At 38.0% G+C, this 144,179-nt stretch overlaps 9 protein-coding genes and 1 long non-coding RNA gene across 11 annotated transcripts; 4 read left to right on the top strand and 6 right to left on the bottom strand.

Annotated features, from left to right (window-relative positions):
- Positions 1 to 2,818: 2,818 nt before the first annotated feature.
- Positions 2,819 to 16,005, bottom strand: LOC143146812 (uncharacterized). Its single transcript, XM_076311478.1, has 5 exons — positions 15,714 to 16,005; positions 6,882 to 6,964; positions 4,914 to 5,147; positions 3,527 to 3,670; positions 2,819 to 3,158 (listed from the first exon to the last, which is right to left on the bottom strand). The coding sequence occupies exons 1-5, from the start codon at positions 16,003 to 16,005 to the stop codon at positions 2,991 to 2,993; spliced, it is 921 nt and encodes a 306-aa protein (XP_076167593.1). The 3' UTR covers positions 2,819 to 2,990.
- Positions 16,006 to 17,304: 1,299 nt separating this feature from the next.
- On the top strand, positions 17,305 to 33,229 carry Trpl (transient receptor potential-like). Its single transcript, XM_076305338.1, has 18 exons — positions 17,305 to 17,451; positions 18,574 to 18,785; positions 18,858 to 19,080; positions 19,346 to 19,543; positions 20,250 to 20,439; positions 20,755 to 20,940; positions 21,182 to 21,372; positions 21,460 to 21,638; positions 22,166 to 22,450; positions 23,662 to 23,852; positions 23,923 to 24,005; positions 24,067 to 24,188; positions 25,775 to 25,962; positions 26,091 to 26,281; positions 27,988 to 28,187; positions 28,251 to 28,529; positions 30,162 to 30,297; positions 32,018 to 33,229. The coding sequence occupies exons 2-18, from the start codon at positions 18,612 to 18,614 to the stop codon at positions 32,275 to 32,277; spliced, it is 3,276 nt and encodes a 1,091-aa protein (XP_076161453.1). The 5' UTR covers positions 17,305 to 17,451; positions 18,574 to 18,611; the 3' UTR covers positions 32,278 to 33,229.
- Betacop (coatomer subunit beta) lies at positions 32,489 to 36,661 on the bottom strand. Its single transcript, XM_076305352.1, has 10 exons — positions 36,545 to 36,661; positions 35,952 to 36,365; positions 35,544 to 35,877; positions 35,188 to 35,476; positions 34,766 to 35,106; positions 34,431 to 34,692; positions 33,988 to 34,355; positions 33,476 to 33,920; positions 33,168 to 33,403; positions 32,489 to 33,094 (listed from the first exon to the last, which is right to left on the bottom strand). The coding sequence occupies exons 2-10, from the start codon at positions 36,317 to 36,319 to the stop codon at positions 32,864 to 32,866; spliced, it is 2,874 nt and encodes a 957-aa protein (XP_076161467.1). The 5' UTR covers positions 36,320 to 36,365; positions 36,545 to 36,661; the 3' UTR covers positions 32,489 to 32,863.
- Positions 36,662 to 43,169: 6,508 nt separating this feature from the next.
- LOC143151711 (uncharacterized) lies at positions 43,170 to 44,107 on the top strand. Its single transcript, XM_076321084.1, has 3 exons — positions 43,170 to 43,486; positions 43,707 to 43,996; positions 44,067 to 44,107. Exons 1-3 carry the CDS (start codon positions 43,273 to 43,275, stop codon positions 44,091 to 44,093), a joined length of 531 nt encoding a protein of 176 aa, XP_076177199.1. The 5' UTR covers positions 43,170 to 43,272; the 3' UTR covers positions 44,094 to 44,107.
- Positions 44,108 to 49,359: 5,252 nt separating this feature from the next.
- LOC143147570 (insulin-like growth factor 2) lies at positions 49,360 to 57,927 on the bottom strand. Its single transcript, XM_076312926.1, has 3 exons — positions 57,066 to 57,927; positions 51,656 to 51,908; positions 49,360 to 51,013 (listed from the first exon to the last, which is right to left on the bottom strand). Exons 1-3 carry the CDS (start codon positions 57,395 to 57,397, stop codon positions 50,945 to 50,947), a joined length of 654 nt encoding a protein of 217 aa, XP_076169041.1. The 5' UTR covers positions 57,398 to 57,927; the 3' UTR covers positions 49,360 to 50,944.
- A 32,321-nt stretch (positions 57,928 to 90,248) lies between these two features.
- LOC143148874 (uncharacterized) lies at positions 90,249 to 92,247 on the bottom strand. The gene is made up of 3 exons (XR_012992629.1): positions 92,124 to 92,247; positions 91,786 to 92,051; positions 90,249 to 91,222 (listed from the first exon to the last, which is right to left on the bottom strand). It is a non-coding gene; the product is annotated as an uncharacterized LOC143148874 (long non-coding RNA).
- Positions 92,248 to 94,013: 1,766 nt separating this feature from the next.
- On the top strand, positions 94,014 to 100,230 carry LOC143145275 (ras-related and estrogen-regulated growth inhibitor). Its single transcript, XM_076308497.1, has 4 exons — positions 94,014 to 94,173; positions 95,626 to 95,848; positions 96,471 to 96,657; positions 97,702 to 100,230. The coding sequence occupies exons 1-4, from the start codon at positions 94,035 to 94,037 to the stop codon at positions 97,882 to 97,884; spliced, it is 732 nt and encodes a 243-aa protein (XP_076164612.1). The 5' UTR covers positions 94,014 to 94,034; the 3' UTR covers positions 97,885 to 100,230.
- On the bottom strand, positions 98,986 to 103,201 carry LOC143145259 (BBSome complex member BBS2). The gene is made up of 11 exons (XM_076308461.1): positions 102,948 to 103,201; positions 102,737 to 102,856; positions 102,463 to 102,651; positions 102,215 to 102,397; positions 101,923 to 102,145; positions 101,589 to 101,800; positions 101,335 to 101,505; positions 101,163 to 101,267; positions 100,744 to 101,056; positions 100,415 to 100,669; positions 98,986 to 100,326 (listed from the first exon to the last, which is right to left on the bottom strand). Exons 1-11 carry the CDS (start codon positions 103,170 to 103,172, stop codon positions 100,232 to 100,234), a joined length of 2,091 nt encoding a protein of 696 aa, XP_076164576.1. The 5' UTR covers positions 103,173 to 103,201; the 3' UTR covers positions 98,986 to 100,231.
- Positions 103,202 to 103,478: 277 nt separating this feature from the next.
- On the bottom strand, positions 103,479 to 105,190 carry Emc10 (ER membrane protein complex subunit 10). The gene is made up of 4 exons (XM_076306698.1): positions 104,491 to 105,190; positions 104,153 to 104,416; positions 103,816 to 104,082; positions 103,479 to 103,739 (listed from the first exon to the last, which is right to left on the bottom strand). Exons 1-4 carry the CDS (start codon positions 104,548 to 104,550, stop codon positions 103,641 to 103,643), a joined length of 690 nt encoding a protein of 229 aa, XP_076162813.1. The 5' UTR covers positions 104,551 to 105,190; the 3' UTR covers positions 103,479 to 103,640.
- Positions 105,191 to 107,474: 2,284 nt separating this feature from the next.
- Positions 107,475 to 110,941, top strand: Mad1 (Mitotic arrest-deficient 1). Of its 2 annotated transcripts, none has more exons than XM_076308484.1 (7): positions 107,475 to 107,605; positions 108,071 to 108,328; positions 108,415 to 108,645; positions 108,724 to 109,166; positions 109,240 to 109,692; positions 110,092 to 110,390; positions 110,466 to 110,941. In XM_076308484.1, the coding sequence occupies exons 2-7, from the start codon at positions 108,071 to 108,073 to the stop codon at positions 110,816 to 110,818; spliced, it is 2,037 nt and encodes a 678-aa protein (XP_076164599.1). In that variant the 5' UTR covers positions 107,475 to 107,605; the 3' UTR covers positions 110,819 to 110,941. The 2 variants fall into 2 exon arrangements, with proteins under 2 accessions (XP_076164599.1, XP_076164589.1); XM_076308474.1 differs by lacking the exon at positions 107,475 to 107,605 and adding an exon at positions 107,654 to 107,952.
- The last annotated feature ends 33,238 nt before the right edge of the window (positions 110,942 to 144,179 follow it).

The following is a 144,179-nucleotide window of genomic DNA, read 5'->3' on the forward strand; positions in this document are numbered from 1 at the left end:
ATTTTCCTATTTCAAATAAAACGATTTTCATTCCATATATATTTGGAATATTATATACAATACATATATTTGAAATAGAAAAATCGTAACTTATCGTAAACTACTATTTGCATTGTTTTTTGCAAGCGGTTACATCACAATAAGTTACGATTTTCCTATTTCAAATAAAACGATTTTCATTCCATATATATTTGGAATATTATATACAATACATATATTTGAAATAGGAAAATCACTTATCGTGAATTACCATTTGCATTGTGTTTCGCAAGCGGTTACAATAATTGGCAATCCATACTATATATGTTATATTTCATTCATTCCATGTTATATTTTCAAATTTATTTCAAATCGTGGAAAACTTTTCCGTTGCGAATCTATCGGAAGAGAATGTTTTCCAACGTACAAAAGTGATCGAATCTTCTTTAAGAAATCAATGCTCCGTGTAGAAAAATTCGAACATGGGTCCCAAGTCCTGGCACGAAGGTCCCAAATGTTGTCGATTCGTCGGCCCGTGAATTAAAACGAAACGCGACAGCGAAACCGATCGAAAGATTCCATTCAGCGAAAGTAATTAACGTTCCCCTCCGCGAAGAAAGGTCTGTTTCTACGTCGAACGGAACGCAGCCGAGAAGCTCGACACGACGTCTGGCTTCCTGTGACGCGAAGACTCGCAATACCGCGAGTCGATATCGCATACCAGCCGCTTATTCATAGAGCGTCGCGATCTCGCGACAATAGAACAGGTAGCGGACCGTAGCCAATTTCACGCCAAGATTTTCACTTTTCATGGCGAATAGCCGAGCGAGTGGGCCGCCAGCGCGACGAAAACGACTTCTTGCTTGATCGATTCACATAATCGAGGGTATTTCATCATTTCGTTACAATGGTGCAATCAAAAAATTTCGACCAGAGGTTGGAAAGCGAAAATTTCTAACATAAAACGTTAACGTTATTTTAAATTTATTTCTACATTCGGTTGTTATTCGAAACAGTTTTTCGCGAGTCTCTCGAAAGGAAAGTACTCCCACCCACTTATTGGTTATGTTACCACATCGAGGCATTCTCGTCTCTGCGAGATTCCTTTAATGAAACACTTGATACCGCCAATACTCGACCATTTTAATTTCAGGATTTAATTACTTCCAACCCAGACTGAGTGCGGTTATGCTATTACTTGTATTATTTGGTGGTGTTGATTCTAGGTTAATTCGAGATACACTAACCTTAGAATGGTAACTAGATTTTTCGTTCGATTTAGCCAATAATTAAAATCGTTCTTTTAGAGCGAGTATTGTCCAGTTTGAAAAATTCTAATGGTTAAATTAAACAGGTTGATTTATCATATTTGTCTCGAATCGATAAATATCTATCTACCTTGGTAAGATAATACAAACGATGCAGTAATTAAGTTAAGGTTAAGTAAATTGTCGTTCTTTTATTTTTGAATATCTTTTGTAATTTAAGAGTTATACAGGTATACGTAAATGGTTCTGATATAAAGGTAGATTTTTCCTTTAAAGTCTTTTAAAAATTATGCTTCTTGGATTGGTCTAACGAACGTATGTTCACAGTTTGACAATTCGCGGTCATCTCTTTTCAGTTAACCTCGCAATCTTTCGACGTAGAGACACTTTTATTGTCTTCCCGCCAATTTAACGATCAATATCACGCCACTTTTTCATCAAGGACAATCAAATCATTATGTCCCTAGAAATGTATCGCTTTCCATCCCGCAAACGATGGAGCGAAAGAGTTACTTTCACGTTTGTCGCCCGTATAATTTCGGTGGCTGAAAAACAGTCGTTTGCGACGGGTCTTATTATTATTTAAAATGACAATGTTCGATACGGTAGGGTTGTAATTAGAACAGGCGAGAACATTCAACGGAATCGGATTACAAAGGATGGGGAATCGTTTTAATGGGCGACTTTTCTGAATAATGGCGACGCTATTTTCTCGACGAAAATCGCATTAAAAATATACTAGTGTGACAAAACGTAATAGATTGTTCAATAAGTTTTGTCGTTCGATAAAACTCATTGAGCAACCTGGTACTATACTGTTCAATAAGTTTTATCGAACGACAAAACTTATTGAACAACCTGGTACGTGGTTATATACTTGGAGCAATATTTGCTTTAGTTTGCAATATTTATTATAATGAAACTATAATCCTCTTATTCTTCGTGCGAGTATTTTACAAGTGATATTTTATACGTAGGATCAATATTTTATAAGTGGTATTTTATACATCGCACCAAGATGAGTTCACTTATCACAATATGACTTCGAAATAACCTTAAGTTGCAAAAATGAATGACGAAAATAATATTGCGGTATAAAATGAATTTATTTAATTTTTAAATTTTCGAACCCTACGGAATTTTCTCTCACAATTATTAATGCATAAAATTATTATATGGGAATTACATTCTAAGTACAAGATATGTTTGTTTATTTTCAATAATTAATATTAGAATCGTATCATGTACTACAAAAAATAATGAAAATTATTTCTAATATCCTAAGTGAAAAAGTAAAAAAAGTGACTTCTCTTGTCGTCGATGACTCGTCAAGCATATTCAACTCTGTACGAATGTTCTGATTGGCTGACGTACCTCAGAGGTGATTCGTCTCTATTGTCTTGCTTACAAGGGTCTCAGTTTGTAAAACTCTTATTTATTTACATAATTTACTCCACTCCACTTGGTCATTATTTTATTTTCTTCAATTCGCTAGTTTTTATCATTCTTTCTCTTTTCTATTTTCACTTACATTTCTCAGCTTTTTGCCATCTTTGTCTTATCTTTGAACGAGCTTTACAAATTTGAGTTGCAAAACAACAGTTGCCAAACATCACCCACTAGATGGCATAAGCAACATTTAATAAATCATATTTTCGCCATCTGTGTTGTCGATACGATATAAAAAAAAATCGTTAAATAATTATATATTATCTTATTGAATTAGGATTATTTCTTTAAATGTTAATGACCATTACTGGCAAACCATTTTTTCCCTGATTCGTGTCCACCTTTCTTTCCATATTTCTTCTCACGTCGATGATGACTGTCATGACCCTCGTTAAATTTGTGACCCTTTTGATTACGATGATGATGACCCTCCTCGTGTTCATTCTTTTTGCCATGATGGTGCTGAAAAGGCGGTTTAGGTCGATAAACTTCGAGTAACATTGTTGTACGTAAGTTTTTTAAGATAATTTTTACATAGAGTAAGGCTTTAGAAGAATAAATAAACAAAAAATTGATTTCAGTCATCGAGGCAAAAATTAAAATTCTATCGAGTAAAATCCATATCGTGTCCTTTTCATTGAATCGAGGTTTATTTAACCTCGCAGTCATTTTACGAACATTCTATCGTGAAGTTATTTTTTGATAGTTCAGAAAGAGCCGATCAAAATATCGTTCAAAAATATTTGAAATGAACGAAAAGGATTTGATCTAGAAATTTGTTTCATTCTCCACCACGTATTCAAGGACAGATTTTTGTCCGTTTAACCAACCTCGTTACGAGCAGAGTCCATATGTCCCTTTTTCTCGTGACCACCCTTTTTGCCCTCATGTTCGTGATGATAACCCCCGTGCTTCTCGTTGTCGCCATCTTCGTAGTACTCGTCGTAAAAGTCGTGCTTCTTTTCGTACTCGTCCTGCGACACAGTTGAAGTTTCAAATTCATCGAGTAATTTTTAATTAACACAGCCACATCGTTATTACGCTTGATGCTCAGAAAATTGTGTTCCCGAGTTGTTGTAAGTTCAACACGAGCAAAAAACTCTTACCCCGCTGACAAGTTCGACCAAGTCGAGACAAAGTGCATCGAACACTGCCCACGACAAATAAACGAAGTCCTAATTAATAAATAAAAATCGATTGATTTAATCAAGTGGATGTAGACTGCATCCTGGAAACTGGATAACTATTTATTGGTTCTCACAATGTTCGTGCAATTGATCGCAAAGTAATTAAAATATGGACATTAACAAAGTTTCGATAAATGAGACAAATAGAGAAACTATTTTAAGTATGAAGGTGAAGAGCGTTGTAGTGTGAGTAACCAAAATGTTCAGTGAGGGAAGCCACAAGCTATTGGTAAATAGAAAAAAGGGTAAACAAATGAACCGAGCTCGGTTCCGCGTTGGTGACAACCTGAGAGACAACACTGTAGTATGTAAAATGTTCAGTGAGGGAAGCCACGGGCTATTGGTAAACAGAAAAATGGGTAAATAAATAAACCGAGCTGGGTTCCGAGCTGGTGACAACCTGAGAGACAACATTGTAGTACTTATAGGTACGTCATTGTATCGATCCCGCCTCTAGCGACATCTGGAAATAGACTGCATCCTGAAAACTGGATAACTACTATTTATTGATTCTCACAATGCTTGTGCAATTGATCGCAAAGTAATTAAAATATGGACATTAACAAAGTTTCGATAAATGAGACAAATAGAGAAACTATTTTAAATATGAAGATGAAGAGCGTTATAGTGTGAGTAGGCAAAATGTCCAGTAAGGGAAGCCACAGGCTATTGGTAAACAGAAAAAAGGGTAAACAAATGAACCGAGCTCGGTTCTGAGCTGGTGACAACCTAAGAGACAACACTGTAATATGTAAAATGTTCAGTGAGGGAAGCCACAGGCTATTGGTAAACAGAAAAATGGGTAAATAAATGAACCGAGCTGGGTTCCGAGCTGGTGACAACCTGAGAGACAACATTGTAGTATTAACGGATACGTCGTTGTATCGTTCCCGCCTGTAGCGACATCTAGAAGTCCTTGAAGGCACATGCTACCCAAAAACGCAAGGATAACGATCCGTGAACCGGCATTGTTCTTTCCACGTCCGCAAAATAAACTCAGCCACGTGTCCTTAATATTTTCGAAACGAACCTTCTTGAAGACACTGTGCTCCCCTTTGGTGCTGTAGCCCTTCTGGTGTTTCCCCTCCTCGTCGAATTTCGCGGCTTTCTCGCCCTCCTCGCCGCGATGACTTTCATCATAATGATCGGCCTCCTCGTGCTTCTTCTCCTCCTCCCCCTTTTTCTCGTCGTAACTGCGCTCGTGGTCCTCTTTGTCCCGGTGACCCTTTTCGCCCTTATCGAACTCGTGGAACACCTTGTAGCCCTATTTCGAATGGAATATAATTAACCAAGACGGACCAATTAATACCCCCGAAGCTTCTTCTTTGTCCACGAATATCCATTTCGTTTTTAGTTCGTTCCACGATTCTGATTTCCCTTTTTTTTTTTTTTAATACAAATTAGTGAACTGTACCTCGTCCTGCGAGATCAGACACCATTTTCTATTGGCAAGATCGATGGAAAGGCAGTATTTAATTATTGGGAATATTTTAGAGAGTAGAACTTTATTCGAATAATTGCTTGAATAAAACATTTCCTCGTTCATTGTTATTATTGTTACTGTATTTCTGGTACATTCTTTGTTATAATACAAATGGAAAACAAAAACATGGATAGTATAGCACGCAAAGTGACACCGAAGTACTATTTTTAAAGTTAATCTTACTTTACGTAACAATAATGCAATTTATTTCTAATACTGCCTGAAATTCATTTTCAAGCATTCGTCTCTCCATTATAAAAAATTACGTACACAATCGTAAGGTGAGAAAATTAACGAAACCAATCTGCAAATATTTTTATACAACGTGCACCTGCTTATCTATACTCAAATAATTATACGGATGGTTAATAAAATTAGTTCCTACAGGTATAGTACACCCAACCCATGGACACCCATAACTTATCCATGATATCTAAATGGATCATGAAATCTCTCCACGTCGTCCATAATAAACGATATAATAGAGAAAAAAAACCATTTCTTCGATAAGAAAAACTCGTGTCCTCGATAATATTGTAACTATGTTTACAAATTGTCAGTATTTAACAACATTGCGAAAATATATTTGAAATATATATAAAAAGTTTCGATAATCGTTCGGGTATTAAATTAACGGTTGTGACTCAATTATTCACCGATAACATTTACGATAAATGATTTTAGACTAAATCTACGAAATGCGAAAGAATAAAATGAAAAAAATAGCGTATTCCGGGTCGCTTTGGCAAACAATCAGTTCCCAAACGAATTAATCGCCCCACGGGCAACGTCCCCCTAGAAATAAAAGTGAAAAGCAATATCAGAAGCGTCCAGCATGGCACAAAAGGGGTCCGATGGAACACCGTGTCGTTACAGAGAATATTTTCCCGGCGAAGAAAGAAACAAAGATGTCGTTCGCGCAAAAACGACCGTATAATAAATAATCCCCGGTCGCCGTGGACACTAATATTACGGGGCGATAAAAAGAGAAAGAGTCGTCGACGAGGACGTTGACAATGACGAGTAACGGAGAATGTCAATTTCGACGAGGAACGGGAGAGAGAAGGATTCTTATACGCCAGGAACTAGTTCGATAGTCCTTGATAATAATGAAACTCGAGCATTGCGCTCTGATGCGCCCCATCGTTAGAGGCTACGTTCGAAATTTTACAGATTCGATTCGAAGGATCGTCAATACACAGTGTGATTTTAAACGATCAAATTTTTGGCGGGAATTCCATTCGTTACATTAAAGGGAGGTTGAGAAAGAAAAGAAAAAGACGAAGTTACGTCCGTAAATGCTTTGTTTCAAGGTTTCTGCGTTTCCAAACTTTGATTCTTTATTATAAAATCACCCTGTATATTGAGCTTCAAGCCTCGTCTCGTATCGCGTTGATAACGCTGTCATTTTTGATCAATGGGTTCTTTCGGCGTTCTTGACGTTAATAGTAATACGAATAATAATAAAGAAAAATAATAATAATAATATTTTCAACAACAATAATAATAATGTACCTTGTCACCCTTTTTCTCGTCCTCTGAACGGTGGCCCTCTTGATACTTTGTACCGCCACCCTTCTCTTGGTATTTGCCTCCACCTGTTTGAATTAATTGCAAATAAAGTGTTCGGCTCTCAGGTACCGATTCTCGAGGGAATTCTCGGGTAAGAAGAAGGGAGCGTTAATTAGAATCATTAGGGTTTACAAAGTGTCTGATATTGTTCTCTTCGGGTCTAATCGCGTTACTGTTGTTTCATGGTGATTTCAATTGAGAGAGCTCTTGAGGGTGATTTTATTGTCGCGGAATGTAGATCGCGCTATAGTTGCACAAGAATTAAAAAGACGACAAAAATAGAAAACAACGAATTTATAATCACTGCTGGGTGGATTTAGGACAGTTTTCGGTTCGGATATAAAACATCAGACGTGAGAAACGCATTTTGATTAATTTCCAAGATGGCTGCACGGATATCATCGACAGAACTGCGTGTCGTAGATTTATTTTTAAGTACTATACGTACCGAGAGTGTAGTAGTTTACAAAACAATGAACAATTTGGTAAGGGACGTCTACTAAAGGGTACAAGTACTGGAAAAATTCTTTTACGAATAATAGAAACCACGTTCAAAAGCAGCTTAATTTGTAGGTTATGAAAACCAACCAATAATTTATTTCAAACGAAAGTACAGATGCACCTTCTAAAAAAGACATTCCACGTAGAAATGTACACTGTGTTCCACGATTTTCTTCGTGGTTATAAAAGAGCTAGATAACCCCTGGACAAGTTTCCAGGACCACCCGATATACAGTGACTTAACAAAATATTCGTACACTATATTATAAGGAAATTCTTCTTAGTTGTAAGATTGATTTTAATGAAAGTTTGTGCGCATGTAGAGCACAGTAACGCATATACAAAGAAATATTTTCGTCCATAGGATATTCCTTTAAGAAGACGAAATCAAGTCTGGAAGCTTTTAATATACTTTTTATTTTTTTAATGCAACTTCTCTTCGAACTTTCTCGCAACAGAATAATAGAGCACTGAGAACATTTTTCATACGAAAAGGTTCGCTCTGTTTCGCATTATTACGAAGTTGTATTTAAAAAATCGAAGAGAAAGCGTCACTTTAAAGTATACGATTGGATAGAATAAAAATTTTCTTACAAAAAGTGTCCAGTTTTCTCTATCGTACAACTGTGAGAAAAGTCCCTAAAACAAAAAATTGTATCAAAAGAATGAAGAAATATTCAATCTTCAGGTCTTGATTTTATCCTCGGGAAAATATTTTTTTCCGAGGAAAAAATTGTGTTATACGCAGCCCGGTATGTTTTACGTGCGCACAAACTTTCATTATAATCATACTCGTAGGTTAGGGGAATTTCCTTATGATACACTGTACGAATACTTTTTTGATACGTGGTACACGAATACGTGCCTCCGTGTTCGCTAGGAGACGCTTTAAGGTCCTCCGCAGGCCGGAGGTCAGCAGGAATGTTCTCGGTGCCCCTCGAATCGTCGAAGAGGATCGTCAAAACGACGAATAACCCGACGAGGCTCGCCGTTCGACACAAAGACACCATTTTGTGCGCGAGTGGCGCACAAAAAGTGGAAACACGCGAGAGGAATGTCACTTCGCTGAAGGGACGAGCACCGTGCACTGAAGATCGCGTTCGATCGTTGCAGAGATTTATTGGAGGCGTGGACTCCTCGTGTCGATCCTTTTTCTTTCCGCTCCAGGTCCGACGATCGTGTTTTTCCATCGTCTCTCCTGCCCGAAGAAAGTTTCCGCTTCCGAGCGATTAAAGGGGCGGCGGACAAAGACGCTTCTTTTTCATCCACCTGCACCGAGCACGTCAGCTTTCACTCGATCTGCATCGCGATAGACTCTTCGATCGTTTCATATTAATATTTATCCACGAGAACGCGATTCCTTTTGCCGTGGTGGCTTAAAGAAACGATTCCTTTTTGCGTCGTTTAATCGCCGCAAGATGGAGATATCGAGTCATCCTACGGGGACTCACGTTGGAAATTGTAGCTCCTTTCTACGCAAAGATACAAAAACTTGACCAAGAGAAAGGTTAAAAGTCGAAGCGACGATTATTTTACCGGGATCGTTTCTTTTCCAGACGAATAAATAATTGACCGATTTGAGTACGCTATTATTCATAGTGAACGTTCGAAACTTAGGTTTAGGTCTTCCTCGGTATAAACGGTTACATATTAGAACCATAATATACTATTATTCATAGTGAACATTCGAACCTTAGGTTTAGGTCTTCTTCTGTATAAACGGTTACATATTAGAACCATAATATACTATTATTCATAGTGAACATTCGAACCTTAGGTTTAGGTCTTCTTCTGTATAAACGGTTACATATTAGAACCATAGTATGCTATTATTCATAAGGAACGTTTGAAGCTTAGATTTAGGTCTTCTTCTATATAAACAGTTACATATTATTCATTCAGAATATATTGTAACATATTATCCAGTACGTTATTATTCATAGTGAACAATTGAACCTTAGGTTTAGGTCTTTTTCAATATAAATGGTTACATATTAGAACTATAATATGCTATTATTCATAGTGAACATTCGAACCTTAGGTTTAGGTCTTCCTCGGTATAAACGATTACATATTAGAACCGCAGAACGTTCATTATTCATAGTGAACGTTCGAACCTTAGGTTTAGGTCTTCTTCGGTATAAACTATTACATATTAGAACCGTAATATGCTATTATTTATAGTGAGCGTTCGAACCTTAGGTTTAGTTCTTCTTCGGTATAAACGGTTACATATTAGGACCATAATATGCTATTATTCATAATGAACGTTCGAACCTTAGGTTTAGGTCTTCTTCGGTACAAACGGTTACATATTAGGACCCTATGACGCTCGTTAAATCGGTTATGGTGGGACATTATCAGATATACGAGGTGTCCGTAGCTGATATTACAAAGGGCAATAGAATTATTTTATACGAGAAAATGAATAAGAAATATGAACGTTTTCAATAATTGTTAAGCCAATAACAATATTAAAAACTAATAGTTTTAAGGAGAAAGAAAGATCAATCTTTGATTAAAGAGACTATAGTAGGTATACAAATAAGTGTGTGGACAGTGACGACTAATTTCTTCCTAGAATTAGCCTCAGCCTTTACAATGGCTGACTAAAACGTCTAACGAAGTGCAACTCGTAATTTCTCCCGAAATTGATCTTTATTTCTTCCTACAATACATGCGTAACCGAATAATATTCAAGGTCAATTTTCTTAAAAGTAACGCGTCACAACAAAATTATATTCCATATTTTTTATTAATTTTCTCGTGTCGAATGGCCCTATTGAAGCTTGTATCACCAGTTACCAGACACCATTCTCCAGATCTCTATTTACTGACATACCCAGTGAGACATTAGTAGAACATAATAATCTGTAATGAAAAATGATACAGGCAAGAAAAATTATGTTAGGGATATAATAAATTAGCATTACATCTAACTTCGATTAATCGTCTTTTTATTGATTTTTTAACATGCACATGATCGCCTTGAACGCGAAATGGACGAAAGGTAATGTTTCCTTTGTTGCTTTAATATTACGTAATTATAATGTAATAGTTTTATCGCACCTCGCCTACGAAGTTTCCTTTACCTTTGTCGTTCTTCGGGCACGGACGTGTTATTTTTGCGACGACGCTCCGAGTTCTCAGACTGTTGACATTTTGTAGTTTCCTTGAGTCAGCATTGCACACCCATTTATTTTTCTTACGCTCAGTGTTCTTCGTGTAATATTTGAAACTTTCTTCGGCCGCACATAAAAAAATCCGAAGAACGATGTATTCTATATTGGATCTTAAAAAACTGACAAGTATCACTCGAATGAATTCTAAATAAATCCATGAGTGGAAGACATATTGATAAGGGATCTTTCCTAGTAATTTTAAAGTTAGATTGTCTATTTATCCAGCATCTTTCGTGCAGTAATTTTGAGGTTAGGTTTGAAAATAGTCTTCGACTAATTCGCCGCTTCGAAACAATTAAACTTCCTGAAAAAATAATTTGATATATTCATCGCGATTAACCATTATCTATTTCTAACCCAAGAAAACCTCAATTTGCTCAAAAACATTATGAAGCTCACAGCTTCAGTGCATTATTAAATCTACATTTTATATTTACAGTGACCCAAAGAATTTTGAATAAACCCTCAATTACAATCAAATACAATTACAATAATTTTAACAGGAACAGCGACGTTTCCTTAAAGACAGTATTTCCCAATAAAAATTGACGAATTTAAAAAAAAAGAACGAGAAGAAATTCCCAAACCGAAGAATCCTATTTGAAACTATATTTCAATGTGTTGTAGATTCTCTCCAGATAAACAGAAATAAAATAAATAAATACGCAATAAAGATTAAATAGAAGTGAATTATTCTATCCCTAAATAATTTCTCACGGTTACACCTTGTGTACTACGTCTTCCGTTCGATTCTAGGTTAGATTAACCTATTAGACACACACACACATATATATATACATAAATCGAAAAATCGATGCGGATCGTTTCTCGCTGGTCAGAAGTTGCTTCGTCTTATTCTCTGAAAAGTATGAATGAAAATTCGTATTAATTATGAGATGACCTGGTCCACAATGGTTGGCCATCTCCCGTAGATGGAGCCACTGAGCAAACGTTGTACGAAACGACAGCGGAGCGGATGAAGCCGCAGTGCAAACAACTGGCTTTTTTTCTTGCTCGCCTCTGAATCGAGCCATCCTCGTTTCTCCAACCACCCATCCACCCACAGCTCGCGCCCCAGAGAAACTGTTAAGCCGAGCGGAGAACATTTTAATACGGGGCCAGTTTAATGAATTTCTCAGCTGTAACTCCGTGGGTTGCGTTGTTAATCGGCCTTAATACTGCCTGCCTCCTTTGAGGCCTTCGCCACGAAGACGTTTACGGTTTCTTCGACGGACTCATTCTAATGAACGTATCTTATCGGGAGATCATTACGGAGGGAATTAGCTGCTCGATTCTATCCTCGATGCGAGAAAACGGAACGTTTAGTAACGGTGTGTAACAATGTTATTAAATGTACTCGAGTGAAGCTTGGTCGATCGTGAATTGTAAGTTGTTGATAAAGCATGGTCGAACGCAACCTTGAGTGAAGAGGTTACGTTTGAAATCCTATTGACTCGTAACGGACGATCAATTGTTGAATTTTATCGATCTAATTGTAACACCATCCGGTGACTCAAGTTCAACATCGACTAAATTCAACAAACATCAAACGTTGTTTCGAGTTTCGGTGATTCAGGTTCGAATGTACGAAGATCAGATTGTTCAGAGTATAGAAAAAAGGATTAAGATTATAATTCTAAATCTGTGCAGAGATACTTGAGATAAAAATTAATTCTACATCTGTGCAAAGATACTTGTAATAATATATTATATCTTCTGTTCTATCTAGGTTAAGTCTAGGCGAGATCTATGATACTTTTTATTGACAAGAATTAATTTTACTAGAGAGCAGGAATGTATCTATTGATAGAGGACTTTTACAAGTTGTGTAATGATTGTAATTGATAGAGATGGAAAAAGTTTATCACCAGAAAGCATCGATGTCACTGGTCTGGGTTAGAAATGTGGAGAAATGTTAGGCGTTTAGGCAGGTTAACGACCATACACCTCTTTTATGATAATAATAATGTAAAATATATTTAAGCACGAAACATCCACTCTACAATCTACACGTCTGGACTTTCTGACCACGACCTGTCCACATGTAACAAAGACCTTTCGACTGCCTCGTTCGTCTTCTTCAGCTTCAAACTTCTGACCTGTTCCCAATGATCCATGCACTCTCTCGAAACTGATATCCTACTGTAAACTATAAACATCCGCTCGATGCGTTCACTCGATTCTAAACACTTTTCATTCGCACCCAGTCATACCAATATTTATTTCATACCTACAGAAATGTTTTGTAGGTATGATCTATTTTCTAATCGGTAACCGCCTCAAGAATCAAATATCGACTATTAGACCTAGAGTAGCGCTATCCGAGCCAGGTGTCTCGAGACTATGACGTTTTTTTACTCCCACTTGATGGCGACACTAACCCACATATGTAATAGGTGGTTCAATAAGTTTTGTCGTTCGATAAATATTATGCAAAGATCTTAAATTGTTAAATTCTTACAAACTGAACGGCAGAAGAACAAGAGGACTAGGTTCTGTTCACACCCAATCTCCATCAAGGGTCTTCACATTTAGGCACTAAACTATGCCATTGGAAAAGAGTAGGACATATAAAATCGCAAATTGGAGATGTTATTGCATTAAAAAATTCTTGGTGCGTATTTATAAAATTAAAGGTACCATCAGTACAGATCTGAACAACAGTGTAGCACCCTCTAAAAAGAGGTGTTAAAAAAGTGATCAAACTTTAAGTAGCTCCGACACCTAAAACATTAATAAACCATCGTTCCACAAATTTCAAAGAATTCTAAAGTTATTACAATTATTGACCGCAAATGCGATGGAAGAAATATTAAAAATGCGAATAGAACCATAAGGAAACAACTCGTCGAATGTATGGAATCGACAAACAAGGAAATTTTACTTAATTGTTATACCTGTTCATGACAATAATTATCATTACGTAGAATTCATCGAGATTATAGGTACAAGAATTTTTTTGTTACGCTGGTAGTTAATATTCTAGGTTTATGTCTACGCCAGTGCATTCCAGTTGTTGCCTGTTAATGCTTCGTTTCACACTGTTTCGATGTCTCTCTTTTGCGGTATCTATCATCACATTAGATTTGTGTATGTAGTCGCTTTAGCCAATAACGAAAATGCGTGTAATTCGAGGGGAGGGGGAACGACTAATCAGCTTCTTTGGCAGCTTACGATCCCTTCATAGTACGTTATGTATACCGCCTACGAGCTTCTTTAAAGCGAAGTTACCAGTTTGGCATGACTGCTCTTACAATTAAATCCTGGTATTCATGTTGTTGTGTATCCTCTTATCGTACACGCCGTTACGTAACAGTGTTGCCAGATTAGCGTTGCACCGTCACGTATCAAATTTAATACAAAGATACCCAATGAACTCGATCGATTGTTTGCAGCTTGTTCAATATCGCATTAAAGAAACGATACAGTAGTCACCTGGCAAGGAACATCACCTAAGTGTAAATCGTCGATTTCAATGAAACTCACATGTAATATAGTTCTTGGAAAAATATTTGACACGTATTTTTTTTACGACGAGATCCAGAGAAAAATCGTTTAAACAAGAATTGCGTACTTTTGAACGCAAATTCATTGATGATGAATTTAGCTCCCCTACAGTTTTGCGAAGTATCAATTTTTTTAAAAAAATACGTTATACAATTTTCACTTTCTATACTTTTTCGTATAATTCATTGTTTCGCATTTTTTATAAATTTGCCAATATAAATTACAGACTATTATTACCGATATGGAAAATGCGTATATTTGAAAATTTTTGTTTGATCCTTTCAATAAAAGTTAGGGTTGGTACAATAAAGGACCAAATTTATATTACGCGTTACTGAGGCTAAGTAGATGAAAAAAGGTCCCCTGGAGTGATATTTGAAAATTCTTTATTGAAAAGATACAACCTTTAAAAATTCACTGGCAAAATTCATCTTACTAACGAATCATCTTTGTGAATCGATATGAATCGAATGTTAGAAAACTCATTTGTTAAGAAATCAAATTTTTGAAAAATCGATTGAAAATCGGCCCATCTTATTCGTAAATAAGATCAAATATTCGTAGAAAAAGAGAAAATTATGTATTCTCTTTTTAAATCGATCCGAATTTTCTGTTGAAGAGATCGATTTACGACAAAATTTGTCAAAAAGAAATCAATAAAAAAAATCTTCAGGAAACAGTACAAAGAAGAAGCAGACGCTGAACAATCCTGATCTAAAACCTAAGAAAGTCTTCGATACTACTGATAACGTGAATACCCTAATAAACCCTAAAGAGATTAATTGGCCGTTCAAGGTCACTGCTCGCTTTAACCTCTCACCACATCGCTCAGCTATCCCCACCACTCAGTCTCTCTTCGTGGAAACACGTATCGTAGAAGGCGCGAAGTATGATCACGAGACACATTTTATGCGATTCACGGTCGTAGAAGTGGTCTTTTGCTATTACTTTTGTCCTAACTGTACGTAAATTCATTGACAATGAATTTAAGTTCCCATACAGTATCGCAAAATGTTAATTTGTTCGAACGATATGTTTTGCCAATACAAACTACAAGACCAGTATGGAAAATGCGTATATTTGAAAAGTGACACTCGAACTTGTATCAGATCTGGACTCGCAAAATTCAAATTGAAATAAAATATAATCACAATCCGGATCCAAGTCGGACCCAACAGAAACTTTGCCCGGAAGGTCGAAATTCGATTAAAACAAGATTCGATTACAACAAACAAGTAAGTTAACACATTGAACGCCACGGTGGTCATTGGCGATGTTCCAAAGTTAAAGCGATTTTCTAAAGCACTCACATACCGTGAACTCTAACAGTTGTAAACTTTTAAATGGCATTACTCTCGTTAGTAACACCATAAAATAACAAGTACATGGACAAATTATCGAATACTTATGAAACTCACATGTAATATAGTTCTTAGAAAAATATTTCACACGTATTTTTTTCACGATCAGATCTAGAGAAAAATCGTTTAAACGAAAATTGCGTACTTTTCAACGCAAATTCATCGATGATCAATTTAGCTACCTTTTTGCATTACGATATTTTACTTTTACGTTGAACACGTACCGTGGTCGTCCTTAAGTATTGCAAACTGACATGGCGGTGAACGTGTTGACACGTCGCGAAAGTGGGAGTTGCGATCGGTCAAGCGACCTTGACCACGTCGATTCATTTCACTGACCGTACCCTCGGAATGACAATCGACATGTGTCCCGTTTGCAGGTTGCACATGTCCCCTAATGTTTCGTGACTTCTGGCCTGCCTCGAAAGCCGCAAACTGTTGATTCGTGGCTGCACTGTGTACCGAATTAATACCCAAATATTGATTTGCCAGGCGCTGTTGCTTCGACTCGTTCATTGCCTTCCGTTTGCACCACGAAAAGAGCGAGACGTGGGACGCATTCCGGATCGATCGACGCGGAAAATCCACCAATGGAGTAGGGGGAGGGTGATGGAGGGGGACGTCGTAACTTTCAGAGGCCATCCGAGAGGACAATTCGCGTAAAAAGGAATCATGCGAATGAACCATCCGAGACACGATCGTGTTACAGAGTTGTAACACGGTTCAAGGTGCTAAAAAGTGTCTGAGAATTCGTCTCCTCGAGTGGTAATTCGACGACGTTATGTCAACGATGCCCTATCGGAGAGTCAGATATAACGAGGCTCGAACAACCTTGAAAACTCCCATTACCTTTTATTTTCGTGGAAATAAAAAACCGTGTGTATTCACCGGTGGGTACGAGTGCTCGATGGAATGCACCCCACATTGAGCCAGCACCTAAATAACGGATTCGTTTAACTCGTAAATCTCTATCTCTGGACAATGACACAGTCTCCGTGTAATGTCTTTCTTTGTTTTTCCTTTTTTCTATATATTCTCTAATTAGTAATTTTTCAAAAATCCACTTTGTACACCGTACAACTACAGGATAATTCTCTCGCTGGAAGACTGAAAAACTGGTATTGCCGCTTTAAACGACTCAACAATAATCCCATGTTTTGCATACGGTGTACAGTGACAGAGCGTCGATGATTCTGTTGCGTCACGAGCTGGTTGACAACAATTGCTACCGCAACGAAGACACCGCTCTATCTGTAAAGCCTGGTAACTAAAAACAAGACTTACACGGGATTATCACCGTAGCGTTGAAACGATAGCACTGTCTTTGTGTTCACCGATGAGAGAGAATCATCCTGCATCAACGTCAATTGAGTGAACGATACTCGTTGCTATCCATCCGTAACGAGTCTTGTATGACACCCCGATAACAGATACCTGTTCGATACGTCACCGTACGGAATAAGGGTTAAATCCAAATCCCGGACGTGACCGAAAGCTCGATGTCGGTGGAGATTATCGAGGAAAATGACATCATTCGTTCGTGTTGTCTCCTTTCGTATCGTGCGTCCACTCTTCGACTTTCGGTGTCCAGTATCTCTTACGAACCCTTCACGTGGCTAACGAGATATCGATAAGCAAATTAGTCCGCGTGTGTACGGTACTTTAAACGACCGAGCAAATAAACAGGGTCTCGGTTAATACTCGTAATTCAATTTCCATCATCCGCTATATAAGCGTAGCCCGTAGCCGTGCGACGTTTATTTGTAAAGTTCTTTTCATTTGTGGCTTCCGAGAGCCTGTCCCCGATGGCCACCAGTTCCATACCACCTTCTGGAACGATTTCACGCCATTGACCCCCGGTAGGAGTGATTTTGTGTACTGTGTCCATCGAGAGTGGTGTTGTGATCCGGAAGCTAACTCCACTGCTGATACGTGGATTCGTGTAACAGAGTAAGGGACAAAGTAAGTTACATGTTCCACAGTGATCGGGAAGTGTTGGTGATGTACACAGTATTTCCTGTTGCTACGTAGAGCGTTCTCCATCGATAATGGAAACCTTTTGTAAACGTAACTGAGCAGTTAATGTAGAGAGACGTTGAGTACAACTTGCGTTTCAAATACTTGACTTTCGAGTACCTTCTCGTTTCTGCGTCAATAAACACACACGTATACACAGATCTCAACAGGATCTACCGAAACATCCATGATATAAACATCGATCGATGGTCGTGTAGAAAGTTTCGATCCTCGTTGAAATACGAGTAGAAAGTTTCGATCCCCGTTGAAATACCAGGATTTTTTTCCGTTAATAGCTGAGAGGATTACCGACAATTGATTATTTGACAAAGAAGGTGCATCGTCAATGATAAACATCGAGAGTGTACTTGAGAGTTCACTTGAGCATCTTGTGTACAACTTGGGTCTAGACCTTGTTTATCAATTACCTCTTCTATCTTCCACAAATAGAGACACAGTAAAGACTATGGGCCGATAGAACGACAAAGATGGCGTGCTGCTAGAAACTAACAAACGTATTATCACTTACAGTACTCGCCACCAGAGAATCATCCAATACCTTCCACGTAGCGACATGAACATTTCAACCGCCTAATTATTTACCTAGGTGGATATACATCGATCGAATGGTCCACTAGCAAACTGAAGACATTATCAAGCGTATTATCACTTACAGTACTTGCCGCCAGAGAATCATCCAATACCTTCAACATGAACATTTCAACCCCCTAATTATTCACCTAGGTGGATATACATCGATCAAATAGTCCACTAGCAAACTCAAGACATTATCAAGCGTATTATCACTTACAGTACTCGCAACCAGAGAATCATCCAATACCTTCAACATGAACATTTCGACCCCCTAATTATTCACCTAGGTGGATACACATCAATCGAACAGTCCACTAGCAAACTCAAAACGAAACACACTTTCCTTCTTCCTTTTCCATCTTATCGCGAAGGTGCGTTCTGATGATAGAATCCAGTTAATTAACAGTCTAGGTAACTGTAGCGCGACTTAACTAGGAAATCCTTCGCCTTTAATCACTTTCCGTTCTTCGATAGAAGCTGCCAGGTAATCCGAGTTCAAATCGTGGTCCAAAATGGGCTGCGAGAAGATGGAGGAAGGGGAAGAGATTCCTGCTGACGAGACCTACATCATACAACTCCCGAGGCCTCTGAATATCGAGGAGAAGAAGTATCTTCTAGCGGTAGAAAGAGGCGACCTGGTGAACGTAAAGAGATTCATACAGTTTGCTGTAAATGGCGGCGTTAACGTGAGTCTTCCGTCACAATGGCGAGATTTCTATTATTACTCTTCGATGACGAACGAGGCAACCGACTTTCAGGGCAAATCGGTGGACGTCAACTGCTTGGACAGCCTGGGTCGTGGTGCTCTGTCTTTGGCGATCGAGGCCGAAAATTTGGAGATGGTCGAGCTGCTCGTGGTGATGGGTGTCGAGACCAAGGATGCGCTACTTCGTGCGATCGATCAGGAATTCGTGGAGGCTGTCGAGTTGCTTTTGGAACACGAGGAACTAATGACGATCAACTCTTTGGCCGAAAATACTTGTGAGACAATTATTCATTTTAGTAGGTTGTTCGGAAAGTCATTTCGTTTTCCAAAATGTATGATTATATATATTTCAATAAAGAGAATATACAATTCAATGAAGTGTTTGTACACTCTAAAAAAATCGTGTTTCATTTTCACCAAAAAAAAAAAAAAAGACGAACTGACTTTCCGAACAACCCAATACTTGTGGTGTCCCTGTAATTCGCAGTTCTGCTCCATGAAGTGCACTTGGGATAAATTTCTTCGTGGATTTCCTTGCAGCTATCCAAGAGATCGTTCACAGCTGGCAGAAGGTTGATCCAGCGATCGCGAGATATCCACCAGAAGTAACACCTCTGATCCTGGCTGCGCAGCGGAACAACTACGAGATCTTGAAGTTACTATTGGATCGCGGGGCAACACTACCGATGCCCCACGACATCAGATGCGGATGTGCGGATTGTCTTCGTTCGACCACAGGTGAGACATGTATACGTAGAATCTCTGAGAAACGAATTTTTATTTGTTAAATATCTAATAGATTGTTCAATGAGCTTTGTCGTTCGATAAAACTTATTGAGCAACCTAATACTATACTGTTCAATAAGTTTTGTCGAACGACAAAACTTATTGAGCAACCTAGTACTATACCGTTCAATAAGTTAGTACTGTTCAATGTAGTACTGTTCAATGTAGTACTATTCAATGTAGTACTGTTCAATATAGTACTATTCAATGTAGTACTATTCAATGTAGTACTGTTCAATATAGTACCGTTCAATGCAGTACTGTTCAATGTAGTACTATTCAATGTAGTACTGTTCAATGTAGTACTATTCAATGTAGTACTGTTCAATATAGTATAATACTATTCAATGTAGTACTATTCAATGTAGTACTGTTCAATGTAGTACTATTCAATGTAGTACTGTTCAATATAGTACTATTCAATGTAGTACTATTCAATGTAGTACTGTTCAATGTAGTACTGTTCAATGCAGTACTGTTCAATAAGTTTTATCGAACCACAAAACTTATTGAGCAACCTAGTACATTCAGGTACGAGACACGTGAACAAGAGAAGACCGTGAGATGGAGTTTCCAAAATAATTAAAAGGAACGATCGATAGAATAACTCGTCACGTGATGCATCAGAGTGATGCGTTTCTTTGGTTTCGATGTTTAGGCGATCCTCTGAGGCTATCTTCTACTAGAATGTCCGAGTACAAGGCGCTGGCGAGTCCAAGCCTGATAGCACTAAGCTCACCAGATCCCCTGGCGACTGCCTTCCAATTAAGCTGGGAACTTCGTGACTTGTCAATCGCTGAACCAGAGAGCAGAGGAGAGTACTTGAAGCTTCGAAAGCAAGTAGAAAAGTAAGTGTGATTTCATCAGGCTTGTAGAATCAGTGATCCAACGTTTGGTTAGCATTGCAGCTAGATTCATCGTGAGTCGAATGACTCGTTGATGCTGATAGGTGTCGTGGTTGTCAATCGTGGTTTTCCAAAGTGACTAAGAGATCAATAATCGGATAATAGTTGAATCTCTGATAATAGTTAGATCTTGGACATTTTGTTGGATTACTAGGATTCATGAGTTCAAATACTGGCGATGCTGGAAATGTAACGATTAATTATTGACCCATCAGGGAAAATGATCGATTACTGTGTTATCCGATCAATTTTAATCAGGTTCGCCGTTGATCTACTGCACCAAGTGAGATCTACGACCGAACTGCACACAATCCTCAATTACGACCCGAACGAGGAAGACTGCTTGATCTCGAAACACTTGGCCAGATTGGAACTGGCCATACAGTATAAACAGAAAACTTTCGTCTCCCATTCCCGTGTACAGCAACTCTTGGCGGCGATTTGGTAAGTTCGTTAGAAAGTTATTTCGCGAAATCACCATTGCGAAATTGCTCCGAGAAAATTACCAAGCCTGTTCCACTCATTATATCCTGTGTACAATGGAGAGGCGCGAGAACCACAGTCTCAGAGAACAAAATATTCCCAAGACCTATAAAGTTAGCCAAATTCCAAACTGGAAGTATATATTAATAATATTAATAGAAAAACTACTAATCGTAAATTTAACTTACATTTGCAATCGAAGGTACGACGGTTTGCCTGGTTTTCGACGCATGACCTCGGGGCAGAGGTTCGGGGTTGTCGTGAAAACCGCGGTGATGTTCCCGTTTTATTGTATGATGTATCTGCTGGCACCCGAATCAAAAACTGGACAACTGCTGCAAAAACCTTTCGTCAAGTTTCTCGTTCATGCCGCGTCCTACGTGTTCTTCTTATGTGAGTTCTCTAGGCATTCGACCAATGCATGGTACAGCCACCGAAATGCAAAGCACAATTAAACCAAAAGGCGAACAATCGTTGCAGTCGTTCTCATGCTGGTGTCTCAACGTGCAGAAATGGAAATAGTGAAAATGTTCGGCAGCGAGTCGTCGAGGAGGGACATTGAAACAGAACTAGCTAGGCAAAGAGGTGCAGCCCCTTCGTGTCTAGAGGTTATCGTTCTCTTATACGTTCTTGGATTTATTTGGCAAGAGATGAGAGAGGTAATCGTCCAGCAATTAGACCATTACTACTGTAGTTAAGAACGCTTGGATCGATTTTCATGTGACTTTGTTGCTAAGAATTTTGGAAAATTAAGGCAAATTCTAAACTCTCTGAAGTAGTAAGAAACTTGGGGGTATTACGATCTCTGGATTTATTTGGCAAAAGATGAAAGAGGTGTCATCCAGTAAATATACCATTACTACTGTAGTTAAGAACGCTTGGATCGATTTTCATGTGACTTTATTGCTAAGAATTTTGGAAAATTAAGGCAAATTCTAAACTCATTGAAGTAGTGAGAAACCTGGGGGTATTACGATCTCAGATGTAACAAAAGTTTTAAAACATTAGCAATTTTCAAGTGCCGAGGTACTAAGAATTCCATACTGCTGACTCTAAGAACTTCGGAGTGCTACAAAGACACTTGTGAACGAAAATGTATAGAATAGCTAAGTCGATGCAACAGCTCAGCGTTTCTTCTAGCTTTCATTCGGGCATACACTCACATAGGTATTGTTCAAATTTCAAGTGTTACGTGGATGGACTGAAGGCGTATCTGCGGGACATGTGGAACTTCATCGACTTCACCAGAAATTTTCTCTACATCGCGACGTTTGTGCTGAGAACAGCTGCGTATTTCCAGCAAAGGGCCGAGATAAGACAAGACCCGATGGCGGCTATGGTGCCAAGAGAAACTTGGAGCGACTTTGATCCTCAGTTGATAGCGGAAGGTCTGTTCGCAGGAGCTAATGTCTTCAGCGCTTTGAAGTTGATCCATTTGTTCAGCATCAATCCTCATCTGGGTCCTCTTCAGGTACCTTCATTGATCCTCGATGTTAACCATTCGTAACGTACGATGATTTTCCACCGATAACTTTTCGTTATCATTACTCGTATAGTGTGAACATGAATAATTACCTGTGCAAGAACTCCGTATGGTAAAGTCTTGGGGTTTTCTTGGGAGACAAAATTAGGAAGAAGTCGATATTTTTCGACTAGTTTACCGGAATACCCCTTTAATTTCGAACACGATTTTATTCCTGTATCAATTGTAGCAATTTTGCTTCTGATGATGAATCACACGTGATTCGATAGCGTCTATCTGTTCGTCAGTTGCATCAACTGCTACGTGCAACTTCGCGGGTCTCGATTGCTTGTTTCATAATAGTTCTCATCGTCGACAGTTTAAGGGGGTATTTCTGTCTAGAATTTCGAAAAGATCGATTTTCTTTTTTATGTATTTTCTCAAAGTGTATGCCTTCGAGGATATCCATGCAAAAGGATTTCCTCGAGTTTGTAAAATTTACGAAGTTATAAACGTTTGAACAAAATGGTGCGCGACTCGTAAAAACTTTAAACGAGTTTTCCTCGAATCTGCATTTTTTGCGGTTTCACCGAACGACGGTGTATCTCAAGTTCAAATTGACCGATTTACTTCGAATTTGGAAAGACTTCTTTTAGATTTTTTTACATTTTTTTCTAGCGCGTTAGAGGCAAAATAGATGCGAAAAGATACGAAAAGATTGATATTCGAACTTCGGAGGCCATCATTTTTTCCATTTTCAAAATTTTCGTTTGCCATGGTTCGTCCCATAGCCACTTTCGTACTAACCAAGATGTTGTTCGGTATTTTCGTTTCGCGTGAGCAGAACAGACGGAATCACGTCAGCCATTTGGACCAGTTTTTTAAAACACGCTTCACCTAAGGTTGTACGAATCTAGTATAAACATGAATAATATGCAAGAACTCCGTATCGTAAAGTCTTAGGGTTTCTTTGGGAAAAAATTAGGAAGAAGTCGATATTTTTCGACTAGTTTACCGGAATACCTTTTCAATTTCGAACAATGATTTTACTCCTGTATCAATTTCGATAGCTAATAGAAACAACACTAGGAGACTTCGGAAAATTGAAAAATCCACGAATCGTTAATGACGAGAGCCTTTCTACCAACGTTGACCTTATATACACCCTAAGCCATGAACAAGACTTAAGGAGTAGTGTACAAAGAGCACCATTGTTTCAGATATCCCTCGGTAGGATGGTGATAGACATTGTCAAATTCTTCTTCATCTATACCCTGGTGCTGTTCGCTTTCGCTTGTGGCCTGAACCAGCTACTATGGTATTTCGCCGAACTGGAGAGAAGGAAATGCTACAGCAGCTTTGGAGATCCATCCTGGGATGCAGCCAGTGAACCCTGCTTAAGGTGGAGAAGGTACGTAGCACAGTTTCATCTGTAGACGTCTATTAAAAATGAATCGTATCGTCTTGCCTCGTTTGTGCAGATTCAGCAATCTCTTCGAGTCCTGTCAGAGTCTGTTTTGGGCCAGTTTCGGTAGCATTGGCATAGAGACCTTCGAACTCACAGGTAAATTGAAGCTGCAAGTGAAGATCACTTCCGAAGATTTCTTTTCTGTATCGGTTTTCAGGAATCAAGACTTACACACGATTTTGGGGCTTGTTGATGTTCGGCTCCTACTCTGTGATCAACGTGATCGTTCTGCTGAATCTTCTGATAGCTATGATGAGCAACAGCTACGCAATGATAGAGGTAAACGTTTATTGTTTCAATGGTAAACACCGTAATGATGAAATTGCATAACGATACACCGAATGGTTTATCCTTGGTTCGCAAACGGAATACGCAACAAATTGGTTACGAGGTCACCTGTATTCAACGTCAAACCGATTGTCGTGTAGCCTTACCCTACGACTCCACTGTTCTTTTTCATTTTCCTTCCACCTTCTTTTCTATTAACCGTAATACGAACATTACTACAGTTTAATTCAGAAAACGAGAAACGTTATTAAAATATACACGTTTCGTGAGAAAATCCAATAGAGATACAGAATACTCCTCGTGCACGTGGACGGTAGAGTGCAAGCGACAAGTAATATCCGTCCAAGAAGGCTAACGAGTGTTTACATCCCCACTCTGGTTTACAGTCTACTGGCTCGCCTACCATTGCACGCATGGTCGCTATTGGCCGAGGACGGTAGCAAAGATCAACACCAGGTTGTATCGAGACCGAGCGAAACAGAACGATGGTTACATCTGCGTAACCACTCGATCAAAAGTGTCAACTGTTAACAAACAGAACGATTTCCTTACTTTTTATCCGTTACAGTTGTCTCGATCACATTCTCCCGATGAAAGATAAGTTTAAACGCGATTCAACGCAGATTGTTTCTCATTGGTATCTTGTAATTGATTTGTAATCGAAAGAATTAATTTGTATCTCGTTTCACGAGATTAAATTTAAATTGAAATTTAAACTCGTTTGTACGAAAAACAGTACAGTTCAGTTTAAACTCATTTCTATTTGGATAAACACCGCATAATTACAATTTGTACAATAATCGATGCGTCACTAATTACTGGGAACAATGGATGTCGGATGGTTCAAATGGTGTTCTTTGGGAAAGGAATGAATCCTAAAACTATTGTTGTTTTTCTCTCTTCAAATCACTTGAGAAGAGATCTTTGAATGATCGATCCCCGTACGAGCCCCCAAATAACTGTTGTACTCGTGCGTGGTTTATGGATATATGTATATTTATTATAAATTACAGTGATAATAGTGTTAGATGTAGTGTCGGTGGTTAGTTTCGCTTGGTACGTCTTTCAATTGTCTTCGTCTTATCGTCTTTTCAGTCATACTGTCCGCGACACACTCTTCGGACATACTCTCGTCGTCATACTTTGTCATACTATCTCATACTGTGTTATTGTGTCATACTGTCCCTTAACGTTCTTCTCGCGCTCTATATAGTCATTCCCATTAATTCTCTTTCATTCCAATCCTCAGTCTCTCTCACTTCAAACATTCGGTCACGTTCGGCCATCCTAATCGTTCGTCTTTCCCAAACACTCTTCACTTTCTCCGAACCACATGTATTCCCTTCCATCCCCATGCATTCTCACGCTCGGTCGTCGCGCAAGACCCCCTGTAAAGGATACTCGTGCCTTCCAGGAAAGCTAGCGGATCGATCGGCGCCAAATGTTTAGGTTAACTCAAGTCCGACCGCGCGCGTTATCTTGTTTAGGCCTACGCTCGAAGCAGGCCTAAGCGAACGCGGAAAATCCGATACTACACTACGTAGACGCCTTGTGTATTTCTGAAATCGACTTCGCAGGAACGTGCGGACTCAGAGTGGAAGTTTGCGAGGACCAAGCTATGGACGAGCTACTTCGAGGAAGGAGATACTCTTCCGCCACCGTTCAACATCATCCCGCCACCGAAGCTGCTGCTCAGAATGTGCGGTTTCAAGAAGAAACATATCGCCAGAAGGGCGAGCGTTCAAAAGCGAGCACAAGACTACAGGTAATGACGATAATCGAGGGGAATGTCACGGGGTTCAGAAGAGCTTAACGATTCGATGACGACACCGATGCAGGAGCCGTTGGTGATTTCCTCTTTTACGGCGAAGTTTATTCGTTCGTTTGCCCTAGGTACGGGGCGGTTATGAGGGCCTTGATTTGGCGATACGTCGTGAACGCGCACTCCGAGCACGATATGGATCCTGTTACCGAGGACGACGTTCACGAGCTCAAATCGGATCTCTCCTCCTGGCGGTGCGAGCTGCTCGACATACTGAGGAGAAACGGCATGGACATCAATGGCGCCGATACTAAAGAAAGAAGTAAGGATGACTGTTCCCAATAAGGAACAACTTGAACTCAGCCAAGAAAGCTGAAAACCAGAGACGCAAAGTCGATCCTAACTTTCTTACAGATGTAGTGACATCAAATTTTGATTGCCTCCACTAGACAAACAATCCTTTCTACATCAATGAAAGAAGTAATAGTGGCCCCTAAATATCCTATAGATGTCGTGACATCAATTTTTGTTTACCTCCACTAGACACAATCCTTCCAACACCAAAAAAGGAAGTAATAGTGACCCCTAAGTATCCTATAGATGTCGTGACATCAATTTTTGATTGCCTCCACTAGACACAATCCTTTCTACATCAAAGAAGGAAGGAATAGTGGCTCCTAAGTATCCTATAGATCTCGTGACATCAATTTTTTATTGGCTTCACTAGACACAATCCTTCAAACACCAAAGAAAGAAGTAAGGTTGACTGTTTCCAATAAGGAAGTATTTGAACTCAGCCAAGATAGCTGCAAACCATAGAATCGAAGCTGGTCCTAAATGTCCTATAGATGTAGTGACATCAAATTTTGATTACCTCCACTAGACAAACAACCCTTTCAACATCAAAGAAAGAAGTGATAGTGGCCCCTAAATATCCTATAGATGTCGTGACATCAATTTTTGTTTACCTCCACTAGACACAATCCTTCCAACACCAAAGAAGGAAGTAATAGTGGCTGTTTCCAATAAGGAAGTATTTGAACTCAGCCAAGATGGCTGAAAACCATAGAATCGAAGTTGATCCTAAATATCCTATAGATGTAGTGACATCAATTTTTGATTGGCTTCACTAGACACAATCCTTTCAACACCAAAGAAAGAAGTAATAGTGGCTGTTTCCGATAAGGAAGAATTTAATCTTAGCCAAGAAAGCTGAAAACCAGAGACACAATGTCAATTTTAAGTATTCTATAGATGTCGTGATATCAATTTTTCACTTCCTCCACTGGACACAATCCTCGCTGTCAGTCTACACCTAGTCGACCACAATAGCAGAAGACTGATCGTCAATAGTAGTATCAAATAGTAGAAGATTTAAGCTGTAATATACCAATTAATAGGTTTCCTATACCAATCATTTTCTTATGAATCTTAACAAAGTAATGGAGTTTTGAGTTTTACTATTTTTGAACAGAACTCTAATAGTCCTCTTTTGATGACCAGGGATTCTAAGTAGCTTGTCTGGGTTAGGTCTGGGTTAGGTCTGTTTAGCATCGCGTGGTTTTGTTGACAACTTATACAGGGTGATTCCAACGATGATCCCGTAATTGCATATAGGGATGAAGTGTCCGATGTCCCTGTTGCGTAAACAGTCGGTCCACGACGATTACTATTGCAACTGAGATGTACTGTATGTGTGACTGCTGTATTTGTAACGTCTGTAAACTAAAAACGAAATTTACACGGGATTATCTCTGAAGTGTTTAAACGTTGGCACTGTTTTTAAGTCCATTGACGAGAGAATCGTCCTATATAAGTATACTACACAAAGAAGGAACAGTTTTGAAGAAGAGACAGGCGCGTGGTGATCTCTACGCTAGATATCCCTGCTGTACATAATGCATAGATTGTTCACAGTGTTCTATCTGGCTTCCATTGTAGTCTTTAAAGTGAAACACACGCACTAAAAATATATTCTAGCGTATCTGCAAAATTAAATCGTGACTAACCGAAGCAAATGGTACCCAGCTATTCTAGGCAAGAAAATGAAGGTGTGGGAGAGGAGATTGATGAAGGACTTCCACGTAACAGCTCCTGTCGCAGGAACTGAAGCCGACGAGCCAGAGGCGTTGCTACAACCACCTGCCGAAGGCGAGGATAACGTTGCTCGATGGAAAAGAGTCGCCAAGTTGGCTGTACTCAAATCAGCCAATCAACGTTGGAATCAGGTACAAGTTTTATTCTACGAACAGTTTTACACTGGAACGTTTGCACAAATGAGTGAATTCCAGGTGGTGGACAGCGCTATCAAGAGCTCGCAAATTGGTAAGAGCACCAGCAAAGCCTCTTTGCAGAATCAACTAAGCCTGAAGAAAGCTATAGAGCAAGCACAGAAGCTGACCAGCAAAACTGTTTTGCCACCCGTGGCGACTATCGATCTGCCCGAAAGCACTACTTCGACCATCCTTAATGTTCTTCAAGATACACTCGAAACTGACGATGCAGCCCCGAAAGCACCCGTTGATACTCCCATACTGAAGCTACCAGTCGGTCCTGATACACTTGTTAAGGTAAAGGATGTTGACAAAGGCAGTAAATGAAGCCCAGTTTTCGGTTACCAAATATTTTCACCCTTAAGTTCACTCATTTCCCCTGTCGTAGCGATCTAATGAATTACCTATCGGTGATTTTCAAGTGTCATAGCACTTGGCACCTAGTATAGTTTTAGCTGAAACTTCATTTTAAACCTAAAGTGCCGACTGTCAAGGAAGAAATGTTTTGATTTATTCTCCCATGATACTAGATTCTAATAATAAAATCTTTATCTATTTTCAATGAACAATAATTGAACGTGATCGTTCCACTTTCGTTGAAATGTGAAAGTATGCGAAACATTAAACGTTAATCAAGTCGAAGCTTTACAAATTTTTCATCGACTCGTTACGAAAGGTCCGGTCGATTAGGATGAAACATCGGAGGCTTGAAGAATAGCCAAAATTAATAGATAGATATTTTTTTTAATCGCAATTTAAGGAGTGAAATCGAGTTTAAGGGATGAAATCACCCTCAAAAATTGGCTCCACGAAAAGCTAACTTGGAAACGATTAGAGATAAAAAATCTTTTTAATGAATATTGTATGCTTTGCTCTACTAGAAAAGAATGCTATAATTAACGAAAAATGTTCGACAATGTTTATTAGAGATAAGTTGATAATATTTATTCAAAGAAATACAGCGATTATTCGTATAACATGACAAATAGCATTTTTTATTTCAAAGACAATTATATATATACATATATATTTGCCCCGACGTAATACAAATATTTCGAACAGGGGCTGTTCATAATTTGCGAACGTTAAGAACAATAAATAAAATCTACGTAGAGATATGTTTCACCCTTTAAATATTGCAATATACATTTCATTACAGGAATTTTGTGTATTTTTACATATTGCGCGTATTTTGTAATTGTTTGTACATTTAAATTGCACAGATGAAAAACTAAGTACGTTCAAATATCCTGTGGAACGCCATTTAAATTTATACGGCCAGAACGTTTTTTCGACGAATACTACGATTCCAGAACATAATTATTAGATTGCAAATGTTTGCATACGTTTATGAAAAATTCTAATGCATGAAAAACGATGAAATACAAATAATATGTAAAAATACAAAAAAAGTACCTAAAATAAAATACATGTTTGAATATATTTTACAAAGGATGAAACAAATCTATATATAGATTCTATTTGATTTAATTAACGTGCAAAAATTGTGAACTGCACTATACATGTATATATATATTCTTGTTTTTCGAACGAAAAATTTAATTTGTCTTGTACGAATAAGCGTTGTAATTTTTTCGAGTAAATATGACCATCTTATTTTTCGTAAACATCGTTGAAAATTGTTAATTGACTCTAGCTTTTTACATATTTCTAATCGTTTCCAAATTAGCTCTTTAGAAGTCACTAAAGTTTCATAAGAATTCCACTTGAAGGCTTTGTATTTAATATATTTCCATATTTCTACAAAAGTAAAATAATTAAGTTCGATTATTATATACATTGGGTTGGTATAAAAATTCTATTATTCAAATCTAGGTTAACGTCGTACAAGCATAAATTAAATACTTCCGCAGTTTATTCATACTCATTTACACGCGATTGATACTTCCAACTTATCACCTTTGATAGCTAAAGACTGCATCATCCATGGACTATGTTGACGAGAAACAAATTAAAGCTACACAAGTACCGCATCGAACGCCATCAGGCGCCATCAAACGGAAACCTCCAAACCCCACACCCGCGGCTTACCAACAACCGAATGGTAAGAATTTTGTATCCTTTATTTTTAAAACTTATTATAAACAAATCAATTATTGATTATTATAAAAACTCTATCACCTCATTCTATATTTTTAATGGTAGATGGTATTAAGGTACTTACTACTTATAATCAGTCCTATTGCAAGACACGGTCCGTCAAATCTGTAAGTGTATTTCGGATAACTTCTTCCAAAATACGCTTTATATCTCATCTGTATGATAATGCTTTATAAAGATTAAATAACCAAGCGTATTCTTTATTGGGAAAATAAGTTTTAGATTAACTTTATTCTTTGAAAATATTTATCGTATTCTTACTTAACCCCATGTAACAGTTCAAATCTTTTCCATACTAGGGAAATAAATATTAACACTTTTTTAATTTTATTACTAATAAACTTTGGACCAAACAGAACCACTAATGCAAATATTAATTATAATTTTGTAAAACCCTCAAAAGTGCCCTCAAAACTAGAACGGCCATGTTTATATGGAATTAGTTCCAAATTTCTTCTCTAGATGACGCCACCAATCTATACAGATTGGTGGTGGTTAGAACATACGTTCTAACTCTTTACTATCTTGATGTCATATTCAACTTTATCAATTCAAAAAAGAGAATAAGACAACATATATGAAAAAAAAATTAAAGCTAAAAATATTGACAATTCTTATTTGAAAATAATCAAAATTTCGATTGATCTGAATCTGGTAGATGTTCCAGATTTATATCAGATTTTACCCAGAAACTACGAACAAAGTGAAATATTTTCTTTAGTTGTTACGACAGATAAAATATTTTTAAAACTGATAGGATGAATAAAATATAGCCTACCCTACACGCAGACAATTTAATAATATTATTTGTTATGTAATTAATGATTGCATTAAGCTATTCCTGATGATACAATTAATAATAGCATACTAAATAATATCGATTTCTTAGGACTTACTCTATGGAAATTGTTGCGTGTGTAGGTCCGTTCTAACCTCATGTTAGGCATCTCCCTTTTACATAGTATTATTTGAAACGGACTAACTATGATACATATATCAATTCAACATAAAGTACAATATTCCACAAGAATTAAATACAAATATGCAATTACAAATATAAAAAATGCGTACTGAAATATTAATACTTTAATACTAACTATTCCTATCTAAATAAGCACTTACACTTAATAGTAATGTTTTTCATAGATAAAACAATGTAATCAAACACTACAATATTTATTTTTCTTGCTAACTACCTGTCCATGTAGCCACTATACAAGAGCTTAACTAATAATAAATTTTATTTTATTTACCTCCTGTCATAGGAAATAGCTTTCTAAAAATAATAAAGTTTTCATATTGTAGAAACTTTTAGCATTTCTTTTCTAAGTTCATATTAAGTTTCATTTTAGAATTTTCCACATCACATTTACAATTCTTTCAGACGTTTTATCTATTATTTTTGTAAATGCACAATTTATAATAGAAATATACACATATACTCTGTAACAAAAATTTGTTTAATGGATTCATAGAGATACAAATAACAATTTGATAAGTGAAAAGAAAATTTGTCAGTAGATGCAACAAAAGATTATACACTGTCAAGACAGTACAACTGAAGTTGGAAAAGTAGAATTCTAATTGTCTCTTTGAACATCACTGTCACTATTGTTAAATATTGACATTTTTCATTGTATTCAAGTTATATTTTTAAATTACAGAAACAACGACGCTAACTACTAACCATCCCACCAACGCCCCTAAAGTTCTACCCAGTTTGGCCGCAACTCAAGCCAGTGCAACCACAGATTCCATGTTATCTCTACCTACAACCAAATCGCGTATAAAATGTGCAAGTCCTAGTAAGATAAATTTGGGAATATTGAATACACCAGAGGACAAGGAAAAGCTTGTAGATGTTAAGCCTAGGTCACCACGATGCGCGAACGGCAAATCACCTCGAAAGGGAGGCTGGTTATAAAATATTAAATTACGAAATAGTTGCTTTCGTCGGACGATGTTATTTAAAATAAACATGTACCAAAGTTTATATATTATTGTACGAAATCGTACAAAGAATATTAATTTTCTTATCAGATGCAAAACGTTAGAACAGGAACTTAAACGAAGGATGCTGTACTCTGGAATATTTATATTTCGTACGGGAATAAATTGGCATTAAAAGGGCACTATAGAGTGTTGGTTCTTTATTCCTTAAAAAATATGTATCAGAAAAATCAGTTTTAATTAAATAAAATACAGGCTTATAGCTAAAGTATCGTGTATACTATATTTTCTTTACTTATGAATACATAGGTATCTTCGTTTAACGGCGTTGACGGTACACGAAAAAAAAATTGAAATATAAATGGCGCCATAAATTAATATATGCGTACATTGTATAAAATATACTTCAATGTCTAATACTAGAGATTGAAATCGTGAAATTAACAAAAGCAAATGGCGAGCGCCATTTACGACGTTGATCAGATGAATTCAATTGGGTACATTTTTTCCGAAACAATTTGAATACTGAGCTTAGACGAAATAGATTAAATCTATGTGCCTTAAGCAGCCTGCACAACTTTGCTCTGTGGACCTTTTTGCGTGGAATTAATTTTATCTCCTAACGACAATGCCATTCCTTGACTCTTTGCCCTGATACGAATATGACCGACTACTGGTGCATATGGTTTATTTAATGGTTTTTCAATAGACATATTCGCTAATGCATCCTCGCCAAATATTGATTTTGCATACATATTTGCAGCCATAAACCCGCACTGTCCAGAAAGGGCCTGAAACAATATTAGAATACCATGGTATCTGTAGTTTCATAGGTCGAGCTAGATATATCAAACTAAATGGTACCTTTTCTGGTGTGAGACACCGCATGTTTGTGGATTTCAATAAATGTGCAAGATATTCCCTTAGGTCTGACAATGTCGTATTTACAGACACCTTGTTCTCCCATTCGAATTCTGCCCACATTTGTCGAAACTCTGCATCAGTGCATGTTGCTGGAACTATATAATCCATGATATCTATATGTATATCGTTCAAAACAACGACACTCCTGTCGGATCCAGCACCAGACACGTCGTACACTGAACAAAAGCAATCGATATTTTTAGATCAAAGATATTTATAATTTTTAAATAGATGAACTACAAACGCACCTATATTTCCAAATATTATTCCGTTCTCCGTGGATGCTACTTTCACGTTTGCTTTAATGCTCGCGAAGTCTCTTGTGGCAAGTACGATTGGCTGTGGCCTCTCCACCAGTTTTAGATCTCCCATTGTTGCTAGCTCTAAAGTGCAATTCTGCAGAGTATCTTTAGTTCGGTTAACAATTAACACATCGAGCACAATGTCGTACTGATTCACGTGAACCAGGGCTTCCGCATAAACAGGATCTGAAGAACCAGTCAGCTGAGTGACCTTGCTCAAAGCACTCGAAGCTGGCGCATCTCCACCGGCACCAGGTCTTCCAGCAACTGCTGCACTGAGGCTTTGTTCGAACATATCGCCAGCTCCACCAGTTAGGTCTGAACCACGGCTTAATTGCAAAAACTGTATCGCATCGTCTACTTGGACAATGCTGCCTGGTTTTTCTTTTGCCTGTGGACATTAGCAACCGAATTAATTTTTGAACATTTTAGTAAATTAAATGGACTTTTAATGCAACCTTTTGGTTCTGCGAGTCTTCTTCTGCCTTCGCTGTTAACATTCTACCAAGAGCATCACGGCAACCTTCGGTGAAAACTTTTTGAACGAGTGGCATCGGGCAAGCCAAGGACCTCAGACACAGAGATAATCGTTCAGCGTCGTCGTGTGTCATTGCTTTCGCAGGAAGACCCGAACGACCTAATTGCAATACACTAGACATCACCAACATCGCTTCGGCTTGCATGCGATTGCTCTTCTGAATGTCGTTTTCGAGACTTTTGTAGCGGAGCGCTAATTTTGCTAAAGTTGTGGCTAAAGAGGCACCAATAAAGAAGTCACCCTCCATCATATACTGAACCAATGCTGGTCGTTTCTCTTCTTTTTTCCCTATAGCCACAAAGTAATTTTAAAATAATAATCTTATACCACTACGACACAAAATAAATTAGAAAAGATAATTACGCGCAGATGCTGCACTGAATGCACTTTGAGTAGCATATGTTCCATCTGATGTGACTAACTGTGCTGGTGTAGCCTGAGTACTTCCATCTTCTGATTTTTCACCAGCCTGACGTTTATTTTCTGCTTCGAGTAACGGTAATTCTCCTAAGGCAGACCGTACGCGACTCATTACAGCCTCTATATCTTCCTTAGATGTCGCATATTCTCCAAGAATCCATAATGCTGCTCTGTGTACCTTCACGGACCTAATATGTGGAAATACCTGTAGACAAATGACAGAAATAGAATAGTCTGTTGAAGTATTAAATTGATGGCCAGTTGTTTGCAATATTTACTTCAAGAAGCTTTTCAACAATGAGTGGTCTCAGATTTTCAAATCGCTGAATCGCTTCGCGGACAAACACCAAAACGTCCGTAGCAGCGGCTTCGTTGTTTTCTGATAGAAAATCTGTTAATACGGGAATTACTGTAGCTGCTACATCTGAGAATTTAATGGAACAAGCGTGCAATGTTCGTACAAGCAGTTGCCGATATCTGCCGGCATCCTCATGTTCCCCACCAGCCGTTCTAAGTACTTCTTTCTTCAGAAGCTGAACCATTTCTTCGATTGTACGAGTAGTTACCAAGTCCATAGCCAAAGCTAACGTTTTAGTTCTAACTTCTAAGGCTGGCGAACCTATTTAGAACGAATGAACATTTCTTTACCAACATTCTTATTGCTGGAATGTAATTTGTATATTTGTTTTTAAATACCCACCCAGAACTCTAAGTACATCCATAACTAGATCCTGGAGGACTCTTTCATAGACAGGGCTTTCTTTCATTGCAATTAAACGATCCAACACAATCAATTTTACATTATTGTCACTTTCTTTGACAACTAATTCAATGTAGCAAGAAGCTGCAGCTTTAATTGCTGTGGGGGCACTGGAGAGCGTCACCAATGTGCCAGCTGCTTCATAACGAACAGCAGCACTTGGAGAATTTAACAAACTATAAATGCATCTAATGAAGCGGGCCCTTTCTGAGGGATTTGCAAGACAAACCTGTCAACATTTAAACTCTAGAATATGAGATGAATTAAAAGCAGAAAATTCTGCAACATGTACATACCTTGTAAATTAATTCAACAATAACCAACTGCAGTATGTCACCAAAACTGGGCACTTGGTCCAAACAAGAGGCTAAATAAGCCAATGCTGTACTCTGATCTGCATGCAGCAACATTAAAAATGCATTTCTCCTACAAGACATATCCTGTTCTCCCTCTAAGTATTTTGCTATTAATTCTGGAGCATCTGGTATGAGAAACTCAAAGTTTCTGTAAATTGTAAAAATAGCCAAAACAGCATTGCGTCTGACGTAAGAGTGCCTATGTTCCAGGCAAGCAATTATTGCAGGCATTAAAGGCTCCAAAAGTTCGGGCTCCTTCAATTTACACAAAAATCTGAAAAATGCAAAAGCATTCCTATACTTATGCATGCTTTGACTGGCAAGATAAACCATTCGTTTGATTAATACCTAAGAGTTGAACCTCTGACAAATTCATTTGGATGCTGCAAGTCCTTTCTGTAAGCATCACAGACTAAAATCATTTCCTGGAGCAACTTGCCATCAGGGGATGTTTTTGGTACTATTTCCCAAAATATTAAAAGAAGCTTTTTAATTGTGTGATCCTGCAGAGGCAGGACAAATCTAATAATGGTCATCAGAAGTCCTGGTAGGCGTTCCCCACTCAAAATCATATGAATTGTTTTCTTAAGGGCATCAATTTTCGTCTGTACATTGCCCTTCTCAAGGTCCTGTTTAAGCTGCAGCTCATTTAATGGCTCCGAATCAGTTGGAATGTTTATTAAAGTGTAGCACGGTTGTTCGACGATTGTACTCATTTTTGCTATTGTTTCACACTTTGCCGAGAAAATTTCCCCGTACGACCTACAAATAAAAACCGATCCTTGCGCAATTTTCTACTAAACAACGAGCAACGAATTATTTAAAAAACATTGCTTGAGAAATAAATCGAAAGTGAGGTTATGACATCCGCAACATCTATGCATCGGGTGACACATTAAAAGTTTATGATTCCGTGGAAATGTCGATCATATTACACATACCTGATCACGAAAAAATCGCGCGAAACTGAAGGACAATGATATTTTTCCAGTAGTCAATTGACATTTATGCGAATCTGGAAACAAGGGAAATCGCATACGTGTCAAACCCTACATCAGGGGATTACTGAAGTAAGAACAGGTAGCGCCACAGTCTATGCCTCCACGTAGACCAGAGATCTTTTAAACTTTTGCATTGTTTCTTTTGTAAAATATCCTTTAAGTATATTTAATTTACAAAGGTAATAGTTTCACTCTTTCTTTATATTCTTGTATTTTAATACCTTAATTTTATGTGACCGTACGATCACGCTTTCGCACAAACATTTTGTATAATGACTTAACCAAAAAAAGGGCATTGTAAAATAATGAAACAAATCGAAACTTATATATGCCTTATGCCTAGAAAAATTAAAAATTGTTTTATCGTTTTGCATTTTAAGGTTTTATTTTTCAGAGATACTCATAAAGTATTGGTTTTTCTTAGCTATTTCAAGTTATAGACCGAGAGATATTTTCTAGTGGCGAGATATATGAACTAAAAAATCCCTGGCAGTATGCAACCTGTTGTTTTCATTTGTAGTACTTAAATGATTCAAGATTTAGAAAGTCTATACAAATTATGATTTAAAATTATTCCCATTAGTGGCACGCGTATTATTCAATTAATTATAAGAAACATGTTCAATTCATAACGTGACAATAACTTCCTAAACTGTAGCCATACATATGAACCAGAAGGGTTCCTAGAAATATGCAGTCAACCAGAGTATCCACTACACAAATGCATTAATTTGAGCAATACGTATAGATTAAGGAAACCTTTAATGTCATTTATTTACAAAGAAAAATCGATACCAAGTAATTAGTATACAAGCAAACATTAGAAGTAAGTTCAACAATGAACATTTATGACAATATAATAAGCTTGTTCAAAGTGTTAAACATTCTTGAAAATATTCCTAAAATCTTAATATAGAGTACATATATATATAAATACACGTCAGTGAACTGCATAATCAGTTGCGTTTAGTTATTCAAACGTTGCAGATCACGTATTAATTTGCGTCGTTGTTTATCGTTTCGTTTAAAAATTTACCTGATTTACGAAGCACGTTCGCAAAATATTCGTAGCTAACGCAAATGTTTAACACATTATAACTATTTTTGCACCAAAGGAGACAATAAACGAAATCGGAGTTTCTCAAATTAACACCGAAGGAATGTGCACGAATCGTATCGGCGATACTTTGAATAAAATATTAATTTATTTCCTGAGAGATAAGCGATCTTAATTAATAGAATACTTTAACTGGGACATCACTGACCCAGAAAACAAACTGAACTGAATAGACCTTAATTGAGTTTAAAGAAGCAAATAAGTTGTTTGTGAATTTCGTACAATATAAATTACATTCGTAGAAGTAATTTAAATAAAATTTACCACATTAATCGTAACCGTACGAAAACATATTATATTTTACACGGTATTCTTTGCACGATCCAGTTTCTCCGTCTAAAAACAGTATTATTCGACGAAACTACACGTATACGCATTATTGAGATATCAGTTATTTAGAATATTTCAAAGCGACGATACCGCTTTGCAAGCATGCAACACTGTTTTTTTTCTTTTTCTTATTGCCACGGAAAATATTTGATTTTTGTGCGGCGGTATTATCTATACAGCGATAAACTCTTGAGCTACATGTATTATAAGGAATTATCAGATCTCTATGATTGGCACGTGCATTTTTTCAAATTACGTAACCAGCAATACTATTTGTTTCTTTTCATGACCTAAAGAAAAAGTCCTCCGTGTATCACTGGTAACCCACAGTGACCCGTGATGTTGCGATGTGTTACAAGACATTAATAGAGAAAGCCTCACTCGAACTAAACGGAAAGTTATCCACGAGTAATCGGTGACCCACAATACGATAAATACATTGCACACGATAATTGTGCATTATCTAACGATATTATGTTTCACGGTACGATGAATCTTAATGCAGAAAGTCTTCTAAAATAGAAATCATCGGTGACCCACGATCACTGTATTTCACATGATAATTGTACCAATAACGCTATTAAATATACATTGATCTTAAATGATCTGAACGAAAACTTCACCGTGAATCATTGAGCTATCCACGATATACGTGAATTACACATATTAGTTAATTTCGTTACAAAGTGTCACATGATTCTATGCTTCGTAGTACTCGAATGAAAATTACACGTCGGTCACTATTGACCCACGATATGACAAGTGCATTCCATGCGATAACTGTGCAACGGTCAATTGCATTAAGAAGTTTCGCAATTCTGTGTCTCTGAATATCGATAGTCTCGATTTAAACGAAATTACTCCGTGGGTCATCGGTGACCCACGCGGCACGGAAGAAATATCACGAACAGTCGTGTTAAGAACGCACGACAATCATTAACACGTGACCAATGAAACTTTCGTCAACTGATATTTTCATTCAGAATGTAAACATAAACGAAGAGAATTTATTCGAAAACAAACCCTGTTTATTAAACCGAGAATTATTTAATGAAATAATTTTGTATATATACATTCACTGCTAGTGTCATTGAAGAGTCTGCTGAAGTAAATGGAAAGAGGAAAATGAATCTTCCTGCTCTCAGCCTGAAATTTTTTGGAAATTTCTTCACAACCATTCCAATTATTTATGTAAACATAAATAAACGAAGACAATGTATTCAAAAACAAACTCTATTTATTAAATAGAGAATTATTTAATGAAAGAAATTTTTATGTATACTAGATTATGTATACTAGGTTATGTATACTATTATATATGTAAACATAAATAATTTTTTATTATATATTTATTAAACCGAGAATTATTTAATGAAATAACTTTTTATACATAAATAGCAAGTAGATTGCACTGCAAGTATCATTGAAGAGTCCATCGAAGTATATGGAAAAATGAAAATGAATCTTCATCTCACCCTGAAATTTCTTTGAAATTTCTTCACAATCATTCTTATTGCATTAGACGAAATTATTTGTGTAAACATAAATAAACGAAGACAGTTTATTTTAAAACAAACCCTATTTATTAAACCGAGGATTATGTAACGAAAGAAATTTTTATGTATACTAGGTTATCGAACGACAAAATTTATTGAACAATATAGTACTTGCTCAATAAGTTTTGTCTTTCGATAATGAATCTTCATCTCACCCTGAAATTCTTTGAAATTTCTTCATAATCATTCTTATTGCATTAGACGAAATTCATTATGTAAACATAAATAATTTTTTATTATATATTTATTAAACCGAGAATTATTTAATGAAATAATTTTTCATATATAGCAAGTACATTGCACCGCAATAATCATTGAAGAGTCCGTCGAAGTATATGGAAAAATGAAAATGAATCTTCATCTCACCCTGAAATTTCTTTGAAATTTCTTCACAATCATTCTTATTGCATTAGACGAAATTATTTGTGTAAACATAAATAAACGAAGACAATTTATTCAAAAATAAACCCTATTTATTAAACAGAGAATTATCTAATGAAATCATTTTTTATATATACATAGCAAGTACATTGCACTGCAATAATCATTGAAGAGTCCATCGAAGTACATGGAAAAATGAAAATGAATCTTCATCTCACCCTGAAATTTCTTTGAAATTTCTTCACAATCATTCTTATTGCATTAGACGAAATTCATTATGTAAACATAAATAATGTTTTATTATACACTTATTAAATCGAGAATTATTTAATGAAATAATTTTTTATATACAGCAAGTACATTGGACTGCAATAATCATTGAAGAGTCCGTCGAAGTAAATGGAAAGAGGAAAATGAATGTTCCTGCTCTCACCCTGAAATTTTTTTGAAATTCCTGCACGACCATTCCTATTGCATCAGACGAAATTAGCGACTAGACCATCGTGCCCTCGTGTGCGTCGGCTAATTGCAAGCGTCTCGACGCGACGCCGGAGCCAATCTTCAATTGTTTCCCGTCTCTGTCTTACCTACTTTTTTCGATTAACTCCTATTGCACCGGCCACTACATCGTCTGCACACAAAGGGGGTCACGCACACGTTCCCAGCTCGGTCGATTCTCTCCCATTCCATTCCTCTGTCGTCTTTTCGCTCCCTGGCCACGCAAGGAGTTCCTCGGAGTGAAGATAATCATCGGAATCATCGTTATTGACCTAAACTGTTTCGCGCTTGCCACGTTGTCGGCGGCTCTCTGTAGACGACCTCATCGGTCTCGCTTAACCGACCATTGAATCGTAGATGAAATTTTGATGAACCGTGCGAGTTTCGATTTCTCGGTCGAAATTCAACCACCGATTTTTAAGACTGTCGTCGTTTAGATTACTCCCCCGAGGAAGAAATACCTACAGGTATCTTAACTCTTTAGAGCATAGTGGGTTAAGAAATGTCCGATCTTTTTGGGAACGAAATACCTTGGTGAGATATTTTTCAAAGCGGTATGAAAAATTAAAACAATTACATACAAATTGCGCGATGAGATTATTAATGTTACATCTCGTAATTAAATGTTTAATTAATCGTGTTTTTAGGTTTAGCTATTTTGTATCGTTTCACGTGTTTGGCAACTGTGCCCCAAAGAATTATCTAATGAAAGAAATTTTCTTTAAGCGTGATTTTTTCTTCGCGCTTTATTACGAGAAACTTTATTAGATTAAGGTTAAAATTACGTATTCCTATTTCTGTCGAACTTTGTACTTATCTTCGAAAGTAGAAGGGGAAAAGAGGAATTAATTTGCGAACATGATTAGGTTTCTGTTTCAATAATCGTCACCGAATATTGCGGGCAAGAGCGCATTGTTCATAATTGAGTAAATTAAGAAAAGAAATTCCAAACGGCTCAAATGACTTCTTTGGTAGAGTTTTAGCGTTAAAATGTTTAAGGGGCAAAACTCGAGCGAAACGTTAAAATAAAAGTGATTTATGGCAATTCTTTTATAACGTAAAACCTCGATGAAACTTTTCGTCAGAGTTCATATATATTTCTCGACATTCCAAAATATACAATTTTCTTTTCTCGTTACGATTTATCGACATTTTGCAAAGTGATAAATGTCCACGGACCTTCTTGTCAACGACGTGCAGTCTAGCATTATTTATGTTCATTTAGAGAACTACGCATCGTGTGAAATCGACTCTTCTTTAAAAAATATAAAATTAATAATAATACGGGGCAACTGGTTCAAGAGAAATTCCAAAACCGTTTCTTATCGTTAATAAGCGTATATCGTTATTAATAATAAATATTATTATCTAGCAAAAAGCCGATCGAGTCCCCTCCCTTGACACAGTATAATATGTACTGTATAATACATCATTTTATTCGAAAAACGAAATTTCGTTCAACAGTACGAATAAAATAAAAATAAATAGATAAAATAAACACACTATTTTATAAATAACGGATCAACTTCTGAATTTACCGATATCTGCCGCATACCTGATCTAAATTTAGAACAAACGCGAAATCAGACTTAACGCAACACTAATTCGGATATTGAATGGAGTACGTACATATAACTTATTGTCGGAGTGGTAACCCTGGTTAAAGAGACCTAATTCGGACATGTAAGTATTACATTTGTTCAAAAATAAACCTAGAACTAGCACTTGTATTAACTCGACTTAATTAATCGAAGTCCTACTTCAGAAGCGAACACTCTGAATTATTGTAGATATAACCTGAACCTTATTCAGACACGCTCAGAGCGTCGACGTATTTATCCGTGATTGTCTTCTAATTCCAGAACTAATAAAATACAAATACACAGGAAATAATAATACAAATCCTAGACTTATCAGTGCACCCATTTTTCACCTAACCCAAATCCAGCTTGCATCCAATAGGCATTCAATTTATATCTACCCACAATTGAATCCACCCTCTGAGCTAACTCGAATACCTTCCAAGTCTAATCTACACTGTCCAGAACTAATGAAATACAAATACACAGGAAATAATAATACAAATCCTACACTTATCAGTGCACCCATTTTTCACCTAACCCAAATCCAGCTTGCATCCAATAGGCATTCAATTTATATCTACCCACAATTGAATCCACCCTCTGAGCTAACTCGAATACCTTCCAAGTTTAATCTACACTGTCCAGAACTAATGAAATACAAATACACAGGAAATAATAATACAAATCCTACACTTATCAGTGTAGCCATTTTCCACCTAACCCAGATCCAGCTTGCATCCAATACGCATTCAATTTATATCTACCCACAATTGAACCCACCCTCTGAGCTAACTCGAATACCTTCCAAGTCTAATCTACACTGTTTTCTGCACTGAACTTACACTTTGGACTAATCTAAAAAATTCTCCTCAATTCTCGACGTAAATCGAATTCTTCTTTTCACAATGTTACGATCCAAACGTGACGAACAGCCCGAACTCATCGATGATCCACTTCACCTGTTTGCGTCCAGCCATCGTGGTTTACCCAATGGTATTCCCTGCAACGAACAATAACGAAAACCGAATCGTGACGAGTGAATAAACAAACCCGATTGCGGGAACGAGCCCGCGACACGTACCAATGGATAACAACGGGATTAAAAGTGTGAAGGACCCGTGAATGTCTTGAGTAGCACAAGGACCAGCAGATCAGCAATCTCGTGGCGTGTAAACAGCTGGCAACCTCTTTTAGTTAACGAGCATGGGCATGCACAGAGTGCAGCAAACAATCCGCGTCGCGCTTTTTGCCGCGACGCTCAACGCGGTGCTCGACGTCTCCTTTGGTGACTCCCGGCTACCCTTGATGTGCAAGAATATCGCCAGGGACGTCATAATAAACAGCTGCAAGGGGCCCAGGATCAAACGAGGTGTTCATATATCGAACCAGGAAACATTGGGTAAAGAATTGCAAGTAGGTGAGTAATTGGGATTGGTTAGAGTCGAGCGAGGATTCGGGAGATATCGTTGGATTGCCAGGTTCTGTTATCGATTGATCGACAGTTATACCTGATGTTAATCCGTGAACTCCTCGAAAGACGTTACAAATTGACCAGCGTAACGATTCTTCGCGATAGATGTATGCAACGCGTGGCAAATCCCACGCTGGAGGTTAACGAACCGTAACTTGACTTTCAGACGTGTCAAATTTGGAGAACGATTTACGAGCGATTCGACAGAAGAGACAATGGGGTACCATACCGGGGATGACAGGTGGATCGGTGAACACCTACCATAACACGGAGTTAAATACCCCGTTGTTAAATTTCGATGATAACCAACAGACTGATATAACGAGCCAGCAATTTGGACCATCCGATGGTTTTATGCCTTACGGTCCAGCTATGGGACCGCCTATGGGACCACCTATGGGACTACCTATGGGACCACCTATGGGACCAGGCATGTTTGAAAGATTCAGATTCGCCGTGAGTAAAAATACGCCATTTCCTATCGACGATTTGGTTAATCGATTCAACAAAGAGAACACTATTGTAGGCCTCGATGATAGAAAACCGAACGTGAATAAATGGGACGTACGAGTAGTTCCTGCTCGATACACGTACATTTTTGGACCAACTTCAAACAGTAATGACAAGGCATAAAGTCTCTGAATACACTTTCACGCTCTTCTGCTTCTTGTTCTCTGACTATCTAACTCTGACTATTTTCTACACTCTGACTCTTCGATTTTCACTCTGTACTCTTAGCTAGATGGTTGTAGTTGGAGCAACATTAACTGACCGCTCAAGGCTACTCCCTCCACTCTGAATTGCATCAGGCACGATTCATCATTTAACACTGGTGCTGTCCACGAGTTTAATTTCTTATGCGTCGAATGGCGATTGATTTAAACACGTACGAACAATGTTATCGAGTAAAGTTTATTCAGCTGGAAACGGAGAATAGGGTAGATGATGTTCTGCAAGTTTCGAAGCGTATTATATAGAATCGTGTGTTTTTCTATGATTTACATCTACATGTACGTCTACATTTCTAATATGCAGAAAACACCTTCGCCTACGTTTTGTTAAATCTTTCATAAAGTGAAATAAATGGCTATAAATGTACTGTTTAATTTAGAAACTCGCATAGGGAGAAATCGAGAAATTTTAGGCATTTTTGTTAGTCCAGTGCGTGACAAAATTAGGCGACAACTCCCCTTCTTCAGGGTTTCAATATATTATCGAATCCATTCCTATAATCCAATGTTTTCAAATAATTTGGCGCTTAAAATATTTTTGTATGCGTGTTTAAATGTTTCAACTGTCTTTTTAACAGTTTAACGTTAGTAAATGTCGGTTTTCACACCGTGGAAAAATGACACAATCGATCAATTTTCTATAATCATCCTGTACGACATTAATAAAATGTTTTTGAATTAGTATCGGTTATAAATTTGTTAAGAAAAATTAACAGCAAGAAAAAATATAAATAAAATCTTTCGAGTATAAATACTGCATTTTATCTACTTCTCAAAGGAATGCAATCTCGTTGAGTCCATAGGTCGAGGAAAGAAGATTGAAAACAGAGTTTAAAAGACTGCATTTCAGCATGAAATCGATAATGTTTATTAAACATTATCCGACGTAATCGCTCGGACGTAATCGTTGTATCTAAGATAATTGACTTTTAATCTGTGCCCTTGAGTCGATACAATTTTATTACATTTAAAATTTAACAAAAATTACGTATTCCTGTCAGTTAACAATAGTTAATTTTAATTCGTAGGAACCGCACGAATTCCTTGGCTACGACTTGAGCCCGGAAGAACTCGACGAGCTTCACGAGGAGTTCAGTGAAAGGATGCCCAGGAACTCTAAAGACCTGAACAAGAAAATCTTTCTGAACGTTGCAGCGAAATGTTGTCCAAATGTGAAGCTGTGTTACGACGATCCAAGCCTAATTCCATGCATGGGATACTAATTGTTAAAATTTCTAATAAAAAGTGTGACGAATATTCATATATTTGGAAAATCGAGCCTTATCAGTCGTACTTAAATTGATACACGTGTACAGAAGATCCAAAAAGAAGTAAAGGGCACATTGCGTTAATTCATTTGCCCTAAATCCTGTGAAAATTAAATAAATGAAATTGTCACCTGGAACTTATCGAAATTAACTTAAATTTAATCTGAACTAAATAGCCTTCACATTTTCTTAATCGTAATTTGTCTATTAATGAATCGATAACAGTTTAAAAAAATTTATAAACTCGTGCCACAAGTTACGAAAACTTCATCCATGCACATTATAATGAACATTGTTGAGAAGCAGTCGACAACACGTCTCGTTACAATTCAATAATATTTTAAATATTTCTTGAAGAGGATACAAATAAAATATTTTAAACTTTTCCCATAGAGATTACTTCTATTTTGTTTCATCTGGTGAGTATACTAGTTCTGGCAAAAAATTTTCAGTCAAGTTCCAATAATATGAAATTCTTTAAAAATACTGTAGTTTTTAAGATATACAATGGTGTAAATGTAAAACACCATGCATAGAAATGTTAAATCGGTTTGATTTGAAGTAACTATAAAAAAAAAGGATATAAACTTTGGTTTATTAATCAGAAGGAAAGAGTGAAAAAGCAAAGTGGTAGTTAGAAAAAAGTATTCTTTATTGTGAATTTACAAAGAAATGAACATTACTTTTTAATCATATTATAATACTTAATTTTTTGTGACGTTTCCACGACCACGTATAACTGCTTCTATGTGTGTTGACATTAAAGTTGTTAACTTTTTAGCACTCTGTTAGTGAAATTTCTTCCCAGAATAATTTTAATTCTTCTCACAGGTAATTTTTATTTTGGGTTCTTTCATGATTTAATTTTTTCCATATTGGCAATCAATTTTCTGTAGAATTCAAGTCTGGGCTATTATTATTTGGTCATTTGATATTTAAATACTAGGTATGGAGCGACAAAACTTATTGAACAGTATAGTACTTATAGTACTCGTTCGATGAAACTTATCGAGCAACCTATTACTCGGATATTCGAATACTCAATTATTCGGAGTACTTTCGCACCGTTCGAATAACTATATATTTATTCAATAATGATATTTAAATACTAGGTATGGAACGACAAAACTTATCGAACAGTATAGTACTTATAGTACTCGTTCGATGAAACTTATCGAGCAACCTATTACTCGGATATTCGAATACTCAATTATTCGGAGTACTTTCGCACCGTTCGAATAACTATATATTTATTCAATAATGATATTCAAATACTAGGTATGGAACGACAAAACTTATTGAACAGTATAGTACTTATAGTACTCGTTCGATGAAACTTATCGAGCAACCTATTACTCGGATATTCGAATACTCAATTATTCGGAGTACTTTCGCACCGTTCGAATAACTATATATTTATTCAATAATGATATTCAAATACTAGGTATGGAACGACAAAACTTATCGAACAGTATAGTACTTATAGTACTCGTTCGATGAAACTTATCGAGCAACCTATTACTCGGATATTCGAATACTCAATTATTCGGAGTACTTTTGCACCGTTCGAATAATTATACATTCGAATATACAATTATTCGAAGTTAGTTCTCAACGTTATTTCGGACAAGTGTCAAAAATCTTTAAGTGAATCGCAATCTTGTGAATGTAAACAAACCGCGCGAATGTAAACAAACCTGACAAACTCTTCCCGCTTCCGGTAGTAGTCCGTGCGCACCCCGACCAGCCGAGCCTTGAATCATCTATTAGCCCAAACGGCATCATCTTCAGCTGAAAGTGCACTTGCACGAAGAACCGCGAGAGACGATGTCCCGTAGTGGGTTTGCTACTATCATCCAATTTACAAGCGAACCGTGTGCAGCGGTTAATGGCTGTCAGTGTAATGGGCTACTTGCAGATAGTGATGGGATCGAAACGAGCTGTCGGGGGTCCGCTCAAATGGCGGCGGAGAATTTCAACCTGTAACGAGTTTTCTTTCTTTTTTTTTTTTGGCAACTATAACGACTTCTAAAGGGACACCGTAAACAAGGAGGCGTACCAGCGAGATTCGAAAGATTTTATTTCTGGAACCAGTCTGCGTAACGAGCTTCGAGTTCGTATTTACGTGAATTTTACGATTGATGTTAACGTTCGCAGACGCGAAATATTTTCCCGATGTTTGAATTTCACACGATCGTAAATCAAGCTACACGTTTTATATCGGAGGAGGAATGGTTCTTTTCTGAAATTTTTATTTAGAAACAGAAATTTGATAAATTTTCAAGAAATTAATGAGAATAATTTTGTACGATGTTAACTTAATTCAACTTAGATTTATCCCGGATTTAATTCATTGTTGTACGAATAATCCATTCGTTTCCCAATTTCTTCTCTCGAATTGGAATAATTGAATTCGATGAAAAAATTGTACAGGGAGGTGTTAAATTGATAATATGGATATATTGAATTTTGTAAAGGCAGTGAAAAAGCAGACATTTTTTATAGTTGGTACGAGCCTAAAGAGTTCCCGGTACTCGTCACGAAATCCTTCAATAAAGACTGAATTCTCCTAGATCCGACGTGTCTTTCTACTGATTGCCGGCTGAAAAGACGAAGATTCTATCAACGTGTTCACTCTTCGCCCCGTGCACGAGTATCGTCTAACACGTTGATGTCAACGTGACCCGTTAATAATTCAATCTACCAGAAGATGCACTGTTCAGAAATCGGCTTCTCACAATGAAACATTAAAGAATAACCACTTGGATGCAAACACAAAACAAATACTAGTTGCAGTTGTGAGAATAAGTCGGAAAAACATTAAGAAAAGAGAGAAATACAAGACTGAGATAGACAACGCGTTCTGACTTGAACATTTTTTATCGTTTCATTATTTTAATCGATGGTTGAAGTAACAGATCGAAAAAAATCAGGGAAGTCATATTTACACACGTAACGAGTAATTCCTAACCTCAAATTAACACGCTTAGAATTCTTCAATGTGTGTTATCGATTAAAATTTGAGTACAACAAACATACTGTATCGTTCGTCGACTTCGTGATTGTGTATTATAAAAAATAAAAGAAAGATTCGTAGAAATCGTGGTTTAGTTATCCCCTGATGTTCATTGCTCGTATGATAATAAAACTATTTACTTGTTAATGATCCAAGTTCGATCATCGGTTATATATGGATTACCAAAAAAATAAATAAAAATGGACGGTAATAAATGTCTCGATTTAACCTTTTGTACATGGAGGGTTAAACAACGACACTATTGAAAATTTCTTACGAGACTGTAAAGACGTCAGTACTACACCGCGTTGTTATCATCTTTTATGTAATGATACTGCGACTATGTCAGCATCAGCTGTTTTCAATTTTTATTATCCTAACGTTCGTTACATGTGACCCCAACCATGAATCAAATTTTTATTAATGGTTATACTGTGCACAGTCGAGAGGAACTTTCTCGTATAAATATTGCTTCGACTCGACGATGTAACCATTAATTGATCGTATAGGGTGTGAAAGATTAAAAGTTTCATTGTTGATTCACCCCATTGTACGAACATTTTTCAATTCTTTTCTCATTACGTATATATCATACATATAATGTAACCTGACCCAGACCCAATTACCCAAACTGATCATCGGTGTGGCGAACTTGAGAAAAATTCATCGGAAACTTTGATCCCATCGCTACTCGCATGCCGGTGGTTACGCAACACCGGCCACGTGTTCGTTGCAAATCGCTATTCGCGACCCCCCTCCCCCAATCGGTGCGCCGGGACAGGAAGGAAAAACAAGACGACCAAGTGTAGCAGTTCAATCGGTATAAATACTCATTTATCCTTAACAGACGTGGAATACAGACTATAGCGAATGTTCGAAAGCGCTTGTGGAAAACATATACATATACACGCATATATACAGATATAATACAAACGTTGTGATAATTTCTCGGGACCATGTTCGTTCCCCAGCGAATCGTGATCTCTTTCTCGACGAGACGCAGAATTATTGACGAGAGAAAGAAAAATCAGACCTGGAAGGTATTTCAATTCGTAACGAGCCCGAACGTTTCATCCTAACCACCGTGAGGCGGCCAAGAGAAAACTACCAGACTGTCTGAACGTTCACCTGGACACGTTTTTCTTTCTCCATACACTACACACTAACCCTCGGTTAGCGCGTTACAACGGTTGCGCGATGCTTCCGGCCAATCGTCCTTAGTGACTAGTTCCGTCAGCACTAACGTTAAAATAATTCATCGATTTAATACTAATGAGATCATTGTTCGACAAAGGAGCTAAAAGCCATCGGCAACCGGAGGAGGAAGGAGATCGGTACTTCTCGGATTCTCTCTGAATGGCTAAATTACGTATACTTACAAGAAAAAAAAAAGAAACAAAAAATAGAGACGAACAAAAAATATATACATACATACAGGACGTACATATACAGTAGAACCTCGATACTTGTACACACGAAAGTTTCTTGCACCGTGTCGAGAAATGAAGTGGACGGTCGCTTAACAACAGGAAATAGTATTGGTAGTTGTTGCTAGATCTGGTACCCCGATAATTGCACAAACCTCGATACACGTAGGAATTTCTAGCCCTGTTCTCGCGCAACTATCGAGGTCCTATTGTATGTATATACAACACACTTATTTAAGTCTTTCTCTAAGAGATCGCGCGACTAACATCAGGTCTGACCGTTCGAATATCGTTCTCGGATCTGATCATGTCGCAAAACTCGACGCAACACGCTCGTGCAACTCGTCCAAAGGAAAATATATAATTAAACGACCAGTCTCTCACTTGTTCTTCGGCTCCGTTCCAGGTTTCGTTAGACGGATATTCTCAAAACGAGCCAATCGAGGCGTATCGCCTCCGTGGTCGTTAGGCAAGGTGTAATCGAGCTACGAATCGACGATATTTGTGTATTATAATAATGGTTCTAGAGTCGTTATTTTCGACTTGGTTCGAGGAAAAGCATTTCATTTTCGTCTCGAGTTACCGGCCCACGGATTCAAGGGAAGGACGATTGAACGACGAAGTTGCTCGTCCCACTAACCGTAAATACAACGACCAATTATCATTCTTTTACGAGACTAGACGTCTTACTGATTGTTTGCATCAATTTCTCTCTCTCTCTCTCTCTCTCTCTCTCTCTCTCTCTCTCTCTCTCTCTCTCTCTCTCCTTGGACTTCACCGTTCCGTCGTTTCTCTGTTGGTTGTTTGTTTCTCCGTGTTCTTCTTTCTGCGTTTCTTTCACGGTGTGGCGACCGATGAGCCACACTATAAAGGAGCGAGAGTTTCGCCAAGTAACGATGACCCCGTGATTCCGCGGGAGCGTTCCTGGATGGTTATTTCTCGTCTGAGCGGGACTTTGTGTCTTAAGGGGTCGACGAACCTTTAAAATCTTCGTTCTTCAATGTTTTGTCAACCGACGTCTTTTCTGGTATCTGCAACGAAAGACAGACAATGTGGTTTAGACGGAGCTGCAATTTTTGGCTGTTCTGTTAGGTCAGTGGGATGATAAACGTTTTGCGGGATACAGTTTACCGATTAGAAGACATTTGTGGATGAATTTGAACGATGGATCAAGGCTACACCTGCTCCTTAAGCAAGAGATTACTTTTACAACACGATTGTCCGTTTGTTTAAAGGAGGATACGTTTATGCGAGTGAGGGTAGTTGGCAGACCACATTAGCTAAGGATTTTCTATCAGTGGTCTTGAATGAGCAATTAATTTTAACCTTACGGTAAATAAAAATCTACTCTTCCTTCATAATTTGGGATGTAATTACTTTGTTTGCAGGAATAGCTTCGCAAACGATAATTATTTACTTCGGATAGCGAAACGATGGAAGATTCGATCGAGGTTAGCTACGTCTCTACGAAAGAGTAGTTGGGTGTGTCTTGGCGCATCGCGAATCGTACGATCTCTTTAGGGTAAAGGTAAAGTTTTGAAATCGTCCAACCGGAGATCGAAAGATGAAAGATAAGTTGAAAGATCAGCCTTGATACCGACAAAGTCGAATGACGACGTGAGACCAAGAGCTGACGGGCCCGAAGTATTATATTATATTATTAGAATAATCACCTTGCCCAGACGACGACGTCTCTGTCTTCGATGCCGACCGACACGATGTCTCCTCGTCGAAACCTTCCCATCGCAGCCAACGCAGTCGTCGTGGTCAGTGTTAGTTCCCTTCTTTCGTGCTCCCTTCAATCCGTGGATCCTACACTTTATCGTGCCGGCGACGTAGTCGGTGTCCGATCTCGATTTCTCCTCCGACGTCGTTCCCGGTCTCCCGGAGGGATACGGTAAACTTACTATCCAAACCGACTTGTCTCTGTAAAAATACAAAGGAAAGTCTAATAAGAAAACAGTACAAGTGGATACCTGATTGAATCAAGATATACTTTTGTGACTGGTAATTGAGAACACAGATAGAAAGCAGAAAAAGAGGAAGCTGAGGAACGATACTATCACCCTAATAGCAAAGTCGTGCACACCTTGTTTAATAGTCTACGTCTGTGATTACGGATGAAGGTTAAGTCCGTGGCATCGAAAGTCGGTACAAAGCTACTTAGTGTTCAATCAGGTGCTCGCGAGAATAGCCCTGGGAGGAATACGGGTGTTACTGGTCAAATTATTTAGTATACAGTATAGCTAGGAGCTAGGAAGATGATTCTCGGGATAAAGGGAATGCAGTGGGCAGAAGGCTGACTAAAACGTCTGAACCCGGAGGTTAATTTCTCAGCTCTGCATACTACAGGCTAAGTCAAAGATCATTCCCTTTAACTTATGATACCCCTCGGGTCTATTCTCGTGGGCTCCGAAACGTGACCCTTCAGTTGTTTATTGAAGAAACTACCAATAGACAGTTGAAATAATCGTTTGAAGCGGTTGTCCCAATACCAAATCCCTTTATACGAGATCCGTTTATTATCTAGAATAATTTACTTGCGTATTTTAGAACGAGATTCATTGTGAACACTAATCGATTAATATATGGAAAGTCTGTTACGCTTTAAAGACGAAGAGCCTGACAACCTATCGTTACCTAAGCTAACCTACAAATATCACATTGTACAAACAAAGGCGCTCTTGATGTCGAGGAGATTGCAATCATCGCGTGGAAAAATTAACAACGATAACGATGCGGTGGCTTCGACAGATGTGCAAACCTACTCGAAATTTCCCAAAGTAAACTAGTCAGTTTACATAGAATTATCTCTGCTAGTAGATAGCGGAATACGTTAACGGTTATAATTTCGCATCGAAAGCATCACTTTAGGGTTGAATTTTAAATTACGTTTACGTGATCGTGAACAGTGAACCATCTACGTTTAAGACGTTCGAAAAATAATTGTTCGAGGAAAAATAAGACACGCAGCAGATGATACGGTATGCAATTAAGGGCTTAAGTAATGAACGTAGCTGGTGAAAGGTGTTCTAACTAGCCCTTAAGAATGAATTATAAATTGACCTGTCAAACCGGTAATCGGGATGGGGATTAAAAAATAAACGAACTATACATAACCACGGATATTCATTCCGGGTTTCTAATAATAAATTCCATTGGACTCACGTTGTGAAGATGATTTATGTGACAATTAAGAGTCGAGTTACAGGATCCTTTACCTATCCTCTCGGGATAAAATATAAAATGATCTGTGAAAATTTAGCGTTAATAGACATATCAAAATCTATCGGATGTCTGATGATATCGAATCTCTGACTGGGCGCCAATCTATAAATATTACATCGGTCAGCCGATTGTTGAAAGATTTGGATTTAAAGTATTCCTACGTGTTATTACTTTCTTCGTTGCTATAGATAATTCTAATTTCAAATAATACCAATTGGAAGGTCTTGTATCACAAAAATTTATTTATCTTAACCGAATACTTAACCGTAATACTAATTTCTGTTCTTGTTTATTAACCAGGTAGTCGAGCTTTTATTCCTACGTTTATTCCTACGTGTTATTACTTTCTTCGTTACTATAAATAATTCTAACTTCAAATAGTAACAATTAGAAGAATTTGTATCACAAAAGCTTTATTTATCTTAACCGAATACTTAACCGTAATACGAATTTCTGTTCTTGTTTATTAACCAGGTAGTCGAGTTTTTATTCCTACGTGTTATTACTTTCTTCGTTACTATAAATAATTCTAACTTCAAATAGTAACAATTAGAAGAATTTGTATCACAAAAGCTTTATTTATCTTAACCGAATACTTAACCGTAATACGAATTTCTGTTCTTGTTTATTAACCAGGTAGTCGAGCTTCTATTCCTACGTTTATTCCTACGTGTTATTACTTTCTTCGTTACTGTAAATAATTCTAACTTCGAATAGTACAAATTGGAAGAACTTGTATCACAAAAGCTTTCTTTATCTTAACCGAACACGTTTCTGTTCTTGTTTATTAACCAGGTAGTTGAGCTTCTATTTACAATTCTGAAACGTCTTGCATCGCCCAAATAAAGGCCTGTGACACTTTTAGATCGTATCTTCGAGAGCCTATTAAGTCTAAAGTAAGAGTAAAGCGTACAGCCACACAGATCCCTATCTAGACACGAACGCTGTACCGACAAGTGCAAACAGAGGGAGGAGTGCAGAATCATAGGTTTCGGTTGGTGGTGTACAAACATCCGTTATCAACGGAACAAGTGCGCTTGTTGATGTTTACGCGGCGAGCGATGGCCAAATATTGAAGCATGATTCACATGTATCGTGTACATTTAGCGTATCTCGAGTAAACAGCTCGCGAACGATACCCATGGCGCGAAATCGGCGCCTGAGTGAAAGAAGAAACAAAGGGAATCTTTTTATAAAAAATCACGGAATACGTACACGGTCTTACAATTCTACGCGGGTAAATAAATTTCGCTCGGTTGCTTACTCGATAATCGACGAAGCACGATCGTCAATTGGCAAAACAAAGAGTACAATTTTTACACGTGAATTGCTCCAGTAAAACACCCTTCGTTTACTCGAACTTGTATTTTATTTATTTATTTATTTTTTTTTTTTTTTTTCTTTTATATCGTCTTCAATATTCGAACAAGTTAATTTCGGACGATGGACCATCTTTTCGGGACGGATTAAATTAATTTCGGACGATAAGAACGCGCTTGTTCGAAGGCGGTAACGAGAGAAGAACCAACGTAGACGTATTCCAGTGAAAACAAAGCAGAAAAAGAAAGATGGCTGCGCGCGCGCCCGTCGCGATCCCGATGAAAGACGAGAAACGAAAGGAGGATAGAAAGGAGAAAAAACGAGGCGACGAGAGATAGCCGATCGTCCTAGTACTTCGGACTAACCTTCCTGCTGAGGCCACTTCACGCAACCGTGAACTTTCGGAAAAGCGACAAAGATTATCGTCGCGGTGCCGATAAAGCGATGCGCGGGTCGCTCTCTCTCGTTCGCCCGCGCGCTGTTCCGGTTTTCTGTTCAACGGCGTCCCGGGACCGGCGTGCACCGCAACTGACTGCCCGCCACGGCTAATAACACGCACTCTGGTGTAAACCACCTACTATCGACGAGGTAAAAGTCCACTTGGACTTGGCTTTCCTCTATCGAGGAGAACGAAAGAATAACAACTTGTTGATTGCAGGGATCAGCTCCCTCGGCCGAGGTTCGAGAAACCAACGCGTAAATAGGTGTCCACGAAAGCGGTTTCTCGTCTCGGCCGAGAACTTCCGGTGTATCTCGTTGAATCTTGGCCAACGAAGCCGCTGAACTCTCGTACGTCGATTTTCGCCTAACTTTCGCACAAATGTTCGTTCGTTACCACGAACCGTACCGTGTCTCGGTCACAGATTTCCAATTTAACGGAGAAATGATTTCGCTTGATTTCGGTTGTCTAGAAATTGGTGAGAAATGTATGTGCGAAGGTAAAAAAATTTGCAACATTTTTTCCAAGTTGGCAGTTGACGGTGGTCTTTCTTTGTTAATTAACGAACGAACACCCCGTGTACGCACGTGACTATCGCTATACGCAATCGATCGCAAGAAGCTACAAATGAACGATCCCGATTGGTGTTCACCGTTGGAGGGAAATCCCTCTTTACGGCGTGGTAACGCTGAACCGATAACTAAGTGACAATTTTCGAAATATTCTGATCACCGAATCGGTATGACCGTTCGGTGACACGAATCTTTCCAGCATCTCTCACTGTACCGAACTCGTTCCACATGGTTCCGGATTATTCGCCGAACGATCGTGTACACGCTGGAGACCCGCGTCGTCTCGATGGAACATCGACGAAGCACGAAGGGTGAACACGATCGGGAAAGTAACGATACTCGTACTCGGTCCAGGTACACGAAAGTGAAACTCGAATCGATCCAACTTGGAGCAAATTCTAAGCAACGCAACTCCACGGACCGATCCGATCCAGTGCAATGCTTCGAGTCGATCGGTTACGCAATCATGTTTTGACAAGCCAGTCTTTGAGAACGATTCGAACCAGTTGGTCGCGGATTAATCTCTCGTCGCGTAATTGCAGTCCAGAGATGGAAAAAAACCGAGGCGGGATCACGACGGAGCTTTGCATAACGTGACGATCGAGTTAACGAGCGATTCAATCTAGCGGTTAAATCGGCCTTTCCGTCCGTTTCGCGGAATCGCGGTTAATCGCAAGCTGAAGCCAAATCCTCCCGGTGCAACGTACACATCCGGGACTCCTGGGGCACAATTGATCGCCAAGGAGTCCATTGGAAAGGTTAACAGAGTCGGAGGTAAGTGACCTTAATCGGTAGCCGGAGTAGCGTTGACCTTTCAATTTCACCTCCCTGCACACTCACTGCGATCGGAGACGTGACTCGTATCGAGGGGAAACGCAAAGTCCACTGACAAGCCATTGCAAGGGGCAGAGAATACAAGATCGAGTCGTCAACAGGAAAACCGATGTTCTTGAATATATGAGGTGGTATCGAGCAGATTCTCTATAAAAAGTAAGAAACTAATTTGTTAACGGCCAACCCTCACGGTAGATCCCTTGGTAGTTGTTGCAACCGATCCTAAGAATTCTCCCATCGTTCGAACGCCTTTTGAAAGTCCTTGCTTCGTGACGTTCAGTGCAACTCTCTCTCTCTCTCTCTGTTCCTAAATCTTCTTCTAAATTCTAAGACAGTTGAGATCCGAGAAGTCGAATCTTCTGTGCTGAACACAGCTGAGAAGATTCAGACGGAAAGAAAGAGAGAGAACTGTTCAAAAGACGTTCGGTCAATGGTCAGAATCCCCGGAACAGTTCCACCAACACCCAAGGGCACTGTCTCGACGACGACGACCACTAGAATCTCAAATGAATCACTGTTCCTAGAACCCGTCTCGAATTGGATATTTTGACATCGTCTGATAAATGGAACATCAGTCGCCCGTCGATGCTCAGGGACAAATTATAACGCTCGATACGATCGCGCAGTAGCCGAACCAAGGACAGTTAGAAAAATACCAAAGAAAAAAAGGAGAAACTAACATCCACTCACACGGCGCCCCCGGAACTCTCTGTGTCCTGTTTGCAGTACTGTTGCAGGTGTGAGAACGAGCACTGATGGTAGCAGCACTCCTCCACCAGGCCAGGTCCCATCGAGTCTTGAGGATCCGTTTCCGCGCTGTAGGAGAACGGCTCGTTGTATCCTCGATCCTTGCACGCGAGCGCGAGGGCATCGCTGAGACTCCTCGAGCACAGTCTGAGCAACGATCTCTTGTACGGGACCCCGTTGACGGTATCCAGGAACGCGACCAGGAGGATCAGGCTGACCAGTACCATCCTCCCGGGTTTGCCTCTTACGGACGTGGCGCGGCCAGTTCTCGGCATTCTGACGTCGACTGCGGTACACCGAGCCACACCGAAGTTTCACAAAGTGGTTGGCTACGGTCGCTTGTTTCCCTTTTGCACGCGGTGAGTGCGTTAAACGGAGGGTTCGGTTGTTTCTGCGTGAAGTGATCACCGTCGGTTCGCGAACTGTGGCATTCTCCCAGTGATCGCCACGTGTGTCAGCGTTCTCGTTTCTTCGGGACCGGTGTCACACGGTGCCCACTCACGGCTTTCGATCGTTAATGTCCAAGAGGTACAGGTGTCTGGGTACCGGAGTGTCTCGATTAATCCTATCCACCGGACTTTGTCTCTCAGATGTTGTCTCGCGGCGGTTGCCGAGCGTTTCTTCCGTAACGGATACAAAACGTTGTACGTCCGACCTCTGTGTTGCACGGATCACTTGGTCAGAGTTTGCGGATCTCTGTTACTTCAGGTGGTTAAAAGACGGACAGCAGCGCCGGAGTTATTTCTGAGGAGACCTCCGTTGGTACCGAGTTCCTCGGTGCCACTGGTACCGGCTTGCCTCGCCACGCGGTTCTTGTTCCAGATTTCACGGATTAGAGGAGAGGAACGATAAGGAGACACACTGAGAGAGGGGAAAAGATGGCGGTGGAGGAAGATGGAAAGAGGAGGGAGAAGAGGTCATGCTGGACTGCTGGTGGTAGATGGTACTCGTGTGCGCTCCACAGTACATCGGGAGTAGGGGTCGATGAAGCGAGATCGCTCGATCTCTTTCTCATTTTCTCGGTACAGAGGGACCGAACAGACCGCCTATCAGATCCGGCAACCGTCGGCACTGGCTGTGTCTCGGTTCGTAAGAGGGATACATCGTATCGTCCCGAGTGTTTCGTTTTCGTTTGGGTTTCATCCTCTGGCTCTCATTCGGCGAGCTTTCCCCGCGGTGTCACGCGGAGTTTCCCCGTGCAAAGCTGCGTGTTCACGTGTCGTCAAGTCACGACTTTCATTCCCGTGACAGTGAATGACATTTCCACGATGCAACGCAGCGAGCTTGCGCAGTGAAAAGTAACACGGTTACGAGGACGCTCTTTCGACGATTCCACGCCAAGTTGCACGCTCTGTAACACGGTGTTACGCGTTTAGAAAAGGGAAAAATGAAGAAAAGAAAATAATTATTGGGTCGTTCGGAAAGTCGTTTCGTTTTTTCTTTTTGGTGAAAATGAAACACGATATTTTTATAGTGTACGTACATTTTATTCAATTATGTATTCTCCGTCTTGGAAAACGATACGATTTTCCGAGCAACGCAATAATTTGAGAAAGTTTTCCGGTTAAGTCGGATCAATCGAGCATCGTAGTGTTGTTTCGATAGGTAACATCGAGCAAAAGTATCTAGATGTATCCAAACGATAGAATTTTTAAACTGAACGCGAACAATATTGACTATTGGCAAACGAACAAATTTGTCGCAATAATTCTAACCAGAGCACAGGGAGTAGGTTCTGTTCAAACTTGGCCATTGTCCAACGTAAAATTCTAACTTTTCGTTCCGATCATTTATTTTCCACAAAATACTTCCCAGATCTTTCTCGTTGTTTACTTAACGACGTATCGTTCCTCTCCTCTCTTCGTCTTTTTTTATTTTTTTTTTTTTTTTTGCGCAGAACGATACGTTCTTTCAAATATCACCGAAGATATCGTTCTTCAATTTGAATAAACCTCTCGGATTTACTCCGTGTGGTACCCTTATCACTGACGCTCCTAAACATTCCTGCGTTGAATCAATCTTCAAATTCAGATAATAATTATACACGTTCTCTCAACTCCGTAACCCGTGAATGTTTTCGCTCTCCGCGATCGTGACAATCGTGAAAATACGAGGACAGATTGTCACACTGTCGCGACTTCGAACCGTGGCTAATGTCACGTGAATACGCGGCGATGATAGAGACCGTCGTATATCGTTGCCACTTCGCTAACGTTACGTGTATATTCACCTTAAGGAGGTGCGTGTCCTCGCGATGTGAACGACAAGCGCGAACCCCACAGGGGAGTTCGGTGATGCCCAACAAAGGGTGGCCATTATCGGGGCCGTCGATTAATCACGGCTATTTTGCCTCGACCCGATAAATTCCGCGTATTTTTTGAGCAGATACAGCGCGGGAGACGTCCGGTCGACCTCCTACCCTCGTTTCTTTCCGCCGATCGTACCAGTTTCCGATATCGTTCGACGAAGTGGAGGCCTTCGCTCGACCGCTCTCTCGCCTCTCTTTCTCTCTGCTCGTAGAGTTCATCGCGGGTGCGCGTCGCAACGATTACCGCATTTTATGCACCCCGATTAGATACAGTTTTTCCACTCTCGATTTAGAACGCAGGTAATGCTCGGTTATCCTGCTCGGGGCTGCGGTTAAACGACCGCGATACGTTGTTGTTTACGACGCCGACGCCGCGTAGTTTCCTTTTGGATCTGCTTGTGTAGCTAGTTTGCCGGTTCAGGGATACTTTGTCCGTACAGTTGAACGGACACGGAATAATTACTTGCGTTCGCTGTTGTTTAGCCTTGTCGGTTTACGGCCAGTCAGCAACCGTATCAATTTCCACGTGACGACCAACGAAAATGCCACACGACGATTTATTCGCAACGTTGTTGTTCGTTCGCAAGCTGTTGTTCGTTTCTTGCGAAATATTATTTTATTTAATAACTCGATGATATTTTTCTTTCGCTCGTTCGAAATTTAAACATGTACCCGTAGTCGGCCATTTAAGTCGTGAAAATTCAACCTATTTGCGATCATTGTTAGCAAATTAGTTTCTAAACATTTCATATATGCTTGGGTTCTTTGAAGTAGGCATTTTAAAAACATCTTGTAGTTCGTTTATTAATATATTAATTTATAGTCGCAATATACAAGAATATGCGAAAATGACACACGACGATTTATTCGTAACGTTTATAACGTTTCAGCTGTTGTTCGTTTCATGCGAAATATTATTTTATTTAATAACTCGATGATATTCTTCTTTCGCTCGTTCGAAATTTAAACATGTACCCGTAGTCGGCCATTTAAGTCGTGAAAATTCAACCTATTTGCGATCATTGTTAGTAAATTAATTTCTAAACATTTCATATATGCTTGTGTTCTTTGAAGTAGGCATTTTAAAAACATCTTGTAGTTCGTTTATTAATATATTAATTTATAGTTGCATTGTACAAGAATATGCGAAAATATCACTTTCGTCAATAGTAAGTTTATCAAGTTCAGCCTTTACCACGTCAACAGTGAGCCATTATAAGTAGCATAAGTATTAGGTTGTTCGGAACATCATTTCGTTTTTATTGGTGAAAATGAAATACGATTTTTTTAGAGCGTATAAACACTTTACTAAATTATATATTCTCCATTTTGGAAAACGAAATGACTTTCCAAACAATCCAATATTTAGGTAATTAAAACAACTAAATTAATAAATAAACGAACAAAACTGTTTATTTATATTTATTGCATAATGCACTAATACATTCATTTACGAAACGAAAACGGGAATTCTTTTTCGATGAGTGAAAAGATAAAATAAAATAAAAGAAAACAATTTTCTTTCTACGCGTGTAATAGAAAATGAAACTGAAGAAACTAATATTTAGTAACATTTATAGTACTTTAGCAAATGAACACGATAAACAAATAAATGATTCATTTTGGATATCGGTATAAGACAGGCCTACGAATTTTATGCATTTGTCTTACTCTAAATTTGTTCATTCTTATCTTCTGCATCGCTATATAAATCGTTACTGCACAGTCTGCATTTATCTTTACGTAGCAGCTTTCGGTGTACATTTTTTCGTCTTCGACTATTTTCTTTTTAATTATTTTCTTCTTCGCGCATTTATCGTCAATTACTTTTTCTTTCTTTCTTCTTGTTTTTGTAGCTTCCTTTCCATGCTTTTTGTTTTCTTTTTGCTGCAAATACGCACGATATTCGACAGATGATATCGTCGCTGGCATATTCTGAGCAGTCTTTGTTTTATTTTTAGTTGATTTATTAATAATTTTTGGGAAAAATAAATGCTTCATGGTCGATGATGGAAGTGATGATAGTTCTGTGACGGCATTGTCATCCATTCGTTCGTTACTTATAATAATTGTAGATCGAACGTAATTCGGATCTTTATTTTCCTTTCCAAATTTTTCTGTCTTGTTAGTTTTCTATCTTGACTTTCGGTTAAATTTGCACGACATCGACCCATTTCCTGAATCGTTTCCATTTTATGATCAGGTTTCAATTCATCTTTGCGTTTCAAAATTTCAAACAATGCATTTATTTGAAAATTCGAATAAACCGATTATATATTATTAGATTCAATCCACGGCTGTTTTGTATTTTGATCGATCTTGAACACTATCCAATAGTTGGCTATGAGGGCCGTTTACTAGTTTTAATTATATTTTCAATACTAGTAGTCGGCCCTCCCGAAAAATATACATAATCGCTTAATACTATTCTAACCTTAAAAACCTTTCATTTAAGTATTACTAATTGCGTATGTAAAATATTAATATTTAAAACTTACGTTTATTAACGATAGACACTATTTTAAATCCCTACTAAATTCATTGAAATTTCGACACGTGATATCAATTAGCCAATCAGCGTTCGAGTTAGAATTTTTCTAGTTCACAATGTTATCACTAGGGATATGAAATTGTATACACCGGAAGTGTAGGTATAATAGATCGACCATTAGCATATTTTATTTTATGCGATTGGGTTATTACTTTTTAATTATCAGACACTTAGTTTGAAAGAGTTATTCGAAAACTTTTTCAATTTTGTTTTACTCGTGAAAAGACCAGATCTCTGATGTTGCATTACTTTTACTGAATAATGAATCGAGAATTATAGATAATCAAGCAGGAGAGTAGAAAAAAGCTGTAGATTGTACAGATGGGACACTGAAATTCAATTTCGACACATGGAAACTGGTCATTCGAAATATCTATTATTGTCGATGTAAGATAAGCTCGTGTGTCAACATCTTGAGTTTCTGTAAATACAGAGTGTAGAAACTGTATTATGAAAAATTCGAAAAGCATATAACACTCATTAAAAGAAACAAAATAAGCTTAATAAACATTTAATATACATACACATAGGTTCTAGAGTCGCCTATAAATACAGGTAGCATTCGACTGGAAGACATAATTTATAATTAGCAAACTAAATTTTCGCTTTTCGATTTTGCTATTGTTAAAATAAATAAATATATTGATCGGATAAAACAAAATTTCTAGGGTAACATCTACAAAAAGTAGCAACTAAAATCTGCATTAACCCATCAAGTAGCGACTTATTCTTTCTTCAAAATTGTTGTTTCTTTTCGAAATATTGCATTCAAAAATATTTTATCAAATAGGGAAAGTAATATTTTCATGAAAGAACATATTTTCTAAAATTACGACATCCTCGCTTAGAACTATCTTATAGTATCGAAACACTTGTATATAATTTCAGAAATAAAGTAAATTATTCTCGAATATAATATTCTTTTATTTCCAACATATTATAAATAATTCGGGAACATAGTTTTGTACATTAAACATCGCGTAATATTTAAAAAAGATGTAACAATCACAATTTGATTTGTGGAGGTTAAACCATTGCGAACAATGGAATTAGAAACAATAAACGAATGAAAAGAGAGTTCATGATCCAACGGTGACATTTATCGATCATTAACCTGCTGCGACTGCGACTCGTCTCAATACGTCATCGGTAACGCATGTCACGTTCGTTTTACATACATTAATAAATCTTCTGTACACCCTGTAAATAACACATACAGAAATACTCCTATAATAGAAAAAGTTACCGATAAACTTGAAATAAACATAACGGAACACTTAACCATAGAAACGATAACGAATCGAAACTATCGATACCGTTCGATAAATTGCATTCTAGTATCGAGCTGTGTCAATCAGAATCGATATCCATTTGATAATTTCATAAATATATCAATAGTATCAATATATTATACATTTGATATTTCTATAAAAATATTCGTACATGTTCGTACACTTCGCAAAGTTATATACATTCAATGCTCTTTAAAAAGCATCGTTAAGTCTATTTCCAATAAAAATTTCACACCCTTATGCACGATTCTTATTAACGCTTAAGGGTCGCTCGCATCACGCGACGGTTACGCCAAATTGAAGACGTAACCTATGCGACGTGTTCGAAACAATGTTAGAGTATTTGTTTGTTGTGCTTTGGTTAAACGTGCGTCTCTTTGATACTAGTGGAAATCAGCCATTCGTGAAACTTTTGGAAATCTCTTAAACACGTCGTCCTTATCAACGGGCAGAGCGATGCCTTCGTGAGTGCAGTACATCACGTACGATCATTGGCTCGATTGTTAACTTCAACGTCACGTTCGGCCTTACCAAGCTTGCCACGTGTAAAATGATAATAAATTTCGTAGCACGTGATTACGTTGTAGAGGAAAATTCTTTGAATTTTTCCAAAAACGATGAAACGCCGCCAAGGACAAAACATGACACGTGTCCCATAAATAGTGGCGATACGGTTTCTGCGGGGTAAGACGGCTGTTCGTTTCGCGCGTGGTACTCCAGGTGGAAATTTACGTAATTGTCGATTCACCGTTTTGAGAATGTTCGTTTATCTACAACGTGCTGCAAGGTATGTCCACGGGTACAATATCCTCTGCGGACTGTTTGCGTTTTCTTCTTTCGATTACGATTTGAAAATGTTAGGTTTTAAAGCAATCGGGCTGTTACTTTACACGATATCATAATACATGTTGCCTTTTTAAATTATAACAGACACGTACGCAGAACGTAGCTTCTAACAAGCATAGTTTATTTACGTGCGAACGTATCGACTTGCAGTTTATGATTACTTTCGTAATTAAAGTAACGGTACAATTTGTGCTCTGGAATAGTGCACCGATCATACTTACGTTTACATGTAACGACACGTAAATAAGATATTAACACAGTACCAAGTACCTGTGTAACCTTCTTCTTTTTTTCTTGTTTTGCTCTCCTAATTTTTCATCCGCCTATTCTCAATGATGTTTGTTCTCTCTTCGTTGTATCTATTCCCCCAATGTTTATTATACGACTGTAATTATTCGATTTCGTATTTAGGCAAGAACAACATTTATAATAACTAAGTTATTCTTTATTCTATTGTAATTTCATATGTATTTATTATTTCAATGACCCCAATCAATCATTTTTACAAATTCCCAACATATCGTCCTAATTAAGTGTTTTTAATTTATACGGCTATTACATCGATTATTCGCCGTAATGTAATTTGTTTGGCAAATCATTATCTTGTTTTAATTTTTTTAATAATATTTCATTCCCTTTGCCTACATATACATTTCATTAAATTCTTTCATTTCAGGTTAATAGTATATCTTTTGTCGCTATCATTTAGTTAAATCGATGAAGCGAAAAGGTAGAAGATTATAACACGAAACTCTTCTGGACTGTATTTCATACCGTATAGTTACCAAAATGTATTATAATCCATTCTCTTTTCGTGTAAATAGATGCCAAATAAACATCTTTTAATCTCCTCTGAATATAAAGATCCAAGAGAGGCAGATAGATCGTATATACTTCTCATTGGAATTATCCAGGAGATAACAGGTTCGATCGCCCCGTACGACAAATAACATAACCTTCAAAAATTGCGGCACTGGCTCTTTAAGGAAGCATTTCCTAACGTGCGTTCGCTAAAATTTTTTACGCAAAATTGCGTGTTCCATCAAGTAACAGAGTCCTGCATTTTGGACAGATCCTGTACACAATCGTAGATCCGTGTCCCTGAAAACGTTCGATCGTTAACGTAAACCCGAATTGGACGATTCTCGTGTCTGGATCGCTCACGAGATCTTCCGACGTTATTTAGAAGAATTCGACTGGGTCTGAGAAAGCGTTTAAAGCGTTATCGGCGTTCTTAATATAGTTATCGTCTCCTATAAATAAGCGATCGTAGTTCGATGTGTTGGGCAGGAGAAACGAGCCAGACGGTGCGGTTGACCCGCGACGACTTGCAACGCCGGCAATTTCGTTTGGACAGAGATTAGCGAATCGAAGCGAAACTGCCGTGTCGAGCGTGATTATTCGGCCACGGAGACAGTACTCGGAGTGTTCGTGGTCATTTTTCGGTTCATTCTTATCGATGACCGTGTAATTACCATTAACGATGGGCGTTTTGAATCTCAACCTTGGAAATGCCCGGAACATCGTTTCCAATAGAAAATTAGCAAAATTGAATTGCACGATTAAATTCTTATCTACGCGTTGTAAAATATTCGATCGCGTGATTCAAGTTTGAATTTTTTATTCAACGAAAAACTATTCACCTTTTATTCGTTATTCGAAGCTTTATCCAGATTGCGTGCCATCTCGGTTTTCCAGTGGATTTCAGTTCTATTCGGAATAGGAAGTTTGTAAATGTTTTGCGCAATGTTCGAGTGTCTCGAAGCTCTCGAATCTGTTGAAAGTGTTGAATGTATCGATAATTGAAAGTTTGAAAAAGTTTGAAAAAGTTTGAGAAAGTACTTGAACGTTTTCAACGATTCAAAAGTTTACATTGTTTCTCTACATTGATTTCAAAAGGTCCGACTCGGTGTATCTTAAAAGTAAAAGTACGAATTATCGAGTAAAATTAATTACCATTATCAATCAATAAAGACGCTCGAGGCATTCGCAACGTTCAAGACATTCAAAAGTATCAAGATATTTAAGGCATTCGTGAGTTTCAAGAAGTTCTGGTTTTTAATGATATACGAGACGATTCGAGACAACGATTCAAAGGATTCGGTGTGTCTTCTTGGGGACATCGTTAATTGCAAGGTTAAAGAACCCGCCGCGCACAACGCGCGCAGAGAACACACAAGTGGTTTTATTTTTAACGGAGTGTTTATCGCCGTGTAAGAATCAAATGTCAAAAGTATACCGATACATGGTGGCAAAGAGAAAGAAGAACAGCGACACGTTTATCCGAAAGAATAAGTTGTCTTTATACCGAGAAGAGGTAGCACGCAATAATGCAAGGATCCTTGTTCAAGAAGGGTCAAGAGCCGATATCTCTTCTCTGAAGAGTAAAGGAGGGAATATTTCAATTGAATTATTCTTAGTTAATAATACTGTGCCAGAGCTTCGGCTCAAGATCCGATATTTTGGAAAAATACTGCGGTTACCGAAAAAAAAGAAAAAAAAACGAATCAAAACTTGTGAAAGAGTTTTTGAGATCCTCACCGAGATTCGATGATTCGATTATGTCACGAAATATACATTGGGGTTTGGGTACTAAATAACTAGTTGATCGTTCATAATCTCTGAATAGATAATACTTATACAAAGAAATTTCTGACGATTTCTTTCCCCGCTATCTGTAATTTGTAAAGTTTTAAGGGTATATTTCTGTTATCGATCTTCGGTGTAAAATATTCATTGTCGTTAGTCGATAATGATACTTTATATTGATCGATCGTTTTCAGTGACCTTGAATAACCTTGAGTTACGCAACGTTCTATCCCCTTTGATAGTTAGTAAGAAAAATTACACATAAAAATATAGCCATCTTATTTAACACTTGAACACTGGAACTACCGATAGATTTTGGTATATTAAGGTATTCCTCATACGTGTCTCAGGAAAATCGATATTTGAGGAAAAAGAGGAACTTATGAGATTCGTTATATGTATAGAATAAAATAAGTCACGTCTTTTGAAAATATGCTATGGAATTTAAAATAAATTTCTTTGTAAAAACAATTGAAACCTGTCGTTTCGACTGGTTGGTAAATCAAGATTCTGCCCAGAAAAAAAACGTTACTGTTACAAAGTAATCCCTTTTGTGCAAAGAAATTCCTGAGAAGAAGATTCCTACCCTATTTTCATCGTTTCCATGATATCGAGGGTGGTGTTTGTTATTTTGTCTACCCTGTACATTATCACAGAAATGGGGTTGAAGAGTTGACCTTCAAATTCAAGAAAAGATTCTGCCCAGAACGATGAGGTTAGTGTTAATCTCACGGTGGTCCCTTGGAACCGTTGCTTCAAAATTACAACGATTCTCCAAAGCGCTTACAAGACAACTTTTAAACAGCATTGCTTTTGTTGGTAATACTATCAAATAACAAGTACATCGACAAATTATCGAATATTTCAAATTTTCACACTACGGTTTGAACAAATATCGGGGATATCCTTAAGTATGAAAAACAGGCGTAACTTTGACGAGTTGATCTTCACATCCAAGAAAAGATTCTGCCCAGAAAAAAAACGTTACTGTTACAAAGTAATCCCTTTTGTGCAAAGAAATTCCTGAGAAGAAGATTCCTACCCTATTTTCATAGTTTCCATGATATCGAGGGTGGTGTTTATTATTTGATTTACCCTTTACATTACGACAGAAACCACTGGGATGGGGTTGAAGAGTTGACCTTCACATCCAAGAAAAGATTCTTACCAGAAAGAAAGCGTTACTGTTACAAAGTAATACCTTTTGTGCAAAGAAATTCCTGAGAAGAAGACTTCTTCCCTACTTTCATAGCTACCATGATATCGAGGGTGGTGTTTATTATTTGATTTACCCTTTACATTACGACAGAAACCACTGGGATGGGGTTGAAGAGTTAATCTTCACATCCAAGAAAAGATTCTGTCCAGAAAGAAAGCATCACCGTTACGAAGTAATACTTTCTATGGATAGAAATTCCTGAGAAGATTTCTTCCTCACTTTCATAGTTTCGATGATATCGAGGGTGGTGTTTGTTATTTGGTCTACTCTGTACGTTATCGCAGAAAATAATTTTTCGACCTGAGCAGTTAGACTTCGCCCCGAAAAACGACAAGCGCTGCCCCCCGGGAGCCACGCGAACGGGGTTAAGTTCGACCGGGTCTCGTATCGTTCGCTGTCGATCATCCTCTATCGGCTGTTTTGCACTAGTGAATTTTTCCTGGATCGCCGGCCAAAAGCATCGCGAAAGAAACGCGGTCGTGCAGCTGGTCGAATCTAGGTCCGATTTGCGTTCCGCATATCGCGTACGCCGCTGTTGATTGCACTTTGAAATCGAAGCCACTGGCTCGCGGGGGGCGATATCTGCACGCGCTTTGGCGGCCCTATCGATTCGACAAAGGCAGAACTAACGTCTAGCCGAGTCTCGACCCGTTCCGCGGATCATGACTCGGGCCCACTGATTACACCGCGCTCGTATTACGATACCAAACAAGACTATACTTCGCTGTTGGTCCGCGCGTTCTCGAAATTTTCGACCGAGTAGAGCTGCGTTACTGTTTTGTGAAATTACAATAGTAATTTTACGATCTTACGATCGAGCTTACTCGAATTTATTCAAATTGGAATTTTTGAAAACTGTGAAATGTAAAACATGGAGGTGTGTGGGAAGAACTCAGATAGGGATATGTTTAACCCTGATTGTACCGATGAAGTTGCAGTTGCAGGGATTTTATGATGGAGTTTACTCGTATTTATTCAAATTGGAATTTTGGAAATCTGTGAAATGTAAAACATGGAGGTGTGTGGGAAGAACTCAGATAGGGATATGCTTAACCCTGATTGTACCGATGAAGTTGCAGTTGCAGGGATTTTATGATGGAGTTTACTCGTATTTATTCAAATTGGAATTTGTAAAAGCTGTGGAATGTAGAACATGCAGGCATATGGAAAGAACTCAAATAGGAATATGGTTAACGCTGTTTGTACCGATGAAGTTGCAGTTGCAAGGATTCTATAATGGAGCTTACTCAAGCTCTGGAGCTTATTTATTCGAATTGAAATTTTTGTAAATTATGGAATGTAAAATATGGAGGAGTATGAAAAGAACTCAGATAGGGATATGATGAACGTTAATGGTACCATGCTCGGTCAAATAACCGTTTAAAAATTTGATTTAAAATTCTGCGTTAATTCTTAGTTGTTTCGTTCATTTAACTTTATGTAAATTTTCGTATTGTCCGGTATCACCTGCATTCCTTACGAAAAAATATGATCTTTATTCATGATCGCTCAAATGACCGATTATGGTAACGATCTGTATACATAAAGTGCTGGTACTGTTAGTGTTGAACTCGACACCTCCTCTTGTTAACTATAAGTAATTGTTGTATTCGCAGATGCAATACCTAAATAACTTCGTCGATCGTTACTCATAAAGTATGAGATATACACATATAACAATAGGATTTTCTTCTATATTTCTCTAACATTCTTTTCTCTCCATCGTTAGGTGTGTTTCAATAGATTGGAAACTATGTCGATTAAATTGATTATTTTAATTGCTCGTGAATATGTTCACGTCGATACTTTTAATGCTCGTTAAAATGAATATTTGCATAAAAAATGCGTAGTAATATGCAAAAAAATTGACACGACCTTAACAACTTGGAGAAACCAAGTTCAATGACCTTGAAAGAAGAAAGCACGAATCATAATATTGTTAGCTTTAAACCAAACATTTCGTCGTGGCAACAAAAACAACAAAGATATTAGGGTGTGCAAAATATACAAAACCCTGTATGTACTAACTAAATACTGACTAAAACTATATTATTAGATTGTAATAAATTAATTAATCAGAAGTTGCATCACACATTCTTAATTTTTCCAAACATTTATAGCTTGCACCAACTAAAACTTCGACGAGAAGTATTTTGTTTATACTTCTCAGTACTCGTATATTTTACGTTTATTCACGCGAGATTTCGGCAACTTTCCCCTAAATTAGGGCATTTAGGGGTATGCTCGATATTAATATCGTTATGATCGAAACCAACACCAACATTTGTTCAGCTCAGATAGCACAAATACAGTATTCGCATTTGCAGAAATTTTATACTCAGTTTGTTTTAGGTTCAGATTGTAGTGTTTGAAAATAGTAACATCGTATACCATACAACATGGAGACAACCTGCCTAAGAACGAGGTTAGGGTTACACTGCTATTTATGGAAACTTCAGTACCAGGATCACTTCAGCTTCCATATTTGTTATAACTGACACTTCCAGGGAATTGGACAATCGACGTGCAAGGTGTGTCTGAAAAGTAACGAAACTGCTTTTGTAAAAATAATGTTACTTCACTTAATGAAAAAATTTATATTATCCACTTTGGGAAGCTATGCACCGGTAATGGTGTCGTTCCCACTTTTGCTAACAGTTCTGTAACGCTTCCACCGAATCTATTTTCACTTGTTCAGTTTATAACCTTTTGAATGTTGTTCACTGTTCCAAAAATATCTGTGAGTGGTTTTTGACTTTCGTCGACTCAAATCGAAACAGTATGAACTATAGAACATTGAACTGTAGTGCACTGTGAAACTATAGAAATACCATTTTTGGCCAAAAACTCATTTACAGATAGTGATGTGTGAGAATGGACACTGTTACGATACAGCATCCCAAATTAGGCAATCTCGGGCCAAACACGGACGATTCTTTTTTCTCAGTCTTTCAAGGACCTCGCGGTGTGTTTACTGTGTACTTTTGTGGCACAAATTCCTTACGAATAATACTTTATTATCGAAAAAGCGAATCGATGCGTAGTCGTACTATTTCCGTAACTCGTTGATACGACACACTCTTAGAAAACTCGTTGCTAAATCGCTCGTGTACTCTCGATCGATTTGAAACCGATACCAGATATAGAGGTTTCGTTACTTTTTAAATACACCTTCTATTCTAAATTGATCCGCATTGTGATTCTTGCAAATGGTAACAAACACTGGTGTTCACTGCACTTGGAATTTCAAGAACGTTCCTTACGTTGACAATGACCTTATGCTATTCGATTTCTATAAACATCAGTTTGAATCGCTCTCGAAGGCTTGAAACTTAAAAATGTCGGTTTAAATACCTCGTAAATGTGTTACAATTCGTCGAAGAAGTCCGTCAGTGGATGCAAGCAATATTAGTGAAAAATGCACAAACCTGTATTAAAGCTTGACTTTTCCTCGTAGTTTCAGAAATTGAAAGAATCAAATTCAACTGAATACGTTCAGTTGGGTTAATAAGTATTTTCTCTAAGTCAAGTATTATTCCATCGTTGAACTGTTTATTTTTCAAGCGATATCAATTTTCTTAGATATTTCAACCGAGGACTTCGCTGGAGGTAGCAGAGAGAAGCAAGACGCGTTATGTGAGGTCGTAAGGTCGGCTCGTGTACGACCTGGAGCCGATATGACGATCGAGGAAATAATAATTGACTCGTTTTATCGTGCGAACGCATGACCGACGATCGTTCTCGCGTTTCCGTTGCCTTTTCCTGTGATTTCATCGGGAAAAAATACCGTTTGTTGTTGTACAAACTTCAAGCTGATTGGCCTAGTTTTGGAGCGCCGCGGACCACTCTGCGCATCAAATTGGAATCATTTAACGATCGTGATCGTTACTAACGAAACTATAAATTCGATAATTCTATCACCAGTTTCTTTCCAGCGAATGATTTTCCATAAGTGGTGGGAGAAGTAGTCACGACCGGTCGATTAAGTTTGACTGCAAGGAACCAGGATCAAGTGCATTAGTTTCGTAAGGGGACGAAGATGAATACTATTTTAATTTTATTTCTATAGCAATATTTCTTTTTGTCGATCCCAATGATTTAAAAAATTGCCAACCGAGTGGCAAGAATAATTTAAAACTATAAATTCGAAAATTCCATCACCAGTTTCTTTCCAGCGAATGATTTTCCATAAGTGGTGGGAGAAGTAGTCTCGACCGATCGATTAAGTTTGACTGCAAGGAACCAGGATCAATTGCATTAGTTTCGTAAGGGGACGAAGATGGATACTATTTTAATTTTATTTCTATAGCAATATTTCTTTTCGTCGATCCCAATGATTTAAAAAATTTCCAACCGAGTGGCAAGAATAATTTAAAACTATAAATTCGAAAATTCTATCACCAGTTTCTTTCCTGCGAATGATTTTCCATAAGTGGTGGGAGAAGTAGTCTCGACCGATCGATTAAGTTTGACTGCAAGGAACCAGGATCAAGTGCATTAGTTTCGTAAGGGGACGAAAATGGATAGTATTTTAATTTTATTTCTATAGCAATATTTCTTTTCGTCGATCGCGATGATTTAAAAAATTGCCAACCGAGTGGCAAGAATAATTTAAAAAATTTGCCGTGTACCATTCGCTCGCAGGAAAACTGTTGGGTATTAATAACGTGAACATCCTACGAATCGTAAAATTGAAAAAAAAGGAAGATTTTCGCAACGGTTTATTTCACATAATTGTGAAATAGTATATGATTTACGATTTACAAAAGGGAGGGAAGGATTCAAAAGTTCTGGTTGCGATGTTTCCGAAGGAATAAATTATACTCGTCGAAGCTACCTGGACGATTATTCGTTGCTCGAACGCAACGAGCAAGACTTGTAATTTTTAACGACCGGAAATTTCGCGCAAAGAAATGATACTTTGTTGTAATTACGTAAGAAATAGTTGCATAAAAGCGCGCGAGTGATCGATCGTGTAATTATCGAACGGGCGGCCGCCATCGTGAGCGCGTAATGATTAATATCTCCTCCTATGCTTGAGATCCTGTTGCATTCCGTGATTGAGAAGGTTGCAGAAATGCACAAGGTGTTTCTGAAAACAACACCTACAACAAACATTTCTCCCCCCTTAATTCTCAGGAACTTGAAAATTCCCGAGCGATAGAAATTGTTAATATCGCACATCCTTTCTCCGCGATTGATATTCACCCGAGTTTTGCAATATCCATTCTCGATATAGATTACACCGGATGTCTGGCGATTAGCATCGCATGAAAGATTTATCATTTACGTGGTGAGTGAACCGTTCAACGTCATCCTTAGCAGAGAAACCGATCTCGGTAGGAAAAAGGATTGATTATTTATTCTTTCCTGTTGCTATGGGGTTGCTTTTGTTACATTCGTATTTTCAATTACTATTTTTAGCAAGAAAATGAAACAGTGATAAGTTCACTCGTAAAGTATTTTTAAACTATCCGTAAACACAGGGTGGTGAAAATTCTTTGAATAAACGAAAATCAAGATGACGGTCGCTTTGCGAACAATTCAGAGGACATTTATTTCAGAATATCAGTATCATCTTTTAGTTTCGTAAAGGGACGAAGATGGATTCGATTTTAATTCTATTCCTATAGCAATATTTCTTTTCGTCGATTTCAATAATTTAAAAAATTGCCAACCGAGTAGCAAGAATAATTTGAAAAATTTGCTGTATGTTACTTGTATCATCTTTTTTCTTTTATGCATAGTTTTTTATGTAGTAACATAAAAAATGTTACTTATATCATCTTTTTTCTTTTATACATAGTTTTTTATGTAGTAACATAAAAAATGTTACTTGTATCATCTTTTTTCTTTTATGCATTTGATACCACCTTCGTCCCTCCTCCCTCCAGTTTCGATAAATGTACGACCATTCGAAAGGAAACATTCTATTGGGTTGTTCGAAAAATCATTTCGTTGTTTTTTTTTTTGGTGAAAATGAAGCACGATTTTTTTAGAGTGTGTAAACATTTTATTAAATTACGTATTCTCGATTTTGGAAAAGGAAATGACTTTCCGAACAACCCAATAGTATCGAGTTTCAACCATAGATTTGTGAAAAAATTTTCTTTTAATGTGAATTTCCCAGTCGTGCTTGAAAAATCCCACTACGTATGTTGAATCGTGTTCAACAATTTTTCAAACACCCGGTGTGCGAAGTTGCATACAGACATTCTGCGCACACTTCTACAGACCACATGCTGCAATTATCGTGATGGAGTTAACGTTGCAATAAACGCACGCGAACTGTTATAAATAATACCTCAAGACCCGTAACCATATATTGCAAAGCATTATCGTTTATCTTCGAAGAACGCTTTAAGCATGAAAATTTAAATACCGTCCATTCAAAATAATTAATAAACATAATGGTTTTTTCCATTTGTGAAGAGGTTTCCATAATCTACTCTGTCTGGAACATTCAAGTGTGCGGTTGATTGCAAAATATTGCACGAAGGTGAATGAACAATATACCCTGGTAATTACTGTCTGAGATTGTGTCATTAAGAAGATTGAAATACCTAGAAAACATCTTTCTTAGAACGTCTTTACGTGACTTCTGATACGTTAATGTATTTTCCACTATTAAGATGTCCAGACACATAGACCTAGATACTTGAAAAATAAGCAAATCCCAAATAGTCCATACATTGGGTTGTCCGAAAAGTTCCTGTCGATTTTCGACAGGTGGCATTGGGACTTGAATATACCAGAACGATTGCAAATAATTGACACGCGTATATATATTCTTTAAGTTCGTTTGCATTTCTTACGTCACATTATGCACCCTGCCTTTTAATTCTGCCCATAAATTTTCGAGTTGCACGTGCCTTGTGCATTGGATCATTATCTTGATAAAATTGAAAATTGTCACGAATACCCAAACGATCCGGAGAATCAAGTAAATTTTCTTTTAATATATTTATGTATTTATACGTGTCTGTAACACCATCAACAAACACAAGATCACCTATCCCAGCCACAGAAAAACACACTCACACCATAACGTGGCTACCCCCGTATTTCACCATGGACCGACGATTTGAATTTTCAAAACTTGTATTTGACTTACACCGCATAATTCATCGACCACCTAACTGAAAGACGTTAAACTTACTCTCATCAGTGAAAATTGTCTCTTTTCAATCTTCATACGTCCATTTAACGTGCTCTTTTGCAAATTGCAAACGTTTCTTTCGATTTGCTTCACTAATGTAAGGTTTCTTGCAAGCTACTCTTCCATTATATCCATATCTTCTTATAAGACGTTTAACTGTTTCATTACTAACTCTCTTTCTTGTTTTTTTTAACTTCTCTTGAAACTCTTGGTTCATCAACGATCACTTAACAACTTTCTGCCGAGGTTTCGGACCTTGTTTTCTACTCTATTTTCCGTCTTATACCGTTTTATTATATACTGAACCGTAGATCGGCTTCTATTAATAGTAATACTAATTTTTTTCTAAACTTTTTCCATTTCGATAATGACTAATAATTCATTTTCACAGCTTAACCGAGGTTTCTATTTCTTTCCGGCCCATTTTGCTTAACAATGTGACAAACTGTTTACTCTTAAACAAAAGAACAACTATCAATTGTCTTTTCTTCTTTGTAAAATATAATTGGAATCTTTGATATAACAAAAAAGATCCCTAAAATATATTTCACGGTCCGTATATTAACTATACGAATACGATTGAGAGGTAGTTCTTCTGACTAGATACATTTCTTTTATGTATTTTCTGTAGTTTTGATAAGTGAAGTATGAAACTAGGTCTGTAAATAGAAATAACCTAATTTAATAATGAACGTTTGGTAAGAATAAATGAGAAGCACTAATAAGAAATATGATTTTTTCCACTTATACTAAAAAGAGATCTCTAGAATATATTTTATGGTCCATGTATTAACTATACGAATACGACTGAGAGGTAGTTTTTCTGACTAGATACATTTCTTTTTATGTATTTTCTGTAGTTTTGATAAGTGAAGTATGAAACTAGGTCTGTAAATAGAAATAACCTAATTTAATAATGAACGTTTGGTAAGAATAAATGAGAAGCACTAATAAGAAATATGATTTTTTCCACTTATACTAAAAAGAGATCTCTAGAATATATTTTATGGTCCATGTATTAACTATACGAATACGACTGAGAGGTAGTTTTTCTGACTAGATACATTTCTTTTATGTATTTTCTGTAGTTTTGATAAGTGAAGTATGAAACTAGGTCTGTAAATAGAAATAACCTAATTTAATAATGAACGTTTGGTAAGAATAAATGAGAAGCACTAATAAGAAATATGATCTTTTCCATTTATACTAGACTCTCGTACACTGTACGAATACGAACGGGAATAATTGCACGTGTACTACAACTTCGTAGAGGAAGTGTTCGATTTTCTTTTTCACTGAAAGTGGTCAGAACGAGTTGCTCTCTCTTAACACTAGACTTACCAGTCAAAATCACTGGTTTCGACTACCTTTACAAAGGAATTTACTTTTAATTCCATCATAGCATATTTTCAAAAGGACACGTTACGACATTTTCTATTCTATAGATACAATCAATTTCATAAGTTTTTCTTTTTCCCCAACAATTAACCCTTTGCAATCGTATTGAATTTGGACATGGGTGTCGTACTGATCGGAATTAATTTCCCTTGAAAAACCAGTGACAGATAACATTCAAAATTACGAAGGATAAACAAGATTGATTAATTCATTTGTGAACTTTCGATACATGTTCGTGCAACAGTGTGTTTTAACGTTTTATGTAAAAATTATATTTTACAGTTCTCCATCGTATGGTATCTTTCAAAACAGTCTCCAACATACATCCCTGTATATCCTTTTCGGCATACATGTATCGCAAAAATAATTAATTTGATGTCTCTTCCGCCCTTAATCTTTCCGTTTGAACACACAGAACAATCTTTACTTTTTACATCTTCATAGTGCCGCAATATGTGCACTTCTCCATTAAGCCTTTCCTCTTTACTCAATTCCGTGATCTCTAATAGAAGCACCGTATTGGTTCGTGGACAGATTCTTTAAACATTCAGTTTCATTCCGAGAAAATGTGAACTAATACATAGTCGTATAAACTATAAGATTAGTTTATCGCTATGATGGCTGAGAGCATACATACCAGCGTAAAGGGTTAACTTACCTGAGACACGTACGAGGAACACCTCATTATACCGGAATCCATCGGTAGCTCTAGCGTTAACGTTCAGAGATGAAATAATCTGCACGAACTTTGGAGGTGTTCCTTCGTGCCAATTGATCGCATCGTGTCTCCCTTTTCACGTATCAGGGAACATCCTGTACGTGTCGTGCTACACGATAGACGAACGTCGCCGCTGGTAACACGTGGAGCGTTCAATGACGCGCTACCTCGCCGCCGCGTCAGTGTTGCATGACATCACGTCTTCTGTGTCCCGCGTCAAAAGCCAAAGCGCCGCGCAATAAACGTGCCACGCGCCTATTCCTGCGTCACGATTATCTGTACCCTATCAGTAAACAATATCGCGCGGTCAACCGCATCGCGAGACCACTGGCGTTCTTTTTTTCTCTTTTTTTTTTTTTTTTTTTTTTTTCGTGACGCGGAAACCTCGCTCGTGGTTCAACCATTTCACCGAGACCGGTCTCGCTCGAATTCTTCGATTCTGAATCGAGAAATCGATCAAGAAGATTCTTTTACCCGGAGGTGCACAGTTGATGGCGATTATCTTCTTCGGAATTCCAATTTTTGTTCATTGGAAACTCCAAACGGTACGTCGAGCATACCGCGAGGACAAATTGGAAGGATATAAGTAAAATATAAGTAAGATATAAGTAAAATATAAGTAAAATATAAGTAAAATATAAGTAAAATATAAGTAAAATATAAGTAAAATATAAGTAAAATATAAGTAAAATATAAGTAAAATATAAGTAAAATATAAGTAAAATGTAAGTAAAATATAAGTAAAATATAAGTAAAATATAAGTAAAATATAAGTAAAATATAAGTAAAATATAAGTAAAATATAAGTAAAATATAAGTAAAATGTAAGTAAAATGTAAGTAAAATGTAAGTAAAATGTAAGTAAAATATAAGTAAAATATAAGTAAAATATAAGTAAAATATAAGTAAAATATAAGTAAAATATAAGTAAAATATAAGTAAAAGGATAAGTAAAAGGATAAGTACAGAAGTATATATCGAAAAGGTTAACATAAATTCGTAACGTGCAAGCGTAAGTTTCTTTAGCTTTGTGCAGAGGTGTAAAACGTTTTGCAAACGTTTGCAAAATGTTGGCTGGTGGTAGTACACGTGTCACGTGAATAGCAATGCGTCATATATCGACACACGGACGGGGATTGGGTTAACAGTGGTAATTGCCCGAACGTTTATTCGAAGTTTACCCTACATATTCAATTTAGGCGGTTAGTTGAACGCTGCGCGCGCTTATTGCGTGCATTACGATTTTATTACACCGGTGCATCCGGGGTAACCGGTTGGGGGAGGTCTCGTGTAACGATGTATGTAATTGAATCGTTGAACCGTCGTTTCAGCGAAGCTGAGTGTTGCCTTCTGAATCGCAGAGCATCAAAATGTGACGATAATTCGACGATTGCGTCCACGTGCTACCTTTGTACCCGTGGACCTTATAAATTGTATCGTTTCAACCAGTCAGTCGAGCGTCAGAGACTGTACAATTCTGCAGTTAATTCAGAGATATTTTGTGCACATGGCGGTGTAAAAAAAATATTGGCTTGTTCGGGAAGTAATTTCGTTTTCCAAAATGGAGAGTGTATAATTTAGTAAAATGTTTGTACGCTCTGAAAAAATCGTGTTTCATTTTCACGAAGAAACAACGAAACGACTTTCCGAACAAGCCAATAGTTTGTTTTAAGCTGCGGTTTGAAAGATAGATGCAACAATGTTGGCCAATTATTAAGTTCGTTTCGACTTGGTAAAAAATTGCAACAGTGTTGGGCAACTGTTGAGTTCATTCTGGCTTGGTTATCGGGATATCTGATCGATGGTCAGTTCATCGATCACTGTGCTGTTCGTTAAAATTTTAAAACACTTCTTATTGGTCGAGGTCAGTCTGTTTCAAGTGATTTAGTGTCTTGTCAGGAAGAGAAATCTTTAAACGCGCCAAGTATCATCAGTCAACATCTAAAATCCTGATAGTTCCGCTTTAGTCGTTTGTTATTTCTATTATTTATTGGTTTACTGTGCATAAACAGGGTATTGCAATTTAGATGAATCATTGTCGATTCGATTCACGGATCGCTTCATCCAGGAGTTCAACAAACAGTTACGGTTTGCATGAAGATTAAAATACCACAGAGGATCATTATCAATGCATAGTAAGATAGCGAGTCGTTTGTTTTATCGTTGTTTCTTGTTTTATTGTTGACTCTTCTCAAAATAGTCAAACTCTGTGACGGGTACAGGGTGTCCCAATCGTTACCGGTCGATTTGTATTTCGCGCTATTTTTAAAACGTCGAACCGATTCACCTGAAACTTGACATATGTCATCTAGACAGATGGGAAATTAATTATTGAAAAGTACACGGTGAAAATAAATCTGGAAATTCGTTCGTTTTTGACACCATCCACATTCAATTGGGGCAACAGTACTCCGTAGGACTTTTAAACGTATTTACTTGGTCTTTCGTTTATGTAATTTAAATGTACAAAAAATTACAGAATGTATACAATGTGTAAAAATACACAAACTGTCTAAAATAAAATGTACATTGCAATATTCAGAAAGTAAAACAGATCTGTACAATAGTGAGACGACTCGCTTGTAGATACTATGACGAACTACGTACGTATGTATGCCGTTATTTTTGCAATAAAAAATACAATTTTTTTAATTTCACGAACAATTGCTGTATCTCTTCGAATAAATACAACTAACTTATTTCTTTTAAACATCATTGAATATTTTTCGTTAACCCTAGCATACTTTTCCGATACGACGAAAAACATACAATACAACCACGTTAAAAAATTTATGTTATCTCTAACCGTCTCCGAATTAGCTTTACAGGTGTCGTACTTTAAAGAGTGATATCACCCCGTAAACTTGAGATATCGTAGCTAATAAAAAATACATATCAACTATTTTCTGTCCTTCAAATTTGCAACGTTTCACGCAACTCGAAACCGTTTACGGTCCTTTATTAATCACTAGAATTATTAGTGCCTAGTCCCAAGGCATAGGTCTCGAAGAGTTTCAAATCAGCAGTAGCTAATGACGTTTGGTAAATTAAAGTTCGAAATATCATTTGCATCGGTGCGAACACTCAGAATCATCGTACAAAATAAACGACTCGATACATTAACATTAAAATAATTGATGTTCGACTGGATATTTTCACCAAACATTAAATTGTCACCCAGAGTGTAGATTCTAATTTGATGTGCAATAGATGATCCAAGAGTTACGTGAGATCGTTTCAAGTTTTTGACATTGTATCGAGTTGTTCGGATTATTTCGTTATTTTTTTTTTTTTGGTGAAAATAATATACGATTTTTTAAGAGTGTATAAACATTTTACTAAATTATATATTCTCCATTTTCTAAAACGAAATGTCTTTCCGAACAACCTAATATAATTGGTTAGTAAACAATGTCCATCGAGAACACCTCTGCACAATGGTATCGCAATATCATTCCTTCGGTTAGAGCCGCAATCACCGGAGCTAGTGTATAACGCACGGCATTCACGATAGGCTAGACTCAACAGGTTAATAGCAGGGTTTACACTAATCGAATGGGACGGAACCTCGGAGTAGACCAAGAGGAGTGATTGGCGAAAATAGGACCGTCGCTCGGTCCTGGTTAAATGATCAAACATGATTGTGCTTCAGGTTGAGTCCAGCTGGGATGGTAACCGACATAATTGTTTCTTGGCTCGTAACATATTTCGTTTTATTAATCGAATTACCTGTATCCAAATCCATCGTCGGGAAACTATTGGGTTGTTCGGAAAGTAATTTCTTTTTTTTTTTTATTTGACGACGTGTTTATTCTCTGCAATTAGGAGAGGAATAGAAATTCAAATAGACGACAGCATGGCGGACACGATAGCGGAGAACGCAACTTGGAGTAATTTGGAAATCGGAGGAAATCGAGCACACCTGTGCGAAAATTTCTTTTATTACTTTAATGTACAGAATTCATTCCCGAAATGATTCCCGTGTGTTACATCTTGTTTAAAAATTGACGATAACTCGAGAATTTTCGGGAATGGAATCGGTTGGGTAGCCCTCTGGTGGGAAATGCCAGAGGTAGCGCTACAAATTTTTATTTCTACGCACCGTCGCCATGACAGTCCGACTACGAATCCATTTTCACTTAAGGTAGACTCGTACTTTTCTTCCATCGCGAACAAATTTTAAATCACAAAAAAAAACAAAACAAAATCAGATTACCTATCCCAACTTAATTTATTCTTTTTTATTTACCACCCTTTGCATATGTTTATTACAAAAGTGCTCGAGATATACAACGGTTATCCGTTTTAATTTTATTAGGTTGTTCGGAAAGTAATTTCGTTTCTTTTTTTTTTTTTTTTGGTGAAAATGAAACACGATTCTTTTAGAGTACGTAAACATCTTATCAAATTGTATATTCTCAATTTTGGAAATTACTTTTCGAACAACCGAATGGAGTACTCGTAGTTGCTCGACCCTAAATGTAATTACACTAACCGAGACGACGTTGTTAATTACAAGACTCATTTGCTGCCCACGTTTTCATATCTCTCTTCCTCGTTCCATTGCTTAAACGACCCGACATATCGAGACTGCGATATTTCATTGAGTTACACTCCGCGTTACCGTAATGCCCGACAATTACAATGTAGCTCTATGTAATTCGCTCGGATCATTAGTCTTAATATACGCGCTAGAACAATGCTTCCCTGACACCAGCCCAAATTGCAATTGTCTGCCATAACTGGCGTCCAATCGTCAGCTCCGAGAAGCGGTCTCGACTCGATCGTTGCACGACCGTTAATATTCCAATCGTGAATCGTTCGAAGAATCGCTTGCAGTTCAAATTTATTAGCTGAGATTCGAACGAATCTATCCACCGGCGAAAGGTTGATATTTAAATGTAGGAAGTTAAGATCGTGTTCAATTCTCTTCTCAAACCCGGAGAGATTTTTGCATCGATCGATTATACCGTTACTGTCATTTTTTCTTAGAAGTTACGAAACGTACGATAAAACGATGGAATTTTTACTTGAAGTATTCGTGCAAGAATAAGTTAAATTGGTATCAATTTAATATAATATAATAATTAAATCACTGGTCCGTTTGAACTTGGGTGTGGTCTCTTCCGTCTCACTTGAGAAGATTTTTCCGAAACCTTCCGATTATTGATTCCAGTTAATTGTACACGATTTCTACAATGATCGCAAATCACTACTGGAAATTAATACGATATTATTTATCATTAATACGATATTACCACTTCTGTGGTCGTCCAAACTGCTGATACTGCGAGGGTTCAAAGCACCTTTTGGCTGTACCTCGTTATTACGCAAATTATTCTTTGTATAACAATACATGTACACTGTACAAAAACGTATAATACGGTAGGTATTTGTGTGCGATGCTATTTCACATTAAACGTTTAGTTTAGACTTGTGCGAGTTTAGTTCTACGCAAACGGGCCAGTTTGCGAAAACATCAATACCGAGTTGTTCGGAAAGTAATTTCCTTTTCCAAAATGGAGCATGTACGATTCAATAAAATGTGTACACGCTCTGAAAAAAATCGTGTTTCGTTTTCACCAAAAGAAAAAATTACTTTCCGAACAACCCAATAGTATTCCAAGAAATAAGTCTATAAAGTCTTGCGGGGTGCATCTTCCCGAGCAATCGAGACGACAAGATTCGTTTCGTTAATTCCAAGAAATCCAACAGCCACGGATACACGCTCTCGAAGAATTATTATTCGCGACTCTGTGCAAATACCGAGTACCAAGTACGGTCAGTTTTGGAGCGTGGGAGAAGCTTGTATCGTGTTACCAAACGCCCTCTCCAATATCGTATTACATTCGGTACGAATTCGATTCGTGGAAAGCGCGTATTGGATTCGACGAAGTTCGATTCGCGAATGCAGCGCAACTGCACGCGAATGCAACGCAACTGCACGCGAATTGGCCCGAGTGAGCTGAGCTTCCTGAATCGAGGGAGGAGGAGGAGGAGGAGGAGGCGTGTCGAGGACTGCACGAGAAATAGAGCCGCAACACGTGGAAGAAGTAGGTCTCGCCACGTTGAGCCGAGGATCATCCTGATCTATGTTAGCCGTACTTACCTCATTGTCGTTGACTGATCATGCACCTTATTCATGCTCGTCCCCCTCGCGCTGTGCATACGGCCTGACCTCTGGCTGTAGTGCGCTGTTGTCAGTCGGCTCACGCTTGCTCCTCTGCCCGATTGACACACGGCATTGCCGTGATTGTTCGCGATGATTGCCAGACACGCAAATCCAACGATAAAACATTGCCACGGGACCGTCGGTTCTATTTTAGGCCTTGGGTCATTTAAGGCTATGTTCACCGCACGGCAAGGACTCGATAGTTGCGCCCGGTTTGGGTCACAGACACGCAACTATCGAATCCCTTGGCGAGTTCTTCCTGTTACAGGACTCCGGATCGTCGTTCGGGGAACGTTTGGTAACGAAAGCATTAATCTTTGTTTAATGAGATTCTCCCGATTGGATTCTTGGAAGTGTGGTTACTAGCAACGAGGACTAGAATGCTCGATTGTAATTCTTGTGATAAGTCACGGTGGATTCCTGGATAAGACTCTTGGATTCCGAAACGTCGCGAAAGACGTTTAATCGGTCTGGATAACTCGCGAAAGAAAAGGATCTATTTGTATAATAGTAAATAATCGCTGGTATAAAAGAAAATGTTCAAGTGTTTATCCCTCGGGTAAACTTGTGATCCTTGTATAGGAATTGTGACAATTCGTGTTAATTTTCGACAAGTTTGATATATCTGTAACGTTTTCGGTTGGAAGTTCAGCACTCTTCGGTAGACAAAGGTCTACGATAATAATACAAACGTGAAGATTAAATAAAGGGAAAGAAAAAAGGTGTAGTGTATATTGGTATGATAAAAGTACATATGTTTTCCTTTGGAACGATGAGTAACTCCGATGTATGAAAAATGAAATTTTATTGTTTTTATTTTATCCCTATAAGAAGGCTCGCAATGTATTGGCGAAAGCTTGTTGGTAAATATGAGTCCAAACGTGACCTCGATCGAATTATTTTCAGTCAGATAGTACCGTTCAATCCCCATTTACTTCAACTGTTTCACGAACATCAAGTATGATATCTCCGAAGAAAATACAGATCACAAACGAGATTTATTTTTATTTATCACAAATGACAGAAAGATGGGAGAAAGGAGCAGAGACGGTAGATTGCTCGGTGTATACCCAATAAAGGGACGGTAAACCTTAGGGCAGGATCGTCGCAAGAAAACAACTCCAACGGTGATGAATGTAGAACGGAAGAAGACGCGACTCGTTCCGTTCATAGAAACTGCATACACACGATCAGCGTCACACAGTTCAGACACTTCATTACCTGTTTACAAAGTCTCGTCGCTCTCTTCCTCTCCCATCACCGAGCGGAATTTCTCGATAGGGACCGATACAAATTGCCTAGGGGAGCGCGCGCCACGGACCAAGTATAAAAATACAATTATGGACACAATCTGGGGAGACGGTTGTTTTGCTGATTTACGCCGGCGAGGTCCAAGTTCAGACGCCACGATCGACCTGGCTGTGTCGATGAAACCGACTGAAGCGGTGGTGTCGACGACTCCCTTATCGTAATACCGGTCAGAAAACATCTACGTTGCACTTGGCTGGTCTGTTGTCGAGAACACTGACCAGGTAACTGACACTCGTAGGAAAAGTTGGCATTCTTTACTCGGTCAATTAACCGAAGACCCCGATAACCAATATAAAGTAACATAAACACAATCTGAAGTGTTTTTATAAGCCTGATGACTAGTAGTTGCCTCTGCCAACTGTTACGCTGGAACTGCATCATGTTTGGACCAGATCTAGGCTAAATTTAAACTAGATCTTGCTTAGCTGTTGTCCAGTTAGATAATAAGACGTATCTAATGACGAGATACATCCGATACAGGTCTCCAATTACATCTGGACTTGGTACGTGACTAGTCTTAGGTCTGGTCTAGGTCTGATCTATGTCTGGTATAGATTTGGACTAATAGGCTCTACTAGCTCTAGATAGGTATAGACTATGTTTGAACTATACGTAAACTAGATTGATGGTGAGTTAACATAGTTGATTATCAGATCCAGCTATGTTTCGATCAGATCCAGTTTTGTGCTAAATCTTTGTTGGATCTGTTGTCCAACACTAGGAGTTTGAATTATATCCGACAATTATCCACGTCCGATCTACGTATAGAGTAAGCCTGTACAAAGTCTTGGTTCGTCTCGGGTTGCCAAAATAAGTGTCCTGGTAGACTAGTAAATTGAGGACCAGAAGATTCGACATCCGATATTGTGGGTGCATTCTTTTAAGTGCCTTTAGGTCGTTAGAAGTGCCTAATAATAATCTGTGTCGATCTATTAGGCAGCAAGCTTCACCTACCGATAAGTTTCTGCTGGTCTTTGATCCACTTAGCAGGAGCAATTGAAACTGACGGCATATCAGAAGAGTTAGGTTCGGAGAGGTAGTCACGAGCGCGCGCACGTTTCCCGCGGAGTTCAATGCCGCCAAAGGAAGGACGATCTCGGATTCAATTATTGTAACGCCGTAAACAGACCGCTGAACCCAAACACCGATTCGACTGGCAAACAATAGTTACACAACTGCTGTAACCGTTCGTGGACAACATACCCTGAACGTTGCTCCCTGGAACATGCACGTTCTGCGTGCAATTACACGAGACAAACATATTTTCGGCCGCAACACGAACCTGCAACGTTTCATCGAAATTGGAAATTGGAGGGGGAAGACATTCGACGATTGTGCCCTGTCGTGAAACACGTAGAGTTTGGTCACATGCTTGTCCATGTTAGAGGGGACATTGAGGCTATCGCTAAGATCGTTACGTTTGCGTCTGAAATGTTCGTCACGTTACCGCTATTCGTTTACGATTTCGTTGCGTGTTTGCGTCTAAAGTACCGATCACCTCGAACCATAGATAAATCGACTGAGAAATGTCCGTCGTCCGTGGCAAAAAGCAACGAAATCGGCGTGTACCGGCCCGACGTATCGAGAACGTTGCATTAGCCGTGATTCCATCTGGTATGTCCATGTTTATCGCGTTCGTGAAGCTTTTTCCGCCGCTGCCAACTAAATATTCGGAATATTACGGCTGCCGGCTCGCTCATTGTTATTGTTCTATATTTAACTGAAACTTTACCCCGTACCCTGTGCAATATTATTATATATACCGTGACCGTCTCGGACAAACACGAGAGATATTCAGTAAGGTGCATGACACATCGCGGCGGAGATGCTTGGGGAGAGAGCGAGAAAGAACGGGCCGCGCTATCTTGGACGTTCACATCGGTTCAGAGGTCAATCAATTGAAAAGAGAGGAAAAAAGAAGGAGTGTTAACGGCGCCCTAATGGTCTCGCGTTATAATTGAAACGACAATCTTTATTGTGGCAATTATTCCCGGCCGGGTAATAGGTTTTTTACGAGGCGAACGTTTATTAATAGACAGCGGCCAGTTTCCTTCGCGTCTTGCGGATTGCACCAGCCTGGTCAACAATCCTTTTCTATCGTGTGGAATCGTGCCAGGTCACGGAGAATATTCCGGGGTAGCGAGTACAACATTCTCTCACCCAATCTACAACCAACGGTTTCCGCGAGCAACGTTCATCTCCCCTGGTCTGGAGTACGCCTTCCCTAACCGGACACCTATCCCCAACGGGCAGAGTAACCCTAGGACTTGGATCGGGCTCTAAGGTCCATTCTAGACGAAGATAGAAAGCATTGGTTGAGAGCAGCGTTGTCCAGTTCGGTAAGGTGTTCATTGATTTCCTGCCTGTGGCAGGATTAGTTTCTTTAAATTGTACACGTTTCTTAAGTAGTAAGCTATCGTCATCGAACGCTGAGAGATGGATTCTAATAGCGGTATCGTTAAAGAGAGCCATAGAGGAAGTAGCTATCCATCCTTGCGTGTCACGCACACTCGGCCTTTTATCGGAAAAATTTCGATAATCGACGAAACAAACGATTAGTTGTTTACACATTGAGTCATAACTACATCGCGAGCAAATTATAACGGAATCTCGTTGACGAACCTACGCAGAAATAGGACTAATCTTTTTAATTGCCCATGCTCGGTAGATAGATCGACGTACAGAAATTGTTACAAATTCGGAAACAATTCGAGTCGATGCGAGTTTCAGTTACGTAAAGGGATACAAAGTTGTATAGAATCGCGGCGAGGAAGCGTGGCAAAAATTCGCGGGAATCTATTGCGCATGCGCGATAAATTGAACCTCCCCAACGCGTTACTAGGAACATTCGAAACAATGAAATTTCATCAACACGGAATCAAGAGAGAGGATTAAAGTGTTCTGTGACACTGTGGACGAGCCGCGGCGAGAATTCGCGGGAATTTTCCGCGCATGCGCGTGAAACCTAACCTCTTAAGCGTAGAAAAACTGTTACGGAAATTTTACAGTTACGGAAATTCGAATCAATTGAATTTTATGTACTGGCGATAACCGAAGGGACGGTTAAATTGTGTAGTGTTGTGAAAACATTGTTGGACGTTAAGATAGTGGTTTATCTTAGCTCAATTAATGTTTTCGTCTTTTCGGTCCCCCACTGGGAACTCGTTCCAAGGGACTCCCGTTATGTCGTTTATATAATCTATCGTAAATTTTTGAGGTAGATTAAAATATTCTTCGAGATTATTTCATAACTATTTTTACCAGGTATAACGAATGGTTCCGTTTTCAAGCTTTCATCTAAATTTACGCGATTGTAAATTTCATTTACGATCGGGCGTCAAGACGGCGTTGCGCTCATAAAGTGGCTCGGTTTTACATTTCCGGTTCTGTCGCGTCGGTAATAGCGAAAAAGTCGTTCGGTCTGTCCGTCTGTATGCATGAAATTAGAATCCCGAAAAATCGCAGACCTGTACGAGCCTGGAAGGTCCTCAAGACCGTCAACCAACAGGTAACAATATCTCTACTCCCTGAACGGTGATCAACGGAACCATCGATTCAAAACTGATCCACGATTACGCTATTAAATCTACAATCGCTACCGTTAAATCATCGTGTAACGCGTCAAGTTAAATACGAACCCTGAACCTCGGTTCAACGTCGATCCTTGTCATCCTTCCACAGTCTTACGTTTTTTAAACAGTATCAAACGATATCCGCTAGCTAGGCTACAGACCTAGGCGATAATCTAATCTCCAGGTCTTCGCGATCGAGTCAATACCTTATTAAAACTCGTTGGGGCAATACATCACGATCACGACGACCGATTTTTTCTCAGAGAGTCCTTTCCTTGGTCCACCCTCTAGATTACAGAGAGATTCATGGTTTCGTGGCCGGTATCAGTAGCCTCGTGTACAGATTCGATCTCCCGTCGAAAACAAAACTCGACACCCCTTTCCGCTCTCTCTCTCTCTCTCTTTCTCTCTCTCTCTCTCTCTCTCTCTCTCTCTCTCTTTCTCTATTTATGATCCAGCAACAGTTTTTTTTCCCCACGAGAATCGATTTATTGGGGGATTCCTTGTTATCTTATCCGGTCTGGGAGCACGTTTGGGGGGTCGGTCCCTTAGAGAGGGGCATCTTCGATTTATCCATTAATCGGCCGGCGAAACTGGCGGGCACATTTTTTCGGCTGCCGCGACGCGGCGGGGGCGGTGATAACCGATAAGGGCCGCGAGTTACACGCCGATAACCTCGTGGAACTCGCATGAGGTCACCGGGGAGCGGCACGCTTTCCTCCTACACGGCCGACTTCGTGGCGTCTATATTTAGATTATCAATGGCCAGCTGGATATACCAGGAAACACGGGCGCGCTTAGGCGAAACCGCTCCGGGATTCCTGGTAAACGAACTTGGGTGACGAGTCTCGTCCCTAGTTAGATTCGCGACAACCGAAAACCAAGTTTGGCTTCGCGCGGGCCGCGTCGCGTATCCCTTGAAACGAACGTAACGAACGCGAGAGGAACGAGAGCGGGGAAGGTGATCGGATGAACAGAGCCGGAGACACTGCGCAGAAGTAGAAGATTATAGGTGGAACGAGCATTAACGGGCAAGTTGAAAATCCGACGAGGAGTAACTGCCCACTTGACTCGTCGAAGTCCTACATATCTAATTGATGGGGCAACGGATCGTTTGGATAGAGATGTTCTATATCTGTGTTTTATTGGAGGAATGGCTTATCTGGTGTACGGATAGGTTCAATATCCGTATTTGATTGGAAAATAACTGATCAGCTAAAAGTTCTACGTATACGTCTAATCGGGAGTAGTAACTTGTCAGCGGGGGTGGTAAAAAATTCTATATCTACGTTCGATAGGGTGACCGACCAATTGGACGATGTTGTTCCAGATTGGTATCACAGTTGACGAATGAACGAGACGACGCGTAGAGAGGTTCTGGGTTCGAAAATCTGTATCTAATTAATTTGAAGGAGACGCTCCGGGTGCATCTTTTGAAATGTTTTTGAGGACGAGAGCTACAGGCCAGTGCGCGATAAGAGAGCGACAAGAAGGAACGAAAGTGAAGAAAAAAAGAAAAAGAACACTCAACGTGTAACCCCAGTCCGCAACAGGCCGCGGAAGCAATACTGGAGTCTAATGTAGACCGCGTGATTATTCATCGCCAGTAGGGATCGCGTGTTTCGCACCAGTGTACTTCGCGATCCTACCTACGTTGTCGAAAACATTGAAACGAGGCAAGGTATAGCGGAAAGTTTTACGTGTAACTGGAGCCAAAAAAATAAAAAAAAGTCACTGCGTTTAATCATCCGCCGTATCGCCCTATCTTGTTCCTATTTAACTGTTTCTTTTTGATAGATACGTGAAACTGTTGATGCAGTCGAATACACTTCGAGTTGTACACTACGTTCCGTACCGTACACGGATAACATTTTTTTAGAAGCTCGTGCTTTTTGAGCGCATAAGAATTTTTACACGGATCGTTTACATGTAGAGGGTCCACACACATCCCTATTCCAGATATAGTACAATATCTATAGCCTTCTTCGTCGACGACTGCGCATAAAACATTGGTTGTCTTCCTTTGACCTTTCTCAAAGAGCAAACAGAGCGTAGGCTGTATTTGTTAGTCTTGTTTCAGTTCAAAATAAAGAAACAGAAGGTTTTCCCAGGGAGAGACTACTTCGAGTTCTTCGCATGGACATCTTGCTACGTTTAATCACTGTCGGTAGAATCTTTTCATTGGTTCTCATCAATTTACGTTCCGGAATCTATCGATAGATTTTCCATTTATAAATATCGCATTAACGCTTTAAACATATTGTAACGAAACTCTGAACAAATACACTATTCCTCGAGAGACAAGTTTTTCGAGATGACGGTTAGGTAACGATTCACCTTAACGATTATTACACCCTTGAGTGGTAATTGACTCGGGGGTTCAGTGACTTTTTACCGATAAATTTGTATACTGTGTGCCGATAAACAAATTTCACTGGTTTGATGATCAACAGGGTTGCAAGACTGCTTAATGTGGTGTTTTACTATTGGATTGTTCGGAAAGTCGTTTCGTTTTTCTTTGGTGAAAATGAAAGACGATTTTTTTTAGAGCGTATACACATTTTATTAAATTATACATTCTCCATTTTAGAAAACGAACTTACTTTCCGAACAACCCAATAAATTAGTTAGCTCGTAGATTAAAGTGAAAAGAAATCAAGATACATCAAACACGGTCGTGTGGTACACTACGATTGAACATCCTCACAGACATCCTTTGAGGTTACAAACCGCCAAGTGTGGCACAGTGTGCGTTTAGAAATGTGCCCTAAGTGTGTTTAGAAATTCGTCGTGTCGAATTTCGACACCCCAGTGTCCTTCCTGTTTTCATTATTTACCGTTTCTTCAATCTTCTCCCACGGAGCACACCTCGGTATCTGAAATCTACCAGAGAAACTGGCATAACTTTATCCGAGTCCGATGAAGTCCAAATCCATGGCAACGTTAACGATCTTCCAAAAAACTGCTGAGAAAGAAAAATAAAAACGTTATCTGAAATTACCGGACAGATCCTCCTTAACCCTTTCGACCTGGCGGGCGTGTATATACGCCCTCGAAGAATGACCATTCATATACGAAGAGCGTATATATACGCTCTGGAAAAGTGGTCGCTGAGGTACGAAGAGCTTATATATACGTTCGTACAATACATACTTCTATTTCATACTTTACACGAGATACTCTTGTCAATCAAAAATGCCTCGAATGAGGCATCAAAAAAGAAGAAAAAATCAAATTCGAAAATGTGTCGTCGGTAGTAAACGCGGAGAAAGACGCGAGGTGAGGTACTATTGTTCACAATGTGACGTTGGCTTGTGAGTGGTTCCATGCTTTGAACTCTATCGTACCAAACTTGATTATTAATATTGGGTTTGGCTTTGAATACTTTAGTATATATTATATATTATATAATATACAAAAAAATAAATTATCATTATAAAGTTCTACAATTTATAAAGTAAAACGATACTACCGAATGTGATAAATATCATTGTGAAATTTCGAGTACAAGAAACGACTTCTACTTACTTGGTAGCGTTCTGTAGCTCGGTGTCAACTGCTCGGTAATGCGCTCCGTTCGGGGCTATCACGTTTCGTCGCAAACGTTCCGCAGCGAAAGGGTTAAAAAGGCGGGAACGGGATTGAACGGCTGAACCTTCTCGTTATCGGACGGTTCGTAGCGGTGTGCTCCGGGCGCGAACCATCGGAGACGATTGAATTTCCATTGGCGGAAAGTACGTCGAACCACGGGGGAAATCGAGAAGCGCCAACGTGAGTCACACGGCAGACGGTATCTGCGAACGGGCTTACTTAGAGTGCGACGCGTAACGAGGCGATAAAAGAACCGCTCGTGTCTGTGCTCTTACATAAAAGTAATAAAGACCGTGCGTCGCGTGCCGGTCAGCCAGGTCCCGTCGGGACCGAGTGCATGCCGTCGCGACGCCCGGTTTTATTCCATCCAAGAGTATAGGCCGCGAATTGCGAAACGGCTATTAAAAGTCTGACCTAACGACACTGATACCGAAGCATCGTGATTAGGATGTGTAACGACCTTTGCGGTTCGCGTTCCTGGCGCCTGCGTAAAACGACAGAGAATGGGGGACAGGAATTCGTGCGAGGTCGCACCAACTATTAGAGAATCGTGTGTACTAGTGGCTTTATCGAACGTTATTGGTACCTCGCGATCCGAACGCTTCGTGAATATCGAGCGAATTTAAAGTATCGAACGCTGGTCTAACGCAATAAAGTACGTTTCCCGCCAATTTCTACCTGTATCGAATATTGAGGTTAAGTTCGAAACCGGTCTAAACGATTAGGGGATATTGCTAACTCTGCGGAGTATGCTGGTATAACGTAGTGAAGTACATTTGGTGCCAATTTTTACCTTTGACTAACATCGAGGTTAAGCTCGAAAGCAATCTAGCGGCCATAGTGCAATAAGTGTGTAAAAACATTCTTATACGATATGTACAATCGAAGTTTAATTAATAAAAATATTACCATCGAATAATTTGCGTAAGGGATCATTATTCGATCCTGCTAATACTGTTCGTGTCTATTGGCACTGAAATTTGTCACCGTATCAAAAATATATATGAAGCCATGATAGTAATAATAATATTTCGTACGTATTTTTGTACCTAGTTCGTTATACCATAGACACAACAAGGAAGCTATATTCGTTAACTTGGTATTTTTTCTCAAAAATATTTTTTTAGGAACAATTTATTGGCATCGATTTACATCCACTTGTTCTTTTCGTACTTGTCCACATTTGATCCAAGTTATTTGTACTTGTAATGAACTTTCTTCATCTTTTGGGAAAGAGGAAATGTGATATTATCAGTCAAAAATAGTAAATAATTTTTTTACGTAATTTACCCCTTAATTAACATTTGTACACTCATACGCGAAAGTAATTGAACGTTTACAATTCTAACGTTCGATCAGTGAAATATGTATGTTAAATCGAAGCATTTGATGTAATATGGCGCATAAAACAAGAAACTGGTCCTAGGAGCGCATAGGTAAAATTAGAAAATAATTCAACAATATATATACCGTTTGTACGATACATTTATTGTAAATACGTACAAGAAGTGACTGTGTAATAATATGTATATATTCATAATTCGATGCTTTCCGGTATACATTTTATACAAAAATTGCATTAATTGTTTCATTTCAATTATTTCGTACCCACAAGCTCTACTTTACAAACTTTCGAAATAAGAGAGAGTATTTCGAAAAGTGTTTAGGACATTGAGATATAGGAATTTATGAATTTATCTAATGTTTACTATAATGTCATTCGTGCATAACTCACGATTATTTTTTCGCATTCATTATAATCAACATTGATTCAGCGAGTACTCCATATTACACAATCAATAACAACAGGATATTAGATAAATTTTAACAGCCATATTCAGAAATTCCTCGTTCGAGATAAAATTCCACGAATAAAATAATAATGGATAATACGAAACAATTGATTTACCGTGGTGTTACCCGAGAACCGGTACTGGACCGTGGAACACCTCAATAATCTACTGACGAGTAATAAATCATCGACGTCTTGCGTCTCTAAAAGTATCGCGTTCGAGGTAACTCCCTTGAAAAGGACAAAACGTCATCGATCGGTTTGTTTACCGAGCACGGGTCGGCGAGGTAAAGGGGATGCGTACGTAATAATGCGTCTATTAAATATCATCGGGCACAAGAGAGGGTTCATAATCGATGAGCCGCCCCGGAAGGCAAACAGTGATCGCCAAGTCATGGAGAGGTTCAGTCCGCCGGCGGCTTCGTTGAAGAAAAGAATCAGCCCACCGATAGCATGGAACCTCGGCCTGACCAGCAAAGAACCGAGACTCTTCAAAGTGATCCTACTGGGTCATCAGGGCGTTGGTAAAACCGGTAAGGGCCAAAACAATTTATACCAAGTATCAGTAGCACCAAGTGTCTTGCCTAGATCTCCGTGCTCGGTTAGGATAAGAGAGATTCTATCGTAGAGATTGTTCCATCGTTAAGAACAAAACCGATTAATATGCAGTACAGATCTTGTACCGAAATGTATCGATTAAATACCAAATAAATACCAATTATAACAAAATGTACGAAATAAATAAATACCAAAAATATTGGTAGCACGATTGTCCGGGTTAGATTTGAGTTAGATCTCCGTATTAAAGTGAGGGATATCGTGCTTGAGAGTGTCATCTGGCAACCAATTACTCTCGGTACTTGATATCATCTATTATTTATTTCGATCGCTTCGATACACTGCTGACTATGTGTAAGATACTTCGGAAGAAAGGGTGAAGCAGAAACGAACGAATGCATTAGTATGTTAGGACGATGATGGAGATGGGATCGTCTATCGGTATACTTAAGAGGTATACTGCAACTGATAACGTGAAGTTGTGCTAGGGGTATGCCTTCTTGTGTACACACCACTGAAAATGTGGACAACAGCAAATGGTCTGATCGTGCATTTCACATTATTGGTACATATGAAAAGTCACAGCACCGATTGAGTATTAACCCTTTCCACTCGAGAGGAGACCCTCGATCACCATTCAATTCGATATACTTCCTCTAATCTGTACAATGGAGCATATCTACGTGAAATATTGAAGTAAAGACATTCGAGTAACAAATATTCCGATTAATTAGACGATTTAAAGAATTTTAACGAGGCACCAGTTTCTGGTAGCAGAAAAACTTCGAGTGTTAAGACGAAAACTGCAATCTGCCTTGAAACGAAAGCGCCATGATGCACGAAGGTATGAGTGGGTTGGGTCACAGGTCAGAGAAAGTGAGGGTGAAACTGAAGGGTGGCGAAAGAGCACGCCGACGCGGCAACTGGTGTCTAAATATAGTTTAGAACGTGTTGTACCTTGTAGCTGATACTGCATCGTTTATTACCGGAGCTAGAGGTACGGTACTGAATTTATTAACAGTGGCACTGGAAGCCGCCATTAATCATTTCTTTACAATTGCTTTTAAACGAAAACGTTTCCTATTTATATCGAAGATACAAATACTGTTACCTCTGGCAAAGATAAAGGGGAATACTCGATAGGTTCGGTTTATTCGTTCTAAATTATTCTAATTTTTAATATAAATTTCACGAGTTTCTCGAGTACTCGTAACTATTCCATAATGTACATCGTTGCGATAATAAAACTGAATGTATCGGAAAGGTACATTCGTCGCACGAGTACACCCAATTGGTTCAAGTTTAGAATCATCCTCGTGCGTGTAACTGGTAGTCATAATAATCGATCGATTCCATGTCGATTACTATATGCGTGTCATAATGATCGTTCGATTCCATCTTTTATTCCGAAATTACGAATTATTCAGCCCTGGCCGTACGATTCGCGACGAAGCGATTTATCGGGGAATACGATGGCTCCACCGAGAGGATCTACAAGGTGGACAGCTTTCTGGACGCCTCTTGGGAGTTAACCGATCCACCAGGATTCTTGCCACCGCCGACCGAATTGAAACTACGATGGACGGACGCCATAATTCTCGTTTACTCTGTGTCGGATCGGGTCAGCTTCGACGAAACGTCCCGCCTTCGGTAAGTGTATCGATTCGTCCATTAATCAGAGACACAGCTAAATGTTCTTGTTTCGCAAAAAAAATTATCGTCAAAGGGTTGAAGCGCAGTGGGGTTACGGGGTGTCCCTCGAGGCAACCGAGAAACTTTTCCAGCATGGTTGACGAGCGATTCCGTACCAAAAAGGTCATACACCCTATGAGCCTACGTCCATTCATTATCGAGATAAGCGTTATTTAGTATCTCAAGCTACTTGATGTCAAGCGTGACGGTATGTACTGGTTATTGATAAAGATTATCTACGATACTCAGTCTACTTCTATGTTTTGACTGTAGTGGGGACAAAATTAATTGACCACCCAAGGTCACTACCCCTAGTAAATTACTATGTCCACTGTCTCCATTGGCCAAGAGGTAATCCTCTCGAGACATTGGGACAAAATAGGAAAGTAGATGTTCAAACCGTCGTATAGCCGGGGATAAGGTCTTCGGTGGCCTTGGGGAGCGATTAGTCCACGTAACACGAGACGTCCAATGACACCTAAACGAAACACAACGACGAAGTTTCATTGCAATATCGTCGTTCAAGGTTCTACTCGCAACTGGAAGACCACCGATCCGAGAAACGATTCGCTTGTTTCAGATTTCTGGTGTCCCATGCGAGAAAGGCCAGAAAAGTACCGCCGGTGGTGGTTCTGATAGCCAACAAAGCAGATTTGTCGTACACCCCAGGTGAGAGGGTGGTTTCGACATCAGAGGGACGTCAAAGGGCAGAGGAGATCGAGGCTCACGCGTTTCATGAAATCTCGGTCAGGGAATCCGTCGAACAGGTAACTACTGTCACAGTTTCCTCTCTGTTCGTAAACGTGGACAGTGGACGCGATACATCGTCATCGGATCCGAGTGATCCCAAATCTTGAGAGATGACGCGGTACCGCGTCATAAGACCCAAACGACAAACAACCGAGAGACGACCGCACGGGCCGCGTCATCGTTCCCCGAACGTTCCACGGTACACGGTGATCGATATTAATCAGGTTAACGCGAAACTCCTCTACCAGATCCACGTGCAACGTCTTTCGTCCGGATCGCGGAAGTAGGGGTAATCGGTTTCGCGAATCGGGGATTTCGCTGTACGTCTTTAATCGCCCATCGGCGTTATTTTTCTAAACGAGTGTTTACTCCTCCGGGAATACAGTCATGGCGTTTACGCGTGATCGCGAAGTCGTAAACAAAATCTGGGGTGACGCGCGATACCAGCGAGCATCGGTACGATCCGTCGTGTCGGTTTCTTATCTCTATCTGTAATGTGCCGTAATTAAAAATTTGTTTCACAATTAATTACCCGTCCCGTGAACGAATTTCGCTCGACGAGCGCCCTTATCAGCGACATTCTGCACCGAGCACCTCCCCCCCGTCCCGCCCCCTCCTCCCCTCCTCCTCCTCCTCTCTCCCCCTTGGTCTCTTCCGTTTTCTATCCGCGAACGTCGTCCAATCCCTTCGCGATCCTCGCGACTCGAGCCTCCGAGAATGGTATTTGAGAGCAGATTTGTCGCCAGTGAGACGTACGCACGAGTTGCAACCACGAGGAGGGAATTTGCGTAACCTTAATGGCGGTCGTCGTGAAATATTCGATAGGTGTGGGATCGCGTTAACTAAAGAGTGTGTTTGTAAATGAACACGTGGATCGGTGTTCCACGTGCCACGGATAGTTAGCAGGGGTTCGAAACGAAGAAACCGCTCGCGAGCGATAACATCGGAGCGATTTTAACGTAGTCTGTGAGAAAAATACACTTGGCATAGCGGCTGAATAGATAATCCCGGCTGGTTATGTAACGATAGCAGAAACTGGCCCGATTATTTTTATTCGACAGGTCATGGCCGTTTTCACCGACATCTTCAAACTGTTGACGGAATTGCCAGGCAATTCTGGCCAGCAGGCGAGTTCCTTCAGGGTGAGGGCGTCCACGGACGGTACACTCAACGCTCTTCGTCGACCATCGCCTGTCCCCCTTAAAAGAAGATTCAGTATCTCCGTAAGAGGAACGATGCACTGATCGTCGAACGGAACGTGGAATGATCTTTTCGTTACGAGAAATTAACCGAAATCGAAAACACACTTTTTGAACGAGTCAGAATTCAAGTTAGACGAGACTAGCTTCTCAGAAGACGCCATCTTTTAGGACAGGCATGTCGGTTACCTCGACCCGAGAGTCAATTTGAATTTCGTTACCATATCGTAGATATGCAATTTTACACGGGTCAGAAATACTTTCAGAGTAATTTTTCAATTGTACCAATCAATGCACCGTTTAGGATAAAGAAGGAAACAATAACTTCCACAGAGACAATCAAACTGGTACATTTGTTTATAAAAAGGTGTAGGTAGGTTGAAAGAAATTTTTGTTTACGTATCATTATTTTAGGTCGTTGAAGGTAATAGTTACGAATAAAAAGATCAGTGAAGAAGAGGTTAGACTAGATCGAATGAAGTTTAGAATAGATTATTAAAAGGTTAGTGCTATGAACAAGAAGTAACGATCCTTATTTTAAAATGGTCAAACAATGGTAATAGAATCGCATAGACTGGCTCGTATATGTGGCATGCCTGTTTTAAGGGTTCACTATCTTCGAAAGGACCGAGCCTAAATCTCGAAGTACAATTTAAGGTTAGAAATTGATAATCGATAATTGACAATCCACGGCTGAAAAACAAATTGCAAACTGGGGAGGTTAAATTGGTAAGGTATTCGTAGGAGCTTCCAGTTCTCGAACGAAATGTACAAAACAGCGTTATACAATGTTTTGCTGTAATAAATATTTATAGCCGAGCAGCTGAAGCTATTACATCGCTTCAGTTGTCAATCAAACGTCGATCATTGCAGAAATCGAGCAATTTACTAAAAACTTCCCCGAAAGTGTACAATTTGACTCGTTACAAAATCGCGTTTTCAGGGTTGAACATCTTACGATTTAACGACTTCAAAGACCTGTCGAGGTTTCTGCTGTTTCAAAACTCAGGAAAATGCTTGTTTTCGTTATTATTTGAACGTCTTTATTCGAAATGAAATATTTTCGATAAAGGCATACCGTTTTAATAACATTTATGCGTTTATCTGCCTTAAATAAAAAAGAACCAACGGTCTCAGGCCTTTGCTCTCAGAGTTATGGCAATATAGATCACAGTCATCTTTAATGCAACAGCTGAGTGCAACGAGTTAGAACAAATACAATCCCTGGCAATGAATGTTCGATTTAATGAATTGATACGTGTATAGCAAAAGTTGTTTACATAAAGGCAGAGAACACGTTCGATGTTAGTGAAAGAAATAAAACGAAAGAGCTTAACTATGAAAAATTAGGTTAATTTTGTTTGAGAAAAATATTAACAGAATAATAAATATTTTCCTTTATTTGTAAGTTACAAAATGAATAAGTAAAGTCATATTTAGAGAAAGGTATTTGATCGTCCAGAATCATTGAAAATGATCAATTAATATTTTGTATGCCCTCGCATGTTACAATTTCGATATATGTACATACGTATGCGTCTTTCAGGCGTCGAGTTTACGTGAAACTTCTTACTGCAGCAAATAACTTTCGTTTCGGTTAATTACGAAATTTTGTATAGCTACGTATTAAGTTAATTTTTATATTTTCCTTGACTTTGGTTATTACACTCAAATCTCCAGATGGCTGTTCTGTTTAAACCTGACCTTACAAGTTCATTAACTTTAGAGCAAATAATTTTGTTTGAGATAAACAAAAATTTCGTGATAAAAAAAACTTTGATATCGTGTTATTGAGAATTGTAATTATGAACATTTATTCACAATTTTCGTAATTACTTCCCTGTTATAATATTTAAAATAACGTGAAAGGCGTGTACGTATATATCAGTATTCTTAAATAGGTTAAACAAATGTCTTCGTCAAATAGGTAGGAGTCGATTTCGAATAAAGATTTTTAAACTTTTCTTTAAAAATTGCATCTGATCTATCGATAAAAAATTCTTATTGCAGCCAATTCTGATGATTGTGTGAATATTTTATTGCCCGTTTGTTTGATCGAATACTTTTTGCTAGGGGTTGTATACGAGAAAACACACTCGATTTACAATTATTAAGTTCAGAGCTTTGTTTGAAAACCTTTTTCGTTCCGAGTATACTAACCCTTCGTGTCGCGACATTGTTAATTCGCAATCTGATCGTTTAAACTGCCACCTTCTGCATACCAAATCGTACCGTTAATTTAGATCTTCCCTATAACTCACCGAACGCGTGAATTATATTAAAACAGAAAAATGAGGATGCAGTTTATACGAAGTATTTATTGAAACGAAATTTGTCAGAATGACGCTTATTTTATGTAACATGTAACAATAAAAAAAGCACTCAACAACATTTATCCGTGTCTTATCGCGAGAACGAGCGCCTTTGAATTTTGATCCTGGATCGCAGTCCTGCAATGCATCACTGTGTTTGAGGCACTGTTACCAACTGGAAGAAAATTCAAATGATATTTTATTTCACCAGGAAAGAAAATAAACTACAAAACTTCAGAGAAAACGTAATGGAAAGAAGTTACCTCTTAACCTAGCTGCTCTCTGCACTCCAAGGTTCAATTCCTTCAAATTCGCGGCGAGGTCCCGATAACTTTTCATTCTGATCTCGTGTTCCCTTATTAAGTCCACATTGACGTTCTTCAGTTGCACCAATCTCTTTCTCATTTCATCAATATTTTCGAGAATTCTGGCATCTTCCAAGCGAATTATGATGCTTTTTAACAAAGTGGTTTCGCTAGCTGCTTCTGCCTGTAGTCTTATGTCAATTTCCTTCAAATCTGCGACCGAATAACCAACCGTTGTCTCATAACGTTTGTTCAAACATGGTGTTTGATTTATTTCTTGAAGTTACCTTTAATGCGTTCCAACGCATCCAAGAGCTTTTTTTCTTCCGCCGGGAACGTAACCTCGGAGGACAATTCTCTGAGACCTAAATACATGGCCAACGATTGAATAATATCACCTGCGAACGTGGAATCCTCCGTTTCCACGGTCACTTTCCCAGCTGCATCTGCCTTGAAACAATGCACCTTATTGTCCCTCATACCACATAGCCACAGTTCGATGCTACCGCTATTTGGCCCGTCTTCCTTGACTTCGAACTCTTCCGGAAATATAAGGCTCTGGTTCAGCCAGAGGGCGATCCTTTGAGGTCTTTCTGTAAACTAAATAAACGATGTTAAATATTGATACCGCTCTAACTCTAAGGCAGGCTATGCTGCATCGAGTTATGGTATCCACATCACGGTGACCTAAGAAACGTCGAATTACCTCAGCTGTAACGCCGTTCTTTGCAAAGTCCTCCGCTATCTCGTTTGGTCTCTCAATGACCTCGTACATGCAAAATCTGGGCAACTGACGTGTCATCTCAAACACCTGTTGAGCAGACAACAGAAATATAGCAGTAGCGCTCTTGTCTATGTTATAAGTCTTTATCCTCTACCTGCATCAAGTCTGCACCAGCTGGACCAACGCACACTTTCACGTGCATGTCTACAGGAGCGTTTTTCGCAGGGCAAAGCTCTATTTCAAGCTCTCCTCTTGGTTTGCTGGGATGGATGACTAAAGTCTCGCCTTCGAACACACCTTCCGTGAAAACTATTGCGCAGTGGATCTAAAGACAACCAATGTTAACACATTGAAGAGCATCGAAGCGCAAACTGTGATTCACCTTTGTGCCCTGACTTTACGACTCACCAGGAGTCCTGGCCCTGATGCCAAAGCAACACGCGCGGCACCTCTAGTTGTTCTTAAACTGACTGCCAATTTCGTCCTATGATACATGCTCGGAACGGACGCGGCTCTTTGCCTGAGTTCCATTTGCAAGACCTGTTTTCTGACTAGCAATTCGCGCATAGCTTCACCGGGTTCTGGAGTATCCATGGTGGAACCAACACCATAACCACGTACTGAAATTAATAGACAAACTGTATTTTATCGAAATTTTAATTCCATAAATTTTTAGTATTTAAGAAGCTATAATATGCCATTGAAATTATAGATGTATTGACTTATATACTTAACAGTGTACCTTCACCGTTAGTAGACACCACAACCAAGTCGGGTTTGCCGATCCTTCTATAATCTGCTTCAACAATTCCAGCAACTCCAGAGGATAATTGAATTTTAAAGATCACCTCTCCACTATTGGGTGATCTCGCGTCAACTTTTCCATTGTTCCAGCCGGTTATGATCTCCAGAGCACCATCTCCATTAACATCGAAACTCCGTGTAACTACCACACGATGCTTCGACTGAAAAATTGCATAGTATAGAATCTCTGTATTGGTTCTAAATCCTACACACACACGTTTGTAACTCACTTTAACGCGCCAAAGTCTTTGTGCCATTTCGTAAACTCCTAGAGTCCCATTTCCCACTGAGTAAACAAATCTTCTATTGGGGAGTCCTGTCAAGGTAGTAATCGGGGCTGTTTCTTTGGCCTCCCAAAGTACATTGTCTTCTTTGTACACCTTGACTTCGAAATCGTCCGTACCGGTAATCAGCTAGAAATTTCAACAAACATCAAAGAACAACAGCTAACAGATCCTCAAGGTTTTAAAAGGTCTACCTCGTTCTCATTGTCTCCATCAAAATCAAAGACAGCCAAGGCGCTGACAGTACCTTCTACTACTGTCCAAAATATTTCTGTACCCTGTGAATCTAAGATTGTCACCGAACAATTGCCACCGACAATCGCAACTTGGTTGGGGAACCACCCTAATTTACTGATGATTATGCATTTAGCACCATCTGCCATCTAAAAAGATTATCGAATAATACTACTTGCTAGCAGAAACATAACACTTGTTTATTGAATGTAAATGTTTAACAAACAAGAGTACCTCCTTATAGAAAATATCGGCGTTATCTTCGATATGGTAGGCTAATATGTGCGTTGCAGTTCCAATTAGGAGGACATCCCTTTCATCTTCATTAAGACGACCAGTGCATAGCGCCGTAATCTAATCATATATGTAAATATTGTTAGGTATACGCTTAAGCGTATCGTACGATACATTTGCCATTAATTTCTAATTTCTCAATTAATTATACCTCGGTCCCTATTTGTAGTTCCGCCAGTTCTCCGCTCCAAGATAGTTTTCTGTCTGACTGCTCGTGTTCATGACCTTTTATCTGCGGTTGTCTATGAGGACTGTGCACCAATATGTTACCACCAAATGTTGCTGCTGCTAAACAAGCATGGGAACCATCAAATTTTCCACAGGTGACAAGGCCAGCCTCCACGTGTTTCTGAATATTTAGGGAAAAGGCTGCCATTTCAGGACCACCCTGGCAGGTTACACATATCCTAATGTATAGAGCTAACAACACTCTATGACTTGCTCATTGGGTGGTGGATTATTGATCTTTTCCTGCTACCCTTATGAACCTTACCTTGTGTATTGAACTATACATATTATTGCTATAGTTATGCCAGTTGAATATTAAAAAACACTAAAGTTTGTAACTGCAATTATGCAGTATTACTTTTCAATACAATTCCTAATAAAAATGATAAATATTAAGATAATAAAAGTAAATATAAAAGGCCTTATTCATAAATTACAAATAAAGAAACAAAAGCAGACTTAATTAAGTCGTAGAATTTATTTAGGAGAAGGTACAGTTATGATTATTACAACTGTAGTTACGAATGTACATCATAAATTTTATAAATAAACTTTTCCCACACAAGCATACTTGAAGACACACTGCACATGCAGCTGTAACGCTACACTCTTTGAATCACTGTCTTTGGGCAATACCACCTGCTGCTCCCCCAACTTCTGGATTTGTTGCAGATGATAAAACAACAAAGATGAAAGCAAGAAAAATATACACCCACTAAAACATAAAGATAATGATGCATAATATGTATGAAAATAAAAATATTGAATTCTATTAGAGGAAAAATGCTTACATATCTTGAGAGATAAGGTCTATTATCTTTGGCCTCTCCTCTTTCCCTCGCTTCTCTCTCACGTTCGAGTTTCTGAATATATGTAGCAGTATCTGGAACTGGTCCACCATCAGGATATTTAACAATAACATTAGTAGTCCACATATTTGTAAATGGACTCTCAATGCTGCAGGGACCAGGCGATGTTTGACTTACAACTATTGGCTCCGCAGCATTGTCCAACCATATTGTTATAACATCTTCAAGATCAGAACCAAGAAGATAACACTATACACAAAAATAAAAACATAAATAACCTTCATACAATCGCTACAAACAATAGTAGAAGTATAATTACCGCAGGTACAGAAGTTAGGAATGTTATTTCATTTCCTGAAGAAGTTCGAGCAACTGCCTTAATCCTATACTTGCCATTCTGTTTAGCAAGATTTTTCAGCTCATTTATATGAGGTTGTAATAGTCCGTTTTGTCCAACAACGGATGCACCGCTACGTACGCTAGACACCGTGATGTTTCCTCGTTCTATATAAATTGGTTCTGGTTCGTCGTTAAACGCATGCCATAATCTTAACTGTAACCAACCATCGTAGTCCAGCTCGATCTAAAATTTAATAAACTGTGTTGTAGAAATGTGACAAATTATTTTAAACAATTTAATGTTTAAAGTATACTAACCCCACAAACTTTCGATGATACGCTGACTAATAAACTTATACAGAAGTATACAAAGTACATTTTTCTAACTGAATATCTTCTAAGAAGTAAACATAAAATCAAGTCAATTTCATTTTACAATGTTGATATATTTTACGATTTATTTATCAATTATTGCCAACGGAACACGCAAGTTTCCGCACTGCGGTATAAGTAACATTAACAGTCGTTATGCTGATGTTTAGGAAATGTGATTATTAATGTTTTTGTACGACTATTAATCAGTTTTATTAAATTCTGTATTCAATTTGAAGAATCATTTTGTTTTGTCTTTCTGAAATAATTAAAAAACTCATTGATTGTTCAAGTTATTTGGTGTATAACAAACATTGGCTTTTCCGCAACAAAATTCGTGTTTTTATTGGTCGAATGTCTAGTGAAAATTCATAGGCAGAAAATAGTCATGCTATTCTGAGCAACCATTTTATTTTATACTATATGTACACCTGCAAGCAGCCCTGACAAGTTAAGCTCTAAAGTTTAGAGAATTTCTCCTACTCCATCTCCATCACCTTCAAGCAAAGTCGTTAACTATTAACACGCGTCCAATGCGGTTAATGTCGGCTCTTTTTCATTTATTTCTCTCTTCCTAAATTAGCTCTGTCTCTTACAATTAATGACAATGGTGGGGAACTAAACGGCGTACAAGGTCTCTTTCACAATAGACGTGTCTGCGAGTTTAATCGTTCCCTCGTAAAAGAAAACGCACTAGCGTTGGTTTCTCCTCTCCTTTGAGAATAGCTCTCGAGCACGTTGCGCAATAAGATGCGCAGAAATATTATACTGCTAGTTACATGCGAAAAACCTATAGCCGATTATTTTTGTTTTTGAAATAATAAAATCATAATTTATATTATATGTAAAAATGATTAATTATGCTTTTCAGAGCATACATCAGTTATATAAATTAGCAATAATATAAATTATTCAATTAAATTTAATATTTTGTGGATACTTTAGTTCCTAAAGAGTCTAATGTATACAAATAAATATTAATCTGTGAGATACATTGGTTTTTATTTATTTAGTATATTTCACTACATGTTGAAATTTAGTTTCAATAGATATAAATAATATTTAGCATATTGTAATTATATAACATACTCATAAATGTATTATACATATTTAATACATTAGAAACTGAGAAGTACCTTAGAATATGGGGCATATTATGTGTAGAATAGTTATGTGTAGAATACATTACAACTGTTTAAAATGTGACAAACATACAACATTTAATATCAATCCTTTACTATATAAAGAATATACAGCATACAATACATTTCAAAATTAATGGATACAAAGCATACAATACAATTAACTAAGTTTTTATTTTGCTAATATTACGTATTATATTCATTTTTATGCACTCTAATGTATGCTGCACATTGTTTATATTTTGAAGCTTTGTAATGTATTCTATACTTTTTATATATGTCATTTGTTTTAACATATTGCTTGTACATGTTTGTATACTATTCATTGGAGAAATTATAATTTTTATTTCAGTACAGTTCAGTATAATGACATGTATTGAATTTTTGAAAACAAAATATATTTAATTAATATTTATACTTCATATATGAGTATATTAACAGAGAATCGTTATTTATCCATAATCATACATGCAATTTGTCAAGTACTGGTTATACGTACTGAAATTAATTTCAATAATATAATTGTTGTATGTGACTTTACATACCTCGAAGACATTGCTAGTTCAGCAGTGGACTCGCATTTCATAGCGAATTATACATCTTGTTGCATGCATGTAGATAGTCACATTGAGGTTACATATTTCAAATAAATTATAAATACTTCGTTACAAATTTCCCGCATATGGCTAGTGATATAATACTACGCGTAGCACTTCAAGCTACCCCGAAGGAGAAGGGAGTTGCACTAGTGCGTTTCCCCTTACGAGAGAATGAATTAATGCTTACAGGTGTACATAATATGCTCACAGGATTTTTCTAGTGATTTTAATTTAGTACGTTTCTGTTACCATGTATTTTACAAACGTTTTTTTTTTTTTTTGAGGAAATCCCTAGTGTAGAGATCTACACTTTACACACTACACATTGATACGAGAAAAAACATCGCCACCGATCTATTCAGCGTCATATTAAATTTCGTGAATTTGACACTTCGGACAACTTCGGGAAAACGAGGAAGAAAGCGAATATGAGGCTTTCTCTCTCGTTTTCGACGCATTTGAAGTTCGATTTGCGATAAACGGTCTGACTGACTAATCACATAGTGGAACATTCAAATGCCATTTTTTCTTGATAAAATTTCATGAATACGATTCTTTTTTTTGTTAGCTTTATTCGTTAAAAAGTGAAATAAGTAATGTAATGTATACAAATTTCAGGTTGAAGAAACTTTCTGTGGCCTTTAAATATGGTTCAATCTTTTTATTGATTTTCTTTTTGAGGCTAATATTAAAAGGTCTAAGTTATGCAGAATGCTCTTTACAAATAAAATCATTAATTTAAAATTCGATTTTTTTTATTAGTTGTAATGCATTGCAATAAGTTAAAATATCAATACCAAATCTTACAAGATTCAAAATATCCATATTGTATTTTTGCGGTGCGTAGTCAGTCAGTTAAGCTAGATCTATACAAGTTAAGTTTCATACAAAGTCGTTAACTGTGACATATGTCCAATGTAGTTAATATCCGCGCTTTTTCATTTCTTTCTTTCTTTCTAAATTATCTGTCTCTGATAATTGATGACAATATTGGGGAATTAAATTATGTACGGGGCCCCTTTTATTGACAGACCTGAGTTAAACTATTTGTCTGTAAATCGGACTTTAGCTCTGTCGAGAACAAGAGAGGAAGCCTCACATTCGTCTTCTTTCTCTATTTCCCGAAATTGTCCGAAGTGCAGAGCTACCAGATACGCAGTTTGTGTATTTATCAGCATGATAGTAGGGAAATTCAATATGGCGCAGGGTAGATTGGAAACTCAGGATGCTCTTTCTGGCATTAATAATCAGTAACTATACAGCTTTGTTGGGTGTCACGAGGTTTGGTTACCAGCAGTTACCAGAGTCTTCCTCTCTAAGGTCTCGTAAGTTTGAGATATTTTAAATGTAAACTTGCAATAGTGTATTTACGTAGTATTTCTAGAGATGCCACTTGTGTGATGTTACAATACTATTATAGTATGCATTAATTGCGCTGTTATAGAGCGTGGATTTGGAGTGTGTGTAGCAGTAATGGTAGTTAATAACATTAAAACGAAAAATAACAAAGCAAGTGTAAAAAAGTGGTTCATTGAACGAGTCGAAACGGAAGTTATAGTGCATATATTCTGAACGATATACATACTTTAATATATGTTTATCTAACTAAATTATAATATAGCAATTCGTGTTTTAGTGTTTCTATTTGCTTATAATAACTTGTTAAAGTAAGTTTAATCAGTTGAATATCATTCTGTTTAGAGGAACAAAGGGGGCTCAAGAAATCTTTGTATTGCTTGTAATTGTAACTAGTTTAATTATAATGTGTATTATTTTTTGTTTTAGATGGATAAAGATGATCCAACAAGTGTTATTGAAATGATAAAGGATTTACGGTCAGGTATCGAAACATATCGTAAAAGTAGCAGCAATGTGTCATTGCGATTATCAGGAACTGCATACACATCAGTTGGTGATCATGAGGGATGTAATATTTCACCTAAGAGGCCCAGAATTGATGATTCTTTTAAGTCAACCTCAAACAAAAGTGAGACGGATAATGTTCCAGGTAGTCCATGGGAATGGAGAAGACTGAAAGGAGAGGTGATATATTTTTATTATTGTTGATATAAATATTACAAAATTTAATGAATTTCATTTAATGGATGCATTTATATTTGTTTGATTAGGTTGTATCGTTAAAAACAAGGTTGTCTTATCAGGAGGCTGCTGTACAAGAACTTCATAAATTACGTAGACAAATGGAAGATGTTTTTGAGACAGAGAAAGGTGTTTTAGAAATGCAGGCGGAACAGGATAAACAAACTATCAAACAATTAGAAGTACGACTTGATATTGCACGCAGAACAATTCAAGATACACGTGAAGCACATTCTATGATAGAAAAAGAACTGTTTCAGGTGAGGAGGCAATGCTCTATTTAATTTACTTGCACTATTGTATTTTTGTACTTTGTACATAAAAATTATAATTTACAGGTTAAGACAAATTTTGAGCAAAAAACAATGATATTAATGAATGAAAATTCAAAATTATTGGATGATAAGTCCAAAATACAGCATGCTCCTGTGAAAGATGCATCAGCTTTAAAAGAAGCTGCAAACACATCAGAAACACAACTAAAATTGGAAGTAGCACAAGCAAGAATTACACAGTTAGAGGAAAAATTGAAAGAATATCAGACCAAACAACAAGAATTAGAATTGCAAAATGTCGAGTACCAAAGTATGAAAATAAAAATTGAGCGAATAGAATCAGGACAAGCATTATGGGAAGAGGGGAAGATGTTAACTGCAAGAGCAGCAAAAGCAAATGAGCTAGAGAAAGAGCTTAATGTAGCAAAGGAGACTATTATTACATTAAAGGAATCTGTTAGAGGAAAATTACTTTTGGAAGAACAAATGGCTAATCTAACAAAGAGGTATTTAATTTCGAATCATTCTTATAATTCATGTAGTTATGCTATTGTTTAAAACACATTCGTAAATTCACAGATTAGAACATACAGAAAAAGTAGAACAGCAAGTTGCCACATTAGAGGCACAAAAAACGGAACTTTCGTTGCATCTGGCTGAATACGAGTCAATCGGAATTACTGGTGGGCCATCTGTTTTAAGACGGGAGTTAAATCGATTGCAACAAGCTGAACTAGTCTTAAAATCAGAAGAAGGACAGCTTAGATCGAAGTTGGATGCTGCGTTACGGGAATCTCAATGTTTATCGAAAAATTATGAGGAAGTTAAAAAATTGGCCACAGATGTAACAATTTCTAAAGAAAAATTGAACAAATTAGTAAACAGGTTACAAAAGAAAATGTTACTGATTACGAGAGAAAGAGACAGTTATAGGCAACAACTAGACTTATACGAGAAAGATATAACAATGGATAGCAACAATGCAATAATTGAAAGAGTTCCTGCATTAGAACGTGCTATAGACGCTTACAGGTAGATATAAAATTATATATAAAACCATTACTACGTTCACTTTGAGTATATAGGTTCTCTATGTCCAGTGTGTATTTATACAATATTTAACATTAATATAAGGTGTTTCCCAATTGCTGCTTTACTATTACGTGGAGATGGATATATTTGTTAGTAATTAAAAGGTTCATTTTGTTTTTGCAAGAGTGAATATATTTGGGGTGTGTTTTGAAGAAAGAAAGAAAAATTCTTGTACCGTGTCTTTTCCTATGATTTTCGGTAACCAACTTGCGATGCTAAGTTATGGTTCTTTGCAAGTAATAAATTAGCGACACGATGGTTTTTGTAGCCTCTACAAGTTTATTTGTGTCGCAATAAATCGTGTTTCCATATGATTATTGAGGGTACCCATAATTTCAGGGAATTAGTTGCCAAATTAGAGGCCGATCTGCAAGGGACAGAAGTTAACAATCAAGCGGATGAGTGTAATAAGCTAAAAGCGGAAATCGATCGACTGAAGAATGAACTAGAACATCGAGCGTTGAAAGGCGATTTTAATTGCAACACGAAGGTGTTACACTTCACTATGAATCCTGCTGCTATTGCAGAACAGCAAGCGGATGGAAAGCATAAGGCGTTGTTACGAGAAGTAGAAGAGCTGAGAGCCAAGATTGCACAAGGAGGTAGCAATGCGACAACCTCCTCTCTTCAAGACCAAGGTATCGTAATTTTTTTTTTTGCATACGTTTTCTTAAAAGCAGTTTGTTAGTACAGTTTTATTCTTTTGCATTTAGAAATAGCAGAACTTAAACAGACTCATGAGATCAAAATAGCTCGCTTGAAAGAGGCCTTCAAAGCATCGTCCCAAGAGTATCGGCAAGCCTGTTATCAGTTGTTCGGATGGCGAGTGGACAGAACCAAAGAGGGCCAATATAAATTGTTCAGTCAATACGCGGAATCGCCGGAAGACTTTCTGTTCTTCCACATCGTGGAAGGGGGCGTAGATCTTTTGGAAACCACCTTCTCCGCGACACTTGTGCCGTTGATGGAACAATACTTGCAACAACAACACAGCGTCCCTATGTTCCTTAACGCTGTGCAGTTAGAATTGTTCAATCAACAAACCATAGCCAACGTTATGAGTTGATCCGCTTAACTTTTTCCATTATAAAAGTATCACTTTACATGCATATACCGACTAGCGGTTATTCACCTTTAAGAGCGTGAAATTGTTGCTCTTCATAATCAATAAACGGCCATATTGTTTTTATCTATGCTGTTCTTTTATCTAATATGCGCCATCATTACTTTGAAGTTTCCTTAGTAAATGTACCGAGTGTAACAGTCTTCCTAGGTTGATTTCACATCGTTGCACTGACATTACCGAAGTATTACGCGCTTCGTTACGCATTAGTTGCTCGTTCCTTGTGAACGTTTGAACGAAACAACTATGCCCAACGGCGTCTAGTATAACGCGGCAACTGCACTATCATTATTCGCTTTACTTGCCTCGAAATCTAGTCGATTTGGAGACTAGAAAATGAAATTATTTTTAATAACGCGGCAAAATTGTACCGCGATACAATTATTAACATGGATTAATTATCTTGTTTGCAGTATAATGTGCAACGCTCATGTGATTTCATTTCTTTTAAATTTCAACGAAACTTTTCTTCGATTTATACGATTAAAGATCAGGGCGGAAGATTGGGAAGTCTTCCATATCATCTTGCACTAATAATAATCTGTAGTTAATAATCTAACTAATTAGGATGTGTTTTAAATTGTTTTAGAAAGATTGGCGGTTTACGTGGTATCGATGTGTCCAGCAAACTGGTCATTGTTCGACTGCTGTTAAGCAATTGATACTGTTGAAACTAATTTGGGATTGCGACCGTTGCGGGAATCCACCATTTAACGCGAGTAACAGTATCGCTCCCTCTATAACTTGGGGATTTCCCGTTGAACTTTAGTTTCTCTCTATGTGTTCTGAATGGGTCGGACTCAAGACAGACGGCGTTAATCTCGCGTCCAATTTCATCAGCACACAGAACTCCAAACTCCCACGACAGAATCGTTTTGTTCGTGTGCAGACTTGACCATACGTTTACTTACCTTCACTACGCGAGAATTTAATACATCTCGCTCGAATTATTATTTAATACTGGATTCATTTATCTTAAATCCAGAATCTACCTTTCCTTTATCCGATGAAGAACCATTTAAAAGATTTATTAGTAAAAAGCTAGGATAATTATGATCTATGAGATAATATTAAATTATTGTAGCAATAATAAAAAATACTGATAGAACAATGACAGTTGCGATGTGTTTCTTCGAGACTAGGGTTACCAGCCATAGATTATAGGAAGAGATGCGTATAATTTTTTTTCTGCGACTAGAATATAACAAGTATTCGATAGAGTAAACAAATTCTTGAAACATTTTTATTGGCGCGAGTGTACAATTTTAATCGAACGACCAGAGCCATCGATTACCAATGGAAAAATATTGGATTGTTCGGAAAGTCGTTTCGTTTTCCAAAATGGAGAATATATAATTTGATAAGATGTTTACACACTCTAAAAAAAATCTGTTTCATTTTCACTAAAAAAAAGAAAAAAACGAAATGACTTTCCGAACAATCTAATAAAATTAAAACGGATAACCGTTGTATATCTCGAGCACTTTTGTAATAAACATATGCAAAGGGTGGTAAATAAAAAAGAATAAATTAAGTTGGGATAGGTATTCTGATTTTGTTTTGTTTTTTTTTGTGATTTAAAATTTGTTCGCGATGGAAGAAAAGTACGAGTCTACCTTAAGTGAAAATGGATTCGTAGTCAGACTGTCATGGCGACGGTGCGTAGAAATGAAAATTTGTAGCGCTACCTTTGGCATTTCCCACCAGAGGGCTACCTAACCGATTCCATTCCCGAAAATTCTCGAGTTATCGTCAATTTTTAAACAAGACGTAACATACGGGAATCATTTCGGGAATGAATTCTGTACATTAAAGTAATAAAAGAAATTTTCGCACAGGTGTGCTCGATTTCCTCCGATTTCCAAATTACTCCAAGTTGCGTTCTCCGCTATCGTGTACGCCATGCTTTCGTCTATTTGAATTTCTATTCCTCCCCTAATTGCAGAGAATAAACACGTCGTCAAATAAAAAAACCAACCCTCGATATCTCGTACACGACCTTGTTAACCATTCTCCGATCCGATAAACGAAACGTCGTTTTCGCGAAAATTAACGATTTTTCGTCCCTCTCGTGATACTGTTTAACATAATTGGAAGATTTCGTTTTTGGTGGAAGGAATATCTGCACACCTGTGAAAATAAGAAACGAGTTCCTCCAGTGGAAAGAAGCGAATCATCCATCTCAATTATGTCGTAATTTCTCTGCCGAACGAATCGTCGAAAATGCATTCGTTTGGCATAGGGAGAGGGGGTGGGGGGTAGGGGGTGAAGGAGTGGAACTTTTCGAATTCTTATCGCGCGAGAAAAGCCACGACGATGGAAGATCGCGCGGAGCCTCCGCCAGCTGTCCCTGGGGATCCGTTACAGCGTTTCCCGTAACCCTACGTGTCTGGGAAAGGATCTGGAATCCCCGAAGAGCGATTCCAATTGCATTGTCCGCCGAGGAGCCGAGGGTGGTAGTCTTCATTAGTGACTGAGTCACCCCGTGGAACTTATGAGACACCGAATTGAACGTGTAGATACACATGTCCCAACATACGTGCCGTGCGTATTTATTATCGCACGTGCAGGGATAAATAATCAAACGGAGAGCCAGGTGTAGAGGACCGTGCAAAAGGGAATAGTGTTTTATAATTAAAGAGGCAGCTTCCACGTTCTGTGCCCCGAGACATTTATTCAAGCGGTGCTGGATACCCCGTTCTATTTGTTCATGGATTAAAGTTGCTTCAAGATCCTCCACCCTGTGAACTTCTACCACAAATAGTCCATATTGGAGGCAATCGGTCGTTACGTTCCAACTTTATTAACGCTTCGTTAATTCTTTCACGGTACAGTGGAATTGCACACGAGTGTGGTAATCACCACACTTCAAAGGAACCACGAATAGTATCGAGAAGTCTCGATCCAAGTGGCTCAGGACAATGGGGATTGGGAAAAGGAACTCGGGGCGTGCTTCTTTTTCTCGGGACGAAATCAATTCTTCAGGCAAGTGTCGTACTGTTCTTTCGTAGTATTCTCATCGGTGATCTCTCAGATTCTTTCCGAACAGTACATCCTTCCTGGAGACAATGTAACATCGAGTTGCTCGCCGTCTCATATTTAATACTCCTTTAAACAATCCCCCGTAACTCGATAACCGTCTACGTGACTTCGAATCGCCATCAGTCGTTCAATGTGTTCGAACCGTTCGTGTACTCAATGTCGAAGCTCCCTACTCCAAGGCCAATTCTCTGGAGGGACAAACAAGTTCCATGAAAATCAAACAGCTACCGGGCTGTTTGCTCTTGCATCGTTCTCGAAAATACGCAATCGCTAACACGACTACAATTGCGTTTATTAGGATTCGTACGAGGCGGTCGCAAGCGTTTAACGAAAAGAACATCGTTGAGATGTTTGAGTAACATTTGACGGAGATGGATCTCACATTGAAAGAAGTCCTGTTCTCGAAAATACGCAAATGCTAACACGTCTACATTTGCGTTTATTAGGATTCGTACGAGATGGCCATAAGCGTTTAACGAAAAGAACATTGCTAAGACGTTTGAAAGATTTATAACGGAGATAGATCTCATATTGAAACAAGTCTTGTGCTGGAATAACGCAACACGACTAAATTTGCATTTATTAGGATACGAGGTGGTCGCAAGCGTTTAACGAAAAGAACATTGCTAAGATGTTTGAGTAATCCTTAACGGAGATAGATCTCACATTGAAAGAAGTCTTGTTCTCGAAAATAAGCAACACGCCTAGATTTGCGTTTATTAGGATTTGTACGAGGTGGTCATAAACGTTTAACGAAAAGAACATCGTTAAGACGTTTGAGTAACATTTGACGGAGATAGATCTCACATTGAAAGAAGTCCTGTTCTAAAAAATACGCAAATGCTAACACGTCTACATTTGCGTTTATTAGGATTTGTACGAGGTGGTCGTAAGCGTTTAACGAAAAGAACATCGTTAAGACGTTTGAGTAATCCTTAACGGAGATGGATCTCACATTGAAAGAAGTCCTCGTATTAGGCAGCTTTACGCTATCGTTCGAGTACCACGTGGCAATGTTTCATCGTCCCTCGTCGAGCAACTATTTTCGTCGGGAAACGAGCAGCCCCTGACGCCCACATAGGTGACCCAGCCACGTGTGTACGTCAAAAGTGTATGAAACACGGAGAACGTTTCGTACGTGCACTCTGACTGGAGGGACTAGATGACCGAAAGCATTTTCGAGGACAACCGTGCACGCTAGTCGACGACAGGAACTCGATATAACGGCGCCAGCTGCGAAGGGACTCAGAGTCGACGGGAACTCCAGCGTCGAAACTCCATTATCCTTAATTATAATCGCGTTTAATCGCAAACTCATCTGGCTTCCTTCCATATGTGCATCAGCTCCACGTTGTGCAGCCTTAACTCGACCGTCGAAGTCGTTGGAGTCTTGGCTATCAATCTGGAATCAACCGGATGACCCTTTTTGCAGACAACCAGACCGCTGTCCTGGAAGGTTTCTTCGTTTCGCGATGATGGTTATCGCATCGTAACGAACCACACTCGTTATCACGAAGACAACGATTCTCGTTAGAGGGTAAGTTACGTCTTGATTCGAGTGCTTTGTTTCCTTTTTTTTTTTATCTATACTCTGATGATAAACAAATAGGTTGTTCGATAAGTTTTGTCGTTCGATAAAACTTATCGAACAAGCTAGTATTATACTGTTCAGTAAGTTTTGTTCGATATCTAGTGTTAAAGAGATATTATTGTACATAGAGTATAATAGGTTGTTCAATAAGTTTTGTCGTTCGATAAAACTTATCGAGCAAGCTAGTATTATATTATTCAGTAAGTTTTGTTCGATATCTAATGTTAAAGAGATATTATTGTACATAGAGTATACTAGGTTGTTCAATAAGTTTTATCGAACAACCTAGTGTACTCTATATAAAATAATATCTCTTTAACACTAGATTTACCAATCAGTCAAAATGGCTGGTTTCAACTGCTTTCATAATAAAATTTACTTTAAACTCCGTGGCATGTTTTCTGAAGATATGATTTTTCTATTCTACACATGTGATCAATTTTATAAATTATTTTTTGTTTTCGTCGATTGATCTTTTTTATGATATATATAAGATATACTTTACTATTACGAAATCTGTCGGTAATTCTAGTGATGGGCACATGGACCGCCATTTTGTAATTCAGAGTTCGCGCAACACTTCCTTTTCTCCTTCTGAGTTCACTCCGCAAATTATAGACACGGAGGAGTTTATTTCGCAAGGAAATTTGTTTTGTAGATGAATTATTAAGTTAGCCGAGGCATTATCCGGTGGATCCCGTTTTACACGCAATTAGTAATTCGATTGGAAGCACTCCTATCGAACCTGCTAAGACTTCATCAATTTGCCATCTATCGTTGAACATCTAGTTGAACTTTTCTAAGAAAAGTTTCGTCAAGTACAACAGTTGTTAGGTTAAAAGTAACCCATTGTCCTTTGGGAGCATTACTGGAACAGGGTTGTCTCCTATCGGAGAGACGCACAACTAAGTTTCTAACCTATTTTGTTAGACGATCTCGTTGGAACGTTTTTAACCGTGAAATTTGTTTTGATTACAACGATCTCCGGATTGATATCCGATTTTCACGAACGTGCGGTGTATCGAATTTTTTTTAATGGAACTTTCCCGAATGTAATTGCATTTCGAGACTGTATAATTAACGGGTAACAATTCTCCCTCTCCACGCCAGGTTGGTGGCGCGCAAAGTAAATACCTCCACAAATTTCTAAATCTCTCAGCGTGGGGCGGTGACAGCCCCGTTGGGAATTACTGGGTCGCGTTATTACGTTCTTTTTTCTGCACGCGTATTCCTTCGATATTAGAGCTTTACGTCACTTAGCGAGGACGGTAATTGCGCGTAGAAGACTTTTAAACGGGCAGTTTATTCGGCAATGGCGTCTTCTTAATCACGAAGGTACATCGATGCAACGAACGAAACTTTGAGAACGAAAATAGTGTAAGAGGTTTCGTGTAACGATTATAAATACCAAGGTCGTTTGAAAAATCGTCGACCACACAGTTAACGACAATATTTAAATTTTATATACACAACTCGAAGTTGCATCATTTTTGTGATTACATAACCTCGAAGAAGTTAATTTAAGGAAAGCTATTCGGTTGTTCGGAAAGTCGTTTCGTTTTTTTTTTTGGTGAAAATGAAACACGCTTTTTTTTTTAGAGTGTATAAAGATTCGATTAAATTATATATTCTCCATTTTGGAAAACGAAATGACTTTCCAAACAACCCAATAGCTCGCTGCTGCTTGCTGTAAAAATTGATAAGGTCAAGCATCGTGTCGTAATTACATAAGTTTTTTTATTAAGAAAGACTGAAAGAGTTTTTCGTAAATTTGTGACCACGCATGAGACTTCATTACGCTTCAGAGTCAAAATAACGATCAAAGAAGTGGAAATATTGCGATTTTTTATCACCAAAAATTGTTCGTATTGGTATTAGCCACGCAATTCGGTATGCTTTACAGAGGGACTTTAATTTTTGTGGTATTGAAAGAATATCGTTAATTGACTGTCTTTCTATAGGTCATACGATTATTCAATATTTATAAAAAAAAGTCATTTCTAACCAAGACAATAAACGTTCCCGTACCAATCGTTATGACTATGATGAAAATTGCCAACTTGAAATTCGATTTGTTTTCCCGTCCCGTTTATTTTGCAACTTCTTCTTTTTCAGACTTTGACCTACTCCCAAAACTGAACAATTTCTTGATGATTGATACATAATTTTCGTCAAATGATGAAGTGATAGCTACAGTGAATAGTTATTTCGAAGATCTTCGAGAAACAAATCTCCGAGATGGTATAAAAGCATCAGAGTATGGATAAAATACGTAGAATTAAATAATGGGACAGAATGAAAATAAAACTTGTTCAGGACGACAGTTCGAAAAGAAAAGTCCTTATCGATGTCAGACCGAGGGAGACGATGTTGAAAATATATAATAAAAGTAATTTAAATCTCAAAACAGGACGTTTACATTTTTAAACCAAATTTTCCAACCGGCCGATCACTAAAGTATCCACTGGATAAAATATTATACATCGAAGCTAAGGAGACGATGTGGAAAAATAAATGTAATTTAAAACTGAAACGCGGGGCGTTTTCATTTTTAAACCGTGAACGTTTCAAACGATCCTCGTAATCGTATGAAATAACATGTGAAAATTAGCGAAAAAGTAAAATATAAAAATCATTAGCTCGCATCGGTATCAGCCACGCGATTCGGTACGTTTCACGGAGGGACGAACGCGACTTTTTAACGAGGGGCTACCGTATCTCGAGAGCAGACACTCGTTTAAAAAAGACGACGCGATGAAACACGTATCCTCGGCACGTGAAAGCGCGTGTTGCGTGGGAATTGATCTCCTTTATCTTCCCGAGTACCAAAAACGGTCATTTTCGAACACTGGCCCCTTCAGACGGTCGATGGGATTTCGTATAGCTCGTTTATTCGATCCGAGGGAACGAGTCGCGCGAAAGTCGATAAGCGCAAATTACACGGCGGGTGGACAGGGTAACAGACGGGGTCGCGAACTATCCTAAAGGAATGAAACTTAAGCTATTGTCGCGGGGGCAAGTGGAATTCAAAGAAACTCGGATAGGGGTGGGCGGATGGGGTTGGAACGGGGTAAACGAAGCCCCCCATTTGCAAAGTTCGATCCTCGAGGCTCTCGAAGGAAAGAGGGTCCCGATAAGCTGAAACTTTCATGCACGGAGCGTAAACTCTTCTAATGGCCCGATGCGTGCCACGAAAATTTTATTCATTCGCGTTAATCGCGTAGTTTACGCGTTCGTCGAAGTTCTGCGACGTTGCCGCGTGATCTAATTAGGATTAGCCGGGATTACGTTCTTTTCACTCCAGTCCCGAAGAATATTCAGGGAACAGGGATTCTAGGGAAAATACAATGAGCCTCCACAGATCTGTGCAAAAGCTGGTCTGCACTTGAAAAAGGTGATGTGTATCCGGTGGGATTGGAAGGACATCTTGTACTACGAGATATAAGTAATAGGTTGTTCAATAAGTATTGTCGTTCGATAACATTTATTTAATATAGTATTAGGTTGCTCGATAAGTTCTGTCGTTCGATAAAACAGTACTACATTGAACAGTATAGTACTAAGTTGCTCAATAAGTTCTGTCATTCGATAGTATAGTACTACATTTGATTGAACAGTACTACATTGAACAGTATAGTACTACGTTGCTCAATAAGTTCTGTCATTCGATAGTATAGTACTACATTTGATTGAACAGTACCACATTGAACAGTATAGTATTAGGTTGCTCGATAAGTTCTATCGTTCGATAAAACAGTACTACATTGAACAGTATAGTACTAAGTTGCTCAATAAGTTCTGTCATTCGATAGTATAGTACTACATTTGATTGAACAGTACTACATTGAACAATACTGTTTAATAAATATTATCGTTCGATAAAAACGATGTCAAATTGTCGTGTAAACACCGCTGTAAGTATTTTCGTTCGATAAAACTTATTGAACACTACTCTTCAATATAGTACTGTTCAATCAAATATAGTACTGTTTTATCGAACGACAGAACTTATTGAGCAACCTAGTACTATTCTGTTCAATGTAGTACTGATCAATTATACGTAGATAAAAGTTTTATTTACTAAAATAAATAAAGAATTATTAAAGAATACTAGAATACTAAAATAGATAAAGTTTTATCTACTAATAGTAGATAAAAGTTTTATCGAACGACAGAACCTATTGAGTAACCTATTACTATACTGTTCAATGTAGTACTATTCAATCAAATGTAGTACTGTTTTATCGAACGACAGAACCTATTGAGTAACCTATTACTATACTGTTCAATCAAATGTAGCACTGTTTTATCTAACAACAAAACTTATCGAGCAACCTATTGCTATACTGTTCAATCAAATTTAGTACTGTTTTATCGAACGACAGAACTTATTGAGCAATTTAGTACTATAGTATACTGTTCAGTAAGTTTTATCGAACGACGAAACTTATTGAACAACATAGTATTGTTTAATAAGATTTATCGAACGACAAATTGGTATTGTTCAATAAGATTTATCGAACGACAAATTGGTATTGTTTGGATAAATATTGTTCACAATTAGATCGATTGAAGGTAGCAATCGATGAAAAGGGACTGAAACTGATCAATCGTAAGGGTGTCGTTTTCCACCAGAACAATACCAGATCTCGTGTTTTCTTGCAGACGTGTCAGAAATTAGTGCAATTTAGTTGGGATGTCCAGCCTCACTCACTGTATTCACCCGACTAGGCACTTTTCGATTACCACTTATTCCGGTCGCTGAAAAATTCTCTTAATGGGAAAAATCTGGGTTCTTTGGAGGTTGGCAAGAAGTATGTAGACGAGTTCGTCCAAAAAGATAAGTTCTGGGAGACTGGGATAATGAAGTTGCCCCAAAGATGGCAAAAAGTACTAGGTCAAGATGGAAAATATCTAACGGAATAAATATATGTATAAATATATAAAAATTGTCTTCGAATTTTATTTTGAAAATTCTCCGAACTTGTGTTCCAAATCGATATCTGTGATTTACTTTTGATTTCGCGATTTGAACGTATACTCTGGTTCAGTGTTTGTTTAAAGCTGTCTGTTCGTTGTGAGCTACGTTAAACGTTCACTTTTCTAAAGTTTTCACTTTGAAACGTTCGACAGTGAAATAATTTATTAATTATAAATAATTAATACTTGGACAGTAGCTAGATAACAGTAAATAACGCGATTATGATACAACTCTGATAGGTTGTTCGATAAGTTTTATCGTTCCATAAAACCTAGTACTACTTATACTGTTTGATAAGTTTTATCGAACAACGAAACCTATTGAACAACCTAGCATATAACTCTTCACGACTCTCAGCTTAACACTGCTTGGCTCAACACTCCTCGGCTCAACACTGCCTTTCTTTACGAAAAAAGGAAAGGCCCTTAGCTGCTTTCTTTCACTCCTGTTACACACAGTCACACGCTGGCCAGATTTCGCTAACTGTACACATAAGCCCCCCGTCGTCAACCGTCTTTTCGTTGGGTTTGCTCTGACCCTTACCGATTCCTACCTCCTCTCCTATTGCCCTCTACCAGCCACGATCCTTGAAACTACGCTCTTGAAGCTACATTTTCCTTAAACCTATGCCAAAATTACAATACTCCGTAAACGTGTATAAATATTTAAAAATTACCTTGGAATTTTACTTTGAAAACGCTACGGACTTAAGTTTCAATTACATCTCTATAATACTCTCGATATTTGGCATTGAAGTCAGGTGTAAAACAAAAACCGTCGAAACTTCGAGCACGACTCGATGTATTATAAATTTGATCGATTCCTCTTAATTGCTCAGTTTACGCGTTCGTAGGATTTTCGATCGAATTATCGGTGGGAGGTTTCTACTTCGCGATGACGCGACGTTGCCGCGTGATCTAATTAGGGCGAGCCGGGATTACGTTCTTTTCACTCTGGTCTCGATGACTTTAATTTTTCCGAGCGCATCGCTTACCGCGTGCTACGGGAGGGCGTCGCGACGAAGAGAAAACTGTGGAATAATCCCTCGGGGTATTACGCTCGGGAGTATTCGGTGGGAAAGGAAGGGGGTGGAGCGCGGGCGAATATTAAGGAAACAGGGACAAGCCGCATCAAGTCGGACGTTGAGTAAGTGGACTGTCGGCATAGGGGATTTTATTCGGCCGCGAACGGGATACTAGATGAAAATAATGAATAAAGATTAAAGTTCTGCTTTCAGGAACCTTTCGTGGCTTTGGGTGCTTCTGGTAAGCGATAAGAAAGACGAAACGGGTCGCAGAGTGGGACGATTTTTTCCGCGATAAAACAAACATTTCCCAGGGTGTTGTATATATAGGTGTCCTTTACATCGGGCGTCACGATGGATAATTTACAAAACGATGAAAAACAAAGTGTTGAGAGAGCGTGTGCCACGAGTGAAACTTCTTAATGTGTTTCGTTTGGAACACGAAACGTGGAATCTTTTGAAATGTCTTCTAACGTTCCACGTTTACGGGAGAACAAATGAAAATGTTTGATAATAAAGGTTTCGATTTCAATGGAACTTAGGAAATGTAAAAAGAGAAATGTGGCCGACGGATATTTTGTTACTCGGTGTTGAACAATTGTTCTCGATCGTTGTAACAAATACTGAAATTTTGAGTAGTTTATTCGAGGATGGTAGTTTATTTACGAGATTGAGAACTCATCTGTGCTAATAAATATGTAACGGAATCGCTATTGGCCAAAGATGAAGTTCAATGGTGACCGTAGCAAGATGGAGTGAAAAAGAATACTGCGTCATTGGCGTAGCCTAATCAAATGTTAGCTGTTAAGAAACAGAATGATTTCGTTCCTGTTTAAATACTATCACTGATTGGATAAATGGTTTACAATGAAAAAATGAATACAATTTAATGTGCGTAATAATCACTAATATTTTGAAAATTATTTACAGCGAAAAGAACTAATTTGTGTTTATTAAAAATAATATAACTTCACATATACTAATTTCTATCTAGGTAAATTCTATATAATTACAATTTTCACAGAAACAAGTTATGCTAAAATTAAAGGAAGCAAACTTAAACCAGCAATAAATTCCAATTAGTTTTTTTCGTCATAAATGATTTTCAAAATATTAGCCATTTAATCGAGCGTTAATTATTAAGAAACAGAGTGATTTCGTTCCTGTTTAAATACTATCACTGATTGGATAAATGGTTCACAATGAAAAAATGAATACAATTTAATGTGCATAATAATCACTAATGTTTTGAAAATTATTTACAGCGAAAAGAACTAATTTGTATTTATTAAAAATAATATAACTTCACATATACTAATTTCTATCTAGGTAAAATCTATATAATTACAATTTTCATAGATATAAGTCATGCTAAAATTAAAGCAAGCAAAATTGAACAAGCAATAAATACAAATTAGTTCTTTTTGCTATAAATAATTTTCAAAATATTAACGATTATTACGAATATTAAATTATATCAATTTTTACGTAACAAACAACTTATTGAATCAGTGGTAGTACCTAAACCTTAAGCAAATTATTCTGTTTATGAATACTTGACGTTTTATTGAAAGTCTACGCCTATGTAACTTAATACGAATTCGTTCTTACTTGGACTCACCGAACAGAGTGGTGATTAAAGAAAAAAGCCACCAACGAGTCCTCGAAAAATGCGTTTCTTTTCCAGGGACACATATAAATAAACTCGAAACGAAACGTTTCGCTAGTTTCTCGTCAAACCAACTCACAGTAGACAGTCGTACCGACAACCGACTGAATAGCTCTGTCCAAATAAAGTAGATTAACAAAACATTGTGCGACACTTTAATTTGTAACTTTTTCAACGTTGCAGACACAAAAAAAAAAAGAAATACAAATATACACAAAAGAAGAAACATTTAAAAATGTTTAACATTTTTGAAAGAATTAACATCTAAAAAAAATTTCAAAGCAGAACAATAATGAACAAAATTGTCTGCAATTCTTATAATTCGGAATATAAACAGAGTATAGAAGTATAAAATGTTTTGAACGATTTTAAGCTATTATGAGAAAAATCAAAATGACTGCGGTATGCAATAACCGTCGAAAACATTCTGCTTATATATCTACATATTATATTGTAGAATTTTTATGCATTTCAGTTCATTTAAGTTAGAAAGGAATGTTATTAGATATTATTCTCGACGAGTTCTCTTTTTTGTTCGATCCTTTTTACGAAACTATTATTCATTTACGTTACGTTTTTTCTATCGTTTATTCTAAATAAATATATTGCTAATACGGTATTACATTGCCAAGAAAACTCATAACTAATAGTTTAGTAGTTTTATTTATCTTAATCAATCTTTTCTAACGAATGTTCGAAAATACCTGGTTTTCATGTAATATTCGTTACACAGATTCTAAAGTATTTGCTCTGTAAAAACACTTTTTAAAGAAGTTCCTAACGGTGATATTTCTTTCCATAAAAATTCCATAGAAACATATATTCTCTTAAACGAAAAGCAAAGATAACTGTTTATTTCGATCTCTGGTAAATATAAATTCATTCGACCGTATAAAATATGAAAACGCAACACAATTGCCCCTTCGACTGTGTTGCCATTTTATTGCTTCGGATAAAATTAACAGATGACTGGTAAAATCATCGATTACGTTTAATAGATCTTTTAGCGCTGATTTAAGGGATATCGAGGTAAAAAATATCGTATTTGTTCGGACAATTGCGTAACACGCGTTGGAAAATGCTATGTCGATACATTTTTTCTTCACCTCGTGTTCTGGATTTATCGTTTGTATTATTATCGAGCGATTAATCATCTTGCATCATAGTTATGTCTCCCGTGTTGCGCGGAAGGCGATTTCCCTTGGTGCCCGTCAGGGGGTTCCTAACAAATACCATTTACAAAGTTGCGTACACGTTAAATTTATCAAAATGTTCGAGTTATAGCAACTATGGGGTTCTTTCTATTCTTTATTTTATTTTTTAAAATGGTCAACGATGTTTCACACCTCTCTCGGGCCTACGCATCTTTTTATTTAGTAAAAACTATATCAGTCTTGGTGAGAATTATACTATAAAGTAAATCAAGGACTCTTCAGCTAAAGGTATGCAACTCCATTTTTACCAAACTTGAGTAAACTGAAAACAAATTTTTCTAAAATTATTGTTTCAACTTACAATTAAAAAGAAAGCACTAATTGAAAAATATGTATTTTCGCGCAATAAGTGGTAGCTATCGAGTCGAATAATTTCTATTTGAATTTTGAACGAATCTTAGAAATCTGGAGCTGTCTTAGATTTGCACAAAAACGGTTGTTGATGTGTAAAAAAAAAATGAAAGACATAGGTTATCGATTTATCGTTGTTCTATTGACAAATTATGAAGAAAAACATGTTGACGTTTTCTTTAAATAACGAAATATAACATCATTCTTGATCCTGTTTGTCATCATTGTCCGTGGAAAAATGTTCATCCTCGATAAACGTACACTTCAGAGACTTATAAAAGGGCTGTTCATTACGTAGTTGGTGGCTAACTGCATTACGTCGTTATATTTTGCCTTTTTCAGTGGCAAAAGAGCATTGTAAAGTGAATCCTGGAGCTCGACCGATAGTTTGTACTCAATATCTCTCGTTATAGAAAAGTGGTAAATAATAGGAGTATTGGTTGGTATGTTGACACCGATAGTAGCCACATGGTCTTTACTGCATTCAAGAATATGGTATTGGGAAATCTTGAATCCCTCCTTTTCTGTATTGACGATCACCTTTCAGAAGCGACTGTTATTGTGTTCGTTAAAATTAAGAATCGTACTTTGATCGATCATCGCAACTTTAAAATTATTTTTAGATGCTCGTTCGATACAGATCGAATAATCTATGATGGTAAAATTACAATTTTTCTTTCTTTCGAATTATTTTAAAACGGAGGCAGGTTCGTATCTACATTCGCATTCCATAAAACGATAATAAAGCGAGTCCAAAATTTGTAATGAATCGTTCATTTGTTATTGAATTTTTATGCAAATTGGACCAAACGATGCAGATCTTTTTTCACGTGTACATTGCACGCAATAATTAAAAAGTTATAAAAAAATGGAGTATCTCTCTTGCTTCGAGGTCTTTAATTAAGTATTCTATATTTAGAAACATTCCAATTTACGACAGGTGGATGAATCTACCACGGATGGTCGTTGGTTTGTGCTTGTATCTAGATTTTCAAATCGTATCGATTATTTTCGATGCTGTAATCTCTAAACCATGAAAAAAATTCCTTTCAAGAAATAACTATCCCGAACTTGTATAGAATACCAACTAAAGCCAATTCTCATCTCCATAACTGGACAATTCCATTTTCATTATTCCAACTTAATAATCCTTGTTGGTAAATTATCCGAGAACAAATTTTTCTCCTTCGTACCTGAAAAATCGGGTAACCAAATAACCGGTCGGTGAACAATTCTTTGTCCGCTGTGAATTTCATTTTCATTTATCCGAATTAATAATCCCTGTTGTTAAATTTGCGCGAACAAATTTCTCCCCTTCGATTGAGTTTCACCGTTTACGCTACGAATCACATTTGAAAAAGTTGCGTTTCACCGATTCCGGTCTAAGTTCGGCGCAAAGCTAGTAAACGGGGTCGGTTGGGCGAGTTACGTTCGGCCAGTCGTTTCCAGGAGAACTTGGAACGCTTCGAACCGACTGGAACGCAACAATGTCTGAGGTAGCGGGTCGCGTTGGCGTGTGTGTTCTCAAAACCGGCACGAGCTCGATGTAATTTGCGCCCGCGGTGAAAACGATGTCAAGTTGTCATGTAAACGCCGCTTTTATATATCGCCGAAAGCATCGATAATGAGGAGCCTCTAGCGCGAACTCGAGCCGCGAGCGCCGCGCCTTCGAACAAGAAGCCTCTTAGAGTTTGGCCGTGGTTCGTTAAATTTATTCGATAACTTGGAAATGTTCTTTTTCCCCTTCTACGTCGCTGGCACGCCCGTGTTTCCGACTAACGAGTGCAATTTTTTTCAAACACGCCCCGCCCTTAATCAGGACCTACGGAGCGAATTCGAGTTTGGCTAACCAGCCTCCCCGGTCCCCTACCGCCCCTCCGTTCGGTCTCGTAATTTCCTCGATGCTTCCAGCGAACTCTGTTCGCATGTTAATCCGCTCGGTGTCGCAACGAGTTACACGGTCCGGTGTTGTTGCTGCGTCACCGCGGCACGGAAGGGTTAATCGCGTTCCGGGCCGCTAGTCGCCGCGTTTACCGTCAGTCAGTCAGCTTCTCGTTTTTAATTGGATCTTCTTTCGAACTAAAAGGACGCGTTTCGCGTCTTTGGACACGCGCTAAGTGAATTCGGTGTTCGAGATGTGGGTCTGCCAGGAGAGATTCCGGTGGATGGTAATCCCCGGATAACCGAACGAATTTTGCCCCGGATAATTGAACGAATTTTTACCTAGGATACACGGACGTATTTTATATTAGATAAGTAATCTACGGTTAAGCGAACGTGTTTTATCCCGAACAAGTGAACGAATTTTATCCTTGGATAACCGAACGAATTTTACCTAGGATACACGAACGTATTTTATATTAGATAAGTAATCTACGGTTAAACGAACAAATTTTATCCCGAATAAGTGAATGAATTTTATCCCGGATAATTGAACGAATTTTATCTCGGATAATTGAACGAATTTTGCCCCGGATAATTGAACGAATTTTAACTAGGATACACGAACGTATTTTATATTAGATAAGTATTCTACGGTTAAACAAACATATTTTATCCCAAATAACTGAACAAATTTTATTCTCGGATAGCCGAATGATTATTGTTTCGGATAAGTAAACGATTTTTACCCTAGATAACCGAACGAACTTTACTTCAGATACCCGAATGATTTTTAACCCGGATAATTTGTACGCAAACTCGACCGCACGTTCGTTTACCTTTACTACACGAGAATATAGTTCGTTTCGCTCGAATTATTATTTAATACCCCAAGGATCCACCTTGCCTCTTTTCAACGAAGAACTACACTTACCGACAAAAGTCAAGAAACAAAGTACAGTAATGAACGGTTAACTTTTATAAGATTTGGGACCCAGGAGTGAAAGTTTCGCGTGTACGATAGCGTATTTCTTTTAGAACCGAATTCGAGGATTTTACAAATTGGGCGATCTGATCTTTGACTTGTTTTTTACGATCTACTGATTCGTCGTGCCGTTTTAACAGATCCATATTCTTTATATTGGTTTATTATCTTCGCGATGATACTACGATCGCAGTTAAATGTTGACTTCTTATCATACTTAAGGAACTTTATATTACGTAATTTAAATAAATGGGAGTTATTAATAAGAAGTTAGTATAATTAGAGTATTCGAGATAATATTGAAATGTTCATGTTCATTGTTTCAGAAAAATGTTAATATTATGAATTGTTGGCTCCACAAGTATGTACAAAGTTAAGAAAACTTAGTACGTAAATAAATTTATTTGCAAGCACAATTATTTGCAAAATTTGTTGTATTTGATTATAAATTTGTATCTAAGAGTTGTATCAAAACGCAACACCTGTTTCCTTTCTAGATTTCAAAAAAACATAATTCTGTAAGTTACAGAGTTCCAGTTGTAAATATTTTTATCGATCTTCTATTCTTTCACTAAATTGATTATTATAAAGAAGTGAATAACCTTCCGTCGCGCGGAATTTTGCAAAACGACTTTTAAATTCTTTCAAAACTTTCTCGATTATAGTAGTCATTGGGAACAATTGGAAATTTATTTTTCAATTTCAAGCAAGAAGGGAAAATGAGTTGAATTAACTTTTTGCAGTTGAAGTCCAAGTAAATGAAGTCGACGACGAAAGCCATTGATATAACTCGCTAACTCTGAAATTTTCTATTTTTTACCCTACACTTTCACGTCAAATTCATTTAAGCGACGAGTGAAACCTATAAAAAGTGTCAAATTTTGTAGAAAATTAGAAGAACGTATTTTTCCTTTAAAAATAATAGAATTTTTGACTGATAATATTCTCTCATAAGCCAATATAAACTATATGAAAACTGTATAAGCTATGTACAATTATCCAACAATTATATTAAAAAAGAAAGAAAAATAACCAAAATAACATTTCAATTTTATTTGAACTGTAGCTTCAATTAATACTCAAAGTTTTGCATTAATTGATCTTTTCATCCCAGTATCTTTCTCTTTTTTTCTAACCATCTAAACCATTTTTCTTCTTGATCTTCAACATTCAAAAATCTCCCAATGTTGTCTTGTCAGCTCTCTATTCCTTCCTCGTTTCATACATACTCCTCTTCATACATTTTCCCTTCCTCTTCACTCGTACAATATCTCACTTCCTTCATTTCTGACCTCCGTCTAAATTTGCTCAGACTTCTCACTCTCTTATCTTTCCAGTTCTTTTCTAAGTACTATAAATATTTATACTTCCAATTATCTTGGAATTGTTTATTCTCCTTGTCGATTTATCGTCGCTCCATGTTGAAAAGACGTTCACATCACAGAATAAATATTGTGCTGTTTCTAAATCGACAAAAAGAAAATACGATCGATGTACGGATCGAATGTTATTCCCACTACCACTTATCGAGGGCTGTCTCACCATCACTTTAGACGAAAGTGGAGAGAGCTTCCACGATGAGCTATAACGCTACGAACGAAGGAAATTGAATAAACGTGATAGCCAAGTGTAGCTACTTGGCTGCCAGTTGTGCAGTTCTGTCTTAGACAATAAACGTTACCTTTTCTGAAAAAACTAGTTCATTCGAGGATTTCAATTCTTCGAACAAAGTGTAACATGATAAACTTCTGTAATTATATCATATAAATGTTTATAATCACAAACGTAACAATTATAAGTTTATAAAGATTATTATACGAACGTTACCTTTTCTGAACAAACCAGTTCATCCGAGGATTTCAATTCTTCGAACAAAGTGTAATATAATAAACTTTTATAATTATATCATATAAATGTTTATAATCACAAATGTTACAATTATAAGTTTATAAAGATTATTATATGAACGTTACCTTTTCTGAAAAAACTAGCTCATCCGAGGATTTCAATTCTTCGAACAAAGTGTAACATAATAAACTTTAGTAATTATATCGTATAAATGTTTATAATCACAAACGTTACAATTATAAGTTTATAAAGATTATTATACGAACGTTACCTTTTCTGAACAAACTAGTTCATTCGAGGATTTCAATTCTTCGAACGAAGTGTAATATAATAAACTTCTGTAATTATATCATATAAATGTTTATAATTACAAACGTTACAATTATAAGTTTATAAAGACTATTACACGATTACGAGTTAATCGGTTATATTACTAAAGACAATTTTGATTATTTCTGTCTTTTTTATTATCGTTTTCCATTAGTATTGTCCAATTATGCGTTACGTTGCCACAAAAGCCGAGTTATACTAGGTTGTTCAATAAGTTCTGTCGTGTTTTCCATTGTAAAACAAAATACTATGACACTTCGACTTTGAACAATTGTAAATATACAAACGAGTCGACAGATCTAGATGAAACTTCACAAATGTTCATCAAACAGTAATACCATCTTTAGAAAAATAAAACGACGAACCTAATAACTCTATTTCTTATCAAATGACAAAACTTATCGAGCAACCTATTATAATTTATGCCAGGTTTTCTGGGCTTCGACCTCACTGTACGTTGTACAGCGACAAATCCGATCGATCGATCAGCGCGACAAAAAGGAACAAGGGATAATCTACGATCGTGTCCAGATTGGCAACGGATGCTATGCAACAACGTCGGATTTATTGATTAAATTGTTCGAAATCAAAGTCAGTTTGCTGTTTGTCGTATGGCGTATACCGTGTCTGTAACAAAATGAGGAATTTCACGGAATTACCGATTTCCGAAGTACACGAAAGACCGATTTTATCCTAATTATCCGAATTTATTATTATAAATTCCCGCCCATTTAAACACATTTACTGGTAAAATGTTAAGAAACAAAATAATCGTTTGATAAAGAATTCTTGAAACAAGTCAAGTTCGTAATACAAAGTGCAAACACATTTACTGGTAAAAGTTAAGAAACAAAATAATCGTCTGATAAAGAATTCTTAAAACAAGTCAAGTTCGTAATACAAAGTGCAAACACATTTACTGGTAAAAGTTAAGAAACAAAATAATCGTCTGATAAAGAATTCTTAGAACAAGTCAAGTTCGTAATTCAAAGTTCATCGAGTATGATAAGAGTAGTGAAGCGTTATTAGGTTCGTCGTCTATTTTTCTAAAAATGGAAATACTGTTTGATAAACATGTGCGAAGTTCCATGTAGATTTGTCGACTCGTTCGTATATTTACAGTTGTTCAAAGTTGAAGTGTCATAGTATTTTTTTACAATGGAAAAAACGATAAAACTTATCGAACAACCTAGTATACTAGAGCTCTATCCTTTCATCGAAAATACTTGAAACATTCAAGTTCCATCGTTATCCACATTAATTGTTCGTCTATACAACTCCAGTTAGGACGCAGACCATACACCAGGCAATAACAAGAATATTTGTTTACAATGTAAAACAAATTCATCGAACAACCTAGTATACTAGAGCTCTATCCTTTCGCTGAAAATACTTGAAACGTTCAAGTTCCATCGTTATCCACGTTAATTGTTCGTCTGTACAACTCCAGTTAGAACGCAGACCATACACCAGGCAATAACAAGAATCTCCGAATCGACAATCGGCAATTGGCGTTGGCCGAATCGTTGCAGCCTAATTCGGGTCCAGGAGCTAATTCATCGTCGAAGATGAACGTTCTGGCCGTTTCGTGGCGGTAACGAACAGCGATCGGCGCGGTAGATAGGACAACAACAAGACTCTCTCCTGGGGTATCCGCTATCGGCGATTGGAATTGACTGGAGCCGTGAATGAGAGATCATCGTAAGTTCCAGGCCTGGCAGACGGTGGCTAGGTACCGAGCGTTCGAGTCGTTGTTCGCGGACGTAAAATGGCAGGGCCGCGATCCCTCATTGGAATCCACGGATACCAGCAGGGAAGATAATCAATCGGAGAGGAGGGTAAACGGGTATCTTATCAAAGTTGGCCCATCTTCGTGGAAGTTGCTACGCGATGTAGGTATACGGGTCCGTGTTCTTCGCATTGGTAGGAATCGGAGACAGAACGGGGACGCGGGACGCTCGGCTGTGCGACGAAGAAACCACGAACCCTCACCAGCTGGGAGGAACGAGGACAGCTAGAGGGTAGCGCTAACTTTCGCGTCTGTGTGCTCGCGGCGCTGTCAGGAGGAACTTTGTCGATCAGAGTTGCGAAGGAGAACCCGGTTATATCGACGCTGCCTGCCTGTAGATATCTCTGGAGGAACGGCGCGGACCTCCGTGTACCCCTCACCCCCCCTCACCCACGCCACTTTGTCACGTCAGGGAGCCGGAGGAACAGAGCGCCGCGGTGTGCACGAACGAGCACCAGAGATAGAGAGTTGCGCCCCGGGTTATCGGAAACCCTGCTTCTTGTTCGCTGGATCATCCCACCGATGACTTTCCAGTACTTCTGACAGTGGCTGGTAATTTTTCAGCCGGAAAGATAAACCAGGAACGGTTGGGAATTATGTGACAATGGCGTTGAGCGGACGGAGTGGGGAGTTTAGCGTTCGGTTCGGAGTCCGGGAAATTTAATGCGACGGAAGAAATGTTTTAGCGGGGAAAAATTACAACGTTCGTTGGAAATTACGCGGGCTTCGGTCTCCGTGAACTTTCACGTTTCCGTTGTACAGGGTGGTCACGATTAAACGGAATCGCGTCGATTAGATATTACTCTTTTACGAGAGAGAGAGAGTTGCATCGTTTCCTCGAGGATATTTTCGTTTACAAGATTTCAAGGTCATCGATATTTTTTTTTTCGATCGGTCGCTTATGTATTTTTTTCTCATTCTCGTTGAGCATACGAAAACACATTCAACGAGTATACCGACCGTGCCGTTCTTAAGATTTATTTTCAAGGTATTTGCGTTGGGAGATATTTCAACGTTCTCTGACACGTTAATGGCAAATTGAAAAGTATCGTTTACCGTGAAAAGTCCACAACGCTACGACGAATTAATTGAAAGATAAACAGTAAAAATAAGTAAATAAGTAGTATTATCATATTTCGAGTATGAATTTAAGTCGACGGTTACCATTTTGAGCACTTGTAAACTGCTGCAAATGAAGGGCGAAAGGTAAGTACCTTTGGTTCTCGATTTCAGTAACAGCCAGTGTTCGAATGTATAATTCGAATTTTTAGGAAAGTTTATACATCTTCCGGTGTAAATATCTCGAAAATAAATGCTGGACACGGTATGGTTATTATTTTCGTTGACTTTAATTTTTTATAATCTACAACAACAAGGAAATGAATTATAGATTATCGTTCGAATGAAAACCGATGATCTTGAAATCTCGTAAAAAATAACCTTGAAAAACAATTCCAGAAACGGTGCAAATTTTCCCCGAAAGTTTTCTTATAGAACAAAAAATCAGACAAGTATTTAAATAATTCCATTCAGTCGAGACAACCTATAATAATACTACAAGTAGAAGAATATAGAATAATAATAAAAGTAGAAGGAAAACATTTAAGTGTTCCTTTAAAATTGACTAAATCATTTTTTTTAATGTACAAATGTACGTCCAAAGGAAGCTCAATTTTCGTTCGTTTCTTCGACATTATTATTATCGTTAAATGTATTTATTGCTTGTATGTAGATACACGGATACGTTGATTATAAAACACATAACAAACACGTTGGATTGTGAGAGGCGAGGTGTGGTTAAAACGCGTCGCTTAAGTCTAATCTCAATTTCTGTATGGAAAGATGATACCATTTATTTGAAAATACTTTTCCGCATTACCGTTTCCTCCAGCTGCCTCTCGAGTAAGTTTTCGCGTCAGTTTCACTGACGGATCTCATTGATTTTCAATCGCATCTCAACCCGCGATAAACTTCCAGGAAGTTGCAGCGTTAAACCGTGGTGCGAGTAGAACAGGAAACGACAAGTCAGCCGCAAGTAGTAAGAGCAGAATAATCAGAAATTCTGGATGAAACGCGTTTCAACTCCTCCGAGTTTATATGGAAGGGAAGCGAGGCCATTGGCCCAGGAATGCTCGTGGCTAATAAGAAACTACTGGTCAGATTTGATTTGAAACTAAAATGACATTTTAGTCGTGCATTAATGCAACCCGCTTCGTTCTCGATATTCAATTACCGCTTCGTCCGTAATGTCTACGTTCGTTCGTCTTTATCGTAATTTTACTACAATCGTTGTCCCTTCGGAGCGTAGGTCTCGAAAAAATGAGAGGCATTGAAAAAATAATCGATCGGTATTTTTTTGTTCGCTCTAATAAACGGTTCGTAGCTACCGCTATTTATAATTATTATGGTATTATAAAAATAATCGAAGCGTATTTTCCTTTATAGTAAGTTAGTATGTTAGTGAACACGAATCGTTGTGTTAATTGTTTGAAAATTTCAACAGTTGAATAAATTGAAAATTATACGTACAGGGTGTTTGTTTGAAAAGTTTAAATTTAAGTATATAGAAAAGTATACAAAAAACACATTTTTGGGAAAAATGTTAAATAAAAAAGTTTCTCGATTTCAAAGGAGAGATGCAACTGTTTCTTATTTGCTGAAAGTTTTCAAGGTTATTCGAAGGGTAACTTTGTTCTTTTAAATGTAAACCTATATTTTTATTTGCAGATTCCTGATTATGCACAAAAAAGGAACAAACTTTTGCAGAGAAGAAATTTTTATCAGATTTCGTCATAAAGAAATATTTAATAAAATAATGAATTTTCTTTAGTCGTGCTACTTCGAAAGTAAACGATGGAAAATTAAATCGTACGAACGAAACTTCCGTATTATTTTATTACGATTGTTTAATGAAAAATCGATAACAGTTACACATTTTTATGCGATTTATTTTACTACGCATGAAAATTTGTAATTTGAAAAATAAGTAAAACAATTATATTCTTCCCTTGAAACCGAGAAACTTTTCTATGTAAAATTTTTTCCGACAATCTGTCGTTTTCGAGAAACATAGATTTAAAGTTTTCAAACGAACACCCTATACATTGTACGTAAACCTATTAACTTTTCGTATCAAATCTTCGAAATTCGACTCGAAATAGTCCTTTTAAACTAAATCTCGAACTATTCGTCGAATCAAATATTGTCCCAGATAAAAATTAGACGATTTTAAGTGTAAAATTATACTGGATTAAAAAAGTAACAGTTTTCAACAATTTTATAAATTCTCTTAGACTTGAGAAACGCATGTTGCGATATACATAGCGAAGTAATCAACAAGAGAGTCGAAGTGTGCACTGTTGGTGCAATAGTTGCAGAGACGACTACGGTTCGTTTATCGAGGGAAAAATTCGATCGGTTAGCCGGGTAATAGTATACATTAGAGGTCGAGGGTCGGTTATAGGTAACGGGGATATAGCGTATAAGTGGAGCTCCTTGTTCGGTCGGTTACCTCGATAATTGGACGAACCTCGATATTCGAGGTCGTCCAATAATATTTCGATAATGTTGCTTCGAAACGGTGTTTCTCGATTAACGAAACGAGTCTTTTCTCTTTCGGGTTATCTCGAACACGTTTCGGTAAATAATCGGTCCACCGTTTTAGGATTCCTCCGGTGCCGCGTACTCCCGAGCGGAAACTTTCGAGAAATGCTTCGAGTTCCCAGCGGAAAAAGAAAGAGGACGAGAGGTAGAAACGTAAAAGGAGAAGAGAGGAGTTAATTACCTGTTCCATGACTCGGTTACGCTCGAAAGAGACGACCCGGACTAGCGACGGTGAACGTTCTACGAGATCGGTGGGTTCGGCGCGAAATTTAATCAGGAAGTTTATTAATTTCGCGGAATCCTCGAATTATGAAGCTGCTAAGTTTAATAAGAAGTTTACGTAAAGTAAATGTTTATTCGGTCGCAAATATCGAGTCTCTATTTGCCGATGGGATTCGTCTAGCCCCTAATTGGAACAGGAATCTTTAACGATATTGGCACATCCGCCTCGTGAGCGATCTCTTTGGTACCTTCGGGACCCCATCCTGTGCGAATTGCGTTAATAATATTTTCCTATAATCGTTGCGGAGTTGAACTTCGATCAACGAGATTTTAAGCCCGTATCACGGGAAACTACACCTGGAAGGAATTGCGAGTCGTGTTGGGTCTTGGAATACATCAACTTGAGCAAAAATTGCAATTCCTTCCAGGAGTCGTGTTGGGTCTTGGAATACATCAACTTGAGCAAAAATTATTCCGTACTTCCTTTAACCCGAGACTAAATCTTTCCAGATTTCTAGGACATATCGCTCGATCGATCACCAAAGGTCCCAACCTCTATGGCAGAGTCTATTAATTCGCCTCATCGACGAGTCCATCAGACGTGTCTACATCCAGTGTTGCCACCTTTACGGATTTTATCTCGCTTATGCGAGATCTACTAGTCTCGATTTAGATCGAACGAATCAATGATTGTGGTGCTCTGTTAAAGGATTCCGGAATGAAATGAATAATAATTTGTATAACTTTACACTTGCGACAACTGCGAATAGTAATTTTTAATCTTGTAATTTATACTTGAAAATGAAACTTGGGAACAAAATCCGTATATTTTCGTCGATCTGCGCAGATTTGACGTAAATGTAGCCGTTAAACTTGTCTGCACATAGAAAAAAAAGTTTGTAGATTTAACGTAAGTGTAATTTTTAACTTTGTCATTTGTACTATCTATATATTTACGTAGATCTACATAGACTTATCATAAACGTAGTTATTAACCTTGTAATTTACACAATCCGTATACGTACGTAGATTTTTCAATGTATAAATTACAAGATTAAAAGTTACTGTTCACAGTTATCGTACCTATGAAATTAGACAAATTATTATTAATTTCATTCTGAAATCCTGTAACAAAGCGCTGTAGATTTACCGATTCTTCACGAGAAGAATCTACGAGATTTTGCATAATTTCCAATTCCTCGCTGTGGAGTTTCATAAATCCAAGATGGCAGCACTGTCTACATCGGTAGACCTAACCTTTCCCACTTTCCACTTTCCCCGAACGCCGTACAATTTAGCGCCATAAATCCCTCAAGTCTCGAACCCTTTCTTTCCTCCGACACCCGATGACCTTTTTTAATTAAGGATACCTCCGTCTCCACGATTACCCGTCTGCCCTCTCCACTCACTCGTGACGCAACAGGCTGATAAGGTGACCGATTCGACGCAACGGTACGCGCGTTATCTTTACCTACAGAAGTATCTAGTGGAAAGCAGGTCGATGCTCTCAGGATCGAGAAGACTTTCCAGGATAAGAAGCGCAGCACCCGAGTCGTTTATCGAAAGTCTAAGAGGATAGTTCCGAAGCCATCATCGCCATAATTGCCTGTTTCTCGACTCCATCAACTCGGATGCAAGCGCGGACGCAAGATGGGTGGTGGGTGGATGGGCATGGCTGGATGGGTGTGGCAGAAGAAAGATCCGGAAGTCGATACAATATCAAAATTAAGCCGAGCACCGTCGAAGGGTAGTCGCAAACAGCGAGCTTTGCTTTATCCGCTTTTTATCCCCGCCATTTTCCGATCCGCGGACTAGAAGGACTCTCCGCTTTCGACAAGGTTGGGAGAGGATTTACAGACAACCTGTCGCGTGCACGATGAAGAATGCAATATTTATTTTTTTACGGGGCGGGTAGAAAGTTTCCGATAGCGAGAGTCACATTCGCCTGGAGCCACAATACGTTTAACCTTGATCTCTGACCAGTGGCGCCTCTAGAGATTCCGAAGATAGCTATTTCCGGTTTAATACAATTAATCTCTCGACCTGGTAGTTTTGTGTGGATTAACTGACGCTCTAGATAGTAATATGGGGGAATTTGGGAAATTTCTTTACATTTGTATAAAACGAAGTCTACTTGTCCGATTAATCTCAAATTTTGGGGTTATGTTAACGAAACGTCGTATAATAATTTAAACGTAATAATTTTATCGGAGAAAAATATTAAAAATAATATAGATAATGCTGGTAGTTTTGCGTGGATTAACTGACGCTCTAGATAGTAATATGGGTGAATTTGGGAAATTTCTTTACATTTGTATAAAACAAAATCTACTTTTCCGATTAATCTCAAATTTTGGGGTTATGTTAACGAAACATCGTATAATAATTTAAACGTAATAAGTTTGTCGGAGAGAAATATTAAAAATAATATGGATAATATTAAAAATTTCGAATCGTGGAAATAGTAAACTGAGTCCCTTTTTTTGTTGTTTTTTTTGTCGATGCATTTTCACCGTGAGACATTTAGTGAACATCTTAATTGATTTTGCACAAGATGGTGCTTATAGGATATCAATGAAGCTAGTTTAAATGATGCTGTATGCGTTTCGACGATTATTTTATTGTAATTTGCCGGATTGTGAGTTAAAGTGAGTAATCATAATGCAGCGAAAGCTGCTCATAACATTAAGCTCTTCATATGTTCCAAGACATATAAATTATATTTTTCCTGTCGTCGGCGTGTAGTTTAGTGTTTTTTTTATGTTGATCTAGAATAAAATATCAAATGTTCTGCACAATTTGACGGATGCCTAGAAACAACGGTGTATGGAGGTATGCACTTTTCTTTTTATAATACATGGAATTAACCAGATACATTTTTACATAGGATTGTAACCTGTGAGGAGATGTAGATGCAATACGATAACTATTGACGTATAACTCAATAGTTTAATATCGATGAAACTTCAAAACATACCGAAAACCAGTCTAGATTCAAAAAAAGTTATGATTACGGTATGGCGGTATACTGTAGGGTTTACTTATTATTTTTTCTTAAAAGATAGCAAAACAATAAATGCAGGCAGAGGATAGTGCAACAAGTACGCACAAAATTATGTAAAAATAACCTGTTGTAATAAACAGATATGGTAAAAATTGCACGAAATTATGAAATTCTTCATCATACGTTGGACATATCGTCGAAAAATTACCACATATTTGAATATGTAGATTACTTTTTAGCTGGAAAAAATTTAGCAATAAAAATGCACCGCAAAGTGCATTCGAAGACTTTACCTTACCTAAAGATACAAATTTAAGAAAAATGGCAATGTTTTTGAAAAGTGCACTTACGTTATGTTGATTCGATATCATAAATATTGATTATTTTGATTAATAAATTTTGCGTTTAATAGAAGTACAAGTGTCGAAATTTTGTTTACCAATTTGATTCCTTTATCTGCAACAGCATACTACAATGCATTATTCGTTTCATACTTTTACAGTCAAAATCTATGTAGAAAAAATATAAAGTATTCTTATCAAATAAAGTTTACCAAACAAAGTGTTTATCTTGTTATTAAAAATAAACAATTATTATTATTATTACATTTTGTAATTGATCCTGAAAAATTAAAACAACTCGATACAAATTGTACGGTGGGATTGTTAATATTCCATCTTCTAACTATATATTGGGTTGTTCGGAAAGTCATTTCGTTTTCCAAAATGGAGAGTATATAATTTAATATAACGTTTATATACTCTAAAAAAATCATGTTTCATTTTCATCAAAAAAAAAAAAACGAAATGACTTTCCGAACAACCTAACATATTTATCATTTACTTTTCTACCATTTTTTATCATTCTACGTGTTAACAACTGTATCTGAAAGCGTTAAAGTCAAAGTGACGTACTTCCAACGAAGACCACTCGAACGAGCAACTGACTTCAAAAGAGATGACGCCAAACGTCAGTAGCATACTCGTCTGGAAAAATTCCTTTCTTTTTCGAGATTTAGGTGTGTTTCGTGTCTCTGGCTTCGAAGAACTCGTTTGAACCGGTGGCAGGGGGAAGAGCCTGAAAACGCTAAAGAATAGAGATCGCCTAGATGCCAAGTATTATCCTCAATGTCCTCGAGATGCCAGGAAACCGAAGGACGAGTCGATAATCGGTGTCGCTGTCGTCCTGGTTAAAAAGAGAAACACCTGGTCTACGGAGTGACTCGTTGAAAAATTGGAAGGAAGATGGAATGAGAAACAGTGTACGAAGTCGCCGGGCCTTCAGAAAGGATTTTAACGAGATCGTGGAACCGGGTGGGGGTAAGGCAAGGGGGTAAGAAGGGTGGCGGCGCGTCAACGGTGCCTGGAACGTTGAAAAGAGGCGACTCGAGTTTAGAAAAATCTGGTGAGCAAGTTTTGGGGACGTGGAGGTGGAACTGCGACAGGACCCGGAAGGAGAAGTAACGAGGAGTAAATAACGCGAGGAAAGAGTCGAGGCGGGAGCGTTGGGAATTATACGAAAGCGAAGAAAGGGACGATGGGCAGAAGTATGCAAATGCAATTGCGACGGCAGTTTAATAAAATCTGAGAGAGTGCAGCGCCGGGAGACAATCACCGGCGCGGAATGATTGAAGCAATAACGCGTAACGGGGAGAAGAAGAGGGTCATGAATGCGTATCGCGGGGGAGGGTGGTGGTGATGGTGGTGGTCGAAGGAGGGGGTGTAGCATGAAAATTCAACGGAACGATGGAGGAGCGCCACAGCGGAAAGCGACAAAGAAAAAAGTATAATTAGATGTTTCCTGGCTTGGAGAACCGCGGATAGGAAACGAGGACAATGCCTCGCGAAATATAGCGAACCGGGAGAGCTGTAGACGAAAAAAGTGGCCACGCTAAACGAGTTCTTTTTCCGTTTGAGACTGGCGCCGCGTGTGAGACGTTCTAGGTTGAATCGAGCCCTTAAGCGGGTATTCCACACTAGAGCGTTAAAAAAATTGCTTTCCTCGTTTTTCTCTCGAACAGTAGTTTCGAGTCTTAAGAATAAAATGTGCGAAAGGTCCCAGTATTTGAACGAATCTATTTTTCGAGGTACGAAAAATAGCTAAAGAGTGTAGCAGTGTACTGGGTTGTACAATGAGTTTTGTCGCTTTTTCCATTGTAGAAAAATACTATGACATTGTAAGCTTTGAACAATTGTAAATCTACGAACGAGTCAATAGATTTATATGGAACTTCACACATGTTTAATAAACAGTAGTACTGTTTTACTTTGGAAAAATAGAACGACGAACTTAATAACTCCATTTCTTATCCAACGACAAAATTTATCGAGCAACCTATTACATGCCTGTTTCAATGTCTTGGTTCACACATAATACGTTTGGAAACTTTGAATTCGTTTTTCATGAAACTATGTTTTTAACGTTGTGCAAGTTATCTAGAGACGTAGCTAACCGATTACTTCTGAAAGTTTGCAAATATCTTTACTGTAACATTTTTTAGGGAATGGAGTAGTAATATTTAAAAACTTGTAATTATTTCGGAAAATATAAACAAAAACATAGAAATTTTTCATCCAGATTCGATTTCTCAAATTGTTCGAACGTCTATCCTTAGAGATCGTATTAAAAAAATCCTACCCCACATTGTGAAATACTCTCGGTGAAATATCTCTATAAAATTTCATCTGAATCGGATGTGTACTTACGGAGATTTCGTTTTCCAAAATGGAGAATACATCATTTAATAAAATGTTTATACACTCTGAAAAAATCGTGTTTCATTCTCACCGAAAACAAACCAAAACGACTTTCCGTACAACTCGATAGTTTCGAGAAAAACGTGAAACAAGTTTACTTATCGCTGCAACGTCGCCAAATGTTTGAATTTCGAAGTATCTTTTCGACGCAACGTTCTACGCGCTTTAAACTCGAAGAAAATGAGAAAAAGATGCAATTCTTTTTAACGGACACAATGGTGTCACCCCTTGAGAAAAATCTATCTGTCTGCAAGCGAACAAACGGACGACGGTACATCGACGAGCGAAAATTGCCAAGTGCAACGAAAGTCGAATAAATTATATTTGGTGGGCAGGGTTAAACGGGAAATTTGTTGGACGATTACAGGGAAATTCGTTTCTCGTCTGCGCTCTATCACGTCGCAGATACGTCGTATCAATGCTACCGTGCGACGTGATAGACGATCGCATTATTGGATCATATTTCACCGATCGCCGGCAAACCGGCAATAGGTACGGTGTGCTTCATTTTTATTGGGCAGATTGCAAATTTTTGTTGGAGGAGCGGCCAAATGTTCGGTGGATCAAGTAGCGTCCGATAAAACGGCTGTTTTATGTAAACGGCGTTATCAATGCGGCGTAAACCATTGCCGGGATTTCTCTTCAGGACGCGGAGGTAAATTTAATGTCTCGTTTTCGCGCCGATCGATCACAAAATCTACAGAATTCAATTTTTATCGATAGTACCCCGAATGTAAAATGGTATACTCAGAACTCGTACTTACATCCACCGCGTGAACGTGAAATGGTACAATTAGGTTCACGTGTCAGCGGAAAGCTGACAATAGATTGCGAAATGCGTATTTGTTCATTTATTGAAATAGAAGTGGCGTGGTGTATATATAGGGAGCTCCACTCGAACAAGGCCATTTAAATACATCTTCCAATTGCGGTGGTGTTGAAAATATTTTACGTATAATTTGAATGGTATAAAAAAATCGATACGCTGATAGTCCAAGGTCTTCTCCTCCGGAGATTTCAAGGTCATCGATGGTTTTCTGTACGTAAATGCGTATCTGGCACATATGATAACCAATGTTAGAATATGTTTGGATACGTCTAACGACATGACCTTGAAAAAACCTTTGATTTCAAAAATTTAAGTTAAATGTGAAATTTATGTTTGTCGAAGTTACACGACAAGTACGTAACCAGGATACTTTGAAATTTTTAAGATATTCATCGGTTTTTTTCTATTAGTTATCATTTCGATAGATGTTCAATTATGGTGGTCTTGTACGACGATCGATTGTCCGAAACGAACTTTAATTTTCGTAGTCAAAGGTCGTTTAAAAAAAATGATCTTGGAAAAGATATTCGTCGCAGCTTATCGATTCCTTTGTAAATATTTTCTGTACTATTGTAATTGAAAAAGATATTTTAGTGTATCACTTTGTACAGAAGGCGAGTCACCTAATTTTGAATCTCAAAAGGTGTTCGTAATTTACTTGCAATTTGGTCAATACAGTCTAACCTCGACAACTCGAAACTTTCTATAAGATAAAAAATTTTTAAATAAAACTTACTTCAATTCAAATTATTCGTCACATAGTCAGATTCACAATTATACCTTTGTAACCCGAATTTGAAATAGACTTCTACAAGTCGAAGTTCATCTCTACAATTCGAACTTTAACTGTAAATTCGATACTGTATCCTTTCTTTCAACGGTTAGGATCGTCTCGAATAACAAAATATAGAAAACGTGAGACGACACTGACCGTATCTTTATTTCGTCTCTTAATCACGTGCACATGCACGAAAGCTAATTGTTTTTCGTTGTCTAAACGCATAATTTCCATCGTCGCCCACATTTTTCATTTTCTCGTTTACGTTGAATAAGATGAATTCCAAGAGGAAATTTAAAACACTAATACTTTCTGAAAAAGTGAATGTCATCGAAATAGCGAAAAGATCAACAATCTGTCGATATCATACATTAACACAAAACAAAATTACAAACCTTTTTAACACCGGTGTTGCAAAGGGGGCCAAGTTGACCTGTTTCGAACTTCGTTTTAAAATTAATCAATTATTAACTGTGCTTTTGCCGAAATATTCAGTGATAAATATCGAAATAGAGAACTAATTACATTCGTAAATTAATTTGCCTTTACCCCTTTTAATTTCGAATATACGTACGTGGTATGAAACAAATAAGCATATAGTACGTTCACCATCGGTAGTTCCATTGTTAATAATAACAAATAATCACCTAGCGTTCCTCTTTCCTAGCGATCACCTTCAGAGATTTGTACACTGAATAATTCATTTTCAAAAATGAGATATTCCTTACCTCAAACCGATACGATTGAAAAATGATTAATCTTCGTACAATGCCTTCGCACGTTGAATTTTCATCGGTTAAAAAATCTCTTTTACTCGAAAACTTCGCCAAGCTTCGAAAATCTCTGTAACGTACGAAGATCTCGGCTCATCCCTTGAAGTTCGAGTTACAGTGGTTCGACCGTATCTGGTATTACGATAATACTTACGGATTAATCGACGTAGATACAGAAGCATCTGTACCTATCCGATTAAATTCCATTACCGGTAAAATGTGTTAAAAACTTCGAAAGTCGTGCGAACAACGCGGAAAAGTAATCAAAAACTCGCTTCTACAAATCAACCGGGTAGTCTGCAAATTCTCGGCGAAGAAATTTAGCAGAAACGCGATAAAAAAAATGGGCGCGGGGTGTGGGTGTGTGGGTGTAGGTAGCTCGAGTTAATTGCAACTTGGCGATTAACGCTCGTTGAGGATGTCCAGGGCCGAGACGACTTATCAGGATCGTGGTTTCATGAAAAAATCGAAAACGCGTGGGTGGTATGTCGATTTTTCCGTGGTTGGTGCTGAGTCAGTTCGACGTATGGGTCAACGGGGTGGGGAAGTCGAGTGTTCGCGGTGAATTTCACGAAATCGTAGGAACTCGCTCTTATTGAGCGCAAGGTGCAAAAAAAGAACGACGAAGAAGCCA

This window comes from Ptiloglossa arizonensis, chromosome 1 (genome assembly GCF_051014685.1).
Source record: "Ptiloglossa arizonensis isolate GNS036 chromosome 1, iyPtiAriz1_principal, whole genome shotgun sequence".
Taxonomy (NCBI): Eukaryota; Metazoa; Arthropoda; class Insecta; order Hymenoptera; family Colletidae; genus Ptiloglossa; species Ptiloglossa arizonensis.

Coding starts and splice junctions, on each gene's coding strand:
- LOC143146812 (XM_076311478.1), bottom strand. CDS start 16,005: ATGAACGAGTCGAAGCAACAGCGCCTGGCAAATCAATATTTGGGTATT. Junction 6,965..15,713: donor AATACTTAAGGACGACCACG/GTACGTGTTCAA, acceptor TAATTCAAACAG/GTGGAGGCAAATACCAAGAG. Junction 3,159..3,526: donor TGGACTCTGCTCGTAACGAG/GTTGGTTAAACG, acceptor CCGCCTTTTCAG/CACCATCATGGCAAAAAGAA.
- Trpl (XM_076305338.1), top strand. CDS start 18,612: ATGGGCTGCGAGAAGATGGAGGAAGGGGAAGAGATTCCTGCTGACGAG. Junction 26,282..27,987: donor CGCCGATACTAAAGAAAGAA/GTAAGGATGACT, acceptor AATGGTACCCAG/CTATTCTAGGCAAGAAAATG. Junction 28,530..30,161: donor GTCCTGATACACTTGTTAAG/GTAAAGGATGTT, acceptor CACCTTTGATAG/CTAAAGACTGCATCATCCAT.
- Betacop (XM_076305352.1), bottom strand. CDS start 36,319: ATGAGTACAATCGTCGAACAACCGTGCTACACTTTAATAAACATTCCA. Junction 34,693..34,765: donor TTGTTGAAAAGCTTCTTGAA/GTAAATATTGCA, acceptor ATTTGTCTACAG/GTATTTCCACATATTAGGTC. Junction 33,095..33,167: donor GGTGTCTCACACCAGAAAAG/GTACCATTTAGT, acceptor ATATTGTTTCAG/GCCCTTTCTGGACAGTGCGG.
- LOC143151711 (XM_076321084.1), top strand. CDS start 43,273: ATGGGCATGCACAGAGTGCAGCAAACAATCCGCGTCGCGCTTTTTGCC. Junction 43,487..43,706: donor GGGTAAAGAATTGCAAGTAG/GTGAGTAATTGG, acceptor CTTGACTTTCAG/ACGTGTCAAATTTGGAGAAC. Junction 43,997..44,066: donor TTGAAAGATTCAGATTCGCC/GTGAGTAAAAAT, acceptor ACACTATTGTAG/GCCTCGATGATAGAAAACCG.
- LOC143147570 (XM_076312926.1), bottom strand. CDS start 57,397: ATGCCGAGAACTGGCCGCGCCACGTCCGTAAGAGGCAAACCCGGGAGG. Junction 51,909..57,065: donor GAGAGTTCCGGGGGCGCCGT/GTGAGTGGATGT, acceptor GTATTTTTACAG/AGACAAGTCGGTTTGGATAG. Junction 51,014..51,655: donor GACGTCGTCGTCTGGGCAAG/GTGATTATTCTA, acceptor CTTTCGTTGCAG/ATACCAGAAAAGACGTCGGT.
- LOC143145275 (XM_076308497.1), top strand. CDS start 94,035: ATGGAGAGGTTCAGTCCGCCGGCGGCTTCGTTGAAGAAAAGAATCAGC. Junction 94,174..95,625: donor TCAGGGCGTTGGTAAAACCG/GTAAGGGCCAAA, acceptor CGAATTATTCAG/CCCTGGCCGTACGATTCGCG. Junction 96,658..97,701: donor TCAGGGAATCCGTCGAACAG/GTAACTACTGTC, acceptor TTTATTCGACAG/GTCATGGCCGTTTTCACCGA.
- LOC143145259 (XM_076308461.1), bottom strand. CDS start 103,172: ATGGCAGCCTTTTCCCTAAATATTCAGAAACACGTGGAGGCTGGCCTT. Junction 102,652..102,736: donor CCGATATTTTCTATAAGGAG/GTACTCTTGTTT, acceptor TAATCTTTTTAG/ATGGCAGATGGTGCTAAATG. Junction 101,268..101,334: donor CTGGTGCAGACTTGATGCAG/GTAGAGGATAAA, acceptor TCTGCTCAACAG/GTGTTTGAGATGACACGTCA.
- Emc10 (XM_076306698.1), bottom strand. CDS start 104,550: ATGTACTTTGTATACTTCTGTATAAGTTTATTAGTCAGCGTATCATCG. Junction 104,417..104,490: donor TATCATCGAAAGTTTGTGGG/GTTAGTATACTT, acceptor ATTAAATTTTAG/ATCGAGCTGGACTACGATGG. Junction 104,083..104,152: donor TCCTAACTTCTGTACCTGCG/GTAATTATACTT, acceptor TTTTGTGTATAG/TGTTATCTTCTTGGTTCTGA.
- Mad1 (XM_076308484.1), top strand. CDS start 108,071: ATGGATAAAGATGATCCAACAAGTGTTATTGAAATGATAAAGGATTTA. Junction 109,167..109,239: donor ATGGCTAATCTAACAAAGAG/GTATTTAATTTC, acceptor GTAAATTCACAG/ATTAGAACATACAGAAAAAG. Junction 109,693..110,091: donor CGTGCTATAGACGCTTACAG/GTAGATATAAAA, acceptor CCATAATTTCAG/GGAATTAGTTGCCAAATTAG.